We start from the raw sequence: 144,179 nt of genomic DNA, 5'->3' as shown, positions 1-144,179 counted from the left end.
GACGCATTTTCCCAGTCTTTCAAGCACTTTAAGGACAGGTACTTCAAAGTTGTGGTGAAGGAAGAAGACAAGCCTTATTTCTTGAACGCTGATGGGAGTACAAAATTCCCATTTAGCTGGACGGGTACCCCTTCTCGGTACAAGGATATGGGGACCGATGAGTTATCGACGAGGGATAAGGAGGTGGTGAAGATCTTAATGAAGTTTGTTGATAAGTTGCCCACTAAGGGCTTAGTTAGAGTTTATAATTCGGTGCATCCGATTATAGATATTGAAGGTATTTGTTTGTTACTTAAACTGTGTTAATGATTCTAAGTTGTTTTAATCTGGGGTTTACTGTGTTATTGTAAGGCACATGGTGCAATTAGGGAAGAAGAATTTGGCGCTCTTCCAGTCGTTGAGGAAGGAGATGGCCACTAAGGCTAAGGCAGCTGGGAAAGTTGACGTTCCCAATTTGCAAGAGTCCGTGGTGAAAGTTCATGTACATGGTGGAACGAAGAGGAAAGCCGAGTTGCCGCCTCGCGCCGGCAAGGGGAAGGATGTGAAGAAAGTAAGGGCGGTCTTGCTTGGGGCGTGGTCGGCCAGTGGGGCGGGGTCGGCTGGTGGGGAGAAAGGACCGGAATCTGGCTTAATTGAGTTGCCGGAAATATCCGTGAGAAAGGATATCGCGATCAACCTCCTGGATACCATTATAAACTCAATCGACGATATGGAGGCGGATCATATCGTAAGGACAATGGTGGAATTTGGGAGCAAGGCCGCCGTGTGGGGTCCTTATATCGGCGGGAGGTGAAGGAGGGAGGTCGGGAAAAGGTAGAAGAGTTGTAGGGGAAAGTGGACAAGTTTGAGGAAGAAAGGACTGCATGGAAGAAGGAGAGGGGGGGTTAGGAGGTAGAGAGAAAGAGGTTGGCCACGTGGAGGGTTCGCTGTTTGGATTCTGAGGAAAAATTAAACAAAAGAATAAGGGAGTTGGAGGAAGACTACGACGAACTGAAGGACAAGTATGACGGTGTTGTCGGTGAGCTTGACGACCTGAAGAATTGTATCATACAAGAACACATTAATGGCTTTGAGAAAGGACTACGTCAAGCAGCCTTTTTCCATGAGGAGGTTGATATTACGGATGCCAAGTTTGATGTTAACAAGGATGTGATTGATGGGAGGCTTGTGAAGGAAGATGAGAGCAATGTGGGTGAGGAGGCGGAGGAGAAGGCGGAGGAGAAGGCGGATGAAGAGCTGAAGGAAGCAGGTGATACCGAGGAGGTGGCCCCTAACGCAGCAGAATAGGATCTCGGTTTTTATTAAGTTCAGAATATTATTTGAGCCTATGTTTGCAATATTTGGTACATTACATTACATTGGTACATTCTTGCACTCTTGTTAAATGTGATTATGGTTATGTATGTTAATTGTGTATGATGGGTTTTGATGATTTGTGGTGTATGTATGGCGCGTTTGATTGTATGTTAAGGGTGTTCGACCCAGGCCGTTTATTTGTGGTAAGGATGGGGAACTTAAACGAATTAAGCACAAGTTAAGGGTGTTCAACCCAGGCCACTTACTTGTGGTAAGGGTGGGGAACTTAAACGAATTAAGCATAACTTAAGGGTGTTCGACCCAGGCCGCTTACTTATGGTAAGGGTGGGGAACTTAAACGAATTAAGCACAAGTTAAGGGTGTTCGACCCAGGCCGCTTACTTGTGGTAAGGGTGGGGAACTTAAACGAATTAAGTATAAGTTAAGGGTGTTCGACCCAGGCCCCTTACTTGTGGTAAGGGTGCGAAACTTAAACGAATTAAGCACAAGTTAAGGGTGTTCGACCCAGGCCGCTTACTTGTGGTAAGGGTGTGGAACTTAAACGAATTAAGCACAAGTTAAGGGTGTTCGACCCAGCCCGCTTACTTGTGGTAAGGGTGGGGAACTTAAACGAATTAAACACAAGTTAAGGGTGTTCGACCCAGGCCGCTTACTTATGGTAAGGGTGGGGAACTTAAACGAATTAAGCACAAGTTAAGGGTGTTTGACCCAGGCCGCTTACTTGTGGTAAGGGTGGGAAACTTAAACGAATTAAGCACAAGTTAAGGGTGTTTGACCCAGGCCGCTTACTTGTGGTAAGGGTGGGGAACTTAAACGAATTAAGCACAAGTTAAGGGTGTTCGACCTAGGCCGCTTACTTGTGGTAAGGGTGGGGAACTTAAACGAATTAAGCACAAGTTAAGGGTGTTCGACCCAGGCCGCTTACTTGTGGTAAGGGTGGGGAACTTAAATGAATATGAGAGTAAAAACGTAGGAAAGTTGTATAGTTGAGAACCCTTCGTTTTATATATTGAATATGGGGTGCCTCGTTAAAACCTCCCTGGCCAAAACCCTTCTTAGGGAAAAAAGACCAGGTGAGGAAAAAGAGTACACCCGGGGTTACAAGTGTTCGGCTTTTTGCAGCGTACATTTAACTGAAATAAAGTTTGAGGTGGGATATATTCCAAGTGTTAGGTATTTCTTTCCCGGATAAATGTTCAAGGTGATAAGCTCCTCCTCCTGCGTCTTCACGTATGCGGTATGGGCCGTCCCAATTGGCGGAGAATTTGCCATCCTTCTTTCTTGCACTGCTGGCCATTCTCCATACTAAGTCCCTGATTGCGAACGATCATGGACATAAGTTTGTGTTATACTTTCTGGCAGCTCTTTGTTTGGCAGCTAAATTGCGTATCTAAGCTTTTTCTCTGAGTTCGGGTAGGAGGTCGAGATGCATAGCCATGTTTTGGTGGTTGTGGGTTGGGTCGTATAGTTCTCGGCGCAGGGATGGTTCGCCAATCTCAACCGGTATCATAGCGTCTGCACCGTAAACTAGGCTGAATGGGGATTCATTTGTTGATGATTGAGGGGTGCACCTGTAAGCTCATAGCACTTCTACTAACTCTTTGGGCCATCGGCCTTTGGCGGTATCTAATAGCTTACGTAGCTCCACCAGGATAACTTTATTTGCCGCCTTTGTTTATCGATTGGTTTGTGGATGTTCTACAAAACTTGTGATGTGTTTGATGCCCAGGCCAGTGTAGAACTTGGCTAGCTCCTTATCTATAAATTGTCGGCCATTGTCTGTGATGATGGTGTGTGGGACGCCACATCTGCATATGATATCTTTCCAAACGAATTGCTGAACTTGCTGGGCCGTGATGGTGGTTAGCGGTTTGGCTTCTATCCATTTGGTGAAGTAGTCGACGACTACAAATAGGAATTTCACCTGCCCTTGGCCGGGTGAGAAGGGGCCAAGAATATCCATTCCCCACTTAGCGAATGGCCATGGGGATAGTATGTGGTGTAGTTGTTCCTATTTCTGGTGGATAAGGTTGCCATGTTTCTGACATGGTTTGTACTTTCTGACATAATCCTGGCAGTCTGCTTCTATAGTCGGTCAGAAGTATCCGGCTCTGAGAACTCTGGTAGCCATGGTACGTGCGCCGGAATAATAGCCACAAATGCCTTCGTGTAGCTCTTTAATAATATATTGTGCTTGTTCTTCTGTGACACATTTAAGGAGGGGTTGGCCGTACCCGCGTTTGTAAAGGTCATCGCCTATCATGGTATACCTGGCGGCCTTAGCTAGCCAAGTTTTGTCCGCATCTTGAGGGTGGTTGTCGGTTTTTAGGTACTGGATAAAGGGGGTGGTACAGTTATAGCTTTGGAAGGGGGTGATGTTGTCAGCTGGGGTATGGGCTAGGTTTTGATAGGTATGTGTGATGGAGGGTGTAGATAATGTTTGTTGTAATAGGGTTTGATGGTGGCTTTTTAACTTGGTGCTGGCCAATTTGGAGAGGATGTCGACTCTGATGTTATCGGTCCTTGGGATGTGTTCGATGCGGACTCGTTCGAAGGTGGATTGAATGACTGCACGGACTAGATGGTAATACTGTAGAAGGATGGGGTCTTTAATCTGGAACTCGTCATTTAGGTGCCCTATAGTGAGCTTGGAGTCGGTTTTGCATGTTAGCGTCTTAACACCTACCTTGCGGGCAAGGGAAAGGCCGACGAGGATAGCTTCGTATTCGGCTTGGTTATTTGATGTTTTGAAGGCAAAGTGAAGGGCTTTTTCGATGAGGATGTCGTTAGGGCCCTCTAACACGATGTCAGCGCCGGCACCTTTTGGATTTGAGGAATCATCTACATGAAGTGTCCATTGGTCCTCTGCGGGTGTGTTGGAGGTCGTTGACGAAGTCTAAGAGACACTGGGCTTTAATGGGGCCATGGGGTTCATAGCGAATGTTGAATTCCGACAGCTCGACGGCCCATGATGACATCCGTCCGGCTAGATCTGGTTTTTGCAATATTTTTTGGATTGGGTAGTCGGTTTTGACGGTGATGCTGTGGTTTTGGAAGTATGGGCGTAGACGACGGGCTGCGTGGACCAAGGATAGGGCTAGTTTCTCAACCATTTGATATCTAGTTTCGGGATCTTGCAGCGTTCCACTAACGAAGTAGACAGGATGCTGCGTGCCTTCTATTTCTTGGACGAGCGCGGCGCTGTCGGTGTGGTCGGTGGTCGTGATGTATACAAGGAGGGGTTGGCAAGTGTTCGGCTTGTGGAGGATAGGTGGTGAGGTAAGGGTTATTTTCAGTTTTTGGAAGATCTGTTCACAATCATCAGTCCACGTGAACCGGGTGGATTTCTTTAGTAGTTGAACGATGGGTTGGGTTTGTTCGGCCATTTTGGGTAGGAAACGGGAAATGGCTGTGAGGCGGCCTATGAGGCGTTGGACTTCTTTGATGGTAGTGGGACTGCGCATCTCAATAATGGCCTTGCATTTTTTGGGATTGGCTTCTATGCCGCGTTGGGTCAACATAAACCCAAGAAATTTACCACGGTCGACGCCGAATACACATTTGTCAGGGTTGAGGCGGAGGTTGTATTGGCGTAGCGCGGAGAAGACTACTGAGAGGTCCTCGGCATGCTGATGGTGGCTTGGAGACTTGACAACCATGTTGTCAACATATACTTCGACACATTGTCCCATTAGATGACTGAAAACCTTGTCCATTAGCCATTGCTAGGTCACTCCAGCGTTCTTGAGACCAAAAGGCATAACCTTATAGAAGTAGTTGGCATCGTCCGTGATGAAGGCGGTTTTGTTCATGTCAGATACGGCCATGGGGATTTGGTTGTACCCGGAATATGCATCTAAAAAACTAAGCACCTTATTCCCTACCGCGTCGTCAACAAGTCGATCGATATTGGGTAACGGGTAGGCATCGCGAGGGCAGGCTTTGCTCAGATCCGTGTAGTCTACACACATCCGCCCTTTGCCATTGGCTTTCTTCACCAAGACTACGTTAGAAAGCCAAGTGGTGTACTGAGCTTCTTCTATGAATCCTACGTTCAGTAACTTATCGGCTTCAACCTTAGCTATTAGTCGACACTCTTTGCCAAGTTTACGTTTTTTCTGTGATACGTAGCGGGCTTCTTTGTAGATGGATAGCTTGTGGGATGCCACTAGAGGGTCCACCCCAGGTAGATCAGCGGCTGACCAGGCGAAAAGGTCTGTGTTGCTGGTGAGGATGGGTGTGATGATGGCACGCTCGTCAGAGTTCAAATCGGTGCCTAGGTTGATAGAGTGACCGTTGGGAAGCTCTAGACGGGAGGTCTCCTCAACTGGTTCGAGACGAACATCCCGGCCTACTCTGGGGTCTAGATCTTCGCCTAACAGAGCGATGCCGGAGCCAAGAGGTCGCTCAATGTGGTTGGTTTGTTGAATTGGGAGTTGTGGGCATAGGCTGGCCATTAGCATTCGCGTGCCAAGCGCTGGTCGCAGTGGATGGTGAGGATGTCACCGGAAGGGGAAGGGAACTTCATGGCCAAGTGGGGGGTGGAGACGACAGCACCAAGGGTGTTGAGGGAAGGACGACCCAAGAGGACATTGTAGGATGTTGGAGCGTCGACGATAAAGAAGCGGATTGGGATGGTTTTGCTTTGGGTCCCCTCACGAAAGACGGTGTGGAGGTCGATGTAGCCATGGGTGGATACTTGTTCGCCAGAGAAGCCATAGATCGGCTCGTCATACGGGACCATGGCGGTGTCCAGAAGTTGGAGTTTTTGATAGGTGGCCCAATAGAGGATGTCAACGGAGCTGCCTTGATCGACAAGGACTTTCTTAACGACGTAGTTTTCGATTTCAACAGTGATGACCATGGGGTCATCTTGTTGATGGTCGAGGCCATGAAAGTCGTCATCTGTGAAGATGATGGGAGGCATGCGGCGTCTATGGTGGAAATGGGTGATATGGTTGATGGATTGGATATGGCGGAGGTGTCTCTTTCTAGCAGAAGAAGTGGATCCTCCACTAGCGAAGCCACCAGAGATGGTGTTGATGGTGCCGCGTAAGGGAGGGTCGACTGGGGTGATGTCGGTGCGGGCTGGTTCGGGTTCTTGGTTGGTGGGTTGGGCGGGGCGTCTGTCGTGACGGGATTCATGTGGAGGGCATTTGTCGTGACGGGAGTCATGTGGAGTGCGTATGTGGTCGGATCGAGAGGGATGGTCATCTCTACGGATGAAACGGAGGAAGTGACCAGCACGAACTAGTTCTTCTATTTTATCCTAGAGTGCTTTGCATTCTTCTATAGTGTGGCCATGGTTGTGGTGGTAGCGGCAATATTTGGTCATATCAGTGTGAGGAGGTTTGGTTGTCTTGTGTAGTGGAGGGATTAGATCAGCTTGTAGGGCCTCATCAAGGATGCGGGAGCGGGCTACGGTAAGAGGGGCATATCTGGTGAAGCGAGGTTAGCGGGGCTCGCGTGGGCTGGCATCAAGGCGGTAGTGGTTGCATAGTCATTGCAGGATTTGGTATGGAGGGTTTGCATCTCCTCCATGCGGACATAGTCGGCTGCACGCAATTTGAGTTCGTGCATAGAGGCAGGTGGGTGGAGGTAGACGTTGTTGGCGAAGGGGCCAGGTTGTAGGGTAAGTGCCATGCACTAGAGGATCATCTCCTGGTTGAAGTGTGGGGTGCGAAGAGCTGCCTTATTGAAGCGATCTACGAACGCTCTCAGTGGTTCACCTTGTTCCTGCCTAATGCCCAGGAGGGAGATTGTGGTAGTTTGGTGTGGACGGCTGCCAGCAAAATGGGTGGAGAACATGTGGGAAAGAACGTTGAAGCTGTCGATGGAGTAAGGCGGAAGGGTTGTGAACCATTTCAGGGCGACATGGGTGATGTAGACTTTGAGGTGCTCGTCAGGGTCGGTTTCGCCAGTATAGCGGTTTAGGGTGAAGGGTTCCCACTGGGCAAGAAGAGGGGTGTTGGCGATAAAGTCAGTGAACGGGTGACGACGTCTGGGCTGGTGGGGAGGGAGCAGATGGGGTGGGATGGGATGATTGATCATAGCGGGGAAGGTGGAGGTAAGGTTGTGAGGGGGGATGTGGGTTGTTGGAAGGTATTGCGGGTTGTATGGTGGAACATGTGTGGTGTGTAGGGTGGTGGGTATGTTGTAGGGGATCTGGGTGGTAGGGAGGGTAGCGGCAGGGGTTGGGGCTCCAGTATGCCCTGGTTGACTGGATGGGAAGTGAGTGGGATGGGTGGAAGGAATGGGTGTTTGTTGGGTGGTGGTGAAGGTGTGAGGGGTGGGGTTGTATTCGCTTTCCTCCTCTGTGGGCTGGAAGGCCGGGGACCTTGCAGCTTCAGAGGCTTCCTTGGCCTTTCCCTTTAGGGTGGGATCAGCTTCGATCTTTCGCCTAAGGCGAGAGTTCTCTTGTCGCAGCGCCTCCATCTCATCAGCGCTGCGTTTCTTCATATCTGCCAGTTCTTGTTGCATCTTCGCTTGGCCGTCCAGGATGGCGGCTAGGTCAGGGGTGATGCCAGCAGGTCCTGAGGGACCAGCATCCACCTGCTTGTTTACTCCAGCTTTGCTGCGGGTGGAAACAATCTTCGGAGAAAAACGGGTACTAAAGGTGTTCGTCTCGTGCCCCACGGTGGGCGCCAATTGTTCCTGCAGAGAACAAACAAGATAAGTTAGGCACAAGCGTCACCTTACCCATGTAGTACGCTATCTCCTTAGTTGGCCTCTTCCCGGTTGGTACATGTCGATTTGGACCCAGGAGGGGTTACCTGCAGAAGGGACTCCGAAACTCAAGTGAGTCAAAACTCTCAAAAAGGTCAAATCTGTGATTAATGAATGCATACCTTTAATTATTGGGGTCCACGTGTATTTATAGAGCATTAATTATATTTGGTTATCCCATGGGCTGGGCCTTGGCTTGGGCCCTAGCTTGGGCTTTAAGTGGGCTTGGGCCCTAACCCAAGCCCTTAGGACCTATTGAACACGGGGGCTTCGCTTTTACTAAGTATATTGAGGTAGTCGGCCTAAACCGACTACTTCCCTTGGTGGTTTGTGTTGCTCATATGCTGTCTTAGGCAGGTTGTTCCCCTAGACATGTAGGTTACTGGTTTTGGCCGGGTGGACCAGCCTAGACCGGTTACTTGAATGCTTTGTTATGGTGATCATTTTATCATTATTTTTGTTAAGTTGGCTTGGTGTGGTACACCAGTCCCCCAGCCTTGACCGACATAGGTGTCGGTCAAGGGTGATATGTGTTGATATGCTAGCGGAACCGGCTAGGTGTGATACAATAACATTCACCATATCAAGCAAAGTTCTATTTTTTCTTTCAGCTACACCATTAGATTGAGGACTATAGGGAGGTGTTGTTTCATGAATAATACCATTAGTTTCACAAAAAGCATTCATTTCTAAAGATGTATATTCACCCCCTCTATCAAAACGAAGAATTTTAATTGTTCTTTCTAATTGATTTTCTACCTCAGATTTATATATTTTGAATTTTTCAAAAAATTCATGTTTGTGGTTTATTAAATACACATAACAATATTTGGAGAAATCATCAATAAAAGTAATAAAATATCTTTTACCACCACGTGTTAAAACATCATTACTATCACATACATCACTATGTATCAATTCAAGTAGATTAGTTTTCTTTTTAATGCATGTATGGAAACCTTTTCTTGGTTGCTTTGATTGAACACATATTTCACATTTTTTCTTCAAATCAATAGAATAATTAGGAATAAGATTAAGAGACATCATTCTTCTAATAGAATTTAAATTTATATGGCCTAGTCTAGCGTGCCACATATCACAACTTTCAACATTGGTAATAGTCAATGAAGAACTATCATATATTTTATTAGAAGAAAAAGGCATAAGACTTAATTTAAACAAACCATCACAAATATATCCTTTACCAATAAAAACACCATGTTTAGTAATAACAACTCTATTGGACTCAAAAACAACTTTGTAACCTTGTTGTACTAACAAAGAAGTACTTATGAGATTTTTTCTAATTTCAAAAACATGAAAGACTCCATTTAAAATAATATAATTTGTAGAAGACAACTCTAATTTCACTTGACCCTCTCCTAGAACATGTGTGATGTTCCAATTTCCCATACTCATGGTGCGTGTGCTTGTTTCCTGATATAGAGAAAATAATTTTCTATCAGCACACACATGAACATTAGCCCTAGAGTCTATAAACCAATCGTTTGAGTTAAAAACATAATTTAACTCAGGGCTAGTGACATGGTACCTTTCAAATGGGAAATCAGAGGCAACACCCATAGTAATAGTATTAGCTTCAGGTTTGGAATTAGACACAGGTTGGCGACGACGCTGAAAGCAATTTTTGGCTAGATCATTAGTCCACCCACAAACAAAACAAAACATCTCGTTCCCCATATTTTTATCTTTATTTTTATTGTTGTTATAAGAAAAGTTGTTCTTTGGTTTAGAGAAAGAAGGTTTTTTCATAAACTTATTTTTATTAAAACCATGTCTTTTGAATTGTTTAAGATTAGGCTTGTAAGAGTTCTCAGATTTATTAGAGTTCTCAACAAAAAAAGGCTTTAGACTGACAATTTTGAACAGAATTTTGAGAAAAAACGATGTTTTTCCTCAATACGAAGACACACAAGCAAATCATCAAAAGAGAAATTTTCGGGCTTATGTTTTAAACTTCGAGCAGAATCAGACCAAGAAGGAGGCAACTTAGAGATCAAAAGAGCCACAAGCATAATGTCTGGTAAAATAATATTTTTTAATTTCATGTCATGGACAATATTTTCAAACTCATGAATTTGATCAGAAATGAGTTTATTATCAACCATTTGAAATTCAATAACTTTTTCACAAGAATATCTAGATAAACCTTTTTCTGCAGATCCATATTTAAGTTCAAGTGCTTCCCATAACTCAATAGCAGTTTTGGTGTGGCAAAATATTTTTTAAATATTATCAGACAAAGCATTTAAAATATGTCCGTGACATAAAATATCTTTATCAGAAGTATCAGAAGAAGAAGAAGAAGAAGAATCACTTAATATGATAGAAGAATCAGTAGCTTTAGAAATCACATAAAATAATCCTATTTTAGTGACCATTCCTGGATTCTCTCATCAACGATCTGACACAGAATGTCGACAAGCGGTGAATACGAGTTTCTCATCCTATGTGCATAGAGGAAAACAAATATACTAAATAAAGAATATTGGATTATCCCAACCCACACACAAAAAAATATATACAAAAAAGTTTAATATTTATATAGATAACAAATTTGGTCCTAATTTGGAGAGGGATAACATTGCTCCTGTAACATCCCTAAGGAATATTACATAAAATAAATAATAAAAGAAATAAATTATATCAAACGTCGCATTAAATAATACTCCCAATGCGGGAAAATTTAAATTCATGAAAAACGCGCGCCAAAACTTATAACATAAATAATAAAGTATTACAAGGTTCCAAAATTCGTGTTCATAAATAAAAACATAATAAAACACATGTGAGAAAAACCCTAGCTCTAATCCCAAAGCTAGCCCTCACTCCGTCGCCTGGACATCCTCAGCACCACCTGTATCAACATCTGCTCACGTGTAATGAATCACACGATCATCGCCATACACAAACAGAAAGGGTGAGCTGAGAAAATAAAATAATAGATATAAAATACGCAAGATAAATCATACATCCATCTTATTCATTCTACATAGTTCTTGGCCAAGATGTTAACCCCAAGGCTTTATAGCCTTCTAATCACACAACTGGTTAGCCTTGGACTCGGGAATATGATGCTCACACAAACCTGCCCGCTCGTGGTCCTGCCTCTACGAACCTCCCCACTCGTAGTTCTGCTCTACGAACCTCCCCGCTCGTAGTCCTACTCTACGGACCTGCCCGCCCGTAGTCCAACACATGTGATCCACCAGCCCCGTACCTCCCCGCACGTGGCATCTTTCAAGCATGAGCACGGAACATACGAACCTACCTCGCTCGTATCCCCACGTGAGAGTAACTGGATATGAACCTCCACGCTCATACCATCATATGTTAACCACCATCCATGAACCTACCTGCTCATGGCACAGCATCTCCCGATCCAAGTGTAGCATCATTGCTCAAACAACGCACCAAACAAACAAAGGACAACAGCATTTCCGCCTAGCTCGACCCACACACCACTAGGAGAATCGTTCTAGACCGCTTGGCGGTATCCACTCACCGTCAGGCGCCAGCGTCCTTCCAGAGCTACTGTTTTCTTGTCACTGCCTGGCGGAGCACACCGTGCCACCAGGTGCTAAGCAATACAGGGACCCCTGACGCTAGCCCCACCGCCTGGCGCACCTACCCGTGCCGCCAGGCTCTGTATGAGCAGCAGAACCCCTTTGGTTTTTTTTAGCACCTCAATTAGTCTAATATGATACATGACTCAATTCCAAGCCCCAAATAAAGACTCCTCTATGGAATGCACATTATGGTTAGTCTACAACTAACATAAGTATCAGCACCTAAACTTTACAATGGTAAATCCATTTATACAAGTTTCACAATACATGATCATTATCATAGTAAAGCAACTTCATCCATATCTATGAACACAATCAACAATTCAATACCTTCAATCACGTTCCCAATTATATTCCACTGTAATAAGCAAAACTTTACTCCCAATCGTCTTAGAATACTTTCCCATGATTCCTCATGCATAGCCATACCTAACCACATTTTTCCTCCAGTGCATATAACTTTAACCCTATGCAATATAACATAACCAATTATCATCCACTATTGAATATATCCACAATTGTTACCTAAAATCGGTAAGTCATAATCAGCCCTTATCCAGTCACACGTAAACAAATGCTATGCTTCCAAAAACATGATCTATTAACCACAATTTTCCCTTCTCCCCTTCTTCCCTTAATATTCCATCCAACACCATAACTAGTTATGCATCCACTCTTTACCATCCACACAATTAATCATCATAATATTTTGTCCTTTTTCTATGCTACCAAATTATCTTAACCCTCACCCCCTCCAAAGCTCCTCCCTCAGTTTCTGCTACCAGAATTTCGCAGAACAACCCCTGACCGTGTCATCACCTAGCGGCGCTATGCTTGTCGCCAGGCGGAGTAACAGTGCCTGCACAAACCAGACTTCTTCATACCTACGACAGATTCTACCCTTTTTCCAGTATTCATTCCCATCACTTACCTTCACCCAGATACGGCAATACCTATATAAAGGACTAGTTTCTTGTTCTTAATTCAATTCATATAGGCTTATCGATCTTTACTCTCTTGAATAACCCAATTCAATTCATGCACGAGTATACCTAGAACGTTGCCATACCCCGAATTTCAATTGATTTCTGACCAACAAAGTATCCAATAGAAGCTAAACAAATCAATTTTAGTAATCACATTGATTCCCACACAAACAACATTAAAACCATCAAAGAAAACACGAACAGTGTCGCGCCGCCTGGCAGAAATTCATCGCCGCCAGGCGGTTCATGGCAAAACAAGAATTGCTTCTGAAAAACCTCCGCCCAAACCCTACCCATCTATTGGCTGCTAAGTTTCTAACCCATTCATATTCATGCCAAAGGAAAAATTGGCAAATAGAAATTATTTAATTCTCAACAAGATTTGAACTCACAACCTTGCAATTACAAAGCAAGTGCACAACCAATTCAACCAAATCACAATTATGATAATTCCTTAAATTTTAAGGTTATGTGATCACATCACTCTTTAAAATATAAAACTTAAAAATTCATAATTAAATAACACACATAAGACTCGAACTCAAGTCCTCTCACATAATAAAGTACTCTCAACCACTTGAGCTAATACCTTTCCACGTCATAGCTATTTGCATTAAATACTTTAAACGCTCCTATTACCTGCATTTATTAAATAATTATTTAATTAACTATTTAATTTTTCTCGGGTCTTACAGCTTCAATCTAAACATAATTGAGATTGAATTGGACTAAAAAGACATATATATATATATATATATATATATATATATATATAGGGATTGAATTGAATATAAGACAATGACATGTGATACTGCGGTTAGAAATCACGTAGCGTAATGATTCACGTGTGGACAAAAACCAAAAAGGAGGGTGAATTGGGTTATTAATAAAAATTATGCTTTTAAAACTTTTCCCTTTTAATATCAAAATTCAATTAAAAATCTTTTCTTTATTTTAAAATTACAATAAAATAAAGAGAGTAGAGAAGATAAAATTGCACCAGGTATTTATACTTGTTCGGATCAAAAGATCCTATGTCTAGTTGTTAATCTCTCAAAAATGAGATTAACTTAATCACTAAAATAAACCACAAATACAATCATAGATAAAAAAGTTTAGGATTTCGAAAACATCTCTCTTGAAGCCACAAGAGATGAAGACACCTCCCTTGAATTCCAAAAGGGATGAAAACACCTTCTTTGAATCACACAAGGAATGAATACCTCATTTGAATCACACAAAGGATGATTGGCTTCTTTAAGCAACAACAACAACATTCAATCACTCAAGATCCTACTCGATGAAAGTTATCGTTCTACTCGCAGTAGGTTTTTCAAAGTCTTCCCACAAAGAGTTCTTAAGTACTCAGACTTCTCTAACTTTTGATTTTCCAAATGAAAGCCTACCACTTTATTTATATAAGTCTATTTAGAAAATAGGTTAAGAATATGAAAATTTAAGACATAACTACCATAGATAATCGATTATCATAAGTGATAATCGATTATTCCAAAGTAGTTTCTGAAAAATTAAGAAAATACTTATGATAATTGATTATCATAGTGCGTTTTATAAAAATAAAACCTTCTCTCAATGCTTTGTTGCTTGGGTTCTCCCTTTTGACTCTTGACCTACTAATTTAACTATTTTAAATAACATACACATATTACAAGACTTAAACAACTAAACTCTTAAGTCTTCAATTAATCTCTTGAATCCAAGCTTCATGCATTCTTTAAGTCTTCAACATTTCTCCATAAGTCATCATCATCATCATCATCAAAACTCTTTATTGAAGGAAGATGTCCATCTTCTTCTTTTTGTCAACAACTGCCACTGCCACGTGGCACAAACGCCATGAACTTGACACATGGATAATTTTTTTTTTTGAAAAAAAATACAATAAAAAAACAAAAAAAAAACTAGGAAGTGACACGTGACATGTCTTTAACATAGTTGGTATGATACTAACAGAAAGACCTAATTGAGTTAATTTTTTAAAAATTGGGACAAAATTGAACAAAAATCTCATTAAGGAGCGGCTTAAAATTTTCCAAACAAACTTGGGACCAAGCGAGTAATTAAGCCTTTTAAATACTTTAAATTATTGCCACCTATCAACATCTAATTTCATCTAGGTAAATAAAATTTATTTTGAAAAAAAAAGTCAAAATATAGTTGTAAATAAAAAAGAGGTGAGATAAAAGTTTTACAAAAATATTTTAAATTAATAAAAAAAATTCAACAAAATAAATGATGAAGAATAAATCGAAAAAAGGTGGGTAAATAATAAATAAAAGAAAAAAAGCAAAAAAAAAAAGAGTAAAGGAAGAAGGAGAGGATTTACGTAATTCACTCTAAGCATTTGGACCAACTTCCTTGTGGCTCATGATGCTACAACGACATCCAAAAACCCGAAACATTTTCTCTTATGAAAACCTAATTTGTATCAAGAGAGACACACCTTATTTTAAACTAGAAAATCCTAAGATAATGAGGGAAAGTTCTCATCGAACTTCTATATTCCTCCTCCAACCCTTATCACAAAATAAAAGTTGCACCCTTTGGAAGAGAGAAAATAAAGAGAAAATTTGTTGCCATATTCCCCAAGTCGTCCCAATAAAATTGCGATTCTTGCTTCGTTCACCATTAGATAGGACTAAAATTTTGACAATTGGTTTGCAACATATTGTTACTCTATTTGACTGTTGGAACTGTCAATTGGAGGTATTTCATTATAGAAATCAGTCTCACACTATTGCTCTATTTTGATTATAGAAATTGTCAATTCCTGTTTTATTCACTATTAATTGGAGTTCTGCAGTTAGGTAAACCAATCACATATTGTTGCTCTATTTTAGGTTTCTATTCTTCATATTTGAGAGTATTATTGCTTTAATGTATTGGCTGGTTGTGGACATTTGTTTGTATTTTGGTTTTACTCTTTTATACCCATATTTGATCTTAGTGCGACATGATTGATTGGCTTGATATTCTGGGTTTTTACTTCTCACATTGAAAGAGTTTTGCGACGTTAAAATATTGTTATTTATTTTGTTATTGTTGCTTCTCATAGTTTTTTGCAAGTTTGGGGAACATGCTTTCCTTGCATGCTTTGACTTTTATTTTTGGGTTGTTTTGTTGTCATTTTCCCAATCATAAATAATCATTTTATTATAAAAATTTCTAAAATACTTATTTCCCATTTTCTTTTAGATATCCTAAGATAAAGTACAAGGATTCATGTGACCACATGTGTCTTCTTAGTACTATGACCTTTCTATTTCAACAAATAAAAAAATATAAAATACAATTTTTTTTTTCAAAAACTAAAAAAATCAACACTCAAATACCCTTGTTCTTCTTAAGACCTATATGATCCATACGTATGAGTGAGGTTAGTCCTTGCCTGGTATAAAAATTTAAGAAAAAATATTTCTTAGGGAAAATTAAATGTTTTTGAAAAATCACATCCTTTTAAGGTACAATCTTAGGACGAAGGCTCTACATGTAACTGATTCCTAAACCAAAATCTAATTTTCACAGACCATGTCTTATTTTATGGTTTTTCCATAGTTTTCTAACATAAACTATGATGGTGACTATAAAGAACCCGTTCTTGAAGCTACCCTCAGTCCAAAGCAATGCTTCTGAACTCTAACATCATTTCTCAACCCACTAAACCAAAACTCAACTTTCCTCCTCTACCGATATACCACATTCTACATCTTCAAATCTTTGAGGCAAAAGATTGTCTCAAAGGCCTTACCAACCCTTGTGAAGGTAAGCAAGTTAAGTTTACCTTGAATCTGCATTCCTCCACCACTATAGACACTGAACACAAACCATATAGGCCTAACTTGACAAGAAAAGGTATAGAAGACAAGAGTCGAACTACAACTCTAACTCTCCATCTAACAAACCTAACTATTCTATACACTTTTTCTCAGCTACATGTTGTCTATCACTCTTCTTTCCCAAACCTTTAGAATTAAGAAAGGAAAATTATCTCTGATATAGCTATGAGTGTGCACCCTCATTACTCTATCAAGATGACTTCTATTCTTAATACTTCTAGTTTTGTAAACAAAATCTACTACACTTTAATTCTTATACAAGCCTAACATGACAAACCCACAACCCTCAAGTCATTTTAAGGACGAAATGCTCTGATACAAAAAATGTAACATCTCATTTAATAGTATAGACAACTAATGTAACATCCCGGCTAGATATTACTAATTTAAATAAAATAAAGTAAAATAATATTAAATATGTCATTATTATTCAAAGTTCTTCCCCAAAACGCGGGAAAATTAAAACCTTACTAAAATGTCTCAAAACTCAAAACCATAAAGTAAACTCCATGTTTACATAGTTCAAAAATGATCAACTAAATGTTTACAAAATAATCAAATACAGTCTATAAAACTTCCCAAGCTAACTCCTCTCTAGCTCTAAGTGTCATCAACTCCACCTGAAACAACATTTGCTCTCGTGTAACAAATTACACGATCATCTCCAAACACACACAAAAAGGGTGAGCTCATGTAACAATATAAATGTATAATTTAATACATAGAAGTTCCCCCTAAAATTACTTTATTTCAGTCAATGCTTAACCAAGAAACCTTATTGCCCTAAGGTTTCCAACCCATAATTTCATGACCATGGACCCAGGATATATATGCTTCCACGAACCTGCCTACTCGTGGTCCTGCCTCTACGAACCTCCTCGTTCGTAGTCCAACTCTACAAACCTCCCTGCCTGTAGTCCAACACACGTGATCCAACAACTACGAACCTCCCCTCTTGCAACAGCCCTCAAGTGTGAGCACAGAACATACGAACCTCCCCGCTCGTATCCTCACATGAGAGTATCATAATATGAACCTCCCCGCTCATATTATCACGTGTTCACCACCGACCATGAACCTACCCGCTCATGACACGGTTAAGCACCTCATGTCCAAGTCCACATCGCAACACATTAAAACGAAATTAAGAAAAACACATTACCCTATACAAGATACAACTCAAGCTGGTCGTGGTCCAACTCTACCTCTCCGTTCGTAGTCCAACTCTACGGACCTCCCCGCCCGTAGTCCAACACGCGTGATTCATCAAGCTACGAACCTCTCCGCTCGTAGCAACTCGCAAGTGTGAGCACAGAACATACGAACCTCTTCGCTCGTATCCTCACACAAGAGTATAAATAATATGAACCTCCTCGCTCATATTAACCACGCGTTCCATCACCAATCTCGAACCTACCCGCTCGTGATACGGTCAAGCATATCCCAAACCAAGACCAATACAATAAGCCATGCAAAACATATCACAAACGCACATTGCCACTACACCATCATCTGGCGTAGCCTAAGCACCGCCAAGTGAAATGTTAGTGTAGACCACTTGGTAGTTCCACAACACCGTCATCCGCCACGACACATAAGGCTTCCCTATTTCTTGCTATCGCCTGGCGGTTCACTCTGCACCGTCAGGAGCAACACTAGTAATGTGACTACTTGTTTTAGGTACTCTAACTCAATTCCTAGCATCTAACAATTATATTCTCAAACATCCAGAAATCAAAATATGCATTCATATACTTCATATACTCAAACTTACAACATCATAGCTCATATGCATCCTTCAATTATAAGCATACATCTATCCCTTTCTAAATTCATATAAAACTATCAAAACAAACGTGTTATACCCAACACACAATCATGGACAACCAAACAATATACAAACCAAGAAGAACACATAACCATTGTCCCAAAATATCGCACAGGCAACAAAATAGTAATAATGATAATAATAAAAATAACAAAAACAATAATAATAATGATAATAATAATAATAATAAAATGAAACAATAAAATAAAAATAAAATTAATGAAAATAATAATAAAATAAAATGAAAAAATAATAATAAAATAATAATACTAATAAAATAAAATAAGAATAATAATAATAATAATAGTAATAATAAAAAAATAATAATAATAGTAAAATAAAATAGTAATAATAAAAATAGTAATAATAATAAAAATAAAAATAATAATAATAATTATTATTATTATAATAATATAAATAACAATAATAATTATAATAATAATAGTAAAATTAATAATAATAATATTAAGGATAATAATAATAGAAATAATAATAATAATAATAATAATAATAGAAATAATAATAATGATAAGAATAATAATAATAACAATAACAATAATAGTAGTAAAATAAAATAATAATAATAATAAATAATAATAATAATAATAATAATAATAATAAAAAAATGTGTTGTGATTAGAAGAAGAACTCTAAACATGCACCGAAGTCGAATGCAACTAAAGCCAATTAATTAAATACCAACTTAAATTAATAAAATCGCCTCTGCAATCCCCAATTATAAATCACTTTCTATAACTATTCCCTTCCCCTCTTGTATAATATATTAAAAATTACTAATTATACCACATCATAATTTCTATAAGAAAACACTACCAAAGAAAATTACTAATTATTCTAAAACCTTAACTAGAGCATACTAAAAGTTTAGTCACTAACAAAGCTTAATACCGAAAAGCTACAAGTCATATATAGTATCAAATACAACAAAAAAAAAAGAAGGAAAGCGAACTCCACTTCTAACCTTCTTTAATATATATATATATATATATATATATATATATATATATATATATATATATATATATATATATATATATATATATATATATATATATATATTAAAAAAACTATTTAGTGTAATCGATGCTCTACACCAAAGCAGGTAATTTGTTTCCTTTTTTTCTTTAATATTATATAAATTACTAGATGATGAATGTCGTAAAATATCCTCTTAAAATATTATAACAAACCATAACACCACATTTATGTACTTTTTCATATAACTAAAAAAATGAAAGCTCTAGAATGCAACCCCAAGTCACGCTACTGTAAAGGAAAAAACATAAACCCCAACCTTTCCTTTGCATTGTTCACCCACAAATCAAGAAAACCTCAATGCATTCCTGCTATATTAGATTTCGTATTACTAAAATTCACCAATCACATACTTAACATTCAAACGAAAATTTGATGATACTATATTACCATTACAATCAAAATTTCTAAAATATAAAACAAATGCATCACATATTTTTTTTTTGTTGTAAACAATAATTCAATCAAACAAAACTTAAAATCTTCTTTCATAGGAAGAGATTAAACTACTCAGCTTCCCTTACCGAGTTCTCTTTGCTCAAATGAAAAATGTTAGAGTCATCTTGCACCACAATTGATCAAACTCGTATTCCTTCCCTCACCCTTGCAGAAACGACCCCACGTGTCCTTGGTTCGACCTCTTTTTGTACAGAATACTCCCCTCCATAACTATATAAAATATTAGTACAATTATCTAAAGCAAATAACTATATAATATAATATATACAATCAGACCAAAAGCATCTAAGTTTTTCAAAAAGGAAAATATTCCTAAACATCTTCAAAATATCTAATTGTATTCAGTAGTCTCACTATTGTCCATTAGAGGAGCATCCTCACCTGTCTCCTCATCTGCTCACACAAATAAGTGATCATTGCAAAGAAAAACAAAAGGAAACCAAACAACACAAAAACCACATGGTAAGCTAGCATCAATATAAAGTTATATAGAAGAAATTAAGACATATCACTTTAGCATCAATATAATTACAATACATGGTTATACACACATAACAAAAACTCAATTATCTGGATACATGCCATTTACATATGATACACTAAGGTGTGCATTTGTAATGGTTTCTAGACTTCGTAGAGTACAAAGCCACAAAGGGGTTATCACCCAACCAAAGGTTAGTCCATTTTGTGCTTAGGACCAAGGAACATATCCAAAGGCTAGGATCTCCTGCTACTCTCATCACATAACTCATTCTACTATATTTGAGTGTGAATGGTTATTAGAGTTCAATACACCAATGGCAGCGGTTATTTTTCATATTTTGCACCGGTTCCCAGACTGAAGCATATTGGGGCGAGGCCAAAGGATGATAGCCTTTGGCCTCGGTTGTCAATCGAAGCCATAAAACACCTCTTCTGCCTCGGTTCCAGCGTACCTGAGGCCATAGAGCACCTCTTCTGCCTCGGTTGTCAGGCCTAACCGAAGCCATATGTGCAACTTATTTTTACTTTTTTAAAAAATTAGCTCACATTTTGCCCTCGGTTTTAGTATGACCCGAGGCCATATGTCACCTTTTGGCTTCGGTTTTGGTCTTACCCGAGGCCATATGTCATCTTTTTGCCTCGGTTCTGGTATGAACCGAGGCCTAATATGGTGTTTTTTTTAATGTAGTTTCTGTTTTGGTGTTATTCCCACATTTAAACCTGCAAATTTTGTTCAGCACCCAACACAGACCAGAACAGAATATTTTATAACACATCCACAATTCAAATTCGTTTAAAAGACAAATACAAATCATTTACAAAGTATTCGTTTTGGCACATGCTATCCTACCAAACTTGATGGACTTTGCGGGAATTGCTGCAGGACTCTTGAATGTCTACAAAATAATAGATTAAGTTAAGTTAGTATATAAAATGGAAATATTGCAAAGTATTCGTTTTAATTCAAATATATATTACCGTTTCCCAATTTGTTGTAATACGAGCACGCATAGTAGTTGTCATCCATTGCATTATATAGTAACCGCACTCATATGAGCCGATTTGTCTATTACATTACATTATATCAACAACGTTACAATTAATTAAGGAAGAAAATCAAGCAAACAATTATAAAGATATGGATAGAAATATCAAACCTGGAGAGAACACCATACAAGACCTTTTGCCTTAGCCTTTGATCTCCCTAACAACATGTTATGTGCAGCAATTGAACTATGATATAGGGAATAAGTTAGGATATTTTTATATAACATGTCATATTCATAAGATTGATATTGAGGTTCTTACCAATCTATCACTTGTCTAAGATGGTTGGGGGGAAGGCGATGCAAAGAGCAAAACCACACAGCAAGGTTCTCCTTTAGGGAAACCACAAGTAACTGCCAATGACGCCTGATAAGAAAATAAATTCATTGTTATGCATTAAAATGACTGATTATATTCATAAGTTAACAAAAATGACTTACCCAGCAACATAAGGGACAAAATAAATTTCTTTTCCACGTTGAAAGCATTTGGTCACATATGCTTGGATGTCATCAAACTTGTTGCCTTTATGGGTGAGTTAGGGGTCTATAAACCTATATAGATCATTCAGCCCCATAGTTTCAGTGACACCAGACAGATACCTAAACCAAAAATTGATTTGATATAAGTAAATAGATAAATATATCAAATAATTATATATAATGACTAGAAGACTTACATCATCCATAACTGAATAATGGTAATATTGAGTTCCTCTTGTCCCCGTGCAAGCTCCAAAACATCTTGGGAATGCAAGTAAAGTGGGATGTCAAGATCTCTCCCAAAAATGTTAGCATCCCAAGGAACCTGCATCGGCTTATCAGCTATGATTTCTACAAGTTGGAGCAATGCACCAAGAGGATCGTCCAAAGAGAGAAGAATCTTCTTTGATTGAGGTTTTTCCTATATTGATGCAATTTCAGTTAAAATGGAATATAATTTAAGTTTGAATATAATAAACATGTAAACTTAAAAATGTAGTATATTTGTGGGTTTAAGAGTCTATACCGGGGGGTCAATAACAACCAAATCTCTAGGCCAGGCGAGGAAACACTGGAATGCCTGTGCCATAGTATACACCTCATCTGTTGGCACAAGAACTAAAGCAAACGGCATGAGAACCTCCTCTACCGTGACCTTAACCTCATCCTCTGATAACTCCATGCCATGAAGAACTGTGGCTGCCTCAAATACTTTTCCACGAGCCACTAGTGTCTTCTCTGTACCATCCCAAATATGTAGCTGACATGGATAAGTGTCATCCATGTCATCCCCGGGTGGAGCTGAACAACTCCCATTTCCGCTTCTACCTGTTAGAGTCAACGATTTATTAATTTTATTCAATTACTTTATTAAATCATTTATTCAATTCATAACTTATAGAAAACAAATTTACCCGTGGGTGGCACAAATGGGTCTAGTTCTGGCGGATGATCCACTGGCGAACGAATGCCATAATGCTTAAATTGGCGCATTAGTTCTTCTCTCACATGCGCCGTGATCATTCCTTTAGTCTTTGTTCATAATCAGCACCATGACTGCATGAAGACTGACGAGAGGAGGAACCAAAAAATTGACATATGCCGACTCCTGATCCAGCACCACGCACACGTCCAGGGTGCTCAGGTCGTCCAATTGCAGCAACAAGTATGTCATGACGACCTTTTGGAATGAATCCTCCTTGGGAGGTCTGCTCAACCAACGAATCCTACAATGTAACAAAAAAATTTATAAAAAAAGGTACAATATAAAACATGAACGAGCTATTTAGATAAGAATTGTATCTTACAATTTTCTCAGAGATTTCTCGTGTAGATTCAGAAGTGTAGTTGCCCGATGAGCGTAAACGGACTAACTTCCACTTCTGATGACGTGATGGTGGTGAAGGAGGCTCAGTATCTTCACCCTCAGAAGGTGGGGGCCTAGATTTTTTCTTTTCTGTCATTATCTTCTCTTCAAGTTTTCTATACCCACCACGAGATAAAATGTGCGGGTTTTTATTTTGAGCACTTATGCTTTGAGCCTTTTTCCTCTTTACATGTAACATATAAAACCCACTTTATGAATCTGTTAAAATTTTGCATAATTATCAATTGTGCTATTGATGATTTCAAATAAACATACCTGTCATCCCCCAGATGTCTTAAGCTCAAGAAACTGACGCCATGTGTCTTCATCAATCCAAGTGTATTTCAACAATAGATTTTCATTCTTTTTATGTCCAAAGACATACCTAGACGTCAACTTGGTCTTAAAACCACGAAATTTCTCAGCCACCGATGACAAACAGTTTTGTTTAAGCGTCGACACATTTGAAATATCAAATGTTAGCTGCAATATAGAAAATGTCATCAACAATATTTATCATATTATCAACAAAATCAAAGTATAACGTTAATAACATTAATATTAGTTACAATAAATTTTGCCATATCATTTCCTGATCAGCTTCAGTGACATGATCAAAAGATGGCGTAAGGATTGATATTCTCTCTCGTGCCAACATTCCTAAATAGCTTTTGAAGACGTCCCCATAACGACCACTAGGCTCACCAGTGTCGACGTTAATATCAATATGTGTTTTCTGACCTTTAGCTCTTCTAATTAAGAGCTCTCTCAACCTAGTGGCTCCTCTGGTGGGTCTCTTAGTAGGTGCTTCATCCTCTGATGAAGTATAATGTTCAGCCATCTATCTGTGAAATGAAAACATAAAAAACATTAATAAGCAACATATAAAATAATATATAAAACATTATTTAACAAAACACCTAAATTTTAACAAGAATATGAAATTCATACATAAAGTTATTGATTGGTCATATGTATATTCCTTCATCGTGATCTTCTCGAATTGCATGTACATAATCAACTAGATGGATTTCATCAACATTTATCGTTCTTCTAAATGGGTGGGTGACAACAATATTAAGATCACTCATATTCTCTTCATTAGGATCAATCTGTTGTTTTCCATGAAGAGCGACAAACCAATGTTCAGACGCAGGATCTTTAACATAGAAAACCTAAGATGCTTGTTGTGCCATGATAAATGGCTCGTCTCGATAACCCACCTTTCGAAAATCCACTAGAGTCATTCCTGATTCATCTATTTTGACACCATTTTTTTCTCAATCCACTTACATTTGAGTAGTGGAATAGTAAACATGGTATAATCAACCTCCCATATCTCTTGTATTACACCATAGTATGTCATTGATCCTACTACGGGATTTTGATCTTTAGATGTAGAAAATTGTAGCGACTCAGCTTCAAGACTGACTCCACTATTTTGTACTGTGCTTTTATCATCAAGAGACTTTGTATAGAATGTGCAATTATTGATTCCATAACCTGTACAACAGATGACATCAAATTTCAACCCATTTGCTAACCACATCAAAGTCTCAGAGCATTGCGAATCTTTCAAAACCTCAAATTTAAACCAAGGCATGAATGTTCTATTATGCTCGATCAAATGTCATTTCTCTGATTGTCTTGGATTGTTCTCTTTCACAATGACTTTGTGTGTAGATAAGTAAGGCGTTACCTCATTTGTGTTGTTCAATATGTATAGGTGTGCTTGCATCAACTCTTCGCGAGTTTTGGTAACCACACTCACACCTCAGATGCTATTACTTGTAGAACACTTGTTCAACCATGATCTGTGAGGAACTCCTATCGGTTTTGCTTTTGCCATGTAATCTGAACAAAACTCGACACTTTCTTCAGCAATATATCTTTCGATCATTGAAGCTTCTGGACGATATTGATTTTTCACATACCCTTTCAAAATCTTCATGTAACGTTCAATGGGATACATCCATCTTAAGTATATTGGTCCACAAAACTTGATTTCTCTCACCACATGAAAAAGTAAATGTACCATGATGTAAAAAAATGATGGAGGGAAAAACATCTCTAGCTGACACAAGATGATAACAATTTCGGCTTGAAGTTCATCTAACTTTAAAGGATCAATGACTTTGCTACATTCCATCGACTTGAATAATATAACAGGCCAACAACTGTGGTTTGTACTTAAATTATCAAATGGATTCATTCCATCGGTAGCTAAGCCAAAACGAATATTTCTACATTCTTCACCAAACTTGGGAAATTCCTGATCAATATTTTTCCATTGCATTGAATCAGTTGGATGACGAAGGAGTCCGTCACATCTTCTCTCAGTTGCATGCCATCTAAGGTTTTTAGCGTCTTTAGGATTTGCAAACAAACGCTTAAGTCTAGGCACGATTGGAAGGTATCAGACTACTTTCAAAGCAGATCCTTCCTTCTTTATTTCACCATTATCTTCACTGTTTCTTTTCTGCTTGTACCGTGATGACCCACACTTTGGACATTTTTTCAAATCTTCAAATTCTTTTCTGTATAATATGCAATCATTAGGACATGCGTGTATCCTTTAATACTCCATACCCATCGAACAAAGAATTTTCTTGGCGTCATAGTTTCGAGTGGGTAGAGTATTTCCTTCGGGAAGCATTTCATTCAAGAGCACGAGCAATTCTGTGAAGCTTTTATCTGTCCAACCATTGGTCGCTTTAGAATTCTTAAGTCTTAAAACCGCTGATAATCGCGTGAACTTAGTTGAACCAACATACAACGGAGTTTCCGCATCAGCAAACATCGTCTCATACACATGCGCTTGTGCAAAAGCTTATGCGCCAACATCCCGTATCATGTCCTCCATATTGTCTTCTTCTACTCGCTCTTCAAATCGCTCTTTCCGTCGCTCTTCCCGTCGCTCTTTCATGGAGGAATTGGCAAGATATTCAGTCCGAGAAACAATTGGAATGTGTATTAATTCGCCATGCCATGTCCATATTGTATAACTTCTAAGGAAACCATCACAAATAAGATGTTCCCTAACTTGAGTTGCATTCAATTTTCTTCCATTCAAACAATTGACACAAGGACATCTGAACTTCACCTCATCATCACTTCTCCCCTCATAACGTTGCGCAAATTTTATAAATTCCTCTACTCCATTCTCATACTCAACGCTAATACATGGTAAATTAATCCAATCTCGATCCATACTGAAATTGCGTGAACAATTTTAGTAATCTTTGAATCAATGTTCACGTCGTAATCAAGGTGTGACCCTATCCCATTTAAGAAGATTCACTTTCTTTATTTTATTGGTACATATTACTCTTAAAATACATATCTTAAAATTCACGAAATTTTGCCAGCATTTCACATTGGCCTTCAGGATACACGAAATGAAAGTGATTATAAACCACAATCAAATATGCACCCGAAGATCAATACAAAACCCAATTCACAAATATTCATGAATTTTAAGATATGTATTTTAAAAAAAAAAAAAAAATATATATATATATATATATATATATATATATATATGTACTAATAAAATACTAGAAAGTGATTAATCTTCTTAAACTGTCCAATCAGACAATTCAAGATTCAATACATTTAAATTATTAGTATTGTATCCCCTTATATCTACTTTTAAAAAAAAATGTAGTTTTTTCAAAATGAAAACTCGGGGACAATACATAATTTTCGTATTGAATCTCAAACGGGAAACTAAGGCTAACTCACAAATCAAACAAATATTTAAGTAAATAATACACCACATATATATAACATATTAGTAATACATAATAGACAACAAAATCTTACAAAATAATAGAATTAGGAACCTGGGAGCATGAAAATTGAATGACAATGGAAGATGATGCACACCCACGATATTGAGGTCTTCAAGAGCTATAAGAGATAATAAAATAAATAAGAGACCATAAAAATAGCAAAAGAACAACGCAAAAATCAACCAAAAACCTCATGAAAATTCAAAACAATTACCTAAGTCATAAAAAATATACAAAACGGAAAAAAAATAACGCGTTTTGAATTTACCCCGGGTAAATTGGCGGTGCAACGGTGGTTGGAAATGGCGAAGGAGGTGCAAGATACTCGCCGGAGTAGTGACACGGAGCAGCAGTGCAACGTTTGTCGCCAAGTGGTGGCTGTGGGGGACTGTGGCGAAGTGGGGTGACGGAGGCACGACGGATGGCACGACAGAAGGCGCAACGGAGGCGTGAAAGAGGGCACAACAGAGGCGGCATGACGGTGGTGCGCAAGAGGGCGCAACGGAGGCGCGACGGTGGCGCGACGGTGGTGCGATAGAGGTCGCAACGAGGGCACAACGGTGGCGCGACGGTGGCGAAATCTGCTTCCTTTTCGCCTGTTGTTCGGTGGCGGAGCAAGACCGGCGACACTAGCTTCGTGGACGGAGGCGTAATTGGCGATGGAGGGCAACAAAGGGCAAATCGTGACGGAGGGCACGGTGGCGGAGAGGGTTCACGAGAGAGAAGATGATGAACAGTGATGAGTTCGCACGATTTGGGAACCTAAATAAAGGATATGGCCTCGGTTCTGTAAACACCCGAGGCATAAAGCGTTTTAGGCCTCGGTCCTTCGCCACCTGAGGCCAAATCGTCTGTTATAGGCCTCGGTCCCTTGTTACCCGAGGCCAAATCATGCGCTGTCAATGGCAATTTTGTAATACTAGGGGCCATAGACGGGTTACATGCTTCGGTTGATGGAGAATCGAAGCATAAAACCGGTTATATGCTTCGGTTGAATTTGGACCCGAGGCAAAAGGGTTAGAAAATTTTCAAAAATGCCACCGCCTCCTTATAGGCTTCGGTCCCGTAGTAACCGAGGCCTATAAGGCGAGTTAAAAACCCCAATTTGCACTAGTGAGATACCTCCTTCCAAACATCTCTTATATCAAGGCATACACTAAAATATCATCACTAAGAATTTCCTTGAAATCCTTCAAACTTCATCACACATGCTCACCATAACAACTTTTAATCAATTCATCATAATGAAAACCCATAAACATGCTTCACATCAACCACATAACACTAAAAAAAGCCAGACATTGAAAAATAGGTGAAACAGGGCATATGACTCAATGTCATTTGCCTCATAAAAATGGATGCTTAGTGCCGACATATCAACGCTCAACGCTAAAGAGCTAAAATGTTCCTAGACCTACAAAGGTCTTCAACACTTAATGCTACCTGGCTAGTGCACTACCAATCAACTCGTAAAAGCTGGCACTCAATGATGTCATTGTGAGGCTCAGCGTTGTATCAGAAACCCAAAACTTTTGTGTTGTGATATAGAAAAATTGGACCTACCAAATGAATCAATTTGGTACTCCTTTTATATTACTTTGAGTCAAAACAATTTTTCATCAAATAAAACTTGTACCGAATGGATGAATTACACAAATTTTTATTTCCTCATTCACAAACCAAAGAAATTCACAAACATTCAATACAAAACCGATTCAAATCACAAAAGATTACATACATGTTATACCAGGTTCATCAATCACAACCAAAGTTCATCCCTAATTCAAAAGAGCAACAACATTCAACATCAATTTGATAAATTCACACCAACAAATCAAGACTAGCTTCCCTTACTTGACAAAGTGTGCAAATTGATTAGAGCATGAAGCAACTGCTATAAACCTTAGGAAAGGGCTTGCTGCTTCTATATGGTTTCATTTTCTTTCTTATCTCTTCAATTTGTAAACCCTAGGTTCTCCACCAGGGAGAGCTAACTTATTGTTGATATTAAATGTATTGAATTGATGAGCTATCATAGACTCAAAGTCACTAGGAATAGAATTTTAGTATATTTGTGAGTTGATTTTGACATGAATATAGAATTGAGTTGATTGTGAGTGCATGGAAATGAAGTGGATGAAATCTAATATTGACAATTATAAATGCTCTATGTTAATTTTTGTCGTACACCAACTATTTGATAAAAATACAAAAAAAAAAGTTTCTGTGTTTTTGTGAACTTTGTTGTCGAATTGAGTTATGAATTGCAAGAGTTGTCAAGTGTCACACAAGCCCCTTAAGAGAGAAAGGTATTTATCACTTGATACGTTGCAACCGATGCATTTGTTGTTTCATGTTAACAAATACAAACATTGTTCTTATAAAGCTTTTAAGACGGACATAGAGAAAATTTTACAATGTTTTAGCACTTGCAAACAATAAGTATTATTTTTATCTTCTTCTTCTTAAAGGAGTTTCCTTAAATAGACCTTTGAAAAAGTAGTTGTTGCATTTTTTTTATAGTCATTGAATAGTTTTGAACTCATTTTAAATGTTTTCTTTTTCTTCTATCAATTGTTTGTCGAGCTTGATCATTAAGAACATTGAATGTGCTCTATGTGGCATTATTTTCCTTTCTCTTCTACATGCGTCATCTTGGATAGTTGGCAACACTTATCTTTTTCGGTTGCATAACTTTTTACTTCAAGAAGTGATGAAAGTGTACACTTGTACTAGACACATATAGCTAAGGCAAAATTTAAATATTCTCATATCAAGATTGATGGACAATACAACTTGAAAGGTTAAAATGAATATGATAGGTATAATTAGTCGTATAGTACACAGTTTGAGGCTAGGGTGTCAAATAGGTACCGGTTTAAAAAAAGTGTCAATTGCATCCCAACTTTTGAAAAAGTGCTTCAATTAGGTCCCTTTCAGACAGAGTTGACTAACGCCGTTAGTCAACGTGCCACGTGTCAGTCTGTGGTTTTTTTAATTTAGTACCTAAGTATGTGTATCTGAGTCAATTTTGTCCCAATTTTTTTAATAATTAAAATCCATTTTTTTATAAAATTAAAAGTAATTAAGTATAAAAGTTTAACAAAAATTAAGTATTTGATATTTATATTAAAATTTAGTGGTAAAAGTCATTTTATTAAGTCATTTTTAATAATAAAAAAGATTAGTATAACATTCAAACCAATAGAAATTTTGGTTTAAAATTAGTAAGAGACAATATTGTTCTATTTTAAAAAAAAAATTAACAAAACATGAGTACTTAATAAAAAAGTAATTAATAAAGTAATATGTTAAAAAGTCGTTTTTAATAAAAAATATTAGTATAACATTTATATAAATAATAAATTTGGTACTAAATTGAAAATAACATTTATGGAGATACACATAATAAATAACATTTAATTATTAAAAAAAATTGGGACAAAATTGAATAGATACACATACTTAGGTACTAAATTGAAACAAAAATACATATATGGAGACTAAATCAAAATCAACACAATGACATCTGATAGTGACACTGACACGTGGCATTGCAATGTCACGTGGCACTGACAATGCCACGTGTCACGCACAGGGACTTGGCATGTGGCATTTTTATTTTTTTTTTCAAAAAATTTAAAAAAATTTAAAAATTTTAAAATAATTTAAAAAAATAAAAAAAACTAGAGACTGACAGGTGGCACGTTGACTAACGGCGTTAGTCAACTCTGAAAGGAACCTAATTGAAGCACTTTTTTAAAAGTTGTGATGTAATTGACACTTTTTTTAAACCAGGTACCTATTTGACACCTTAGCCCCAAACTAGGTACTATACGAATAATTATACCAATATGATATTTATTTTAGTTTAAAAAAATAGTTAAATTTAAATTAATCATAATTTGAAGAGTAAAAATAATAAAATAAATATTTTAATTTTAAAAATATTATTTGAAGAATAAAATTGAAAAATATTGTGTACATCAAAAAGGAAAAGTTCTTTTAATACAGTGATATAGATTATTATACCGCTTTTTAAACTTAGTTATTTTATCTATAAAAATCAATAAAAAATATTTACAATAAAATTATAAAAATTATTTATATTTAATTTTATAATTATAATAATAAAAACAGCAATAATTTAATAATTTTATGATTTTTTATTGTAAAAAAAAAAAGTGAAAACAATGTCTTTTCACTAGTTTTTATTTAATATTTTAAAAATGTATACATTTCATTTAGAATTTTCCTTACTATTATTACTTGAAAATATAAAGTGTTTCAATAAATTTTGTTTTTTAATGGTTTATTAATTAAAAATACAATTAATTATATTTCTTAATTTTAGTATAATTATATGTGATATATTACCTAAAAATTGAAATACATATATGGGTCATAAAAATAGAAATTTAAAATGTAAAAATGTATAATTTAAACAAAGCGTCCATTCCAAGAGTTTAAAATCTATTTATAATGAGTATATTTGTTCATATGAAAATAATGCGAACACTTAATAGTAATTATTGGATTAAATTCTTAAAATTAAAATCCTTTAAGAATTTAGATTAACTTCACCTAACAATCAAATCTGTAAGAATTTAGATTAACTCCACCTATCAATCAAATCTGTAAAAATTTATTAGAAAACACATTTTCAAAAACATGATTATTTTCATTTATCTTTTAAATATTTATTTTTGCGTTGAATCAATATTGTATGCCTGATTTGAATAGTGTGCAGAAAATAAAGCAAAAAACAAATAAAAGAAATGAAGTTGTTAAAGTGAGTCGAAAAAGAGTAAAAATGATTAAGAAAATATTTAATTTTTTATTAATAAATTTATTATTATGATTAAACAAATCCATAATCAATTGTAAATATAAAAATGACTTTAATACATTTATTATCTTAATAATACAATCGAATTCGATACAATACAAGTTACTGTTCCATTGAGGTGATTTTCTCCTCATTCTTAGTGACAATTTTCTTTTTTCTTTTTTAATCAAAAGTCATCCAAAATGACTCAGAAACCAACACCATACTCTCTTATTCACTATCTTTTTTTTTTTTTTCTGTCCCTTTTCCATTCATTATTTAATGAATGTAAATTTTAATTTAGTGTTTTTATGTATTTTAATTTTATCTCTTTATTATATTTTTAATTTTGATTAATGTCATAGTTATTATTATTCTCATGTCAATAAGTATAGTGGCACTAAAGACATTCCCTTTATATATTAAATATATTTTAATATTAATTAATATGACGGTTATTGTCTCAAATACACAAGTATATTCACATTATATGCTCCCATTATATATTAATATATTAATTGTATATTATATTTATACTTTTATATCACTTATAAGTAAATAAACAAAAAGTCAAACTCAAAATTCATATTTACAATAAAGAATTTTAGTATAATTTGCTCTTAATATTTGTATGCCAATACAGATCCCAATGATATCTATTTTTTTTTTTTTTGTTTGAGTCAACTAAGAGAAAACAAACTTTATTCTGGTTACACTGAAGAAAATGTCTCTATTTATGGTTATATTATACTTCATACAAAATAAATGTATAAAACAACTATATTCCTAAAATCTTAAATCAACACCTTAATAAAATAATAATTAAAAAACAACAAATTAGGCACATTGCATTTAATTTAATTGAATTTATACGGTGGATGCGTGGTGAATAAGCCATGAAAATTCATAATCTTTCCTTTAACATTGGCACATAAGCTTAACCCAACCCTAGATCTTCCTTCTTCAACAACACCAACCTTCTTCCTTCTTTTCAACTCAACAACATTACATCACATACACTTGTTTCTCAGATCTCTCCCAGATTCCCTCACACGCTTCCTCTATCAAAAACACCCCACAATTCTTCCTGTGTAAGTCTTCTTCATCAACAATATTCCACCTTTGAGCCTCAAAATCCCTCAATTTTGCATTCCATCTTGTGGGATCCACTTGAATTGCACTGGATTTGAAACCCCACTAAACAAAATCACATTTTTTCCACTGGGTATGCTTTGTATGTGACTGTACTGTGTAGTGCATTGTAGGCATCGAGTTCTCATGGCAATGCCATCGGGAAACGCGGTCATGCCGGAAAAACTGCAGTTTCCGGCTGGCGGTGGTGCTGCCAGTGGCGGCAGTGAGATCCAGTATCGCCATCAGCAGTGGTTTGTTGATGAGAGGGATGGTTTTATCGGTTGGCTTCGCAGTGAATTCGCCGCTGCGAATGCCATTATAGACTCCTTGTGCCACCATTTGCGTGTTGTTGGTGAGCCTGGGGAGTATGATATGGTTGTTGGGGCAATTCAGCAGAGGAGGTGTAATTGGACCCAGGTGCTGCTTATGCAGCAGTACTTTTCTGTGTCTGAGGTTGTATATGCACTGCAGCAGGTAGCCTGGAGGAGGCAGCAGAGGTTTGTGGATCCAGCAAAGACTGGCTCCAAGGAGTTTAGGAAGTTCGGTTCGGGGTTTAGGCAAGGGCAGAACAGGACTGAGGCTTCCAAGGAAGGTTATAATTCTAGGAATGAGGTTGCCAAAGAAGGTTATAATTCCAGGAATGAGGCTGCCAAGGAAGGTTATAGTTCTAACGGAGGGTCTTTTGGTCGCGAGATAAATGCTGTGGCTGTTGCTGGAGGTGTGGAAAAAGGGACTCGTGTGATTGATAAGAATGGAGAACTTAACTCTGGTGGCAAGGTTGGGACCATGGATAACAATAGTATAGCATCTCCTGAGGAGAGTAAAGGTAAATAATGGACCTTTTGGAAGACACACTCATATATTTATGTAGTATATATATATATATATGTTTGTGTGTGTGTATATATATCTATATATATGTTTGTGTGTGTATATATATATATATATGAATGGATGAATGTATCATGGTTTCAGATATGGTCTCATATTTTGGTTGCTTGGGCAGATGCTGTTACAAATGATCAACTTGATGGCATTTTGAATGGCTCTGGGAATTCTCAAGGATCTCTGTCTAGCTCAGAATGTGAAGCTGCGGGTGTAAATGAAGAATGTACATCAAATTCTGAAGGTTTTTGTTACTTCTAACAGTTATTAAATCTAGAGGACGTATAGGACTATGTTAGATTAATGCATTAATTTTTTAAATCAGTAAATGAGGCTCAGGATGTGTCCCAGATCTTCCTTGTGTTTGCCTTTGGCATACAATGTTATATGCCTGTTTACTGGCATACCAAATGAAAACACTCTCTTACTTGCAGTCTCACACGTAGAGTCACATTCAATTATAGGATCAGAGTCAGCATATAGTCTTAATTCGCCTTGCATATTGATTCAATTATTTCGATTCCTGTGCTGTGTTCCAGGAAATGATTCACATTCTATGCAAAATCAAAATCAGAATGCTTCTACCATGGGAAAAACTTTTACTGGCAACGAGATGTTTGATGGGAAGATGGTAGGGTCCTTTAAATGTTAGTTTGCTTTTATTCATTTCTTGTTATTTCTTTCTTGATGTCTAATACCTCATAAATTTTCTTCCATTCCTTATTTTAACATTCTATCTGTAAAGTGTTCCTGTTTTAATATGTTAGGTGAATGTGGTTGATGGACTGAAGTTATATGAAGATTTAATTGATGGTACGGAAGTTTCAAAACTTGTTTCATTAGTCAATGATCTGAGAGTTGCTGGAAAAAGAGGACAATTTCAAGGTAAGTGTACTGTGTCCCATGCTAGCATGCTGGGAGGAACTGTCACTGCTTTTTTTAAACTTTCATTGATTTGTATGCAATACTCAGTGACTTTGACCATATTCTGAAAATGGCGGTTCAGTGAGAAATAACAATATACTGGTATATACTTTTCTGTATTCCATTCTACTAGTTGAATAGTTGTCAACAAAGAATTATTTGGAATCACCATGATGCTAACTAACAATTGCAAAGTGGTAGAATAGCCTTTGCTTAAACTGAGTCAAATACTTGTTGCAATATGCATTTTCAGACCCTTAAGCTTGTTGCGAATACACACACATAGATTTCCATTTTAATAATATTATGAATTATCATCAATAAGCACCAACACCATCAGAATTCACCTTGCACGGTTCTAAGGCTTAGATCTTCCTCTTTTTCCCTGTCATTTTGTATGATGGACTCAGATACTTAAAACCAAGTAACGTGTGGTGTGGTATGCTGTGCTAAAGTTGTGTGAAAGTCTTATTTGACCTGACTTTATATTTACACTCTTGAGAATTCTATCCAAAACCAATTATCCTCTTAAAATTCTGCCTTTCAAGCAACTTTAAAGTTTACATGGGCAAAGAAACATTTAATGCTAATTATATTTCTTATAAAATGAGTAGGTTTCCACTTTCCATTTATGGAATGTGATCTGTTACTGAATTTCCTAAAGAATGAGAGAAGAGGTCATTCATTTCATCTATAGGATGTAAAGAAAGGATGCTTCTTTTTGTGTATTCGTTACTGTTCTACAAACCTAGAATTTTCGCCTATATTATGGAAATCCTTTTTAACAACCAATGAAGGTTGAGTCTCTCTCGTTGTAAATCCATTTTTCTAAACTTGTCTATTAGTACTCATTCAGAAGTGTTGTATTTTCCAATTTGTTGGGACATGGCTCCCAAAGATCTACCATATCATTACTCATACACACACATATATTATGTTTGAATAAATGAAGTTAATTTTGCTACTAAAACATTACAGGTGCTTCTCTAATGCAAATACCTTTTCTTTTAATATCTGCTAATTGCTAATGATTTATCTTAAATAGGAAGTCAGACATTTGTGGTATCAAAGAGGCCTATAAAAGGACGTGGAAGGGAAATGATTCAGTTAGGTGTTCCCATTGCTGACGCACCACCCGATGTGGACAATGTAACTGGAATCTCCAAAGGCATGTCATCTCATGCATATTTATTTTATACAGATCATCAGTATAGTTCATGCATTTTTGTCTTTGCAGCCATGCTATTTGTCTTTCACTACCCTCTCGTGGTACAAGTAACAATTGATGAAGTTCCACCATGTTACTCGATCACTGGGCCTAGTAAACACAAGGTCCAAGCACCAGCGTGGATGAAGGATTATATTTTAAATTAGGATCTTTATTTTATTTCCTTGTGAACCCTTGTTTTTGGGCCAAGGTCCCATTGATATGTGTGTGGGTGACTCTATCCTACAAAGATAGGACAATAGAATACCGTGTGATGTTTGTCTTTTCTATTTCGTTGTTGGACATTTCTTTTTAGGGTAGTAGCGGGTGCCTTACAAAGTGGTGCTTTTGTGACCAGCCTACATGCTTCCCAAATCTTCCCAATATACCAATTACCTCAAAAAACTATCCATGAGCTATACAAATCTATGCAAGCTTGTATGGAAGCTCAAGACAACCATCAATTGAAATCACTATTTCAATTGACATAGGCAGTTCTCACAACATATTACAACCCCGCCTTGCTCACCATTTACAACTTGCTGCTACTCCCATTTCTCACCCTTCCCATCCCTATATAATCCTTTTTCTACATGCCAGATTTTTTCCAAACCACATGGTCTTCTACTTCCTTGGGCCTATGATCATTATATCATCCTTTTTCCTAACTCACCACATACAAAGATTCGCCCTTATCCTTACCCTTACCTTCACTTTCAGATAAAAGAAATTACTTCCTTTATTCATGAAATGTTAAAGGTTATAATCACTTCCAACACCACCCCCTTTTCTTCCCTGATATTAATAGTGAAAAACTAAAGTTGGTACATGACGCATTTGTGTTGACTACATATCACTAAATATAGTTACAATTAAAGACAAATTTCAAATTCCTACTATTGATGAGCCATTTGATGAGTTAGGTACTACTACCAATTTCTCTAAGATTGATTTGTGTTCCAGATACCACTAAATCTGTGTGGTTCCCTAAGACAGACACAAAACTGCTTTCAAAACAACAGATGGTCTCTATGAGTTCTTAGTTATGCCTTTTAGCCTAACTAATGTCCCCTCCGCATTCCAATCAGCAATGAATGATTTACTAAGACCCATCTTGAGTTACTTGTATTGGTTTTCTTTGATGATATATACTAGTCTACAGTCTTCTAGTCTACCTGTCTTGGTTTCGAACCTACAATATTCTAAGCAATTTTAGGTCATATTTTTTAGTAGTTGCGGTCTCTCCTGATGATGGTAAAGTTTACGCTATTCTGCAATGTCCAGAGCCATTGGACTCTCATGGGGATCTATGGTTTTCTAGGCTTTGGTGCATTCTATAGATGATTCGTGCATCACTATACCACACTCAGCACTCCTTTCATTGATCTTCATTCAAACAAATTTTCCTGGTCTGAAAAGCCGCAATGAATGTTACGCAGTTACAACAACACATGGCTAAACTTTCCACTCTAGCATTGGAAGATTTTTCTAAACCACTTATTCTAGAATTTGATACCTCCTTTGTGGCAATTGGTGCAGTTCCGAGCTAAAATGGCCTCCGGCTCGCCTTTTTCAGCAGAAGATGTGTAGACTCCTCTAAAACTCTTCCATGTATGTTTGCAAAATGTTTGCCATATGTAAAATAATGGCTACAATCTTTTTAGGCGAACCATTCCAAATTTATACCGATCAAAAGAGCCTAAATTCATTGATGACAAACAATTCAAACACTAGAGCAATGAAAATGGAAATCCAAAACTGCAAGGATTTCAGTCTGAAATATTTTATAGACCTAGAAAACAAATGTTGTTACAGACGCTCTTTCCTGAAAACTTTCAAAACCCTTCACAATGACAGGAGTTCCCAAGGGCTCTCTTCGTCCCTCACCTCAGCTACTCCTCCCTCTCTTGAGTGACAACTCCACGCCTCTTTACCTCTAACTCACCCATCTAACCCAGTGAATTTCTACCCAATACCTCCTACTTTTCTCCCCACCCAAGTTAACCCATTGTCAAATGTACCATACCACCTAAATCATGCAATCAGAACTCTCACAAATGACCACATCGTCTCAGTTATTTCACATATCTCACTTATCCCACCTGTACCAAGCACACTTCCAATGCAACCGTTGGTGCTCTTTAAACTCCTGGGTCAATGCACAAGATCACCCCAACTCATCAATCCCACATCTTTCCCCACATTGGTCCATCACACAACCAACACCAGCCTCTCAACCCACGGCTATTCCTTTTCTTTCAGCAATCACTTCAACTTTGAGGGCAACTATTGAAGTGGAGGGTATTGTTACGCGACCTATGGTCAGTGGGCCTAGTAGATGCAGGGTCTCAGCACCATTATGCATGAAAGATTATATTTTATATTAAGATTTCTATTTTATGTTCTTGGACTCTTATTATGGGGCCAAGTTAGTCTAATCCTGCCCATCATTATATGAATGACTATATCCTACAAAATTAGGACAATGAAAAATCACTTGTCTTGTTTTTGTTTTTATGAGTTACGGTTGCCTTACACACCATTTGAATCTGACAGATAAGAAAGTAGAATCTATACCTTCTTTGTTCCAAGATATTATTGAGCGCTTGGCTGCATCACAAGTGATGACTGTGAAGCCTGATGCTTGCGTTGTGGATTTCTTTAATGAGGTTGCTTCTTCTTCCTTTGTTTTTTTGGGGGTGGGGGGCAAGGAATTTAATTTATAATGGTGTAATATATTTTTACGTTACTTGGTATTGCAATAATCTGTAGGGTGATCATTCACAGCCTAATAGTTGTCCACCTTGGTTTGGAAGGCCTGTTTATACGCTTTTCCTAACTGAATGTGACATTACTTTTGGGAGAATAATTGTCTCGGACCATCCTGGGGATTATAGGGGTGCAGTCAAGCTTTCTCTTGTACCAGGGTAATATTTGTTAACCTTATCTATTTTTATGCGAGTGCTTCTGATATTTTTATTTGTCCAAAGGATCATTTTAAAATTAAAGAAGCCAATGAAATTGTGTTAATTCAATACGTAATTGTCTGCTCAACAATTTATTTGTATTACAAGTTATGGTTAGGCGTAGATCTAGTTAGGTCCATAGTGTAGGTATTAGATTCTACATTCACCGGAAAACAAAGCCCTCATTGCCTTCATTTTGACTTCGATCTTTAGTTTTTTTTGGATGATAGGTGAGTTATTGATGTTAAAGTCTGTAGTTGATAAATATATGTCTTGATGTTGAGTTAATCCATGAATAACAACATAGTTTAGTTAATTAATGAATTAGATGTTTGTCTCCAATTGAAATAAAGCAATGTGAATCAATAATTTTTAGTTCCTTTGATACACTGTTGAAGATAAGTTTTCTAAGGATTTTTATTCTTTCTTAAAGATGAAGTCTGTTTCTATTATATTATTGTAATTGTAGTTTGACTCTGGTTATAGAAAGCGTTTTTTCTGCCATGAGATATATGCCTGACAATATTTGTCAGTGCAGTGAAGCTTTTTCAACTGCAGCCTTTTTGTTTTTTGAATAAGGCTTTTGTTGAACTTGAATTTTTCTTTGCTTTTACATTTGCTGATGCTTATATAAGCAGATCATGCAGCATAATGTTGCTTGCTGTGCCCTTTAATCTCATTCTATACTGGATACACACCCTGACAGATACTTTTTAATTATCTTTTTTGTGTGGATTAGAATGCATTTATTATGTTTATAAAGACTTCTTTTCATTTTTTATTCAAAAATTCTCTTGTGGTTAAAATTTTATGATTTTAACGTCAGATAAATTTTATATACTACATTATAGTCTGTCATGTCCTGTGATTTTTAAATTTGCTGTTGGGTGAGCTTTCTCCTTATATGACCTATTTTTTCTGGCAAACAAAGGTCTCTTCTGGTGATGCAAGGGAAATCAACCGATCTAGCTAAACATGCACTTCCTTCCATTCCCAAACAACGGGTACTTGTGACCTTCACAAAGTCTCAACCAAAAAGTTCTCTGCCAAGTGATTCACAACGACTTGGTCCGCCGGTGACGTCTCATTGGACACCACCACCAAGCCGAACTCCCAATCACATGCGCCATCAATTAGGTCCGAAGCATTATCCCACTGTTCCGGCAACCGGAGTACTGCCGGCGCCGCCATCCATTCGAGCACCTCCAAACGGCATGCAGACATTGTTTGTGCCAGCAGCAGTTGCACCTCCCATTTCATTTCCTACCGCTGTGCCAATTCCACCTGGTTCAACCGGGTGGGCCTCTGCTCCTCAAAGGCATCCACCACCACGAATGCCTGTTCCGGGCACCGGAGTATTCCTCCCTCCACCTGGATCAGGCACCACTTCATCTCAACACTTACCTGACGGGAACCTGAACGGGGAAACTACTTCGGCCACGCCGGGAAAGGAAAGTTGGAAATCTAACCATAACACTACAAATTCCTCACCAAAAGATAAGGTGGATGGAAATATGGTAGGGAAAGAATGCAATGGAAATGCAGATGGAACTGAGGGTGAGGAAGATGTAGTGGGGAAAGATGACGAAAGTAATGACACGAGCGATGCAAACCATTGAACTACATGAGATAAGAAGGAAAAGGATATGGTAGCAACATTATGAGTATGAAGCAAATGTAAAGAGCGGCAAGATTGAACACGTCAAACGATAAGATACTGCAAAAGAGAGAACAAGGGAAGGAGGTGGGGCTTTTTGGTTCACTTCTTAATCCTTTTGTTTTCTCCATTCCTTTTTGGTTGTCTTATTATATTAACTTTTTAAAGCAAGGGAAACTCATTCTTAATTCAGATTTTCATTTTTCCTACCTTTGAATTATTTTATACATTTTTGCGGTTCGTAGTAATGTTTTCTTGTACTAGTTTTTTAGCAATTAGTATTAGACTTAGACTCGTGCGTCTTTTTATCTTCTTATTAGGTTTGAATTAAGAAATTTAGTATATACAGGGAAGTAATTGAAAATAAATAATATTATTTTTTTTTTTCTTTATATTAAAGTAGTGGATTATAGAAAATATAATTAAAATAATAATAATAATAATAATAATAGATTATATACTAATGATAATATTAATAATAATAATAATATTAATAATAACAATAATACCAATATTAATAATATAAAAAATAATAAATTTGGATTTTTTTTGTTTTAAATTATAAAATTTACACTAATTGACTAATGATTAGTGATGTGTAGTAAAATAATATTGTTAAATGATCAAAATTTATAATTAAAATTTTGATTTATATATTATATTAAAATGAAATGTGTATGCATAAGTGATTGTTAAAGTAAGATGTAGGAATATTGTTGATTTGATTCCGTACAAATAAATATAACATGAAGTGGATGTTAAAGATTTTTAAATAAAAACACATGTATATATAGACATATAGACAACTTAGAAGAAAAATATTAAACAGGGGTTGACATATTGAATCAAAAAAGAAAAAGTTAAACTTAAAATATTCTAAACAAAAGTGACATGGATGTATCAATAATGAAGTTAAAGTAACATGCAAACTTATTGTGAGATGTAATTCCTATTAAAATAAGTTAGAGTAACATAAAATTGAAATTGAATTTTTTTTGAACATAAATACATACAGACATTGTTATCAATGAAGTCATTGTATAAAGGAAAAGGATTAAACATAAATCTTATAAATATTTTATTAAAATCAAACTAATTTATTACATATTTTGATTTCTCTATAAGAATGTAACAACTATTTACCCATAGTAACGTCACCCATTAGAAGAAAATCATTGAGTTTATTAGTAAGAAAGAATAGAAAGATATTATAATAAAATCAAAATACATTATGTAGTATGACATCATAACACTTGGCAGAAGTCTCAAGTGGCAACTTCAATTTCATCATAATTAACAACTACTCCATTTGAGGCCTCCTTTGAACGTAGTTGTGCAAAAACATCATCCATAGCAACATTCAGCCAAAACTTTTCTGGTTTTATGCAAATCAAGCCAACAAATTTTGCTAGTCATTCAAGTAATACCCTCTTTTAAAACCAACATATTGCACCAAGTATAGGTGCAATTCACCACATAATATTAGATGTTATATTTTCCAAAAGTAGAACAATAATTATATAAATCTGAAAAATAAGAGTATAAAGTTAAATTGATAAGAACTATGAAATTAATCACATAATATTTATGACCTTTAAGATAACATGATGGATGGTATTAAGATCAAGTAATTTCTCACCTCTAAAGTCTTTTTCTTATCATATATAAACTTTGACAATTTTCTCATCAACTCCTTCCTATCAGCGCCAACTATGGCCTTGTTGATCTATGGAATAATATAAAAATAATAATACTCGAGAAATAAAAAAATATTGATCCCCATCATATAAATTTTGAAGAAAAAAATTACAATGTACTTCTTGATATCTTAAAATTCGTAAACATATGCAAAGCCAACTACTTATATTTATGCTATATACATTGTTGAGTAGATAAATAAAAGCAGTTAACCAATTACATTTCACTATGTAGTCACGTTAATGAGTTTATGATGAAAAAAATAACATTTGAAAGTACGTTGAACACCAATCATCTAGCACTTGAAAAAGTATACTAGCATTGTTGGGCCTTCCACCATCATTGTAGTTCCATTGCTCCATCACATCATTGGTTTGCTTCTTTTTCTTCCATTGCTCCATCACATCTAGGTTGCTTCTTTTTCTTCCATTACTCCATCAAATCATTGGTCACATCTTCCATCACATCATGGTTGCTTTATTTTAAAAATTAGCGCTCAAAATAAAATTACATAAAAGTCCTTATACATGTGTCAAGAGGAGAAGAAATTGAATCATACGATAATTACGGAAATACCCTGATTTTTGACATGTGTCAAAAAAAGAAGATGGTTCATACAAGTAATTGCAACAATGATATGTTTTCTTAGTGATATAGTAGATAGTATATGGTATATTTTCTTAGTGATATAGTAGACTTTTTCGATTTCAATCCCAACTGCAAAACAAAAAAACCTAAGAACCATGAAGTAAAATCAAATAAGAAAACAAAACCTAGAAAACCTAAAAATAAAGCTTAACGGAAGAAGAAAAATTTTGCTTCTTTTTCTTCCATTGCTCCATCACATCATTATTGGTCACATCTTCCATCACATCATGGTTGCTTTATTTTAAAAATTGGCGTTCAAAATAAAATTACATAAAAGCCCTTATACATGTGTCAAGAGGAGAAGAAATTGGATCATAATTTAATTACAAAAATACCCTAATTTTTTACATGTGTTAAAAAAAGAAGATGGCTCACATTAGTAATTATATTAACGATATATTCTTTTAGTGATATAGTAGATAATAGATGGTGTATTTTCTTAAAGTTATAATAGACTTCTTCGATTTCAATCCCAACTGCAAAACCAAAAAACCTAAGAACCAAGAAATAAAATCAAATAAGAAAACAAAACCTAGAAACCTAGAAATAAAGCTTAACGGGAAGAAGAAAATGTTTGCTTGTTTTCCTTCCATTGCTCCATCACATCATGCTTTGCTTCTTTTTCTTCCATTGCTCCATCATATCATTGGTCACATCTTCCATCACATCATGGTTGCTTTATTTTAAAAATTGGCATGGTTGCTTTATTTTAAAAATTGGCGCTCAAAATAAAATTACATAAAAGTCCTTAGACATGTGTCAAGAGGAGAAGAAATTGGATCCAACAATAATTACGGAAATATCCTGATTTTTGACAGATGTCATAAAAAGAAGATTGGCCACATTAGTAATTGCATTAATGGTATATTTTCTTAGTGATATAGTAGATGGTATATTTTCTTAGTGATATAGTAGACTTCTTTGATTTCAATTCCAACTACAAAACCAAAAAACCTAAGAACCATGAAATAAAATCAAATAAGAAAACAAAACCTAGAAAACGTAGAAATAAAGCTTAACGGGAAGAAGAAAATGTTTGATTCTTTTTCTTCCATTGCTTAATCACATTGTAATAATAACTTGTCTTTTCAAGTTTTTTCATTTTTCAAACGTTTTATTATTGTAATAATTTAATTAAATTATTTTTTTAAGTATTGACTATTGGTTTTCATTATAAGATATTGTGTTAAAAGTGTTGTATGAAATGAGTAGGTTAGTATTCATTTAAAAATACAAAATGATATAGAATTAAATGCTTACTACTATCATTGAATATAGATGATAACTTGTCTTTTCAAGTCTTTATAATTTTCAATTATAACGTTTTCTTTTGCTATTGTAATAATAACTTGTCTTTTCAATTCTTTTCATTTTTTAATTTTGACGTTTACTTTTATGATTGTAATGATAACTTGTCTTTTCATTTTTCAATTTGTCATTTGCTTTTGTTATTGTAATAATAACTTGTCTTTTCAAGTCTTTTAATTTTACAATTTTGACATTGACTTTTTGGTAGACAACTTTTGTCGCCTAAACTGTCCCAAACAAACTGAATTAATCACCCTTTACTAATGCAGTATAAGGATCAACTTAGGTCAGTCCAAGAACGGAGCCAATGCAATGAGTGGATTGAATGCTAAATACATGTTTTTGGGAGATTTTTTAAAGCATAAAAGATAGATAATAAAACTGAAATAAAAGCAATTAAAAAGTACTAAACTAAGAAAACTAAATTCATTTAAAATACTAGACTGTTACACATATAATTCAAACAAAAAGAAATAATTCAAGACTAAAGATTAACTCCACAAATTAAACTAAACTACATGCAAGAATTTAAACTGAATTACGAGTATGCCATGACAAGAATAAATGCAATGCAGAATGCATGATGTGATATGGAATCTGAATGGGAATGGTGGATGGTGCATTAGATCTAAAAAGAGAGTGAAAGTGAACCTAGATGAAATAAAGCATGCATGAATGCGTAGCTGCAATTCAGTCAAATGCAGCCACGCTCAAATTATTGCGAATGCAGCCCCTACACATAATACACTAATGTTGTTGTTGTTTGAAAAAAAACTGAAAGAATATGGTATCAGAGAAATTAGAGCTTGCAACAACCTAAATGCATGACTGCAGAATCAGAATTGAGCAATAACAGTGGACCATAAATGCTGCTAAAAATGAATGCAAGATAAGCTTCACACAAGTACAAGTTGATATGCATGAATGAGTGGATCCTAGGCTGTTACAAGTGCAAACTGGTCACTGAAAGTGGTAAATGATAGCAGATTTGGGACAACAAAAACATGTTAGTTTGAACAAGTTGAGTGAGTTGAGCATTGTTGAATGATGAAACACAAGCCACTAGCGAAGAAATATTCCTAATGCATGATACCCTCAAAGCAATAAAACAGTGCCATGATCTTCATATTTCAGTCTAGTAAAACCAATCCCAAAATATCAGTCATATAGAATTGTGCAAAAATTAACATTGTATTGAAAATCCCATAGAACCCCAAAGAAAAACTCGAGAGCTCCCCTGCTCTCTCTATTCCCCCTTTTTCCAGATTCCAGCCCCCTCCACTCTGTCCCAATTGCCTCTCCAAATTTCCAACAAAATCCTGCCAAAAGCTGCAAAAGCTGATTCTCCTTTTTTGAGTGTGTGTGCTGCTCGTCCAAACATAATTTTCTTCTGTTTTGTCTCCTGATTTGGCAATGGTAGCTAACCCTAGATCAGCTCCCTTTTTTGGGCCATTCCATGTGCAGAGAAGAAGCCCATTAGGTGAAGAAAGGGTCTACTTCAAGGCTTTGCTAAATGCACCAAATTTTCAACGAAAACATGAGGTGGTTTTTTTGCCTTTGTAACTGCTGCCATCTTCCAGAGTAAACTGCATCTCGCACAAAATTCCAAAAATTGCTTTCTACCACTTCAATTAAAGCTCTTTGAGTGTAGAATCCAACACAACAAGAACCAACTCATTTGGACACCTGTAGAGAAAGTTATGATCAAAACAAGCAGCAAAGGTCAGTGCTGAAAAATCAGCGTTTTTCCGCCGCGCCTGGCGGCAGTAGGGTAGCGCCAGGCGAGAATGTGACAGTGGAAAATGATCCTTTAAGATGTGCCGGATGGTAATAAATACCGCCAGGCGATACTGCAGATTCTGAAAACAACTTTAAAATATCACATTTTTAAGCTAAAATTGAAAGATAAAGGAAACTAAAATGGCAAGTGAGGGCAATAAGCTTCAATATGAAGGTATAGAAATTGAGTTATCACTTTTGTTATTTGTGTTTTCATTTTTCAACTTGGCGTTTGCATTTATTATTGGAATAATAACTTGTATTTTCAAGTCTTTTTATTTTTCAAACAATTTTTTATTGTAATAATTTAATTAAATTATTTTTTTAAGTATTGAATATTGGTTTTCATTATCATATATTATGTTAAAAGTGTTGTATGAAATCAGTGGGTTAGTATTCATATAAAGATACAAAATGATATAGAATTAAATGTTTACCACTATCAATGAATATAGATGATAACTAGTCTTTTCAAGTCTTTTCAATTTCCAATTTTGACGTTTGTTTTTGTTATTGTAATAATAACTTGTCTTTTCAAGTCTTTTCATTTTTCAATTATTACGTTTACTTTTGTTGTTGTAATGGTAACTTGTCTTTTCATTTTTCAACTCGACATTTGCTTTTTGTTATTGTAATAATAGTTTGTTTTTTCAAGTCTTTTCAATTCCCAAATGTTTTCTTTTGTTATAGGATTCATTCCTTTGACTTCTAGACATGCCTCTTGCGTCTGGATAAAAAATACTTCCATTGAAGCTATAAACCTCAATAAAAGTCTGCTAAAATCAGAAAAAGAAGAACATTACTTCAACATTAATATACAAAAAGGGAATGAAAACATATTTAAAACTAGTAAAAAAATAACAAAAGCATAAATAAATTTTAGAAGCAATATAATAAACAAAAATGCCCCCTTTCCTCCAACCCACAACTATTTTGCACTGTGTGCATCACATTCCAACACCAATTGAGAAGAAAATGAGAAAGAGAGCATACTTACGTACCAGAAAATCCAATTCAAGAACGAAGATAAAAAAGACATTGGATTACATAATACCTAACCTTCAAGAAGAAGGAAAACTTAACCTTTAAACAAAATAATGAAATGATAAAAATTGTACCTTTTGAAAATCAAACCTTTTAAAACTTATATTTATCCTTTTGCTTGAAAACATCATGTTGATCTTCAAGAGCTATTTGGTCTTCTCTTTAATATCTTCTAAAAATTTTAGAAGAATAAATCAAAGAAGAAGAAGACAATGAACAAAAGTTTAAACTTTAACATAAGAAGGAGAACATAAGCGCATACAAAAGAATAGTTTCTAAGAAAAAAAAACTTTACTAAACTATCAATTACGAAATAAAAGTAAGACAACATCAGAAACTTCTTTACGAACAAACACAATGATGAACGTTTGGCAAGTGAACAAATCATTAATGTAGTAATAAAATATCGTCCTTTGGGATTGACTTGTTGAATACTAGATTCCTAATTTACATAATTTTGAGCAAATGCGAATCAATAGAATTGCAAGCATAAAATTTATAACAAAAACTTTAATCAATAGAAGAAGCGTTATAGGATTGATTTCGTACTTTTTCCTATAGAATTCTACTCCTTTCCAATCGATGGAAGTAATGTAATCATCCACTTGAGTTTACTGAGAGTTGTTTTACCCCTAATCCCTTAGTAGGTAAAATCTATTCATAGAATTCGAACCCCCAATTCCTTAGGCACTTTACAAAAATTCAATAAAATCATGAAAAATCAATAATCATCTCTATTGCAAACTAATTAAATATGCCCAATTTTCCAATTGTGACATAATCTAACCTGTCTTGTTTATAATCGCAAGCAGTCCTCAATTTCCCAATTGCAAAATTGCTCATAAATAAACGATAAAACCATAAATAGAGCACTGAGATGAAGAACATTAACAAAACGTCAAATGTAAAGAGTAGAACTTATAATCCAAAGTCTTACATCAATCCTCCAACAAAAGGAAATTAGTTATGCATAATGAAAAGAAAAACTCCAAACGGTAGGCCAAGCAACTAACGAAAAACAGAGAGGAGAAAGAAGAAGTTTTTTTCGTGAACGCCTTCCTTTTATCTTTTCCCACGTTCTCTCCTTTGTTGATGTGATTTTCTCTCTCCTCTAACCGTTTCCCCCTATCTCACCTCTTTATATTTTCTTTTCCTTTTAAATCTTTGTCAGTCCACGTAATTTTTAAATTTCTCGTTGAAAAATCCACAGGTTGTGGAAGAATCCATAGGCCACTTGTGGAACACACTGTTTTGCGCATGATCTTCTAAAGTAAACTTCACAGGTCATGGAAAAACCCATCAGGCACCTGTGGAACACACTGTTTTATATCCTCCAATTTGAAGCAAAAACCACAAGTCGTGGAAAAATCCACCAGGCACATGTGGAACAAGCTGTTTTGAAACTCGCATTTTTGAAGCCAAATTCACAAGTCGTGGAAGACTCCGCCAGACACTTGTGGAACATGTTATTTTGTGTCTAACTTACTCACTTTAGACTTGTTTACTCAAACAATGCACCAATCCAAATGTATTATCTGAAACTAGATAATGCATGATGAAATTAGTCCAATAATGCACAAATGAATAAAAATGCCCTAATCTAATGCATGAATATACATATATATATTATTTGCTCATCAAATTCTCCCAAGCTTAGACTTTTGCTTATCCTCAAGCAAAGAAAATGTAGTGAAACAACATAACAAATGCAAATAGAATGATGAGTTAGTATCTAATCTCAAAGCTAAATTCATCCAAAAATATTATAGATACACACATTCCACATATGTTAGGTCCCTAAGTGCAATTTAATCAATGAGTAAAGACACAAGACACTAAGGAGGAGAATCTTTGATGTGTTCTTAAAGTTCTCTACAAAAAGCATATCTTCTTAGGTTTCTAGCCTAGAAAATACTTACCTGCTAACTAAGCATGGATCCTCCACTCAAATGCTTTGCACTTACCACACCAGTCTCAAAGGAGTGTCTCTTTTTCCAGTAACTAACAGTCTTAAAGGGATGCCCATTTCATTTATTAATATTAATAATTATACTCTCCTCTTTTTTTTTTTCTTTTTCTTTTTTTTTCATTTTTTATATTGTGAAATTGATAGACATTTCTCCCGTAACCAAATGCAGTAGGTGTCACCTTAGAAACCTAAAAAGAACCTCTTTAAGTCTATCACTAAAAAAATATCTTCCTTACATGTCAAGTGTCAAGACCTCCTCTTGTGTAGTGTGTGAGTTCCCCAATAATTATCTAATGTGCTTCCCAAAATATAATTGAATAAACTTAGACTTGAGTTAGATTGATGTGTATACTATACAAATGAAATGCAACAACTAACATGCAAGTGACTCTCCCATGTTTAGATGTCTAAGTTGTCCCAAACATAAACAAAATAATTAAGAATAGAAGGGATATAACTCACAAAATTACTGATGGTGGAACCAGTGCATTGTTGTCGACGTTGAAAGTAGCTTTGCTTGTGAAATGACGAGGTTGTTGCTGCTTTAAAATTAGCAAAGTCTGCAACCCATGGCAAAGTATTAATAACTAGAAACTTCTCATCTAGAAACACCACTAAAATAGGTTGAACATCCTGGTCATCCTTATTAAACTTTAGTCTTGAAAGGTAATCAGTTATCAAATGTTGTTTCCCTTGCTTATCTCGGATTTCCATGTCAAACTCTTGCATTAAGAGAATCCAATGGATTGATCATGGCTTGACGTCCTTGGATGTCTCTTCACCTCCACCTTCACTCTTGTTTAGGTCTATTCTTCCTGTAGTACTGAACAATGGCTTGAGAACTTCTAGTTGATATGCGCAATGTACCACTTCTTTATCACTCACTTCTTCACTCAACTCCTTTGTTTGCATTCTAGATAACAAAGTTCTCTCTAATGGATTTTTCCTCACATGATTATCCATTTTCTCTAACACAAGAGACTCAATTATTCCAACCCGAAAACAATCCTTCTTGTCCACCTTGTGTTTTACTGCTTCATTTATAGAGAATGTGACTTTGTCATCAGCTACTTTTAACATCAATTCACCTTGTACATCTATCAATGCTCTTCCCGTGGCTAAAAATGGTCTTCCCAATATAATTGGGACATTAGCATCTTCTTCTGTGTCAAGGACCACAAAATCCACTGGAAAGATAAATTTATCAACCTTTACTAAGACGTCCTCCACTACTCCATAAGGATAAGTGTAACATCCCTAAGGAATATTACAAATTTTTTTTAATAAATAATTCCAAATTTAAAATAAAGTCCACATTTAATAAATCTATTTCCCAAAAACATAGGAAAATTAAAACTTTAATATAACAGTCATAAACCAAGAGTCCATAATAATAAAACTGAATTAAAATTCATTGGCTCCCGAAATGATTACATAATTATCTCAAACTAAAATAATAAATACATGTACAAAAATCCCAAGCTAGCCCACGCTCCGAGTCTAACCGTCTCCTGGCTCACCTGTCAAATCATCTATTCTCGGATAACAAGATATCCGATCATCGCTACATACACACAGATAGGGTGAGCTATGCACAATAAAGTATAAACAAATATATGAAATAAACATGTTTCCCAACCCAAAACAACATAAGTACAAAACTCATAATTTCCAAATCGCCCAACCATGACCTCATAGTCCTTCATGAGTCATATGCATGAACTAGGTCTTGGGACTTTCTTGTGCTCCCACAAAACTAACTCATTCGTGGTCCAACCCTATGAGCTTATCCCGCTCATAGTCCTGCCCTACAGACTCCTCGCCTGTAGTATAAACATCCAAGTCTCACACTTGGACCCTGGCACGCACGCAATCACCATACTATGGACTCCTCACCCAATAGTAGCCAACGGGAACATCACAGTTCCTTGCCCATCGTGCGCCCGACACATGCAATCACCATACTAAGGACTCCTCGCCCATTAGTAGCCGACGGGAACTCCACCAGTTCCATGCCCATCATGTGTCCAACCTCCGAGCACATCCCAAACCCCTATTGGACTTAGTCCTTCAAGTCCAAACATCACACCACATGCATATACAATCGATCCTTATGATAAACAACCAAAACACACTCACAAGCACATAAAAACAAAATAGTTCACATAAACTCACTTAAACTAGGGACCCCTCGCCCAAGCTAAGCCCTCTGCTTCGCTTAGGCTAGTTCGTGTCGCTTGGGCGAGTTTAAAAAACCACAATTACACGTTATCTCGCTTAGGCGAGATTCCCTCGCCTGGGCGAGTTGCACCATCGCTCAAAGCAACACCCTCCCCTCGCCTAGACGAGGAACCACTTAACCACGTCATTTCACATCGCGACCTCGCTCAGGCGAATGTCCCTTGCCTGAGCGAGACTGAGTCGTTCAAAACACCAATACTTCTCGCTTGGGTGAGATATCACGCTCAAAAGCGCTCAAGTTTCCTCGCGACCTCGCTTAGGCGAGTTGTCCCTCGCCTGAGCGAGACTAAGTCGCTCAACACCAAACCAAGGTCGACTGGGCGAGCAGCGCGACCCCAACTCAGACGTGAGGTTCTGCAACTCTTGCCTAGACGAGATAGACTCGCTTGGGCGAGGCTTGCAGAGTTCCCTCACTGTCACACACAGATTTTACCCAAAACAGTGTCAAACCATACCCAAACATATACCCCAAAACATGCAATCGATACCAATGTAATTATATTAGCAATTAGCACACAGAACCATGCTTTTCACACATCTTGACAACCACATTCGAGCATACAATCATCAATAACCTGAAGGACCAAAACCCTCCTCCCACAACACATTACCCATACATAATCATGCACCCGAACTCAATTACCCCAATTTCCAATCCCAGCACATCAGGTACGAATGTTTCCCAATCAAACAGGAACCAATTGGAACTCAAAATCATAACACTGAACAGATTATTGACATACGCAGAGTACAACTCCCCTAACCTGGATTATTGGATTAAAGTTTGAGATGAGGAATCCTAGATTCGCGCTCTCCTTCTTGGTCCAGCCCTTGCACACTCTCAACTCTCCTCACACTCTCCAATTCGTGCTTCTCACTACAGTAGTCCACCACAATTGCCAAAACCTTTCCCTTTACCTAAATTTTTGCTTTTATAGGTGCCTTTAAAATTGGTTTTAAAAATAAAACGGGATTGGCTTTTGTGTGGGCTTAATGGCTGGCTATTCAAGTCCCTAAGTGAGTGATTTTTCAACACCTACACTAGTTACCCTTCTGCTAGGTTTTCTTTACCCCTTCACCTTCATGCCACAACTAATAATTAGAAAAAATAAAGCTTATGCTTTACCCACCAAGGTTTGAACTCATGACCTTCCACTCATAAGGCCAAAGCACAACCACTATACCAAATCACATTTGATGATACCCTCCCATCAAAATAGTTTACCTCATTAATCCCATACTCATACATATTATAAAAAGGCAATAATAAAATAACAACACATAATTGGCATACATAGGACTCAAACCCAAGTCCTCTCACACAAACTAAAGTACTCTCAACCACATGAGCTAGTACTTTTCCATGTCACCTTAAACAACAATAAATATCATAAAGACGCCTTCTACCCGCATTAATTAATTAATTAATTAATTTTTCCCGGGTCTTATAATAAGCCACTGAACGATATGCTAATTGGAGAGTTATCATAGTGGGCTTCACTTCTCCAATACCCAATCTTCTAAAAATGGATAAAGGCATCAAATTGATGCTTGCTCCAAGATCACACAATGCCTTGCTCACCACTATATTTCCAACCTCACATGGAATCACAAAGCTTCCTGGATCCTTCAACTTGGGAGGTAACTTTTGTTTAATTATTGCACTACACTCCGTTGTGAGCATTGTGGTTTCATCTTCTTGAAGCTTCCTTTTCTTAGACAATAAGTCCTTCATAAATCTAGCGTAGCTTGGTATTTTCTCTAATGCCTCCGCAAATGCGATATTAATGTGGAGCTTCTTAAAGACATCAAGAAATCTTGCAAATTGTTTCTCTGGGTCTTTCTTCTTCAACCTTTGAGGGAATGGAATAGTAGGAACATGTTCTCTCATTTTTCCTTTTTCACTCTCTTCATTTTTTTCTCTTTCACTATTCTTCTCACAATTTTTACGGACATTTTTTTCACTCTCTTTTACAATCTCATCTCCTCGTGCATTTTTCTCACAACTCATATCACTATTTTTCTCATTTTCTACCAACCTCCCACTCATCAATTGAATTGCCTTACATTGCTCCTTTGTGTTTGGAATGGTGTCACTAGGAATGTTCCAAGAGGCCTCTCTGAATTTGATTCTTCAACTTCCAAATTGAAGCTTCCTGGTTGTTGAGATTAGTCATTGTCTTATTCATGAAATTAGAAGTATGCTCCATTAATTTCTCCACAACACTCTCCAAAGCAGACATTGTTTCCTTGGTTACTAGATTGTGCTTGATATTGATAAGAAGGCCTTGGTTGATTGGATTTGTTCGAAGCACTCCAAGGTTTGTTTGGTAGGCTTTTCCAATTTGAAAAATTATTAGCAAACTGATTTTGTTGTTGGCCTATTGCATTCACTTACGCCTCTTGTTGAGTTACTTGACACTTACCATTTTGATGCATTCCTCCACAAAAATCATATAAGGCGTTGTATTAACTGCTTTTGCTTGCATATTACCCAACTTCTGCATCAACTCAATAATTTTTTGTGTTAACAACTTGTTTTGGGCAAGGATAGCATCCAAGGTATTAACCTCTAACACTTTAACTTTTCTATTTTGCCAGTCAAACTGCATATTCACTGTATTACTTGCCATTAACTCAAGAGTTTCCAAAGCTTCCTCAAGTGTTTTCAAATTAAACAATCCTCCATTTGCCGCATCCGGAATTGCTTTAAAAGATGGTGCACGACCATTATAGAATATTTGGACTTGCAACCAATCTGGTAAAGCATGATGTGCACATTTCCTCAAGAGCTCATTGTACCTCTCCCAAGCCTCGTACAAAGATTCAGTTTCTTGTTGGACAAAAGTAGTGATTTCATTTCTCATTCTCGCTAACTTGGATGGAGGAAAGTATTTTGTTACAAATTTTGTAGCCATATCTTCCCATGTAGAAATACTGGCTTAAGGTTGTGTTTGAAACAAGTTTTAGCTTTATCCCGTATGAGAAAGGAAAAAAGCCTTAAGCGGATTGCATCATTTGAAACTCCATTAATCTTCAAAGGATCACAAATGGCCAAAAAATTCTCCAGATGAGAATTAGGATCCTCTGAAACTGCACCTCTAAATTGATTCTGCTGGATGACTGCTAATAGTGTAGGCTTGATTTCAAAATTTTTAGCTTGAACAGGATGTCTGACAATGCTCCCTTGGTAATTATTTGTATTTGGCATGGAATAATCAGGCAAAGTCCTCCTCACAGGTTGTTCTTCAGCCATTGTTGATATGTGCTCCTTCTTATCAATTGATGGCCCTACTTTCTTTCTTGCTTCTTCTTTCTTGCAATGCTCCTATTGCGTTTAACAGTACGTTCAATTTCTAGGTCAAAAAGCAAGATTTTTTCTACAATTGTACCTCGCATAAACAACTTAGAGACATAATATTCTAACAACAAAAATCACGTGAAAACAAATTAACAACAAAAAAGATAATTCAAACAAAAAAAAATAATAAACTAAAAACACAAACAATTTTGACTACCTAAAAATTAAAACTCAAATCTTAAGCAAATTAGATCACTAATATCAACAGAAAAATCAATCCCCGATAACGGTGTCAAAAACTTGATGAATGTTTGACAAGTGAACCAATCGTTAACGTAGTAACAAAATATCGTCCTCTGGGATTGACTTGTTGAATACTAGATTCCTAATTTACGTAATTTTGAGCAAATGCGAATCAATAGAATTGCAAGCATAAAATTTATAACAAAAACTTTAATCAATAAAAGAAGTGTTAAAGGATTGATATCGTACTTTTTTCTATAGAATTCTACTCCTTTCCAATCGATGCAAACAATGTAATCATCCACTTGAGTTTACTAAGAGTTGTTTTACCCTTAATCCCTTAGTAGGTAAAATCTATTCATTGAATTCGAACCCCCAATTCCTTAGGCCAGTTTACAAAAGTTCAATAAAATCATGAAAAATCAATAATCATCTCTATTGCAAACTAATTAAATATGCCCAATTTTCCAATTGTGACATAATCTAACATGTCTTGTTTATAATTGCAAACAATCCCCAATTTCCCAATTGCGAAATTGCTCATAAATAAACGATAAAACCATAAATAGAGCACTGAGATGAAGAACATTAACAAAACGTCAAATGTAAATAGTAGAACCTATAATCCAAAGTTTTACATCAATCCTCCAACAAAAGGAAATTAGTTCTACATAATGAAAAGAAAAATTCCCAACAGTAGGCCAAGCAACTAACGAAAAATAGAGAGGTGGAAGAAGAAGTTTTTTCCGTGAACGCCTTCCTTTTATCTTTTCCCACGTTCTCTCCTTTGTTGATGTGATTTTCTCTCTCCTCTAACCGTTTCCTCCAATCTCACCTTTTTATATTTTCTTTTCCTTTTAAATCTTTGTCAGTCCACGTAATCTTTAAATTTCTCGCTGGAAAATCCACAGGTTATGGAAAAATCCACATGCCACCTGTGGAACACGCTATTTTGCACATGATCTTTTGAAGTGAAGTCCATAGGTCGTGGAAAAATCCACTAGGCACATGTGTAACAAGCTGTTTTGAAACTCACATTTTTGAAGCCAAATCCACAAGTCCTGGAAGACTCCACCAGGCACTTGTGGAACATGCTATTTTGTGTTTAACTTAATCCCTTTGGATCTGTTTAGCAAACAATGCACCAATCCAAATGTATTATCTGAAACTAGATAATGCATAATGAAATTAGTCTAATAATGCACAAATAAATAAAAATGCCCTAAACTAATGCATGAATATACCTATATATTGTCTACTCATCACTCACTAATCTGAAGTTGGGTTAAAGAACACCTAACCTTGAAGATGATTTTTACCGAATAAGAAGCATAGGAAAATACTTTGATGAATGAAAACTACAGATACGAAAACAAAGTTAGGATAAAAAATGAGTACATACAACCTTTGAAGAATAACAACTGAACAAATGAAAACAAAAAGTAGAAAAGTTTGATTTTTTAAAATAACTTTATACAAAAATCAGAATCATAGTATATTCTCGTATAAAAAAAATGAACCTTTGACCAAGTAAGTTACTTTTTGATCCATAAGAATCATGTTCATGTGTCCTTTTGATCCAGAAAAATCTTTGTTTCCCACAATCTAGAGATCGATAATTTTGACTGCTAGTTTTAATGTTTCTATATTTCCACCAATATCTTTGATCATATCAAGTTTCCTAACCATTTGCAAAAGCAATATATAGAAGTTGTTCCAAATCCATCACTAATTTGGAAGAAGCTGTTCTCAAACTCACTGCTAGCCAAAATGAAATTACTACCCGTTTGGACGCCATTGCTTCTCAACTCTCCAGTCGCGACGTACACTCTCCACATTCTGGTACCCACAGTTCATTTCACTCTGATTCCCCTCCATTCACATCGCATCTCCGTTTGGATGTTTCGCGGTTTGATGGAACCGACCCCATGGGTTGGATCTTTAAGATTTACCAATTTTTTTAGTACCATAGCACACTTGAAGTGGATCAACTTCAGATTGCATCTTTTTACATGGAGGGCCTAGCTCTTAGTTGGTTCCAATGGCTGCATCGGAACAACATGATCCCTTGGTAGCAAGAGTTTCTTCAAGCTCTCGAGGTTCATTTTGCTCTTTCTTATTATGAGGATCGTCAAGGTTCTCTCTTTAAGTTGACACAAAAGGGTTCCGTACAAGATTACTTGAATGAGTTTGAATGTCTTGCTAACCGCATTATTGGGCTCCTTGCAACTTTTTTGTTGAGTAACTTTATTTTTGGGTTAACACCGGATATTCACCGCGAGGCTCAAGCGTTGCAACCTCAAACTTTAACGCATGCAGCGCCGTTAGCTAAATTGCAAGAGGACAAATTCAATGACCAACGTCGTTCAATACGACATCATCTTCCCTTATCATCTTCATCTGGATTGTCGTTGCTTCCCACACCTTCTCAGCCACCGACACCTCGTCTAGACCGTAGTATAAAAAGTTGACTCACAAAATGATGTTTGTAAGACCCGTGAAAATTAATTAATTAATAAATGCGGGTAGAAAGCGTCTTTATGGCAGTAATTATTGTTTAATGTGACGTGGAAAAGTACTAGCTCATGTGGTTGAGAGTACTTTGATTGTGTGAGAGGACTTGGGTTCAAGTCCTATGCATGCCAATTATGTGTTGTTGTTTTATTATTGATTTTTAATAATATGGATGAGTATGGAATTGGTATTGTAAGCTTATCATGATTGGAGTGTATCACTAACATGACTTGGTTGAATTGGTTATGCACTTGAATGGTGACTAAGTGGTCATGGGTTCAAACTTGGTTGGGAATGAAATTGGAACTTTATTTTTTTTAGTGTAGTTTTAGAGGGAATATGAGAGGGCAACAGTAAACCTAGAAGGGGCCAAGGAGGGGGCTGGAAACCATTATATAATGATACTTTAATAAAAATTAAACCCACCATAAAGCCTAAAAGGTCATTTTGAAGAAAAAAGGGGGTTTTGGCACTGCTGCCAATTTGCTTGTGAGAAGAATACAAATTCTGAGTGGGTGAGGAGAGAATTGGGTGCTATTGGGGGAAGACTTGAGAGGAAGAATTAGGCAGGGGAATTGGAGAAGAACCCTCAAAGGCTACTAATTTGGTACCAAGATTTCAGGTTAGGGGAGCTGTATTTTGAGTATGTGAATTTCATGATGTGAATTATGGTTTTGTGTCATTGCATTCTCAATTGGAATATGATTGTGGTGAATTCATGTATGTATAATCAAAATAATGAATGGGCTGGATGGTTATAGGTTGCAAAACCTTTTATGCACTATATGTTTTGGGAATGAGGGTTTTTGGGTATGGAATGGTTGTGAATGCTTAAATAGTGTGCCTTGGTAGTTTAATTTAGATATAAAGTGTGATTTTGATATATTTTTGCCATTACATTGTGCTGGTGATGATTGGTTGGTGTTTTGGTATTGTTTTTGGCGAATTGTGTGCGTGAACAGACTTGAAACCCTGCAAGTCTCGCCTAAGCGGGTCCACCTCGCCTAAGCGAGAGTTGCAGAGTCTCACTTTGAGTTCTGGTTCGTGGTTCTCGCCTAGGCGACTAGGAAGGGGTTGAGCGACATGGTCTCTCACTCAGGCGAGAGGCACTCGCCTAAGCGAGGTCGCGAGGAGACTTGGGAGTTTTGAGTGCGACATCTTGCCCAGGCGAGAGGTTTTGGAGTTCTGAGCGAAGGGCATGCTCGCTTAAGCGAGAATGGCTCGCCTAAGCGAGGTCTCGATGTGAATTGAAGTGGATTGCTTGAATCCTCGTTCAGGCGAGGTGTGGGTTAGTTTGAGCGAAGGTATGGCTCGCCTAGGCAAGAGGATCTCGCCTAAGTAAGACAACGTGATGATGTTGCTATTTTAAGTCGCTCAGGCGAGGTGAATTAGCCTAAGCGAGGCTGAGGGCTTAGCTTGAGCGAGAATCCCTGGCTTAAGCACGTTTATGTGAATTACTATGTTTGTGGTGCTTGTGTGTGTTAGTTTGGCTACTTTTTTCTAAGTATAGGAAGTATATGCATGTGGTGTGGTATTTGGGCTTGAAGGACTGAGTCTAATAGGGGTCTGGGATGTGCTTGATGGTTGGACACATGATGGGCATGGAACTGGTTGAGTTCCCATGGGCTACTAATGGGCGAGGAGTCCTTAGTATGGTGATTACATGTGTTAGGTGCACGATGGGCAAGGAACTGATATGTTCCCGTCGGCTACTATTGGGCGAGGAGTCCATAGTATGGTGATTGCGTGTGTGCCAAGTTCCAAGTTGGGGAGGCTTGGATGATTTACTACAGACGAGGAGTTTGTAGGGCAAGACTATGAGCAGGATAGGCTCATAGGGTTGGACCACGAATGAGTTAGTTTCGTGGGAGCACAGGAAAATCCCAAGACCTAGTTCATGTATATGACTCATGAAGGACTATGAGATCATGGATGGGTAATTTGAAAACAATGAGATATTTAATTATGTTATTTTGGGATGGGTGGCATATTTATTTCATGTATTTTGTTTATATATTGTGCATAGCTCACCCTTTTGTGTGTGTGTGGCGATGATCGGATGATTCGTTATCCGGGAGCAGATGATTTGACATGTGGGCCAGGAGATGCATAGACTCGGAGCGAGGGATAACTCGGGATTTTTGTTTATATGTTATTATTTTGATTTTGAGATAAATATGTAACCCTTTGGGAGCCATGTGAATATTGTTTTAGTTTTATGAATTATGGACTCCTAGTTTTATGACATGTATATTAAAGTTTTAAATTTTCCCGTGTTTTTGGGAAATGTATCTCTATTAAATGAGGTATTTACTTTCTTTTCGTATTTATTTATTAAATATTAGTAATATTCCTTAGGGATGTTACAATGTTGGATCGTCATGAGAAAGGATTATGTTACAAATGTGAAGAAAAATCCAGCCCGGGTCACAAATGCAAGGGTCGTTTCTTTCTGTTAGTTGTCGTTGATGAGGATGATGACGTCTGAATCGAGTCCCCATGTTTAAAGGCAGATCCGAGTATGCTTCATCAGGAAGGTGCAGACCTGGGCCAAAATGAAGCCCAAATAAGTTTCAACACTTTGGCTGGGTTGCTAGCCCTTAAAGCTCTTCGCATAGTGGGTTACATCTCTGACGAGCCCACTACTATTTTGGTAGATGGGGGACTACTCAATTTTATCCAAGAGAGAAGGGCACGTTTTTTGAATTTGGGGACTTAGCCCACTAACACACTACGAGTAATGGTTGGAAATAGTAGTGAACTTGAATGTGATAGCATTTTTCCAGGGGTGGAATTGAAAATTCAGGGTCATAAGTTTCTGGTGGATCTCCATGTGCTCCCCATCAGTGGTGTTGATGTAGTCCTTGGCATCCAGTGGCTCCAAATATGGGTCCTATTGTTATTGATTAATCCCAACTCATTATGAAGTTCGTTAAGGATGGGAAATTTGTGGAGTTTAAGGCTGATGCCCCCCAAAGCCTAGCGACATTTCAGCTCAACAGGTTAAATGTATCCTACAAACACATGGTGCAACAAGATTCTTTCACATTCGTATACTACTTACTACACCCTCACAAAATTCATCAACTCACAAGCCATCCCTACCTATCCTATTCATCAAATATTGACCCTTTTAAACAAATACTCTCAAATTTTCTAGAAACTAGCATCCCTACCAACTTCTCGTCGTATGGATCACCAAATACACCTCCTTCCCAATTCCTCACCAGTCTCCATACGTTCCTCGCCCCAATTCCAGAAAGCAGAAATTGAGAAACAAATTGAGGAGATTTTGTATGATGGCATGATACAACCAAGCCATAGCCCTTTTTCCTCCACGGTCTTGCTTGTCAAGAAAATGGACGGTAGTTGGAGATTCTATGTTAACTTTCGTGCCCTTAATGCTATCACCATCAAAGACAAGTTTCCCATTCTCATGATCGACGCGCTCTTGGACGAGTTAGGGGAGCTTCGTGGTTTTCGAAACTAGATTTACGGCAAGGATATCATCAAATTCGCATATTTGAAGCTAATATCCCTAAAACCGCCTTTGCACACATCATGGGCATTACGAGTATACGGTTATGCCGTTTAGGCTTTGTAACGCCCTTTCAACATTTCAAGGAACTATGAATGAACTGCTAAAACCATTTATGCGTAAATTCCTGATTGTTTTTTTTACGACATATTGATTTATTGCAGGTCATTGGAAGCTCATATTCACCACTTGAAGTTGACTTTCCAACAATTGATACAGGGCGAGTTTTTTTTTTCGTGGGTTTAAGTGTTTGTTTGCCTAACAGCAAGTTGAGTATTTAAGGCATGTGGTTTCCGTAGCTGGTGTCACACCAGACCATTAAAAAATGCAGGCAATGTTAGATTGGCCACCTCCTACCACGATCAAAGCATTACGTTGCTTTCTAGGATTGACAGGCTTTTATAGGCGATTCATAAAAGGGTATGCAACGATAACTTTTTCCTTGACTACACTTTTGAAAAAGGATGTATTCTAGTGGACCAGTGAAGCTCAAATCGCTTTTGACACCTTGAAAAAACCATGACTGAGGCACCTGTCTTAGCCTTACCCAATTTTGACTTGCCTTTTGTCTTGGAGACAAACGCATTCAGCTTCGCCATGGAAGTAGTTTTGATGTAGGAGGGTCATCCAATAGCGTTCCACAATAAACCATTTTGCCCAAAGCTCATGCGTTCATCTACATGTCAGGGAACTTCATGCCATTACCACCGCCATTAAGAAGTGGCGCCAATATCTATTGGGCCATTTCTTTACAATCCTCACGGATCATCGTAGCCTCAAGGAGTTGATGTCGCAAGTTATCCAAAATCCAGAACAACAAGTTTATTTATCGAAGTTGTTGGGCTTCGATTATTCCATATAGTATAAAACAGGGAGCACAAATGTAGTGGCAGATGCTTTTTCCCGCCCTTTTGATTTCTGTGATAACCATCTCTTTGTTCTATCTATGCCTCGCTTTTTATTTCTTGAGGAACTCCGCAAGGCTCTACTTACGTGTGCTGAATTTGTTCAATTGTTTAAGGATGTACAAAACGACTCGAATGTTCCGACGTACTACAACATCCACCAAGACCTCTTGTTGTACAAAGGCAAAATCTGGCTAAATCATGACAATTCCTTCATTCCAATATTGTTGGAGGAATTTCACAACACTCCACTCAACGGGCATACAGGGGTTGCCAAAACTTTGTTGAGGCTTTAACACATTTTTTATTGGAAAGGCATGCGCGAGGATGTTCAAAAATTGGTTGCTCACTATGCAATTTGTTTGCAAACCAAGTATGAAACTAAGTGGTTAGCCGGACTATTGCAACCCCTCTCTATTCCAGTGGAACCATGGGTTTACTTGTCTTTGGATTTTATTACTGTCTTGCACTCTTCCAAGGATATACGATCATTCAGGTGGTTGTCAACCGCTTCTCGAAAGGGATCAAATTTTGGAATGCCACCCGCACATTTGACATCTTTTAAGGTCGCATAACTCTTTTTGGATATGGTCTGTAAACACCATGGATTCCTTCATAGCTTGGTCTCGGACTGAGATCCAATTTTCATTAGCAAATTTTGGAGAGAATTATTCCGATTGTATGGCACCAAGCTGCGGATGAGCACCGCCTTTCATCGTGAAACGGATGGCCAGATAGAGGTTTTAAACAGGGTCTTAGAACAGTACCTATGTTCCATGGTTCACAACAAACCGATTGATTGGGAAAAATATGTAGGCTTAGTAGAGTGGTGTTACAATACGACCATTCATTCAACCACTGGAATGTCTCCTTCGATTCCTTAATATTTGGTGGCTTCCTCGTCAGTGGAGGCAATTGATTCTCTACTTTCAACTCGCCAAGAAATGCTAATTGCTCTTCAAAAAAAACTCCAAAAGGTAAAAGATCAGATGAAGGCAGTTGCAGATGGCAAGCAACGGGAGGTGGAGTATGTAAGACCCGTAGAATTTAATTAATTAAATAATTAATCAATTAATAAATGCGGGTGGGAAAATCATTTATGACATTAAATTATGATTAGTATGATGTGGAAAAGTACTAGCTCAAATGGCTAAGAGTACTTTGATTGTGTGATAGGACTTGGGTTCAAGTCCTATGTATGCTAAATTTGTGTTATTGATTATTATTATTTTAAATATAGGTTAATCATGCGGTGGATAGATATGATACTTGAATTATGTTAGTTTGCATGAAATATGAATTGGCATGATGGTTTGGTATAGACTTGGCATTGCATGGTTAAGGGTTCAAATCTTGGTAAATCCAAAGTAAACTTTCTTTTTTGCCAAGAATTCTTTTAACATGAAGGTGGAAGGACATAGAAACCATAGATGGTTAAGGGGCAGCCGTGGGTAGCTGAAAAACATATCATAAAGGCCAAATAAATGGTAATTAACATTATCATTATGTAACTTTCGTTTTTGAGCAATTAAACTCTACTAAAATCAAGTTTAAAAGGGTAAAAAGTGGTCATAGTGAGGGTTTTGGCAAGATGAAATAGCAACCTGAATTAGAGCACGAAAATCACAGAGATTAGTGAGGTTTGAGTGAGGTTCTGGAGTCAAAGTGAGAGCACACCAAAAGGGGGAACGTTGGTGATCATTGGAGTCTTTCAAGCAAACCAATTATAAGCAAAAGGATCCAGGTTAGGGGAGTTTTACTCGCTAATATATATGTGCATAAATATATGTATGATTGAATGTTTATTTGGATGTCTCTGTTGGGTTAAAAACTGTACAATTTCACATTTCTGGAAATTTTCCAGAGACCGCCTGGCGGGTCTTGAAAGCCGCCAAGTGGCTCATACCCTTTTGTGCAATTCAAGGTTCTTGGAGAAGGAAATGCATGGCGGCACATACCTGGCTGCCAGGTGACACATAGAAAATCTTCAGTTTTCTGGGTTTGGATGAAGCGCCTGGCGGTAGCAAGTAAACCACCAGGCGGCGCGAGCAGGTTTTGGCTCAAATCAATGTTTTTGGTGATATGGGTTGTTTCTAATCGGTGGGAAAACTACTCGTAATTATTAACGAATGATTTTGATATCGTATGATGTACATTTTTAAGCATTAGTAGGTATAAGTGAACATAACAGTGGCTAAATGTCAAGGGTCGGAAAGTGGGGTACAATTGGGGTGTAATTGGTGTGATCCTTGCTGGGTACAGTAGTATTGAATTGGAGGGCTGTATTATTGGATTTATTGTGCCAAGATGGGAGAGATTGGATCGAGAGAGGCGATAGAGAGTGAAAAAGAATGTTGGCAGGGGTGACAGAAACCATGTTTTTCCCAGGTCTGATACACCGCCTGGCCGAAGACAGGTTATCGCTAGGCGGTAGCATTGCACCAGTGGTATTCTGGGGTTTTGGTTGGATTGGTTCGGGCTGGGTGTGTGATAGTTCATGCTGATTGTGTAATAGTCCGTGGGCGTGAAGAAATTGGGGAACGAGATGAATTGGACACTTAGGAGAGTGGAAACTTAAGTATGGTTAATGAGATAAGGTTTGAACTATAGTGTAGATAGGGAAAAGAAATCTGTCTGATAAGGTTTATGCTGAAATACTCATGCAATGGTGTTGGGTACACTTTGTTCAAGTTAAGTATCAAAATAGGGTCACATGCTTGTGAGAGCTTAATGGATGAATTACTCATAATATGGTCAAGTTATGATATATAATGTATGAGTTGTATTTGGCTGTTTGGTGAATTGCTAATTAATCTTAATTAAAGTAACTCACTGGTAAGATAGAATAAGAGGGCTCATACTGGTATAAACCAATATTGGTGTCATAATAATTATTGAACACGTGTACTCTGGGAAGTACAAATGCATGTATTGAGACTTAACAGTGGAGTAGAGTGTAGAGGAATCAATATCTGACGAGGTTCTGGTATGGCGCCTGCGTCGGGGTTCAACCCGCCAGGCGATAGCAACAGAACAGGGAATCTGCATAGCGAAAGGTGCCTGTTTGGTTTATAGGTTGTGGCCGATAGGTATGGCAGCAAGTCACCTTGAAGTAATCACTATGAGCGGTAAAACGCGAAAGTATGGTGTGATTATAATATATGGTATTTTAAGGATGTTTGGACATGATTAAATATAAATGTTTTGATTATGATGTATTGTTTTTATATGTTATATTTGTTAAGCTCACCCTATCTGCTTGTGATTGGCGATGATCATGTACGCGATACACGGGAGTAGACGTTGTTGATGCAGGTGGCTCAGGTAAAGCTTAGTCGCGGATAGGGGATAGATCGGGGGAAACGCTATTGTTTACTATCCTTGGCTTTTGAAAGCAGATGTAAACCCTTACGGGATTTTTATAAACATGTGTTTAATGATTATGGACTTGAACTTTTGTTGGTTAATTAATAAATTTTGAATTTTCTCGCGTTTTGGGAAAATGAGGTATTATTAAATGCTGCGTATTTTAAATTATTGCTTTTATTTAATTATAAATCCGTAATATCCTGACGGGATGTTACAGAGTATCAGGTTGATGATTGGGTTTATGTGAGGTTGCTCGTGGTTCATCTTATGCGAAGTTGGGCAAGCAGTTTTACAGTCCCTTTCGCATACTAGAACGAGTTGGACCTGTTGCTTACAAGCTAGAGCTGCCTTCAAATTCCAAAATTCATCTAGTTTTTCATTGTTAAGTGCTTAAGGCTCATCTCGGTCCTCTTCCTATTCACCAAGTTGATATGACAACTGAAACCCATGGTAATAGACCGACAATTACTCTTATGGCTATACTGGATTCTAAGATAGAAAATTCCACGACCCCTCTTGTGAAATTCGTTTTGGTACAATGGAAAGGATTGGCCCCAGAAGACACCACTTGAGAAGATTGGAATGATTTGCATCTGAATTATCACCTTGAGGACAAGGTGACTTTCCGAGGGAGCAATAATGATAGCAGTCCAGGCCCAAATGAAGAAACCAACACTATCAACCAGGCCAGTGAGGTAGCTGACCCAATAATGTTAACAAGGGTTCGCAGGATGCCAAGATATTTAGTTAATTACAAGCTTTGATAAGTGGAGTGTGAACGAGGGAATATTTATATATTACGTGTCAGTATTTTAGTGGGTTTGTTATGAGTTTGTTATTCCTTGATTTTGTCGTATAATTGTTGTGAAGGAATGAATGAAAGGACAATAAGAAAGTTTTCATCAATTCTCTGCCCCTTTTTTGTAGGAGGTTCCTTGACCTCAAATCAAGGCTTTTTATAACTATCATTATCCCTTTTGTTTCCTCCTAGAATGAAGTTTTCTTCCAATGTGTCCTGTAAGGCCCACTTTTATATGCCCTTATTTAAAGGGGCAACCCCAAATCAGTTGGGCCTAGGGCTAGCCCATAGAGAGCCAAACGCCCTAATCTGCCCCAATCCCTTTCATTTCACTTCGCTTTTCAGAATCAGCCTTTCTTCCTCTTTTAGAGTTTCAGCAAACCTATGCTAGGGTTTGGTCTTTGGCCTCCGTCAAGCTTGTTCGAACTCATGCCTTTCCACGTAAGTTGTCTCTCATCCAATACGTTCCTTTTTATAGCACCGTTGTCTTGAGTCCATCTAAAGTCACTCTTGGTAACTTCGTTTCCCTTTTGTTCATTATTTCTCTAGCTCACTAAACTGCCCTAGGAGCTGTGGTACTCCTTTGTTCGTACCCAGGAACCCATCTGTTAGCACTTTTCAGGTAAGGGAAGCTAGAGTTTATCTATTTGATGCGATTGTTGCTGGTCTTGTTGTTATTTCACGATTTTTAAGATTGTGTGCTACCGTAAATGGATGAAATGCCTGGTTATACTGTTTGGATGTGTATGTATGGCTGTTGCAGGGAGAATAGTGACGAGATCCGATGTTCTCGCCCAAGCGAACCTGACTTGCCTTGGCGAGACTTGCAGAAACAAGCCCAGCTTCACACTTGAGTTCTCACTCAAGCAGAGAGCTCTCGTTTTGAGCGAGGTACCATCTCGCTCAGGTGAGAGGGGCTCGCCTAAGCGAGAACGCATGAGGATTTGAGGCATGTTGCTGCAAGGGTAGCCCAAGCGAGGAAACTCACCTTTGGGCGAGGGGTGGCCTCGCTCAGGCAAGGAGGACTCGCCTCAGCAAGAACTCATGAGTCTTGCAGGGCTCCCTGTTGGCAGTCTCGCCTAAGCGAGAACTTGTAGCTTAAGTGAAAGGCCTTTTTCGCTTGAGCGAGGGCCCTTGGCTTGAGCGAGACTGGTGCGGGACTTTGCTCCATGGTTGTTCCTTCCATGCTTTGATTGTTAATTGTAAACTTGTGTTGGTATTACCCAATTTTAAAGTATGAAGTATGTGAATAAGTATGAGATCTTTGATTGTTTGGGCTAGATTGATGAGTTAACATGATTTTGGCATGAACTGAGTATGGAATGGTTGGTTATAAAAGTGGCATAGGATTGGTATGAGAATGAATGTTAGTTTTGGTAAATGGAACATGTTGTTGGTATGTTTAAGACGTAATTCCACGATAATTTCGTGGTGGTGTCTCATTGGTTAGGGCATAATTCCTTGAATTTCTAGGTGAGATCTCATGGTGGTGCCTCAGTTGGTCGGGACATAATTCCATAACCCCTGTTAGTGGGAGTTCATGGTGGTGCCCCATCTATATAATTTAGTAAGGATTCAAGGTAAGGTTGCATCCTAACACTCCAAAAGAGTCAGTTAGTCTCACATAAAGCGTACTGACTCTAGTGGTGAGAGTAGAAGGAGGTCTGGAACCCATTAAGGGCTAACCTTGTGTGTGGGAGATGAGACATTGTAATAATTTAGCTCAGTAGAGCAGCTCGGTAGAGCAAGGAAGTCCACCACAAGTGCAAGCATCCGCTGAATCTGACTAATTATATGTATCTGAATCAGTCGTGTCTGAGTCTTAGTGTATTGTGTGCAAGTCATAACATGATTGGTTGACATATGCCTCTTGAATTATGAAATTGTATGTAATTGTATGATAAACCATTTTTCTGCTCTAGCTTACCCTTTTGCTTTCTTTATTGTTATGTGTGTGGCCTTCTCTCTTTGCGATGATCATCAATTTATTGATGTGAGCAAATGCGAGAAATACCCGTAGTCAACAGGGAAATGGTGACTCCGCTGCATAGCTTGCTTGGGTTGGATTCCTCCAATTGGACTTTCTCTTAGCGCTAGGACCCATGTATTGACTTGTCTTTTAATCTTATTTGGATCACTGTTGGATTTTGTACCCTATCTTGTATTGGCACCGTGGTGTGCCTCAGGATTTCTTTTTTTAAAATTTTTGGATATCATTAAGGAGTGATTCTATACTCCGAACCTTTTCCCGTAATATTATATTATGTGACGTGTCATTTAAGTAAGTTTATTTATTAAATGGGACGTTACATGTCTAATTGGTTGTTGTTACATAGCCTTCCAATAAATCTTCCCTTCAGCCACTCTAGTGCTTCCTCATTCACGTTAAGTTTAATGCCTTTCCAACTATTATTTTGTGTAGCTGTAGTTACTGATTAAGCACATAATTTGTGTGGAATTTTTCTTCTCCAGACTATTGCTTTCCTTTTTGGTTTGCTTAACTCAAGTTCACTTGTCCTTCTTCCATTCCCGTTTTCCCATGCCTCACATATTGCGGTCTATTAAAATGTAGCTTAGTATTTCCAATCTGAACCTGGTGTAACTCCTTTACGAGTGTCTCTGAATTTTCCACGTTATGTATACTTCTTGCACCCTCCCCCGTCTTTTAAAAATCTTCCAAATATCAAACTTCCTAAAGTTGTTTCGAAAATTTGAAAAAAGGTATATTGATTCTTGCCTTCCATGGTGTCCTATGATTTCTGTGATGGTAGTAGTCCTCGGTCTTGTTTTGTCCCCTGCCAATAGTTTCCTCCATGTATATCAATGTCAAGCCTTTAGTAACTTACAATTTTCATAGCCATGCGCAAAATCTGGAGTTATGCATTGAAGATATGGTGTATGGCCGGGTACGTCCCGGCCCGAGTATGGGAACTCTCATGCTCTGGCCTAATTGTTGGGGCTTTGATCCAGCACGACGCAGACAACCCAATACGTGTGATGGCAGGGTACATCCCGGCCCTTTTGGCCGTGTACATCCCGACCCAAGGGAGTGACAAACGAAAAATGGGATTATGGCACAGGGGTGCAGAGGAGCAACGCGCAATCTCGGCCAAAAAAGAAAGGAGTTGATATTGGGAGAAGTGCAGACGGGCAAACCCCAAAAAGGAAGGAGTTGATATTTGGAGAAGTATAAACGGGCAAACCCCAAAAAGAAAGGAGTTGATCTTTGGCAAAGCAGCAACATGCAATCTCAGTCAGAAAGGAAAGAACCGACACATATAAACTTAGTCAGAAAGGAAAGAGTGGATTCTCGAATACAAACGACCCGCAAATAACAATAGCAGGTTCGTCAAGAGACTAGTATAAATTAAGACCTAGTGAACTCGTAAAGGTATGCTTTTCTCACTTTACCAATTACACCTCATATCGAATCACTATTTGACTTGAGCGTCGGTGTGCCTGCAAGTACCCCCGCCCTCGGAGTGCAAACGACAGGGAGATCCAGGAGGAGGCCAGAGAGGAAAGAAGGAGGTTCGACACAGAAGGTTCTTGAGATCGTCTGATTCCATACTAAAATAGTATTGGTCAGGTACAGAAGATATTGAATTTGAAGTTGGAATTGAACGCATCTCAAGACAATGTTTGAAGGAAGATAGGACGTTAGACAACGAAGAGGTAATTCAACTGTTATCACCTCATTAGAATTGTAATATCATTATTACTTTCCTAGATTTAGAGAGAATTCACAGAAACTAAATTTTAATGAGATTAAAAGTTTAATAAAATAAAGAGTGCTCTATAACTTTTTTATTAGCTTTATCCATTTAAAATTTTATCTCTAATAAAGCTTATTGCATACAATGTGTGAGGTGTGTCTTTATAGAAATTCTAATAATTTTTGCTCACTTCAAGAAAAGTGGGCGTGCAACCAACCATAAGGAGAAATTCTAACATAAAATTTGTTCTAATCTTCTTCTTTTTTATAGGCAAAATTATTCTAATTTTCCTTACTTACCACAAAAAGAAACTCCAATTAAAATTTGTTAATCTTCTTCACTTGTTCATTATAAGACGAGAGAGTGCACACTAATATTTATCGTCATTTCTTCTTTAATTGATCCAACATGAAGAAAAAATTTAAATTTAAAAAAAAAGTTCAGATACATAAACATATCTTCTTTACTAAGATATTGTAAGGCCCAATTTTCTGCCGTAATATTTTAAGGGCTGCCTTAAAATTATTGGAACTAAAGGTCGGCCCAAAGGATAAAACCCACTTCTAGTCTGCCCTAACTCACACTTTCCACTCACTTGAGAGAACCTTGAGCTGCAGTTGTCAACCTCTCTACTAGGGTTCGCTTCCACTGTTACGTTGAGCTAAGAGGACTTGTTGCTCCATGTAAGTATCCCTTCCTAGTTCATGCTGGTCCCCTTTAATCATCTTTCGTATTCCCAGTTAGGATCATCTATTAATCCCATCTATTGGTACGGGGAAGTTAGGGTTTTAGGTCTTGAATGATTTTCTTTGCTGATATAGAGTTTGTTGGGTGTTGTATGAAACTATATGGTTATGATGAATGTGTGAAATGCCTTGTATTGCTTTTTGGGTGCAAACATGCGACTGTTGCAGGAAGATCAGTGGCGGGATTTGTTGCTCTCACCCAAGCGAGACTAACTCGCCCAGGCGAGACTTGCAGGAGCAGACTGGGGGTTTCACGAACTCTCGCTAAGGCGGAGAGCTCTGGTTTTTAGCAAGGCACTGTCTCGCTCAGGCGAGAGCCGCTCGCCTAAGCGAGGAGGCGTGGAAGCTTTGGGAGGCTGCTGTGGTTTAGCCCAGGATAGGGACCTCACCTTTGGGCCAGAGGTTGTCTCGCTCAGGCGAGGCATGGCTTGCCTAAGCGAGCCTGCGAAAAACTCCCAACACCTGGTCGCGATCTCGCCTAAGCGAGGGTCTATCGCCTAAGCGAGAGCACCCCTCTCGCTTGAGCGAGGGCTCTTGGCTTGAGCGAGATCCGCTACAGGTTGTGTGGTTTCCTTCAATTGGTAATTGGATTGTTGATCTATGATATGTTTTGTATGATGCATGAGGCCTGTGAAATGAAATATATGGTATGATCTATGGTTATAAATTGGATAGATGTGATTGAGGGAATCTTGGCATGTGAAACTAATGAGTGGGTTAGAAATTAAAGAGGCATGGTATTGGTATGAGATAAGGCCCTATACTCATGGATTGAGAATAACCAATGGTATGGATTCAACATGTGACACGAATGAGGATTGAATTTCAGAGGTTGGTATGAAATTACAAGCATGATAAGTGTTCTCTTATTGTTGGTTTATGATTGGTCTGTGGTCAGTGCATAATCCCTTGAAATCTCTAAGTGAGATTTTAGGGTCGTGCTTCAGTGGTCGGGACGTAATTTCATGGCCCCTATTAGTGGGTGTCCATGGTGGTGCCCTATCTATATGGTCTGGTAAGGATTCAAGGTAAGGTTGTATCTTGACACTCTAAGGAATCAGTTAGTCTCACTTAGAGCAGACTGACTCTTGTGGTGAGAGTAACAGGAGGCCTGAAACTCATTAAGGGCTAACCTTGTGTGTGTGGGATTGATTCATTGTAACACTTGTAGCACATAGCTCGGGGGTGAGTAGAGGTATTCACCACAAGTGCAAGCATCCGCTGAATCCGACCAGACTATATGTATCCGGATGAGTTGAGTCAGAGTCTAGTGTATGGTTTGAGAAGTCAGAACATGTTTGGATGACATATAAAATCTTTGGATTGTGTATTGGCATGTAACTACTTGATGAACTGTTTTTACTCTAGCTTACCCTGTTTGTTTGTTTGGTTGTCTTGTATGTGGCTCTTCTCTTTGCGATGATCATCAATTTATTGATGAGAGTAGATGCGAGAGGTCCTCACGGTCAACAGGGAAATGATGACTCCGCTGCTTAGCCATCTAGACTGGATTTTCTGCTTTGGGCTTTCTTTTAGGGCCACGACCTATGTATTGACTGTCCTTTAAATTTCCATTTCATTTTTGTTACATTTCTGTATCTGGTTTAGTTTGGCATGGTTGTGTGCCTTGGTTTATTGTAAGGCGTTATGTGGGAACTCTGAGACTGCGCTACTATACTATTTTGTTGTGACACTTTCTTTAATTACGGTTATTAACTAAATGGGGTGTTACATATATCTTGTTTTATAAATCTTAGTAACACTTAAACATATTTACTTTAAAATAAATATAATTATAATAGTTAATTTATAATTAATTTTACATGTAATTATAGTTAATTTAAATATATATATATATATATATATATATATATATATATATATATATATATATATATATATATATATCTTTGAATGATTATTACTTTAAATTTAATTATTAAAGAGTAAATTAAAAAAAAAATGTGTACATATGAATAGTTAGATGAAATAGGATAGACAATAAATAATAAATATATTATTTAGTGAAGGCCTATTAAAGATTTTAATATTTCATTTTTACTTTAATAATTTAAAAAATATAATGTGGTGATCTCACGCTCGTTCTTTACCCACTCCTTCTTCCCCCTCTGGACAACCCTCTTTTCTCCTCCGTCCAACAACTCGGCGATCTCACCTAGCTCTTCCACTCCTCATCGCTGTCACTCGGTTGGTTCCAATAGCTCTTGGTACAGCCAAATTTCTTTCTTTCTTTCTTTACTTCCTCTTTTTAGTATGAAGCAAATGAAATTAGATGTTTGGGTGCTCTAACCAGTTTACATATTACTGAGTAAATTGCTACTATTTCATTGCGACATTATTGATGCTACCATTTGAAATTAGGCTTTATTTTTGTTTGTCTCATGCATCATCTGTTCGGGGCAATATGGATTACCGTGCTAACAACCTAGTTTGAGTGATAATGTAATATGGGTATTTAGTTTTAGGGTATAGTTCAATCTGGTAGAACTTTTAAGTGGTGTCTAAAACAGTGTCTGCCACTGTATCTAGCTTTATCACTTGTGTGGTACTTCAGATTTTAGAATTGTATTTCAAGTTTATTCAACAATATTGTGGGTTTTGGTAAAGGATGATAGCATATTTTCATCTCTTGTATTTTTGATGCCATTTTAAATTTTGATTCGATTGTATTTTCCTTTTTACCCACTGTCATCAGTGGAATACTATTCATTATGTTATTTCCTCTCTGCTCTCTATCTCCATCTTCTCTTGTTCAGTTGTTGTTCATGGAGGCCGGAACTGAGGTACCAACCTCAGCCAGAGAAATCCGAGGCTCGGACAAATCTTCAAAGACAGCAAAGGATTTGGAGATTGAAGGATACCCTGTTGGGGGTTTGTCCATTGGAGGCCATGAAACATGTGTACTATTCCCCACACTTAAAATAGCCTTTGACATTGGTCGCTGCCCACCTCGTGCTGTTTCCCAAAACTTCCTTTTGATCTCCCATGCTCACATGGATCACATTGTTAGTTTCTTTCCTTGATCATCATATCACATGCATGCCGAAGACTCACTTTTTGAATTTTGATTCACTCATATATAATACTGTAATGTTAATTTAGTCAACAATTAATTTTTCTTCGTTTTTTCCCCTTTAGATAAATATTTTTAGAAATGGAGCTTTATCTAGTGAGTAATTTACCGTTTTGACAGGGAGGGCTACCCATGTATGTTGCCACACGTGGCTTGTATCGAATGAAGCCCCCAACAATTATTGTACCAATTTCAGTAAAAGAGGATGTAGAGAAGCTTTTTGAGATTCACAGGAAAATGGATCAATCAGAACTTAAGCACAACCTGATTGGCTTGGATGTAGGTAATTATTTGGTTGTCTCAATTAAAGTGCTGCATTACACAGTTGAACTTGATGTCTCTCAGCTCATGTATTCTTTTGTTGCTAATTCAAGACTTGTTGCAGGAGAAGAGTTTTATTTGAGAAAGGATCTTAAAGTAAAAGCTTTCCGGACTTACCATGTAATACCTAGCCAGGTAGCCAGCCAGGACAATTTGTTTCTTTTGAGTCTTAAGATAATCACTAATTGTCATTGTTTTGAAAAAATATGTTCTGGCTATTGATTTTAGATTTCTGATGCTTTTTGATTGTGAAAGTCACAAACTTGAGTTCTTTTAAATTTTTCCACTTGAACCTATTAGAAAGACCACAGTGCATTGTTTTTGAAGCTTTGAATATAAAGAACGTTCATTTTTATGTTAAATTCATTCTTTATCTTTTTGCAGTTTAAACTTGCATGTTTAGTAATGCAAACATATGTTTTATAATTTTAGATACGTAAAGCAGTTTTAAAATGATGCTAATTACAATACTGTTAATAGATGTGCAATTCGTTGCACTGTTTATCACATTTTCAGCAAGCAAAATTTGAGATGACTTTCACAACATCCTTATATCACGAAGCATTCCCTGGCTAGGCCTAACTACTTATGCATGTTTTTGGCAGGGTTATATAATATATTCTGTGAAACAGAAACTTAAGCCAGAGTATATTGGCCTTTCTGGAAATGAAATTAAGAATTTGAAGTCGTCCGGTGAGGAGGTCAGTCTTGACTACTGTAGTAATCAATGATTTGGCAAATTGACATTTGACAAATTTAACAATCACCGGTTTATGTCAACCAATTTAATGATTTTAATTTGTTGTTTTATAACAGAAACCTAGTAACTTTATTCGGAAGAAATAGGGATAAACCCCACTTGCAAAGATGGAATTTCAAGCATCTCCCTATGCCTAAAGACTTAATAGATCTCCTTGTCAACGTCTTATAATTCTTCTCTATCTCAACCCATCTGTATCTCAACCTAACAAACTAGCAGATATTAAAAATAAACTAACTTTCTCACAAGCAGATATTAACAGACCTGCAACATGTTCACTTATTTTGTTGTTTACTTCTGATGACAATTCATGAACTTGCAGCATAATAACAAATGTTTCCATGATTTATGTTCATTGCATATTGTTAAAAATATGATGTGATTATGTTAGGGAATAAATGTGGAGATATGATATGATTTGATTATCATTATTAAATATTGATTTTGTTTCTTATTATTGTATCTCTTTTTCCATTATAAATAAGAATAATCATGTGTACACAATACACGAAATTCATTATGTTCCTTATTGGTTTCTCTCTATAGGGAAATACCTTACCCATTTTGTCACTAATTCTTTCAATATGGTATCAAAGTAGTACCATCCTTTGTGACCTGTTTTGTCGTTTAGGCCTTTCAACAGATATGTTTCTATGATGTACAGTTTGTGTTAGTGTTCCTCTCAGTTCATATGTTGTGCACTATATAATTCTGAAAAATTAGCACCTTATAACATTGGTCTCATTCTTGCTATAAAGGTTTTTCAATATGTAGAGTATTTCTACTTTAGATATACTAAATCATATAAATTAAATTGATAAATTTTTCGACACTAACTATTTAATTAATTTTTCTTAAGACAACCTATGAACCATTTACATCAAACTTTCGGATAGAAGTTTAGGTCTATCTTTTAGTTTTAAATGCTCAACCATGCTGGGTTCTTGGCAGATAACATACACTTTGACAGAACCAGAAATTGCCTTCACGGGAGATACCATGTCAGATTTCATCATTGATGAAAATAACACAGACGTCTTAAGGGCTAAAATTCTTGTATTGGAGGTGAATTACTTTATACTATACTTTTGTGGCTATAAATTATTCATTAGTAATATAGAAGCTTTGCTAGTCATCTCCTTTCTTAAATGCTAGGAAACATGACCTTGACGTTTTATGTAAAGGAGTAAAAGGAATTTAATTTGAACTTGTTTCTGTTGTGTTATATATATATATATATATATATATATATATATATATATATATATATATATAATTCTTTAAGAATACCGTATTGCATTCTCAATGAACTGATTCTCGTTTTTCCCTGTCTATAACTTTTGTTGGTGGTTGATATTGTGGTTTTACAGCCATTTTTTTCCCTTTTTCTTTTATTCATGTAGTGCACCTTTGTTAACGATTCAATCACCGTGGAACATGCCAGAGATTATGGACACACGCATCTGTCTGAGGTATGCTACCTGCTTCAATCATTAAAACAAACATTCATGTATACTTCAGTGGTTTTATCATTGTGTTTCTAATTGATTTTCTTCAGATAATAAGTCATGCAGAGAGGTTACAGAACAGAGCAATCCTTTTAATTCACTTCTCAGCACGTTACACCGTAGAGGTATAATACTATTGCTGTTGATTATAGTAAATGATACATCACTTTTTAGCCTTGGTCTTTATATTGTGATCCTGGATGAAGGTTGGTATAGCTTCCCGTGTTTCAGTATAGGAAGTTCCGTCCTGTTTGATGTGAAATAGGTGCCACCTTCCATGTTTCAAGTTAATAAAAAAAAACGTGAGTTTGTGATCCTTCTTATTAGCTTGTGGAATATTAGTTTACTTGGGGTCTTTTTGGATAAATTAAGGAGGAAAAATTAAATAAGTGTCTCCATAAAGCTAAGATTAACTTATGCATGTTAATAAAGGTTTTGGAGAAGCTAATTCTATAGATTTTATACATTAATTTATACATTAACTAAAAACTTCATTTTTTGTTTCTTTTTATCTCTTAAATGTGTCCATGGAAAAGTTTATTCTCATAGACCCTTTATCTAGTAATACTCTTTCCTTGGTACACTAATGCTTTCTGGCGGTGCTTGTGATATTTTCAGGAAATTCAACAAGCTGTAAGTACATTGCCTCATAGTTTAGCCGGTCGAACTTATGCGCTTACGGAAGGTTTTTGACAAGTTGGGAGAGTTTAATTGATACATACCTGACCCTGGAGGTTTTGCCTACAAACCACCTGAGACTATTGGACGGGGCTAGAATTTACAATCATCATAGATGATGAAGACAAGGAGAAGTGGACTGCAGAGCAAAATCCAATGATGCATGGTATGTTTGGATTGCCGTTTGAATCACCAAAAACATGCAGTTGCACATTCTTATAGTGAAATTTGCAGAAGCAATAGCAGTTTTTGGTTGAATAATATAATACCATGTTTACGTTGGAATGAACTGTTTTCCAAACATAGGTTAAACATCAGTTACCTATATTTTTATCAGGCTGTTTGTAGTAATTTTTATTTGCTACCTTTTGATTCGTTTTATTCAGTTAAAGGTAAAAGAAAAAAAAAATTGGATTTGGTTTGAACACTTTTTTTTATAGAACCTCTTCTCAACCCAAACAAGTTATCTACATGTTAAATTCATTAGTTATACGATATTTTAGTATCTGTCTTCCAGTAATGACGAATAGAATATAGCAAAAACGTTTATACTATATTAGTGAGTAGGGAAAGTGGTAGACATGAAGAATGTTATATATACAATAGGACTACATACAAAATTGTGTTGGACATTTAAGTTTAGCGTTCATGAAACAGGATGCATGGTGGACTTGGTTACTCTGGAATGGTGTATTCTGTCACCAAAGGCATTGTAGAAGGCAAACTTTGTTTCAGTTTCAGTGATTTGAACTGACATGAAACCTTGACCATCATAGAAGAATTTCACATCAGAATCACTCTCTTTAACATCACCTCTCCATGCCTTTGAACCACCTCCACTCGTTAAATACAAAAGTGGACTGCATTCATTTTTATATTGGTATATCAGAAACACACTTATTCAACAAAATTCATCTCTAAAATAAATTTGTTTACATGAATCAATCTATAAATTTAATTTTTACTACTTTCAAAATCCAAGTACAACAAACTAAAAAAGAAAAGTGTTCACCCTTTACTTACCTATTTATGCTACTTATATGTTGGAGGCAATGATCATGACCATTTATGTACATGTCGACATTGTTGGCCTGTATATTCACAAGAAAATGTTATAAATTTTATAAAACAAAAGCATGGCATATTATTATAAGTGGATTTTAAGTCTAACTAATTTTTTGACCCGTGCAATGCACGAGATTATTTATAATAATTATCATGAATTATATATTGTAAACAAAATTTCAAAAACCATTTATTATAAAGAATTATATTATAATATAACAAAGTTCAATATTCATAATTGATGAAGTACAAAACTATATTGTCATATAACAAAGTTGAATGACCATAATTCATTAACATTAAAAAATTATCGTTAATCTAATCACAACAACAACCATTCATGAATACTTCAACATTTGATTTGATGAAATCATTGTCTACTTGAAAGACAACAATATCTCCTTCTTTTAATTCATTTTCAGAACAAAATAGCCTCCAACCTTGACCAATCTTTGTTGAACTTCGTTGTTTGTTGGATATTAGTATTTTGCAATTCACTATAGTTTTAGGCCCTATAAGAAAGACGTCTTCTACCTTGACCTCTCGAATAAAGTTGGCAAACTTTGATGGCAAATCCTACATCATTAAAACGTTTACTGTTAGCATAATTATTTGAATTTAATTATAGTAATAAGAATAATAATAAATAAGAAGGAATATACCAAGTGACTGCTTTGCTTTGATACTTTGACAATTTCACTGAAAATATAGATCTTGTATTTTGATGAGTAATACGGTTCATAAATGTTGTCCAACTTGTTCGTGTACATCCACCTTTAAACACTGTTAGGTGAAATAAACAATTTCCCAAATACTGAAACTGGATGTGAGAATCACTTTGAATTTGATACAAATTTCTCATATTAAACCAACCTTCAGTGATCCTTGGGTTATCTGAATCCATGTTATAGGTAACTGTTGTGGTCATACCATTTACATCTACCAAGTGCCACTGTGGGCCTAATTCGTGTGCATAACCAACAGCAAAGTGTCGATCAACAAACAAAAATGGCTACAAAATAATGAGGATACTAAATTATTTTCAAACAATAAAGACATTATGAATATTTTTTCTGCAATAACAGAATGAAAAACAAAACATATATAAGTTGTCAACAGACTTATATATCAACAAAAAATATATTTATTTATAACAGACGTTGATAAAAATTGAATTCAGAATTAATAATTATTTTAAAAAATAAACAGAAAGAAAAAAAAATTGAAAAAATTCTGAACATTGAAATAATAAAGAAACTCAAGTGAGAGGTGCAGTACATACGTTATGAATACAGAATACTGCGAACCACATAGAACAGAAAATCTCAATGCAGGGTAATAGATCTAAATTTGTAATTGTGTTAAAATTGAAGACATACCTTAGAGAATATGTAGATGGTGTTGAACTTCCAAAGTATTGTTCTCTGATGTTGGGTTTAGTCCATTTCCAATTTTGTAATTGTAGAGAAATGGAGGTTGAAATGTAGTGTTGAGTGAAGGATGTGTATGAAATGGTAAAGTGAAAGTTGTGAAGGAATGACAAACTTTAAGTCAGAATACAGAACATTGTCACGTGCAAACAGTGACAACAAATTTAAAATTGTTATTGTTCACTGTCAGTAAAGTAATAGATAAAATAAAGTATAGAAGTTACAGGTAAAGTAACAGCAAAAATATATAATTCAGATTCTTTAACATTTACAAAATTAAACAAATGAAATGCAATTATGTCAATTCGGATTCAGTAACACCCAAGCACATGTATGTAGATATTTATTGTTGAAAATAGAGTAAAGCAACAAATAACAATTGAAAACCAACATATATATATATATAACTAATAGAAGAAACAATAGTGTATTAATATGTAAGAAGCATTACTGGAATGCAAAGAAGTAGCTCCTGGAAAAAAAAATTATAAACAATGAAAGTATGAAAACATTTATCAATCACTATATATTATACAGTTCTAATCTGCATGAACTGTAATGTGCACCAAAATTTGTATATGGACCCAAAAAATAAAGTAATCTGCACCAATTGTAATCTGCAAGGTAAAAATTAAATACAGTTAAATGTAAAATAATTGAAAAATTGTAAGAATTATATAAAAGTAATTTGTATACCTTTATCAAAGATTTTCAAAGATTTCTTTGTAAACCACATTGGTAGTTGTAGTGGTTACTTTTCCATCTTCATCCAGAATTAAGATTTTTAGTCCTTTCTTTGATGTGACTCTAGAAACTGCTACGTACAATTGTCCATGAGTAAAAACTGGGCGAGGAAGATAAAGTCCAACTTTAGAAAGAGTTTGACCATGGCTTTTGTTTATTGTCATCGCAAAGCATAAGGATATTGGAAATTGCCTCCTTTGAAATTTGAACGGGATGTTGAAATCAGAAGGTGTCAAGTTCATTCTTGGTATGAATATTTTGTCACCAACATTTTTGCCAGTTATTACTGTAGCAGAGATAACATTCTTTCCCAAATCATTAACTTGCAACCTTGTACCATTGCACAGACCATTTGCTTGATCAATGTTTCTTAAAAGCATAATTGGTACGTCAACTTTCAATTTAATCCTATGATTTGGAATTCCTGAACATTTAATATCATTTAGAAACTCTTGAGTAAACCACTCACCTTGAATTTCTTGATCATCATCAGATTGGCAAGGAGTGTCTGAACTTAAATAAACTTTTTCTTCACCAAGAATCAAAGATAAAATGAAGTCATTTACTTGTTCAACACTATCAATTGTAGGGAAAAGTATTGCACCATCATCAAAGAATCCAGGAGTCATGATATTTTCAATTAGACCACCATAAACAAATTTGACTAAAGAAAGTAAAGGTGTTTCACTTTCCTGAATTAGAAGATTTGTTGGTATTGAAAGGTTGGCTTCACCACTTTCATTCAAATTCATATTTCCATCTCCAATTTTAAGAATCCAATCAGCAAATTCTTTTATATCTTTTGCACTTTCATTTGAAGTAGCAGTCTTTAACCTCATGTTTTGTGATAGCTTAAGAACTGTGCAATATTGCCACAAATCAGAATAGTTAATTGATGAGTTCACAATATCATACCTTGATCCCTTTCTTACTACTGGCAAGATTTGTCTAAAATCACCGCCCAAGACCACCACCTTTCCACCAAATGGTTTGTCAGCATTATGTTGATTCGTAGCTCTCATAATGTCTCTTAATGTTCTATCAAAAGCTTGAAAGCATAGCTTATTCATCATAGGAGCTTCATCCCATATTATAAGTTTTGCTTCCATCAATAGTTTAGCACGAAGACTTCCTTGATTGATGTTACATGTTGATTCATCATTGATTGGTAATGGTATGCAAAAAGTAGAATGAGCAGTTTTACCTCCAGGAAGCAATAAAGATGCAATGCCACTTGAAGCTACATTAAGGGCAATCATTCCCTTTGCTCTAATAGCAGCTGACAAAAGTTTCCAGAGATATGTTTTTCTAGTACCACCATAACCATATAAGAAAAAGAAATTCCCTACCTCTGAGTTCACTGCTGTCATAATTCTGTTATAAACATGTAGTTGCTCATTAGTGACAGACTGCAATAGAGATTGATGTAGCTTCTCCATTTGTTCTTTATCATAATTCATTTCATCAACAATGAACCTGTTCTGAAATTTGAATGAATTTGAAAGATCAGGTTGAGGAAGGCAACTATAATCTGATAAAGCTCGCCCATTTGAATTTAGAAGTTCTTGTACTTCTAGTAAGCAAAGATTGTGTAAATCATGCTCTTCAATTTGAAAATCTACAAAATAGAATATGTAATTAATACCTAATTATGGAAAAAATAGTGTAGAATAATTCAATTTAGTACCTGGTATGTTCAAGTCTTTTCTTTTTTGATATAGGATACCATCTGCAAGTAAAGTCCAAGTTGCATCCCAAACAACATTTGGCTTAGACATTGTATTCATGATTAACAAAGCAACAAATAACCTTCTAAGTTGATTTCCAGATGCAAGATGGCTAGCCTCTTTAATGGCATCAATGAATTCTTTGTCATCTGCCAATAATCCTAATTCTTGGCAAGCCTCTTGGTATGTGGAGAATGTTTTACCATTAATTGTCTTTATACTATCATGATCAATACAACCTTTTTGTTTTGTTAGTAAGATTCTCATGTAGTAGCATTCACCTGATCCTGGAGGAACATATGTTAGTCGACCAATACTATAACCTTGCTTTCTTGGTTTCCATTGTTTTTGTTGAGACATCCAAACAAACTTTGTTGGAAATTCAGCATAGGTCAAGTTTCTACCTTCCTCAAATTTTTTGTTAGCTTCAAACCAAGCTAAGAACATGGTGTTCATATTCTCATTCCTATGCAATACATCATCAATTCGATCATCATCTTTAAACAAAACTGGTTGTTGATCTTGTAAGTGAAAAGTTAATCGTTGAACAGCTGGCCACCGATGATGGATATCAAAACCAAAAATTCGCCAAACTGCTTCACATGCAGATAAATATCTACAATCATAGTATCTTTTTATCTCATCAACAATACGCATCTCTGTAGATTCATTCTCCTTGTCTGTAATTTTAATTGTTGCTCTATCAGGACCTTTGTTTACATATTTGAACAAATACTTGATTGAGTTGGATTTGTTGCAATATTCTGTATTAACATGAGCTTGATAACGCATTAATAAAAGAGGACTATACGGCACCACATTTGCATTACCTAATTTATGTCCATTTTTCAACACAAATAAACCATCATCTCTACGTCTATATACAGGATATCCATCTTCATCAATTGTAGTTGAATGTCTAAATTTTTTAGGAAAAAATTTAGAACACCGACCTTCTTTCATACATGGCGAGTTGAATCTAGCAGCTCCGCAAGGACCATGTATCATATATGTTTGAACAGCCTTTGAAAGTTTAGGATAGAGATCTGGATGAGGAAGTTCAGCAGAGATAACTTGATCTATATGCTTTGCATTTTCTAACTTGTTAGAGTCACTCAACCATAGTAATATATGAGCATGTGGCAGACCTCTCTTCTGAAATTCAACAGTATACATACCTAAATTTGTAAAATAATTATTAGAGAACACATTAGGCAGAAAAGAAAAATAAATTAAGAAAATTAAAATTGTATACCTGCATTGACTTTGCCAAAGAAATGATTCTTCTTGAAATCTGACATCATTTGGTCTAATTTCATTTTAAAAACTCTGCAAACTATGTCTGGCCTATCTAAAGCAGTTAATCCTCTTGATTTGACAAAATCAACAATTTTAGGCCAATTTACATTACATGTGATTGTTATAAACAAATCTGGATAGCCATACCTCTTACAAATTGCCATAGCATCTTGGCAATTATTGAACATGTATCTCATACCACCTGTAAATGAAGCTGGAAGAACAATACGCTTACCAATGGAAGAAGGATCAGTTTCACATTTGTTAACAGCTTCTTGTAACCCATTCAGAATATCTGAATGAATGAGTTTTTGATTATTTCGTATAAAAGACAACCTTTGGGCTTCAATCATGGTGTATGTATCCACTAAAAACTGTTGAAACAATCTACGTGAATTTACAACATTACCAAATTCAACCTTTCTCTCTTGTATTCTGAAAGCAATGAATTCTCGTAAAGAAATGCGAATTCTCTTTCTACTTTGTCCATATTTTTGACAATCTCTAATTGGAATATCCTCTTGATAACCATCCTCTCCGTATGGGAAAATCAAAGGATATTGAAGAGGAATGAAACATGTGTGTGTTTCATGTAGTCTTGTTAATTGACTAGAAACTTTCTTGACAATGATGTCCCTTCCTACATCTAAGGTGCTCAAATCACCAACAATCAATGCTGCCACTTCATCTGCTACTGGTGTATTATATACTCTAGGATCCTTAAAGCGATGTCTAAATAACCTCAATCCAAAATCTGATTGTTCATGATCATGTATAAAATCTCTTACTCTTCTGAATGTTTGAGCAAGTACATTGTGTTTGTCAATCATTTTCTTCAATTCTTCGATCAATGATTTATCAAATATGGATTGCTGACTATCAGACCTGAAAAAGTAAATATTAGTCAATTATATGCCAATGATGGCTAAAACATAAAGAAACTATTTAAACATACCCAAAGTGACTAACTCTGTTGCTTGTTTCATTTTCTGTGTCATAAATATATAGTTGTGCAAATTTGGGATTTGATCCTTTTTCGGGCAATAAACTTCCAATGCGATGGTAATTTTGACCACTAAGAATAAATTGAGGAGGACCTGATCCATCGTTGATTGAGGAATGGATCTTAGCACCAATGGATGTAAATGAGAACATGTTGTTGTAACTTCTTATGTAATGTAAGAAATTCTGGCTTGTACTGTCTTCTCCTTTTAACAACTTTTGAAGCAATTGTGGAGGTTTCTTCAACAATGGAAGTTGTACTTTTCCCTTTTGACAACAAAGAGAGAAATCAACTTGTTTTAATCTTTTGCATTTATCAGATCTTTCTTCGTACCACAGTTGAGCTTGACAATAGGGACACTCAAGTGAACACTCCCCAACATCAACATTTCCTAAGTACATAAAAAACATATATGTCAGTAATTAAATAACATTTATACTTAAATATAAAAACACTAAAAAGTATTGTTTCACCTTGAATTTCAGCTTTTGAATACAAATCAGATTTGAAATGTCCAATTATGTTATCTGAAAGAAGAAGAAAGTATTTATTATTTAAAAAACAATTTAAATAAACAAACACAAAGTATTTATTATTTAAAATGAACCATTATTGATTACCATCATTTTCATCTTCTTCAGAATTATTGTCAAAATCCAATATCTTCGAAATAGATCTAATAGCCTGCTTCCGAGAAGGCTGACAGAATTGTAAACCTTTAACAAAGATTGAAATTAATATTAGGAAGCTGAATTTTTAACAATTAAAGAAATTAAAGTAATGAAACGAATTTTGTTTATATTATAAATTACCATGACTTTGGTGTTGTTGAACATAAAAAGGATTAACAACTTCAGAAAAAGCAAAAGAATTTAGTGAAGCATGACTGGAGCTGCTACCCACAATTTCTTTAGGTAACAATTCTATATTAAACACATTGATTTTGCTTCTTCCAATAGGACAATCAAATTGAACAATACCTGCAAGTACATCCATAAATTAATGAACTAAATATTATTTATATATATGATTTTGTAATTCTGTTATTAATTTAATTTATCATTCAAATATAATTTTAAATAGTAAAATATATTAGTGGTATACATTTGAATAACTAAAATAACTTCAATTTCAGTATGCACAACTCAATTTTAAAAGAAAAAATAGTAAAATATATTAAAGCACTAATATATTAAGAGAAAAGCATTAAAAAAATTAATATATTTTTCATTTGTACCTTTGTTGTTACTATTGCTGTTTTGCAAAATTGGAGCATTGGTAGATCCAATTGATGTAGAACCATGAAATTCTGATAAGAGAGGTAGTAATAGAAAAATTTAGTATGAAAGAAATTCAATTGAAGATTTCATAATAATAGATATATAAAGAATTAGATATGAAAGAAATTACTTTTATCTGCCAACTTGTGATTTATAATAAGTTTCCTTCTTCTTCGTGCAACTTTCCCATTATTTTGTTCAAGTTCTGCAAAATGCAGTTAAAAAAAGGATTATGAAATGAATTTAAAGATGAAACCAATTAATTATGAAATCATGTCATCTAATATCAATGTGTGTTAATTGTATAATATGCATTAAAGATGAATAATGAGACTAATAAGTATGCAATGCTAGCATTTGTACTGAAATTTGGATTAAAACTAAATTAAAAAACAAACTTACCACAATATGTCAACTCGGAAAGTGGCTTTCTAATAGTAGATTGAATTCTTTTATTCTGCACGTCTGTATCTTCATTGAGAGATAAGTAGGTTTTGCTAGTTGAATCTGGCGTAACATTTTCTTTGGATACTGGTAGAATAGTTAAAAAGTCCAATGAGAAAAGAATAGATGTCAAACGAATGCATTAATAAAGATTTGTGTTAGTGCAATCAATGGATTCAGATTTGTGAATGAAATGAAAAATAGTTTGATAACAATGAATGCAGTAATAAATTTGTTGGATGAAATGTATAAAGAATGAAAAAATTATTACCACAATATCTTATATGAGAAAGAGGTGTAGTATTTGGATAAGGAAATGCTTCAGTTGGACTGGATTTGTCATCATTTGTTAATGAAATCAAAATAAGAAAAAAAAAATAACATACATGTAGATTTAATTGGATAAGAAACGAATGAAATGAGCTCCAAAAAATGAAGAAACTTAAAAATGCATTGTGAGAAACATAAAAATATTGAACCTGTGGACTTCATCAAGGTATTGGATAAATTTTGTGGGATAATGTTCTTCCTTTTTCTTCTTCCATTTGTTGAATCCATTTTGTTGTGATAATGTTCAAAGTGTGCAAAAGTTATGCATTGTATTGTGGTATTATGGTGTTTTACAAATTCATTACATGTTGGAGGAAGATTTAAAATTACAAATACAAAACTAATAACAAAAGCAATTAACAATGCACTGTGAAGAAAGTAAAGCAGAGAGGAAGAAAAAACCTATTAGTATATGTAGGCACATTTATAGTATTCAACCAACATTCTTCCTGATGATTCAGGTACTGTCAGTACAAAGTTTTGACAAAAAAGAACAAACATTTCATTGATATGGAAATATCAGAACTGAACAAATAAATCAAAATTTGGAAAAGCGTACCTTTTGAAAAAGATTTGATCTGCAAAGTCCAAATTGATGATTTGCAGACAATGCAAAGCCTCATTTCAGAATGTGGATCTATGATATATGTCCTTTTTTGCCAAGCACAAAAGTACTCTGCTTTGTAATAGTCAACCATTCAAGTAAACATTTGTTTCTACATTGAGTGTAAAATGCAACTACTAAAGAAAGGCCAAAAAAAAATAATTTTATTGTTTTCAAGTTTAGAAATGAAAAAAAATTTCGAAGAAATAAAATTTTAATTAAAAAACTTGTAAGAGAGTTCAAAATGAAATGGGTTTTAAAGTTTTCATGGTTACTATATTAATAAAAAACAATTTCAATAAATTTTGTAATAAATATTAAAATAATTTTTGTAAAGAAATTAATAAAATCTTTTGAAAATTATATTCAGTTAGATTGCCCAATTATTAGTACTGTAGAATATCAAGTTGACTTCTTTATTATTACTTCTAAACTTTTTTTAAAGGAAAACAATCAAATATTTTAACATATTTGAATTCTTATCATAATCATTTCAAATTATTTATATTATCTGAAATGTAAATTTATTTTAGAAAATCATTACTTAAATAAAATTTGTATTACGAAAATAATTAAAATATAAAACGTGACGATAATTAAATTCGGTTAAATACTTTTAGATATGGCTTCTAATTATTAGAAGCAACAAAAAAAGATGCTAAAACTATTACAAACAAAATAAAACCAAACTACTTTCAAAGTTCTTCAAAAAAACATACATAATATAAATAGTAAACTAAAAGAAAAGTGCAATATTAGAAATTGCATTCTTTGTGGACATATACTTTGATCTTCTTCTTTTTCATTTTTTTGTCCGCTAGAAACACCAGAATATCTCCTTCTTCCAAACGATTGAATGTACAGAAGTCCTTCCATCCCTTCCCAATCTTACTTGACTTCTTTGGTGTATTACGGAGCAGAAGTTTACATTGAACAATGAAGGTGTTGTTACGTCCCTGCAATTCCAACCTCCTCAATCTACGTTTACGAACGTAATCTGCAAAGTCGGATTGGAGGTCCTGAAAAAAGAACAAAATAAGACCACAAATACAAATATATAAAGAAAACAAAATATAAAACCAAAATAATAAAATTATAAGTTCACCAGATGGCTTCCTTTGCATTGAGATTTTGACAATTTGACTCTAAACAGATGTTTTTTTCGCAACCGAATTAGGTTTGAAAGAAATTTGGCACCAGTTGATATTGTAGACATGTTGGGGAATACAGTGATGTGGAAGGTAGAATTGCCAACATATCTAAATACAATTTGATGGATATGTTGCAGTTTATAAAAAACTCGTAGGCTATACCAACCATCCGTGAGAACGGGATGATTCACATCCATATTAAAGCTTAACTGATGTTGATTCCCTTCAATATCTTCCAAGTGCCAAACGGGTCGTAATTCCTCACCAAAAATAGCGAAAAATATTGGATCAACATGTCCAAACTCCTAATGAGACAAAAAACACATAGAAACATCAAAAAGATGAATAAGACAAATATGAAACTGATGATGAAAGCATAAATATTAAAATACAGGAATAAAAACATGCATGGGTGATGTAAAACTGATAAAAACAAAGAACAGAAAAGTAGTGAATTTGAATGGTTACTGGAAAAAAATGACATCTTTAGAAGAAACCAATAGTAAGTCAGAGTTCAAACAAAGTAAAAATATAAGTTGTCTTATGAAAGACAAAAAAGGTGGACATACATGACAAATGCATAAAAAACAGTAGTTTTAACTGATTTCAACGATTATTGAAGAAAGATGACATTTTCATAACAAAAAATGAAATGAAGTATGGGAAACAAATAGAAAAAAACGACCTTTGAAGGATTATTGCAGAAAGTTTGAATTTTTATAAAGAAAATCGAGAATAAGTAATATTGTGTAAAAAGTGATCACATAAAAACATGTTTTTGAACGATTACGATGGATGACGAAGCAATGTGGTACGGTCTAAACTTAAAAAAAAACATCAAAGCAAATATTTTTTTTAAGTTTTTGTGAAGTAGACGTACCTGATTATGAACAAAATGATACGTGGTGAACCTTCCTAAAGTTTTTCTGGCAGTGACACTCAAAGAGGAAGCCATGGAAGCAAGTGTAGGGAAGTGACCTTTCTTTTTCAGTGATTTTGTAAAAACATAAAACTTGATAGTAAATAGGAAAATAGACGGTTATATAGATATGAAAAGACTTGTAATTAAAGAGAAAGCTTTTTGAAAATTGAATCATATTTAATAATATTTTTAATTTAATTTTGAGAAAGTAAAAATAACTTTAAAAATAATATACATTTTTAAATAAATAAAAAAAATAAGAATTTGAAAGAGTAATAACAGATAAAATTAATATAATAAAGAATTCAGAAAAAAAAATAATTTTAGAAGAATAAAAGATAATATTAAAAGTTAATAAATAGATATGAAAAGACTTGTAATTAAAACTAATTAATAAAAGAATAAAAGAAGTGTTTTTCAAAATCCAATGCGACTTAAAAAAATTTTAAAATTAATTTTGAGAAAGTATAAATAAATTTAAACAAATTACGAAGAAATGAACATTTTTTTGTTGGTATCGCGCAGCGGAATGACTAAACAATGGTCAAAAATCAAGAGGAGGGTGAATTGGGTTCTTAATAAAAATTGTGCTTTTAATATTTTCCCTTTTAATATCAAAGATCAATTAAAATTCTTTCCTTTATTTTCTAATAAACACAATAAAATAAAGAGAGTAGAGAAGAGAAAATTGCACAAAGTATTTATACTGGTTCGGATCAAAAGACCCTACGTCCAGTTGTTAATCTTTTAAAAAAGAGATTAACTAAATCACTAAAATAAACCAAACTTACAATCAATGATAAGAAAGATTAGGGTTTAGAAAACACCTCTCTTGAATCACACAAGAGATGAAGACACCTCCCTTGAAATCCACAAGGGATGAAAACACCTTCCTTAAATCACACAAGGAATGAACACCTCCTTTGAATCACACAAAGGATGATCGGCTTCTCCTAGCAACAGCAGTAGCACTCAATCCCTCAAGATCCCACTTGATGAAAGTTATCGCTTTACCCACACTAGGTTTTTCAAAGCCTTCCCACAGAGAGTTCTCAAGTACTCAGACTTCTTTAACTTCTGAATTTTACAATGGAAGCCTACCACTCTATTTATAGAAGCCTATTTAGAAATTAGGTTAAGAATATGAAAGGTTAAGTCACAACTGCCATAGATAATCGATTATCATAAGTGATAATCGATTATTCCAGAGCAGTTTCTGAAAAACATTGTTTTGTACTGATAATCGATTATCCTCTGAAATAATCGATTATTTCAGAGCAGTTTCTGAAAAATTTAAAAGAAAACTTATGATAATCGATTATCATAAGTGATAATCGATTATCACAGTGCGTTTTGTAAAAATAAGAATTTCTCTCAGTGCTCTGTTGTTTGGGTTCTGCCTTTTGACTCTTGACCTACTATTTTAACTATCTTAAATAATGTACACATATTACAACACTTTAAACAACTAAACTTTTAAGTCTTCAATTAATCTCTTGAATCGAAGCATTCTTTTAAGTCTTCAACATTTTCCATGCATCATCATCAAGTCTTCCATACTTCTTCATAAGTCATCATCATCAAAACTCCTTATTGGAGGAAGATGTTCATCTTCTCCTTTTTGTCAACAATCTCCCCCTTTTTGATGATGATCAAAAATTACTGAAGACTTGTGATATGTCCTGTTCTTAATAAACAACTTAAGAGAAAAGAGTAGTTAATCAAAATAAAAGATAATTAATTTTTCTCTCCTTTTAAAACATAAGGTATTACAAGATATCAATAAACACATATCTTCCCTTTAAATAGGTACAACTTATCACAAGATAATAACACAAATATATCTCCCCCTTTTTGATCATAATAAAAAATGAATTCTTTAGACAACTCTCCCTAAATCAGATAACTTAAGTTCCCTTAAAAAAAATTGTTTGAGATATAAAAAATCCCTTTTGATACAAACATTTCAAGAACAAATACTCCCCCTTAATCAAAGACTCCCCCTTAATCAAAGACTCCCCCTAAATGAAAGAGAGACTGTAAAGATTAAAAAATATGGGTTTAAAGAAAGAAATGTTATATTAACAAAATGAACTTCAACGTTTAATTTGCATTTACGAAGTACCTAGTTGTTGCTCATGGTCTAAATTTTTGAAAAGCTCACTCAAACGGTAAAAAAATTTGAAAATATGCGTCCTACTATGCAAGATAATCTATTATCAGCTTAAGATAATCGATTATTGGTTCATACCCATGAACAAAAATTTCTAGATTTGCTGATAATTGATTATTACCTGAGATAATCGATTACTGATAATCGATTATCACCTGAGATAATCGATTATCACAGCGGAGTTTTTCGGAAAACACTGAAATTAATGATTTTTACCACTTTTTCACATATCTAATATTCTCAAACCCATTATACAATCATATAACTCACCAGGATACCAAAAGTTTGATAAATATACTAGATCTTTGAACATCCAAAGGGACTTTCTTGATTTTTTTTTTAAATAACCTGTGAGATAGACAACAATAAAATTTTGGTCCCCAATAAACTTCTTTGGGTCCTTTGAGGTTAGATGCATGTTACTTTATAATAGGAATCCAAGCATATCTTCCATTAGGGACATCAAAATGTTTGATTCTACATTTATTTGAAGTGTGCCCCTTTAGCATACAATAAAAACATGTTACACAATTTATATTCCTAGAATAAGGTTTACCTTTTTCTACCCATACCCTATGGGCTCTTTTATTCTTATTCTTAGGAGCTTGCTTATTGTTACTTAAATCATTTTTCTTAAAATTAGGCTTTTTAACACTTTTAATTTCTAATGCATCTTCAAGTTGTTTTTCTAGAATATTTAAATCAAACATATAGCTTTTACAAGATGCACATTCAATAATTTCAGTCTCTTTATTTTCTAAAATTGAAATTTTATTTTTCAAAATTTCTTCTTCTTCAAGAGATTTTTCAAACTTACTTTGTAACTCCTTAAAATTATATTTTAATTTCTTGTGAGCAGCATCTAACTTACTAGATTTATGAAGTAGTTGTTGAAATGCATCATACAAAGAATCATAATCATTGTCATTACTACAAGAACTTACCTCACTGTCAGAAGAGTTATGTTCAGCAATCAAACATAGATTTGCTTCCTCATCAGATTCACTAGAGCTGGATGAGCTTGAAGAAGAACTTGAAGAAGAACTTGAATCGTTATCCTCCCATTTCTTTTTCTTGAAAACCTTTTTGCCCTTCTTTTCTTTACCCTTTTTAGCATTTGGGCAGTCCGCTTTTATGTGACCTGTTTCACCACATCCATAGCAATTAAAATTTGAAACAAAGTTTTGGTTTTCGTTTTTATACCTTTTGTGATGACCTTTGCCATTGCTCTTCATAAACTTTGTGAACTTCTTTATCATTAGACTCATATTCTTATCATCAGAGTCATCATCTTCTTTGAGGCTTTTGCTTTTTACAATCTCAGATTTGAAAGCTATGTTCTTTTTCCTTCTTTGGTCCTCTTCTTCATTTAAACGCCCAAGTTCAAGTTCATGCTCTCTCAATTTACCAAAAAGAGCCGCCATGGACATTGTTGTAAGATTTTGAGATTCAGTGATCGCCGTAACCTTTGGCTGCCATGTCCTGTTCAAAGATTTCAAAATTTTAATATTTAATTCATCTATATCAAAATTTTTACCTAACCCAGAGAGATGATTAACGATGTGGGTGAATCTCTTCTGCACATCATAAATGGTTTCGCCTTATTGCATTCGAAACATCTCATATTCTTGAATTAATGAGTTCTTCCTTGCACGCTTAACATCATCTGTTCCTTCATGGGTTACTCGTAAAATCTCCCACATTTCCTGGGCACTTGTACAAACTGAAATTCTATAAAATTCATCAAGAGTTAGTGCAGATGATATTATGTTTCTGGCCCTAACATCATATTGAGCCCTTCTATTTTCTTCCGCAGTCCATTGGGAAAAAGGCTTAGGTTCCTGCAAATTATTAACAGTAATAGTAGGAACAAAAGGACCATTTAAAATAGCATCCCAAATACCTCTATCAATAGACTCCAAAAAGATTTGCATCCTGATTTTCCAGAAAGGATAATTTTCACCAGTAAAAAGTGGAGGTCTGTCAATAGACGCACCCTCAGCAAAAGTTTGATTTTGTCCAACCATTTTCAAAAAATTTGAATAACTATCAAAGCAAGCTCTGATACCAATTGTTGGTATCGCGCAGCGGAATGACTAAACAATGGTCAAAAATCAAGAGGAGGGTGAATTGGGTTCTTAATAAAAATTGTGCTTTTAATATTTTCCCTTTTAATATCAAAGATCAATTAAAATTCTTTCCTTTATTTTCTAATAAACACAATAAAATAAAGAGAGTAGAGAAGAGAAAATTGCACAAAGTATTTATACTGGTTCGGATCAAAAGACCCTACGTCCAGTTGTTAATCTTTTAAAAAAGAGATTAACTAAATCACTAAAATAAACCAAACTTACAATCAATGATAAGAAAGATTAGGGTTTAGAAAACACCTCTCTTGAATCACACAAGAGATGAAGACACCTCCCTTGAAATCCACAAGGGATGAAAACACCTTCCTTAAATCACACAAGGAATGAACACCTCCTTTGAATCACACAAAGGATGATCGGCTTCTCCTAGCAACAGCAGTAGCACTCAATCCCTCAAGATCCCACTTGATGAAAGTTATCGCTTTACCCACACTAGGTTTTTCAAAGCCTTCCCACAGAGAGTTCTCAAGTACTCAGACTTCTTTAACTTCTGAATTTTACAATGGAAGCCTACCACTCTATTTATAGAAGCCTATTTAGAAATTAGGTTAAGAATATGAAAGGTTAAGTCACAACTGCCATAGATAATCGATTATCATAAGTGATAATCGATTATTCCAGAGCAGTTTCTGAAAAACATTGTTTTGTACTGATAATCGATTATCCTCTGAAATAATCGATTATTTCAGAGCAGTTTCTGAAAAATTTAAAAGAAAACTTATGATAATCGATTATCATAAGTGATAATCGATTATCACAGTGCGTTTTGTAAAAATAAGAATTTCTCTCAGTGCTCTGTTGTTTGGGTTCTGCCTTTTGACTCTTGACCTACTATTTTAACTATCTTAAATAATGTACACATATTACAACACTTTAAACAACTAAACTTTTAAGTCTTCAATTAATCTCTTGAATCGAAGCATTCTTTTAAGTCTTCAACATTTTCCATGCATCATCATCAAGTCTTCCATACTTCTTCATAAGTCATCATCATCATCAAAACTCCTTATTGGAGGAAGATGTTCATCTTCTCCTTTTTGTCAACAATCTCCCCCTTTTTGATGATGATCAAAAATTACTGAAGACTTGTGATATGTCCTGTTTTTAATAAACAACTTAAGAGAAAAGAGTAGTTAATCAAAATAAAAGATAATTAATTTTTCTCTCCTTTTAAAACATAAGGTATTACAAGATATCAATAAACACATATCTTCCCTTTAAATAGGTACAACTTATCACAAGATAATAACACAAATATATCTCCCCCTTTTTGATCATAATAAAAAATGAATTCTTTAGACAACTCCCCCTAAATCAGATAACTTAAGTTCCCTTAAAAAAAATTGTTTGAGATATAAAAAATCCCTTTTGATACAAACATTTCAAGAACAAATACTCCCCCTTAATCAAAGACTCCCCCTTAATCAAAGACTCCCCCTAAATGAAAGAGAGACTGTAAAGATTAAAAAATATGGGTTTAAAGAAAGAAATGTTATATTAACAAAATGAACTTCAACGTTTAATTTGCATTTACGAAGTACCTAGTTGTTGCTCATGGTCTAAATTTTTGAAAAGCTCACTCAAACGGTAAAAAAATTTGAAAATATGCGTCCTACTATGCAAGATAATCTATTATCAGCTTAAGATAATCGATTATTGGTTCATACCCATGAACAAAAATTTCTAGATTTGCTGATAATTGATTATTACCTGAGATAATCGATTACTGATAATCGATTATCACCTGAGATAATCGATTATCACAGCGGAGTTTTTCGGAAAACACTGAAATTAATGATTTTTACCACTTTTTCACATATCTAATATTCTCAAACCCATTATACAATCATATAACTCACCAGGATACCAAAAGTTTGATAAATATACTAGATCTTTGAACATCCAAAGGGACTTTCTTGATTTTTTTTTTAAATAACCTGTGAGATAGACAACAATAAAATTTTGGTCCCCAATAAACTTCTTTGGGTCCTTTGAGGTTAGATGCATGTTACTTTATAATAGGAATCCAAGCATATCTTCCATTAGGGACATCAAAATGTTTGATTCTACATTTATTTGAAGTGTGCCCCTTTAGCATACAATAAAAACATGTTACACAATTTATATTCCTAGAATAAGGTTTACCTTTTTCTACCCATACCCTATGGGCTCTTTTATTCTTATTCTTAGGAGCTTGCTTATTGTTACTTAAATCATTTTTCTTAAAATTAGGCTTTTTAACACTTTTAATTTCTAATGCATCTTCAAGTTGTTTTTCTAGAATATTTAAATCAAACATATAGCTTTTACAAGATGCACATTCAATAATTTCAGTCTCTTTATTTTCTAAAATTGAAATTTTATTTTTCAAAATTTCTTCTTCTTCAAGAGATTTTTCAAACTTACTTTGTAACTCCTTAAAATTATATTTTAATTTCTTGTGAGCAGCATCTAACTTACTAGATTTATGAAGTAGTTGTTGAAATGCATCATACAAAGAATCATAATCATTGTCATTACTACAAGAACTTACCTCACTGTCAGAAGAGTTATGTTCAGCAATCAAACATAGATTTGCTTCCTCATCAGATTCACTAGAGCTGGATGAGCTTGAAGAAGAACTTGAAGAAGAACTTGAATCGTTATCCTCCCATTTCTTTTTCTTGAAAACCTTTTTGCCCTTCTTTTCTTTACCCTTTTTAGCATTTGGGCAGTCCGCTTTTATGTGACCTGTTTCACCACATCCATAGCAATTAAAATTTGAAACAAAGTTTTGGTTTTCGTTTTTATACCTTTTGTGATGACCTTTGCCATTGCTCTTCATAAACTTTGTGAACTTCTTTATCATTAGACTCATATTCTTATCATCAGAGTCATCATCTTCTTTGAGGCTTTTGCTTTTTACAATCTCAGATTTGAAAGCTATGTTCTTTTTCCTTCTTTGGTCCTCTTCTTCATTTAAACGCCCAAGTTCAAGTTCATGCTCTCTCAATTTACCAAAAAGAGCCGCCATGGACATTGTTGTAAGATTTTGAGATTCAGTGATCGCCGTAACCTTTGGCTGCCATGTCCTGTTCAAAGATTTCAAAATTTTAATATTTAATTCATCTATATCAAAATTTTTACCTAACCCAGAGAGATGATTAACGATGTGGGTGAATCTCTTCTGCACATCATAAATGGTTTCGCCTTGTTGCATTCGAAACATCTCATATTCTTGAATTAATGAGTTCTTCCTTGCACGCTTAACATCATCTGTTCCTTCATGGGTTACTCGTAAAATCTCCCACATTTCCTGGGCACTTGTACAAACTGAAATTCTATAAAATTCATCAAGAGTTAGTGCAGATGATATTATGTTTCTGGCCCTAACATCATATTGAGCCCTTCTATTTTCTTCCGCAGTCCATTGGGAAAAAGGCTTAGGTTCCTGCAAATTATTAACAGTAATAGTAGGAACAAAAGGACCATTTAAAATAGCATCCCAAATACCTCTATCAATAGACTCCAAAAAGATTTGCATCCTGATTTTCCAGAAAGGATAATTTTCACCAGTAAAAAGTGGAGGTCTGTCAATAGACGCACCCTCAGCAAAAGTTTGATTTTGTCCAACCATTTTCAAAAAATTTGAATAACTATCAAAGCAAGCTCTGATACCAATTGTTGGTATCGCGCAGCGGAATGACTAAACAATGGTCAAAAATCAAGAGGAGGGTGAATTGGGTTCTTAATAAAAATTGTGCTTTTAATATTTTCCCTTTTAATATCAAAGATCAATTAAAATTCTTTCCTTTATTTTCTAATAAACACAATAAAATAAAGAGAGTAGAGAAGAGAAAATTGCACAAAGTATTTATACTGGTTCGGATCAAAAGACCCTACGTCCAGTTGTTAATCTTTTAAAAAAGAGATTAACTAAATCACTAAAATAAACCAAACTTACAATCAATGATAAGAAAGATTAGGGTTTAGAAAACACCTCTCTTGAATCACACAAGAGATGAAGACACCTCCCTTGAAATCCACAAGGGATGAAAACACCTTCCTTAAATCACACAAGGAATGAACACCTCCTTTGAATCACACAAAGGATGATCGGCTTCTCCTAGCAACAGCAGTAGCACTCAATCCCTCAAGATCCCACTTGATGAAAGTTATCGCTTTACCCACACTAGGTTTTTCAAAGCCTTCCCACAGAGAGTTCTCAAGTACTCAGACTTCTTTAACTTCTGAATTTTACAATGGAAGCCTACCACTCTATTTATAGAAGCCTATTTAGAAATTAGGTTAAGAATATGAAAGGTTAAGTCACAACTGCCATAGATAATCGATTATCATAAGTGATAATCGATTATTCCAGAGCAGTTTCTGAAAAACATTGTTTTGTACTGATAATCGATTATCCTCTGAAATAATCGATTATTTCAGAGCAGTTTCTGAAAAATTTAAAAGAAAACTTATGATAATCGATTATCATAAGTGATAATCGATTATCACAGTGCGTTTTGTAAAAATAAGAATTTCTCTCAGTGCTCTGTTGTTTGGGTTCTGCCTTTTGACTCTTGACCTACTATTTTAACTATCTTAAATAATGTACACATATTACAACACTTTAAACAACTAAACTTTTAAGTCTTCAATTAATCTCTTGAATCGAAGCATTCTTTTAAGTCTTCAACATTTTCCATGCATCATCATCAAGTCTTCCATACTTCTTCATAAGTCATCATCATCATCAAAACTCCTTATTGGAGGAAGATGTTCATCTTCTCCTTTTTGTCAACAATCTCCCCCTTTTTGATGATGATCAAAAATTACTGAAGACTTGTGATATGTCCTGTTCTTAATAAACAACTTAAGAGAAAAGAGTAGTTAATCAAAATAAAAGATAATTAATTTTTCTCTCCTTTTAAAACATAAGGTATTACAAGATATCAATAAACACATATCTTCCCTTTAAATAGGTACAACTTATCACAAGATAATAACACAAATATATCTCCCCCTTTTTGATCATAATAAAAAATGAATTCTTTAGACAACTCCCCCTAAATCAGATAACTTAAGTTCCCTTAAAAAAAATTGTTTGAGATATAAAAAATCCCTTTTGATACAAACATTTCAAGAACAAATACTCCCCCTTAATCAAAGACTCCCCCTTAATCAAAGACTCCCCCTAAATGAAAGAGAGACTGTAAAGATTAAAAAATATGGGTTTAAAGAAAGAAATGTTATATTAACAAAATGAACTTCAACGTTTAATTTGCATTTACGAAGTACCTAGTTGTTGCTCATGGTCTAAATTTTTGAAAAGCTCACTCAAACGGTAAAAAAATTTGAAAATATGCGTCCTACTATGCAAGATAATCTATTATCAGCTTAAGATAATCGATTATTGGTTCATACCCATGAACAAAAATTTCTAGATTTGCTGATAATTGATTATTACCTGAGATAATCGATTACTGATAATCGATTATCACCTGAGATAATCGATTATCACAGCGGAGTTTTTCGGAAAACACTGAAATTAATGATTTTTACCACTTTTTCACATATCTAATATTCTCAAACCCATTATACAATCATATAACTCACCAGGATACCAAAAGTTTGATAAATATACTAGATCTTTGAACATCCAAAGGGACTTTCTTGATTTTTTTTTTAAATAACCTGTGAGATAGACAACAATAAAATTTTGGTCCCCAATAAACTTCTTTGGGTCCTTTGAGGTTAGATGCATGTTACTTTATAATAGGAATCCAAGCATATCTTCCATTAGGGACATCAAAATGTTTGATTCTACATTTATTTGAAGTGTGCCCCTTTAGCATACAATAAAAACATGTTACACAATTTATATTCCTAGAATAAGGTTTACCTTTTTCTACCCATACCCTATGGGCTCTTTTATTCTTATTCTTAGGAGCTTGCTTATTGTTACTTAAATCATTTTTCTTAAAATTAGGCTTTTTAACACTTTTAATTTCTAATGCATCTTCAAGTTGTTTTTCTAGAATATTTAAATCAAACATATAGCTTTTACAAGATGCACATTCAATAATTTCAGTCTCTTTATTTTCTAAAATTGAAATTTTATTTTTCAAAATTTCTTCTTCTTCAAGAGATTTTTCAAACTTACTTTGTAACTCCTTAAAATTATATTTTAATTTCTTGTGAGCAGCATCTAACTTACTAGATTTATGAAGTAGTTGTTGAAATGCATCATACAAAGAATCATAATCATTGTCATTACTACAAGAACTTACCTCACTGTCAGAAGAGTTATGTTCAGCAATCAAACATAGATTTGCTTCCTCATCAGATTCACTAGAGCTGGATGAGCTTGAAGAAGAACTTGAAGAAGAACTTGAATCGTTATCCTCCCATTTCTTTTTCTTGAAAACCTTTTTGCCCTTCTTTTCTTTACCCTTTTTAGCATTTGGGCAGTCCGCTTTTATGTGACCTGTTTCACCACATCCATAGCAATTAAAATTTGAAACAAAGTTTTGGTTTTCGTTTTTATACCTTTTGTGATGACCTTTGCCATTGCTCTTCATAAACTTTGTGAACTTCTTTATCATTAGACTCATATTCTTATCATCAGAGTCATCATCTTCTTTGAGGCTTTTGCTTTTTACAATCTCAGATTTGAAAGCTATGTTCTTTTTCCTTCTTTGGTCCTCTTCTTCATTTAAACGCCCAAGTTCAAGTTCATGCTCTCTCAATTTACCAAAAAGAGCCGCCATGGACATTGTTGTAAGATTTTGAGATTCAGTGATCGCCGTAACCTTTGGCTGCCATGTCCTGTTCAAAGATTTCAAAATTTTAATATTTAATTCATCTATATCAAAATTTTTACCTAACCCAGAGAGATGATTAACGATGTGGGTGAATCTCTTCTGCACATCATAAATGGTTTCGCCTTGTTGCATTCGAAACATCTCATATTCTTGAATTAATGAGTTCTTCCTTGCACGCTTAACATCATCTGTTCCTTCATGGGTTACTCGTAAAATCTCCCACATTTCCTGGGCACTTGTACAAACTGAAATTCTATAAAATTCATCAAGAGTTAGTGCAGATGATATTATGTTTCTGGCCCTAACATCATATTGAGCCCTTCTATTTTCTTCCGCAGTCCATTGGGAAAAAGGCTTAGGTTCCTGCAAATTATTAACAGTAATAGTAGGAACAAAAGGACCATTTAAAATAGCATCCCAAATACCTCTATCAATAGACTCCAAAAAGATTTGCATCCTGATTTTCCAGAAAGGATAATTTTCACCAGTAAAAAGTGGAGGTCTGTCAATAGACGCACCCTCAGCAAAAGTTTGATTTTGTCCAACCATTTTCAAAAAATTTGAATAACTATCAAAGCAAGCTCTGATACCAATTGTTGGTATCGCGCAGCGGAATGACTAAACAATGGTCAAAAATCAAGAGGAGGGTGAATTGGGTTCTTAATAAAAATTGTGCTTTTAATATTTTCCCTTTTAATATCAAAGATCAATTAAAATTCTTTCCTTTATTTTCTAATAAACACAATAAAATAAAGAGAGTAGAGAAGAGAAAATTGCACAAAGTATTTATACTGGTTCGGATCAAAAGACCCTACGTCCAGTTGTTAATCTTTTAAAAAAGAGATTAACTAAATCACTAAAATAAACCAAACTTACAATCAATGATAAGAAAGATTAGGGTTTAGAAAACACCTCTCTTGAATCACACAAGAGATGAAGACACCTCCCTTGAAATCCACAAGGGATGAAAACACCTTCCTTAAATCACACAAGGAATGAACACCTCCTTTGAATCACACAAAGGATGATCGGCTTCTCCTAGCAACAGCAGTAGCACTCAATCCCTCAAGATCCCACTTGATGAAAGTTATCGCTTTACCCACACTAGGTTTTTCAAAGCCTTCCCACAGAGAGTTCTCAAGTACTCAGACTTCTTTAACTTCTGAATTTTACAATGGAAGCCTACCACTCTATTTATAGAAGCCTATTTAGAAATTAGGTTAAGAATATGAAAGGTTAAGTCACAACTGCCATAGATAATCGATTATCATAAGTGATAATCGATTATTCCAGAGCAGTTTCTGAAAAACATTGTTTTGTACTGATAATCGATTATCCTCTGAAATAATCGATTATTTCAGAGCAGTTTCTGAAAAATTTAAAAGAAAACTTATGATAATCGATTATCATAAGTGATAATCGATTATCACAGTGCGTTTTGTAAAAATAAGAATTTCTCTCAGTGCTCTGTTGTTTGGGTTCTGCCTTTTGACTCTTGACCTACTATTTTAACTATCTTAAATAATGTACACATATTACAACACTTTAAACAACTAAACTTTTAAGTCTTCAATTAATCTCTTGAATCGAAGCATTCTTTTAAGTCTTCAACATTTTCCATGCATCATCATCAAGTCTTCCATACTTCTTCATAAGTCATCATCATCATCAAAACTCCTTATTGGAGGAAGATGTTCATCTTCTCCTTTTTGTCAACAATCTCCCCCTTTTTGATGATGATCAAAAATTACTGAAGACTTGTGATATGTCCTGTTCTTAATAAACAACTTAAGAGAAAAGAGTAGTTAATCAAAATAAAAGATAATTAATTTTTCTCTCCTTTTAAAACATAAGGTATTACAAGATATCAATAAACACATATCTTCCCTTTAAATAGGTACAACTTATCACAAGATAATAACACAAATATATCTCCCCCTTTTTGATCATAATAAAAAATGAATTCTTTAGACAACTCCCCCTAAATCAGATAACTTAAGTTCCCTTAAAAAAAATTGTTTGAGATATAAAAAATCCCTTTTGATACAAACATTTCAAGAACAAATACTCCCCCTTAATCAAAGACTCCCCCTTAATCAAAGACTCCCCCTAAATGAAAGAGAGACTGTAAAGATTAAAAAATATGGGTTTAAAGAAAGAAATGTTATATTAACAAAATGAACTTCAACGTTTAATTTGCATTTACGAAGTACCTAGTTGTTGCTCATGGTCTAAATTTTTGAAAAGCTCACTCAAACGGTAAAAAAATTTGAAAATATGCGTCCTACTATGCAAGATAATCTATTATCAGCTTAAGATAATCGATTATTGGTTCATACCCATGAACAAAAATTTCTAGATTTGCTGATAATTGATTATTACCTGAGATAATCGATTACTGATAATCGATTATCACCTGAGATAATCGATTATCACAGCGGAGTTTTTCGGAAAACACTGAAATTAATGATTTTTACCACTTTTTCACATATCTAATATTCTCAAACCCATTATACAATCATATAACTCACCAGGATACCAAAAGTTTGATAAATATACTAGATCTTTGAACATCCAAAGGGACTTTCTTGATTTTTTTTTTAAATAACCTGTGAGATAGACAACAATAAAATTTTGGTCCCCAATAAACTTCTTTGGGTCCTTTGAGGTTAGATGCATGTTACTTTATAATAGGAATCCAAGCATATCTTCCATTAGGGACATCAAAATGTTTGATTCTACATTTATTTGAAGTGTGCCCCTTTAGCATACAATAAAAACATGTTACACAATTTATATTCCTAGAATAAGGTTTACCTTTTTCTACCCATACCCTATGGGCTCTTTTATTCTTATTCTTAGGAGCTTGCTTATTGTTACTTAAATCATTTTTCTTAAAATTAGGCTTTTTAACACTTTTAATTTCTAATGCATCTTCAAGTTGTTTTTCTAGAATATTTAAATCAAACATATAGCTTTTACAAGATGCACATTCAATAATTTCAGTCTCTTTATTTTCTAAAATTGAAATTTTATTTTTCAAAATTTCTTCTTCTTCAAGAGATTTTTCAAACTTACTTTGTAACTCCTTAAAATTATATTTTAATTTCTTGTGAGCAGCATCTAACTTACTAGATTTATGAAGTAGTTGTTGAAATGCATCATACAAAGAATCATAATCATTGTCATTACTACAAGAACTTACCTCACTGTCAGAAGAGTTATGTTCAGCAATCAAACATAGATTTGCTTCCTCATCAGATTCACTAGAGCTGGATGAGCTTGAAGAAGAACTTGAAGAAGAACTTGAATCGTTATCCTCCCATTTCTTTTTCTTGAAAACCTTTTTGCCCTTCTTTTCTTTACCCTTTTTAGCATTTGGGCAGTCCGCTTTTATGTGACCTGTTTCACCACATCCATAGCAATTAAAATTTGAAACAAAGTTTTGGTTTTCGTTTTTATACCTTTTGTGATGACCTTTGCCATTGCTCTTCATAAACTTTGTGAACTTCTTTATCATTAGACTCATATTCTTATCATCAGAGTCATCATCTTCTTTGAGGCTTTTGCTTTTTACAATCTCAGATTTGAAAGCTATGTTCTTTTTCCTTCTTTGGTCCTCTTCTTCATTTAAACGCCCAAGTTCAAGTTCATGCTCTCTCAATTTACCAAAAAGAGCCGCCATGGACATTGTTGTAAGATTTTGAGATTCAGTGATCGCCGTAACCTTTGGCTGCCATGTCCTGTTCAAAGATTTCAAAATTTTAATATTTAATTCATCTATATCAAAATTTTTACCTAACCCAGAGAGATGATTAACGATGTGGGTGAATCTCTTCTGCACATCATAAATGGTTTCGCCTTGTTGCATTCGAAACATCTCATATTCTTGAATTAATGAGTTCTTCCTTGCACGCTTAACATCATCTGTTCCTTCATGGGTTACTCGTAAAATCTCCCACATTTCCTGGGCACTTGTACAAACTGAAATTCTATAAAATTCATCAAGAGTTAGTGCAGATGATATTATGTTTCTGGCCCTAACATCATATTGAGCCCTTCTATTTTCTTCCGCAGTCCATTGGGAAAAAGGCTTAGGTTCCTGCAAATTATTAACAGTAATAGTAGGAACAAAAGGACCATTTAAAATAGCATCCCAAATACCTCTATCAATAGACTCCAAAAAGATTTGCATCCTGATTTTCCAGAAAGGATAATTTTCACCAGTAAAAAGTGGAGGTCTGTCAATAGACGCACCCTCAGCAAAAGTTTGATTTTGTCCAACCATTTTCAAAAAATTTGAATAACTATCAAAGCAAGCTCTGATACCAATTGTTGGTATCGCGCAGCGGAATGACTAAACAATGGTCAAAAATCAAGAGGAGGGTGAATTGGGTTCTTAATAAAAATTGTGCTTTTAATATTTTCCCTTTTAATATCAAAGATCAATTAAAATTCTTTCCTTTATTTTCTAATAAACACAATAAAATAAAGAGAGTAGAGAAGAGAAAATTGCACAAAGTATTTATACTGGTTCGGATCAAAAGACCCTACGTCCAGTTGTTAATCTTTTAAAAAAGAGATTAACTAAATCACTAAAATAAACCAAACTTACAATCAATGATAAGAAAGATTAGGGTTTAGAAAACACCTCTCTTGAATCACACAAGAGATGAAGACACCTCCCTTGAAATCCACAAGGGATGAAAACACCTTCCTTAAATCACACAAGGAATGAACACCTCCTTTGAATCACACAAAGGATGATCGGCTTCTCCTAGCAACAGCAGTAGCACTCAATCCCTCAAGATCCCACTTGATGAAAGTTATCGCTTTACCCACACTAGGTTTTTCAAAGCCTTCCCACAGAGAGTTCTCAAGTACTCAGACTTCTTTAACTTCTGAATTTTACAATGGAAGCCTACCACTCTATTTATAGAAGCCTATTTAGAAATTAGGTTAAGAATATGAAAGGTTAAGTCACAACTGCCATAGATAATCGATTATCATAAGTGATAATCGATTATTCCAGAGCAGTTTCTGAAAAACATTGTTTTGTACTGATAATCGATTATCCTCTGAAATAATCGATTATTTCAGAGCAGTTTCTGAAAAATTTAAAAGAAAACTTATGATAATCGATTATCATAAGTGATAATCGATTATCACAGTGCGTTTTGTAAAAATAAGAATTTCTCTCAGTGCTCTGTTGTTTGGGTTCTGCCTTTTGACTCTTGACCTACTATTTTAACTATCTTAAATAATGTACACATATTACAACACTTTAAACAACTAAACTTTTAAGTCTTCAATTAATCTCTTGAATCGAAGCATTCTTTTAAGTCTTCAACATTTTCCATGCATCATCATCAAGTCTTCCATACTTCTTCATAAGTCATCATCATCATCAAAACTCCTTATTTATTTAAAAATGTATATTAAAAATAATATACATTTTTAATATAATAAAGAATTCAGAAAAAAAAAATAATTTTAAAAGAATAAAAGATAATATTAAAAGTTAATAAATAGATATGAAAAGACTTGTAATTAAAACTAATTAATAAAAGAATAAAAGAAGTGTTTTTCAAAATCCAATGCGACTTAAAAAAATTTTAAAATTAATTTTGAGAAAGTATAAATAAATTTAAACAAATTACGAAGAAATGAACATTTTTTTAATAAATTAATAAATAAAAACAAATAAGAAGTTGACAGAGTAATAACACATAAAAATAATATAATAAAAGATTAAAATAAAAGATAACTAATTAATAAAAGAAGAAAACTTAATGATTAAGAAAAATAAAAATCAACTTTTATCCTTTAAATGAAAAGTTACAAATGTTTTTTGATTTGTTAATCAATCTGTTTGATAAAGGAATCATGGTTTTGAAAACATTAAATAATTTTTTTATGTTACGAAAACAATAATGTAGTTGAAAAATATACATAGATAAAAACTTAATGAATTTGATGTAGCTAGCATCATAATGTAGTTGACATTAAAAATAATATCAAAACTTCAACATTAGGCTAGCAATATATACTAAATTTTAAAAATAAGCATATACAACAAAATGTATATAAATTTAAAGAAATCTATTTAAAAAAGGAAAACAAATATTCAAAATAAAGGATTTTTTATAAACCAAAACAAAAGGAAAAACCTATGCTGAAATTAATTAATTTAATGTAGCTAGCATGATTATGGTGTTGACAATGTCAAATTATATCAACACACTTTGATTCAGCTAGCAAATTTTGAAACAAAAAATAGAGTACATAATTAAAAATAAGCATGAAATCTATTCATAATTAAATTAAAACATAGTTGAAGTAATATTGTTTGCAAAATAACAACCAAAGACAAACAGAAAATAATGGTCATGAGTACAAATACATAACAACAGCAAATGTTTTTCAAAAAATAACATAACAAACATAAAAATCCAAATAAAGTCTATCACTTTTCAATCTTTATATTCTTCTTCAACATCTTCACTGGAATCTTCTTGTTTTCTTGAACCATAGATCGACTTTGTCTTTTAAGTACTGGAACAGGTGGTTGAGTACCCAAATCAAGATTGTCCAGATGAGATGATTCTTTGCGGGTTAACTCATGAATTTGAACATCAATTACATTTTTATTTTTCAAGGATTCTTCGGGAGGAACATGGCTTGATACTATATTGTTCAAATCATCACTTAGAGTCTCAAGATCATTTGATTCTTCTGTGAATTTGATCAACAAATCCTAAAAAAAAAAGATTAGAATATACAACGCTTTACAAAATAAGTTAAATTGTAATCTTCAACTACCTCTGCAATGGAATCAGATGAGATTTGATTTGTTCGCTCATTTAATTTGGTTTCTTCTTCATTTGCAGAGTATAGATCCTAAAAATTGTATAAAATATTAATAATGATAAAATTTAAGAAAAAATTAGGCTAACACCTGAAAAAAATTAGAAAAATAAACTTACCAAAGACTTAATTTCAACATCAGAAAAGCTTTCAATTACTTTTTCATCCATGCAAACTTTTTTAACGCTGAATGATTGTTCAAATTTGGTATTATAATCATTCTTGCACTCAACTTTGAAGAGATAGGTCTTATCAATTAGGACTTCAAACTCTTTAGGCAAGTCTCCAGCAGCAGTGTTCTATTAAAAAAGCAATTAATAAAAATGATGTAAATTAATGTAAAACGATTACTGTACAACAATAATGAGTAAAATAAGTGGAAACGAAGTACCCAATATAGAATAGTAAATAATTGATTGTGAATTCATTTGAAAATTATACAAAACATTTAAGTTAAATGTCAACAATATAAGCAGAAATGATTAGATTATAAACTTAACCTTGTCTTGCAAGTCAAGAATGTCAGAGCATGATTTCTTCAACATTGCACTTGCATCACGATCAAATACAACAAAAGTTGTAGAATCCGTAGCATCAATTACACGAAGTTTCAGTTTAAACCTAAAAAAAACAATAAAGACATGATGTGACCCCAACAAGCCCAAACTCAAGTGCATCAACAAGCCCAAGCCCACATCAAGGCCCAATCACTAGAAGCATGATGAGAAAGATTCACATGGGCCTCTCACAAGATGATCAAGTCAATCATGGGCTTTTTACATTATTCACATGGGCTAAAGAAATCTCTAAAATATGAGATGATGCATGAAGGAAGTAGTATAGATTTAAAATTGGGCCATTGTTTAGGTCTTGTTTTTCTAGAATAATAAGTCAAACAATGTGTAGTTGAATTGATAAAATTGGGCTTGACTAAGCCCAATAGGAGATTTGGCCATGAGCTACCAAAGGTCAAAGGTAGACTAAGTGGAAGTCAACATTCCTTCCTACACCTCATGGATCATGCATCCCATGGAGCCAAGTCCACACTCCACCCATGTGCCTCCTTCATCCAAGGGCTAAGAGAGTGTCTTCTTTTCCAAGCCTTCATCCAAAGGCTAGGAAGATGCCTCCTTCTCCAAGCCACCATGCAAGGGTGATGATTAAAGCTTCTCCTCCAAGCTTAATCTAAGGGCCAAGAATTACTCTAGCTTTTAGGCTCACATATAAAAGCCAAAAGTAGACCATTTGTACATTTGAACTCTTGAAATTTCTAATAGAATGTTTGTGTTGAGATCACTCCACTCTTCTATTATTTTGAGAGCACACATGGCTAACCTTCTCCTTCATCTCCTCTAGCCACCTTCCATACCATAGCTCCACTTCTACTCTTCATCTTCACCAAAAACCTCCATTGCCTAGAGCTCTTCTTGCTCTTATCTTCATTTCCGCTGCATTTCATCTTCTTTTTGGTGTCTTCCATGGATCTCCTTCCTCTCCTACACCAAGGACGTCCATCAATTGGTATCTAGAGCCATCCAAGCCTTTGGTGCATCCATCCTCTTGGTTTGGGTAAGGTTCTTGGTCCATACTTGTCTCCTCTTTCATTTTCCGTTTTGTCTCTCTTCTCCACTGTTTTCTTCACTTTTGCTGCTGTTTTTTTCATGTTTTTAATGTTCTCCACCGTTTGACATTGAGGCTACATGAATCTCCATTGATTCACCTTGTAGTACTCCTTGCTTCATTGGTGCAAATCTGTTTTTAGGTTCCATTTTCGTTTTCCAGCACTTGTTCTTTTCTCCTTGCTGTTTTTCTTCATTTTAATTGGTGCATCTTTCAATTTTTAGTTCCTTATATTGTGTTTTGTCTTAAGTCATGTTTTAGCACTTTAATTCATCTTAATTTTCGTTCATATGGCTGAATTCTGCACTTGCTTGATGAAAACCAAGTCCTACATCACACAAAATGAGCTATGAACTTCAAGTGATGCTTGTGGATGTGTAAGGCAATGATCTCACTGTTTTTCGTCCATTTCACCGATTGGATTGTGCTTTTGAGTGTTTAAGATGTTCTTCTATGATTCATACTTGATTTTAGATCATAATCAAGTTCATTCATCTTGAATTTTCATAGAACATCTTACAATTTCCGTGAGCAATTCTGCTCCAGTCTGTTTTTCCAGATTTCACTGCACGCACACCTACTGTTTGAGATTTTTCATGACTCACTGCCTGGTCCAAATTTTAATCTGAATTTTTCCTCATTTAGCTAACATCCAGACGAAACATACAAAAAAAGAATCATTCAAAAATGTTGAGTACAAAAAAAATAAAAAATCAGCGAAGTTGAGGAAAATTTTCACGTTTTCTGGCGCAGTGGTCTCGGGAATTTTATGTTTTACTGCTGTTTTGTGCGATTTGTGGTGCTTTTAAGTGCTCTTTGTTATTCTAATTGATTCCTTGATTGTGTACTCTATATTGGCTTGAGTTTGCCTTCAATAGAAGTGGAATTTATTCCCTCAATTTGGCACAAAATTGCAATGAGTACAGTGGCTGTTTTTGAGCACTTTTTCTTCACTATTTTCAGTTTTTTTCATCTATTCTAGTGCATTTCTAGGTTCCTTTTTGTGGTGCTTGCCTTTCTTTCCAACCTTTAATTTCTTGCTTGTCACTTCTTGAATCTCCTTCTAGTCATGTTTCATTCCAATTCTCTTTTGGTTTAACATTTCTAATTAGCTTTTCTTGCTTTCTCCTTTGTTTGGGTTCATATACTTGACTCTTGGTTATTGGTTGTGATTGATGATGCTATGAAGTTTAGAATGGTTTCTATGATTTGGTAGCATCTTAGGTGGTGGATATTGAAGTAGAATTTTAGCTTGTGTGCTTATCCTTTTCCTCACCTATTGAGAGTTTTGGACCTATTCATTTGAGAGAGTGTGTGCTAACTCCATTGCTTGGTATAGTTTTCTTGCTGTTTTGTTTTTTTGGTGCAGGTTTGATGGCTGTTTTGGCCTTAAAACCAAGGCTATAGTTGCTGTTTTGCACTTCATTTTGGTGGCTTAAGGTGCTTACAAGTGCCTTACTTGGTGGTGGTCTTTGTTCAAATCAAAAGGAGGCTACAAGCCAAGCTCTTGGCTCTTGATTTTGTGCAAATTGGCAGCACTTTGGCAGCACATTTGGAGTTGCATTGTTTCTTATTTTTGGCTTTATTTCTTTGTACTTTGTACTTCTTTTTGGCACATCTTATTTGGTACCATTTTGAAGCCTCCTTGATTGTGAAATTGCATCTTTTGAGCATCAAAATTTGAGATATTAAGTGGCTTGAGGTTGCTTCATTTTGAGTACCAAATTAGTGAACCAAAAATGATTTCAAATTCCATTGTATCCATGGCCTACTTAGGTGTCTTGGGGAACCAAAGGTGTTCAATCCCATCTCCTAAGTAGAACCTTTTTCATATTCTAGTGCAACGTTTTAGTAAGTGAGTGTGTTGAAAGTTCTAAGTGCTTTCTCACCTTGCTTTTAGGCCGCATAGTTAGACGCTTAGTGGTTTAAATTTGTGAGACCAAAGTCTCTAAAATTTTTGCCATTTAGGGGTCCGTTTTTAGTGTTAGTCTTCTCTTTTCTTTGAGTCTTGTTTGTGTTTGTTAGTGCTTAGTGTCTCAAGTGATTCTATTTACTTAGCCTTAAACAATTATGTGATCTTTGAAACCTTTTGCAAGTACATCTTGGCAAGGATTGGCCTTGGTACTTAAGAAGTCTTTTAGACTCACCTCGCCTAACCTGGAGATCTACTTGTGCTTGGTTTCTTCTTTCACTATTTTGTTAAAGTTCTAAGTTCTTTCAATCACCATGAGCACTAGAAGGGCTACTCGTGCTAGTACCCAACATCAACAACATGATGAAAACAACCTCCACACAAGTGGTGATGAGGAGGTTGAGGTTGATCCTAGAGTCCTAAATAATCTCTCTCAAGAGGTTAGGGACCTTAAAATTCAAATGGCTTCCATACAAGCCAATCTTCAATTAATTGCCAATCAACTTACCCCTCCCAACCACAATACCCGTGCCTCTCCTAGGCCTTCTCGTGCCCCTTCAAGGCATGAGTATGATTTTGAAGAGGAGGAAGATGAGCGCATTAACCTTAGACAATCGCCTCGTGTAAGAAGGAAAAGGCGCATACCTCCTCACCCAAAGGAAGTCAAAATTGATTTGCCTCATTTCTATGGAAAGGATAATGTTGAGATTTTTCTTGATTGGGTTGCCAAAGTAGAACAATTGTTTGAGAGTCATGTTGTGGAGGAAGAGAGGCGTGTGTCTCTAGCTACTCTTAGCTTTCAAGGGCATGCTCTTAATTGGTGGACTTCCTTAGTCCTCCAAAGAAGGAGAAAAGGGCTACATGATATTGAGTATTGGAATGATCTTAAGGAAGCCCTTCATGCCCGCCATGTTCCCTCCTACTACAAAAGAGAGCTCTTGGACAAGCTCCAAAGGCTCCAACAAAGATCTATGTCTATAGAAGAGTATAGACAAAAGATGGAGCTCTACATCATGAGAGCCGGAATTGAAGAAGAAGAGGAACTTACCATTGCTAGGTTCTTAAGTGGACTCAATTACAACATAAGAGATAAAGTTGAGTTGCTCCCCTACCGCAATTTTAATGATATTGTTCAAATGAGCATCAAGGTGGAGCAACAACTTTTGAGACGTCCTTCTCGCAAGGATTCTCCCTCTTTTTCTAAAAGTGATTTTCAAAAGAAAGATTTTTCAAAAGAAAAAGAGTCCACTCATAAGAGCCTTACAAAGGTAAGTGACAAGGGTGAATCCTCCACCAACAAAAGAGGTAGTGACATTAAATGTTTCAAGTGTCTAGGTAGAGGTCATGTGGCCGCTCAATGCCCTACCAAACGCACCATTGTGCTTAAGGGCAAAAACCTTTACACTAGCCAAGAGGAGTCATCTTCAAGTGACTCCGACACTTCTCATTCTAGTGATTCTCAAGAACATTCATATCCAAATGAAGGGAAACTTTTGATGATTAGGAGGCTTCTCAATAACCAACCTAGCATTCCTCTCAATGATCAAAGAGAAAATATTTTCCACACAAGATGTGAGGTTTTGAAAAACACTTGTTCTTTGATCATTGATAGTGGGTCTTGTTGCAATTGTTGTAGCACAAGATTGGTTGAGAAGTTGAATTTGACTTTGTTACCCCATCCCAAACCTTACAAACTTCATTGGCTTAATGAAGATGGGGATCTCAAAGTTGAACATCAAGTAAAAGTCAAGTTCTCCATTGGGAAATTTAAAGATAAAGTTTTATGTGATGTAATCCCAATGGAAGCTTGCCATATTCTCTTGGGGAGGCCTTGGCAATTTGATCATAAAACCTTACACAATGGCCACACCAATGAGATCACCTTCCAACATCATTCAAAAACTTTTGTGTTGCATCCCCTCACTCCTAGGCAAGTTGTTAGTGATCAAGTTCAAATGCGAGCTAGGAGAGAGGAAGAGAGTTCCAAGAACTCTAATGCTTCTAATGATTCTAAGGACAAGACAAAGGTAGAGGAAGTTTCTTCTTCTAAGGATGTTGCTCATGAAGTTCTTTTAACTCATAAAACTCTTTTGCATACTCTTCATAATGAGCAACCTCCCTTCCTCTTACTTTGTCAAGCAATCCTTACTTGTCTTGAACATCCTTCTCTTAAGGATCTACCTCCTTCCATTCGTGCTCTCCTTCATGAATTTGAAGATATTTTTCCAAAGGATGGCCCTCATGGTCTTCCACCTTTTAGAGGGATTGAGCACCAAATTGATTTTGTCCTAGGGGCAAGTCTTCCTAATAGACCTGCCTATAGGACAAACCCAATTGAGACCAAGGAGATAGAAACTCAAGTGAATGAGTTGCTAGACAAGGGATGGGTTCAAAAAAGTTTAAGTCCTTGTGCTGTGCCTGTGTTGTTGGTGCCCAAGAAAGATGGAAAGTGGCGTATGTGCTGTGATTGTAGGGCTATCAACAACATCACCATAAAATATAGGCATCCAATCCCAAGACTAGATGATATGTTGGATGAATTACATGGAGCACAAATATTTTCAAAAATAGACCTCAAAAGTGGTTATCACCAAATTCGTATTCAAAAAGGTGATGAGTGGAAAACTGCTTTCAAAACAAAATTTGGTCTATATGAATGGTTAGTCATGCCCTTTGGTCTAACCAATGCTCCTAGTACATTCATGCGCCTAATGAATCATGTCTTGCGAGATTGTATAGGCAAGTTTGTTGTTGTGTATTTTGATGACATCTTGGTGTATAGTACAAGCTCTAAACTTCATGTGGGTCATCTTAGAGTTGTGTTATCTCTTCTCCGAGACCACCAACTCTATGCTAACATTGACAAGTGCACTTTCTGTGTAGAGAGTGTCATCTTTTTGGGATTTGTGGTCAATAAGAGTGGGGTGCATGTTGACCCCGCAAAAATCAAGGCCATCCAAGAATGGCCTGTGCCAAAGAATGTTGGGGACATTAGAAGTTTTCATGGATTAGCAAGTTTTTATAGAAGATTTGTCCCCAACTTCTCTACCATTGCTTCACCCCTCAATGAACTTGTTAAGAAAGACATTTCTTTTGAGTGGGGTGAAAGACAACAAAAGGCTTTTGATGATATCAAGACTAGGCTCACCCAAGCTCCCATTCTTGCTCTTCCAAATTTTGAGAAAACTTTTGAGCTAGAATGTGATGCTTCTGGGGTGGGAATAGGTGCGGTTTTGTTACAAGAAGGCCATCCAATTGCTTATTTTAGTGAAAAACTAAATGGTCCTTCTCGTAACTATCCCACCTATGACAAAGAGCTATATGCTCTTGTGCGAGCTCTTCATACTTGGGAACATTATCTTGTGACAAAAGAGTTTATTATCCATAGTGATCATGAAACTCTCAAGTATTTGAAGAGCCAACACAAATTGAATAAAAGGCATGCAAAGTGGGTTGAGTACTTGGAACAATTCCCTTATGTTATCAAGTACAAGAAAGGGAAAGCTAATGTGGTGGCTGATGCACTATCAAGGAGATATACTCTCTTAGCCAAGCTTGGGTCCCAAATTCTTGGATTTGACAACATATGTGAATTGTATATTCATGATCCCTTCTTTGCTACCATTTATCATGATTGTCTCACTAAGTCCCAAGGCGGCTTTTATCTCTCAAATGGATATCTTTTCAAAGAAGGCCGCCTATGTATTCCTCTAGGTTCTCATAGAAAACTTTTGATCAAAGAAATGCATGAGGGGGGACTTATGGGTCATTTTGGGGTCGCCAAAACTTTGGCCATGCTTAAAGAGAAATTCTTTTGGCCCCATATGAAAAGGGAAATACAAAACTATTGCGCTAGTTGTTTGAATTGTTTGCATGCTAAGTCTAGCGCAATGCCTGCAGGGATGTATACTCCTTTGCCTGTTGCTCCCACCCCTTGGGAGGATATAAGTATGGATTTTGTCCTAGGGCTTCCAAGGACTTCTAGGGGTGTTGACTCTATATTTGTGGTAGTGGACCGTTTTTCTAAAATGGCACATTTTATACCATGCCACAAAGTAGATGATGCTAGCAACATAGCAAGGTTGTTCTTTAGAGAAGTGGTTCGCCTCCATGGTTTACCCAAAACAATTGTGTCTGATAGGGATGCTAAATTCCTAAGCCATTTTTGGAGGACCTTGTGGTCTAGGCTAGGAACAAAACTTTCTTTCTCTACCTCTTGTCACCCACAAACTGATGGGCAAACCGAGGTAGTCAATAGATCCCTTTCCACATTGCTTAGGGTTTTGCTTAAGGGGAATCATAAATCTTGGGATGAGTATCTTCCCCACATTGAATTTGCTTACAATAGAGTGGTCCATAGCACCACCAAACTCTCACCCTTTGAGGTAGTTTATGGTTTTAACCCTCTCACACCATTGGACTTATTACCTCTTCCAACTTCTTTTGATTTTGTTCATAAAGAAGGGGTTTCTAAGTCCAAGTTCATAAAAGATTTTCATGAGAAGGTTAAACACCAAATTCAAGCCCAAGTTGAAAAGATTACTCATTCTAAAAACAAGGGCAAGAGAGTTCGGTCTTTTAATGAAGGAGATTTAGTTTGGTTGCACTTAAGGAAGGAAAGATTTCCTAATATAAGAAAATCCAAACTTAGTCCCCGAGGTGATGGTCCATTCCAAATCATTAAGAAGATCAATAATAATGCTTATCAATTGGATCTTCCTCCGGAATATGGTGTGCATCCTACTTTCAACATTACTGATTTGGTTCCTTTTGTAGGTATTTTTGATGAAGAGGGTGACCACCAAGATTTGAGGGCAAATCCTCTTCAAGGGGGAGGGGATGATGTGACCCCAACAAGCCCAAACTCAAGTGCATCAACAAGCCCAAGCCCACATCAAGGCCCAATCACTAGAAGCATGATGAGAAAGATTCACATGGGCCTCTCACAAGATGATCAAGTCAATCATGGGCTTTTTACATTATTCACATGGGCTAAAGAAATCTCTAAAATATGAGATGATGCATGAAGGAAGTAGTATAGATTTAAAATTGGGCCATTGTTTAGGTCTTGTTTTTCTAGAATAATAAGTCAAACAATGTGTAGTTGAATTGATAAAATTGGGCTTGACTAAGCCCAATAGGAGATTTGGCCATGAGCTACCAAAGGTCAAAGGTAGACTAAGTGGAAGTCAACATTCCTTCCTACACCTCATGGATCATGCATCCCATGGAGCCAAGTCCACACTCCACCCATGTGCCTCCTTCATCCAAGGGCTAAGAGAGTGTCTTCTTTTCCAAGCCTTCATCCAAAGGCTAGGAAGATGCCTCCTTCTCCAAGCCACCATGCAAGGGTGATGATTAAAGCTTCTCCTCCAAGCTTAATCTAAGGGCCAAGAATTACTCTAGCTTTTAGGCTCACATATAAAAGCCAAAAGTAGACCATTTGTACATTTGAACTCTTGAAATTTCTAATAGAATGTTTGTGTTGAGATCACTCCACTCTTCTATTATTTTGAGAGCACACATGGCTAACCTTCTCCTTCATCTCCTCTAGCCACCTTCCATACCATAGCTCCACTTCTACTCTTCATCTTCACCAAAAACCTCCATTGCCTAGAGCTCTTCTTGCTCTTATCTTCATTTCCGCTGCATTTCATCTTCTTTTTGGTGTCTTCCATGGATCTCCTTCCTCTCCTACACCAAGGACGTCCATCAAGACATTATGAACATTATTAAGTTTTCTTAATATTATATTAATAAAATCATGTTGTGAATATTGAAAATATTACCTAGGTGTAACCTTAATGACATGCTTGTTACACTTTTCACAAAAAAACATTTTGGAATCAGGATAAACTGTTTTGTTGTAGATACATGCTGTATACCACCAATCATCATGATCTAGCACATCTTTGATAGTAGCTTTTACTACAAAAGTACTTTCCTGTAAAATTTAGAATATAAAATTATGAAAAAAAATAGTCATTAAATAAAAAAATTTATGTGGAACATAGAGACAAATATTTGAACCTGCTTAAAATCTTTTAGACCTTTAATTGAACTCCTAGGATGCAGCTTAATGAAATCATCTTCTAAGCTAACTTTAGAAGAAGCACAAAGTTGGGTAAGAGCTTGAGAAGGAGATTCAGTATTATCCCACATCCTACATTAAAAAAATAATTTATATTACAAAGATATACATATATCTATGTATAAACAAAGATATATGTTATGTATATAGACTTACATTTTTTTCAACTTGGTTGCATCTTCACCATCACAGTTAAAGATAATCTTGGTACAGTTCATACAGTTTTGAATAGAAACTTTATCTACAAAAGAGAAAATGTCAAAAAGATTTTTATTCATTAATAAACTGTAATAATGTGGTTTATGTTAGTTACCTTGGAAGGTCTTCACTTTGCAATAATGCAAAGCAATGACAACATGTTGATCCTCTCCAGAGGCCAGAAAGGCATTTAACATATCAACATATTGACCAAATAAAGTACACTCCAGTTGCAAACTATTGAATGTTAAAAATAACATAAAAAGAGAAGCATATGAAATACATGAAGAAAAATAAAAAACAATAAAGAACAAAAACAAATGAAATCTGCTTACCCATCAGCTTCAATAAGGATGACATTCATTTTGGTTTTCTTACCAGCTTTCTCTAGCTCCCTCTCTGTTCCAACACCAGTAAACATCCCAATCACATCTACAGAAAGAGGAAAAAGAAAGAAAAGAAATTAACAAAAAGTTATACAAAAAAATGAAGAAAAATAAGCAAAACATACTTACTAACTAAGTAATCTGTGTCAAAACCATCAGTTATGATGGTTGAAAAAGGGGTGTATGAAGTTGTAGTTTTCGGAACTAAGGTACTTTGCACCATATTGACCTTGGTTCCAAATTGGAAGTTGATCTTATAGGCATGTTTTGTGGTTCTATAAGAACCACCATTACATGAAACACTGAAAGATTGGATGGTGTAAACCTTGTCCTCTTTGATTTCAGACTGGAATTTGTATATCAATGTGCGTCTAACAGATGCATGGATTAGTACACCCTGAAAAAAAAGATTCATAAATGAAAAAATAGAAGCACATTTAAACTTACAAAAACATATCTAAACTTTTGGGTAAAAAAAAATTTAGGAAAAGTCAAAAAATAAAAGTCGTTTATAGTTCAAGGAAGATACCTCTTGGTCTTGAAGAACAATTTCCATGGAAAATGGAGTTTTTCCTTTTGTGTAATCTTCAACAAACCATAACCTTACAACTCTTGCAAGGATATTCCAACTCTCCTTCTCAGGGTTTAGTTCTTGTAAAGAGTGAGTGTGTTTTTGGATAACAGACATGGTTGAAGGAATGAGGAAAATGAGGGAAATCAGAGTAGAGTAAGGAATGAAGAAAGGTCTGCAGAAATGTATTTGTACAAAACATAAAAACATAAAAAGAATAGATTGGAAGATCATAAATACAAAACAACACCATACGCATGCTCTAGTTTTCATTTCACAAATTTAGAAACAATCTGCAAAAGCAAAATCAGATTTTGATACGAAAAAAGATATTTACTGAAACAACACGCAAAGTGTGGTTTAGGTTAAACAAATGGAGTAAAAATTGGGAGAAGTGACTGACAAAAATACGAAGATCACAAAAAAGAACAAAAGCTGTTTTTCACATGTCTCAATGTTGTGCAATAAAAGGAAATATGGCAGAAAGCAGTATAAAAAGAAAACAAAAAGTAACTTTAAATGTTGGAAAAGGTTGACAAATCAACGAAAATAGGAAATAAAGATCTGATTTCAATATACCACTAATGAAAAAAGTAATGGAATGCAATATTCATAACTAATCAACAATATGCAATAGGCCACAAAAATATATTTTTAAAAGTATAGTATGGAAGATCTTTGAATCAAAGATACAACAATTAAGAATCAAACAAAGAACATCAGACATCACAAAATCAATAATAAAGAAAGACATGTTTCTCAGTTAATAGAAACCAATAAAACATGAAATAGGCGACAAAAATAGATTTTTAAAACTATAAAGGAATTAAACAATACATGAATTAAACAATTAAACAATACAACATATTAAAGGAATTCCTTTGATTAAAACATATTCTCCTCAGCAGTGGAGAAAAAGAAATTTGATCAGCAACTGGAATACGTAGTGGACGTCAGGATGAAGTTATCTTATTAGAGTAAATGAAGGAATGAACCCAAAAACAACATACATAAACCAAAAAAAAATAAAAAAAATGAGTTACAACAACATAACAGATTGATGAAGTAACATAAAATATAAAATTAACATAAAAATGAAATATACCTCAAATTTTGGGGTTCGAATTAAGAAAACCTGAAATGGTGGGATTTCTTTAAAGTTGATGTATAATCGAATCAAATTTGAGCAAACATTAACAATAAAAAAGATTAAGAATCAACCTCATATTCATAACTAATCAACAACATGCAATAGGCCACAAAAATATATTTTTAAAAGTATAGTATGGAAGATCTTTGAATCAAAGATACAACAATTAAGAATCAAACAAAGAACATCAGACATCACAAAATCAATAACAAAGAAAGACATGTTTCTCAGTTAATAGAAACCAATAAAACATGAAATAGGCGACAAAAATAGATTTTTAAAACTGTAAAGGAATTAAACAATACATGAATTAAACAATTAAACAATACAACATATTAAAGGAATTCCTTTGATTAAAACATATTCTCCTCAACAGTGGAGAAAAAGAAATTTGATCAGCAACTAGAATACGTAGTGGACATCAGGATGAAGTTATCTTATTAGAGTAAATGAAGGAATGAACCCAAAAACAACCTACATAAACAAAAAAAAAACAAAAAAATGAGTTACAACAACATAACAGATTGATGAAGTAACATAAAATATAAAATTAACATAAAAATGAAATATACCTCAAATTTTGGGGTTCGAATTAAGCAAACCTGAAATGGTGGGATTTCTTTAAAGTTGATGTATAATCGAATCAAATTTGAGCAAACATTAACAATAAAAAAGATTAAGAAGTGAAGCAACTTTCTCAGTTAATAGAAACCAATAAAACATGCAATAGGCAACATATCAGATTGAAATGGTAGGGTTTGAGTCTGATTCAACAGAGAAATCGAGAGGTTTTCAAAAGGTACAGAACCCCAAAAAAAATCTACACAAAGAAAAATATGAGTAAGAAATGAAAAATTACGGTTTCAAATTAAAAGTGAAGAGATAAAAGTTATTACCAAAGAGCGATGGAGAGCGTTTGACGCGGCGTGAGAGAGATGGACGCACAGAAGAACAAAAACAATCTACAGAAACAAAACAAACCAAAAAAAGAGTTAGAATCCAAAAAAATTGATGTTAACCAAGTTGGATTCACTGAGTCTAAGAACAAAAAATTAGGGTTTGAGGATCGCGTTTCAGGCGGCGTCAGAGAGCTGGCTAGGGTTTGATGACGTAGAAAGGGGGAGAGTGCGATTCCAATGGAGAGCGTTTCATGCGGCACAAAAGAGGACATGGTTTCAGTAAAGAGAATCGTGGACACAACAAAAATGTCGAATGAAGTTCAGAAAGAACAGAGGTGGAATTTTGGGTTTGTGCAGGAAAAGCGTCTGAAGCAAAAAAACCATCTACACAAACAAAACAAAACAAAAAATTAGTTAGAAGCAAAAAAAATTAACCCTAAAACAGTACGAATCGAGAGAATCGTGGACACAACAAAAATGTCGAATGAAGTTCAGAAAGAACAGAGGTGGATCGCAGAGGTGGATCGCGTTTGTGCAGGAAGAGCGTCTGAAGCAAAAAAACCATCTACACAAACAAAACAAACCAAAAAATTAGTTAGAAGCAAAAAAAATTGATGTTAACCCTAAAACAGTACGAATCGAGAGAATCGTGGAGATGGTTGGACGCGGCAAAAAGGTCGAATGAAGGTGATAAGGAAGGGAGGTCGATGGCGTAGAAGTGGAGAATGAGTAAAACAGGTTAGGGTTCGACAGAGGGAAAGTGAAGAGAGGTGGAGAACGTTATTTGGTGTCGCGTTTGTGGAGGAAGAACGAATAAGAGCGACTGAGGTGGAGGAGGAGGCAGAGAGCTGGAGGCGGAGGCAGAGAGCTGGAGGCAGAGGCGAAGGCAGAGGTGTGGCTAGGGTTTGAGGAAGGAGAGAAATGGAGAGTGCGTAAAGGTTTGAGAGAGAAAGTGAAGAGAGAGAGGAAGTGAAGGGTTTGAGGAAGGAGAGAAGTGAAGTGTGCGTAAACAGAGAGAGAAAATGAAGAGAGAGAGGAAGTCGAGAGAGATGATTAACGTGAGTGTGGTGAAACGCGAGAAAGATGGCTGAGACGGGATAAGAAGATGACACGTGTCCAAATTACCTTAAGAGGTAAAAAAATAAAAAATTTTGAAATTGAACAAATTCAGAGAAAATGACACGTGTAATTTTTTGCCTTTTGTGATTCTTTGAATTGTATTATAAATAGATTCAATCCTACAAAATTGACTTATAAGGTGAGGTTTGCACCTTACTTATATAGTATGAAATTATCTTATCTCTAGTCGATGTGGAACTTTCAACACATAATTTAAAAAAATATTATAAACATAAATATTGTAATTCAAAAGAAAACATAATAAAAATTAAAGAACAAACATTGTTTACCCTTTATTATATTGTTAACAATAATTAGTTTATGTCTGAAATTAGAAAATATTAATATCAATTAAGGTAAGTATTCGGGTAATAAATAATTGTGAATAATATGTTTATTATTTTTATAAATAAGATAAGTACATGTAATTTATTTTTTAATACGTTGTGAATGATAAGTTTATATTATTTCCTTAAATAATCATTAAGTCTTTTTACCATAAATATTATTCAAATCAAGTAATTACTTATAATTTTTGTCTTAGAATTATACACATTAAATACTTTAACTGAATGAAGCTGACATTGTATTATTTACATACTAAACTTTAGTTTAATGTTAATCCTTATAAAAAATAAATTGATAATTCTTAACTTTAAATTATCAAGCTCATGCATTTATATAAATTAATGTTCTTGCATATCTCAATGGGATATATAAATCTGAAAGAGAAAGAAAAGAAAACCTTAATCTTTTTTTGGTGATGTTTCATTAGCCTTCTTCAATATTTGACTCAAATAAAATGAATAATATCCATACATACCTTAAGTAATGGAACAAGGTGATTTATTAACTCTACACTATCACCATGATGCCCGATACTTCTTATTGCATGGTGACCAACAACGATTTTCCATCTTGCACTTGATTTCACCAATGCTTCTTCAAGATCCTTAATTGTCACAAAAACTTTTGTAAAATCTTAAACAAAAATCATTATTCATTTAGGAGTCGTGTTTCTACAATCTTAGACTTCTAAGAAACAGTTATAAAAAGAGTAAAATGAATTTTTCACAAGTCAAAATTAATTTATGCACATAAGTTAATTTTAAAGTTTTTTCTTTCATATATTTTTTTTTTCAATTTTAGTATACGCCTAAAATAATTTAACTTATAAAAAATTATCCAAACACACAGTATTATTAATTATTTGGTACCTTGAGAAGGTTTTTAATGTATTTTTCCCTAGGAAGCACACCTCTCCAATCATAATGACGACTTGAAGTGTTGAAATATTTATTAATAAACGGGGTTGTGTCTATGAAGAAAAAATCAGCAACTCCTAAGAAAAGACAAAAGAAAATAATGTGTTAAATATCATTAGCATGTTAACAAATAGTGCTTTATTATTCTAATCTTGAATTAATTATTGTTTTCATCATTAAACATTTTCATCTCTATCGAATATTGGATAGAATTATAAGGAAATACGAAGACATGTAAAAAAAAAAAGATGTTTTAAAAAATTCAATAATAAAACTATTAAACCGCGTTGTTTTGTTTCTTTATCTTTTTTTTCTGATGCATAATTATTTTTTTGCTACAAATTTATCAAATTGATAAAATACATAAAAGTTGAAAATATATACACAAATTTAAATAATTAAATTTGAGAAATGGTGATGATTAGGTTAAAATAAAAATCCACAAATTTCTACATGAACATAAATATTATTGTTAAATGAAAACCATATGGGAGATTAATGTTGTGATAGGATTTGGATTATTCTAACAAACAATGTTTAAAAAGTTGAAAATGGAAAAAATGGTTACTATAATATTATACCTGCATTAAGAATGAATGATCTCTGGCAAAACCATCTCCTATCAATTCTTCTTAAGATAGGACTTAGTTGTGCCAATGCATTACCCCTGTAGTCATGGTTTCCCAAAACTGTCCAAAATATAGTTTTAAATTTAAGTTCTAGCATATAAACAAAATATAATACCAAAGAACTGCAACACGAATACCTATTTTTTCTTTTTTAAATTGAAATTTAATTAACATAATTAAATATATTTTTAGTATTAAGTTCGAATATATTTGAAATTCATCTTTATCTTTAATATATTTTAATTTCTAAATTTTAAAAATAAATATATAGAATTCTTTTAAACTAATGACGTCAACAGTTTTTAAAGTTTATTAAACATGTTTTAATATTGAATTGAAATTTATCAACATAATTTAAATAACTCAAATATTATTATAAACCGGATTTAATATGTTAAAAAAATTTAACGCAGTTAAATTAGAATATTATATTTATTTATTTTTAAAATTTTGAGATTAAATTATATTAAATTTGATAGAATAACAAATTTCAAATTCAAATTACAACGATGAATTATTATTTTAAAAGTAATAAAATTTAAACCTAAAGTAAGATTGGAATGATTTTGCATATACCAGAGTACCATTGCTTCCTCAGGCTCTTAGCAGTGTAAATGTTGGAAAATGATTGTACAAAATTTGGATCATTTAAACCTTTTATCCCACTTTTGTAGAAATTGTCTCCAGTTGATACCACAAAATCTAAATCAAGTATGTCTCCCATCTTTCCCATCTGTCAATACATATAAACTTCTTATTATCAACAATATTGAAACATTTCAATTTATGTGTGCTTTACATGTTAAAAGCTTATAAATTTATATTCTACATTAGATTTTAACTTCATAAAATAACGATATTATTATACCTTTTAAAATATTGTTTTATGTATTTTTTAATTTTTTAAAATGATTTTATTAACTCAGGTGTAACTCTAATTAAACTATTAAATGTTCAACTAGTTTCTTTATCTATATAATAACTATAGTGCAATTTTAAAAAGAGAATGTTATAGATTCCACGCAATACACAAGCAATTAAACGAGTGCTACATGGTAATAGAGGAAAAAAAGAACAAAATGTCAATATTTACAAGATAATCGAATCAATTTTTTCTTGTAAATACTATAATTTAGACTTGTTAATTTCAAGATAAAAAGAAGTTTATTTTTGTCACCAAATTATTTAAAAAAATTATATTTTGTTCCTAAGTTAAACTATATATTATCTCAATTTTGCACTTTATTACATGTATGTAAAATATATTTATGGCCATGGATGAAATACAACTTTTTAAAAATAGTATAAAGATAATTAACATATTCTTAATTTTCTAATATAATAAATACATTATGAAATAAAATTGTTCCATTAATCTTAGAATAAGATTATGTTAAAGTTAGAAAGAAGATGAAGCTGTGTAATATAAGTTTCGTCTTTGCAGCTTACGACAATTATATAATATGTCATTATCTGGGAAGGGTTTTAATCCTTAAGTTATAGCTATGTAAGTTTTGATAGTTTTTTATATGGATTGAACACTCTTAGGGTCTCTCGTATATGTAATTAATATACTCATAAAAACAGTTGTATAAAAATATTTTTTCGCAAATGACATGCAGAGTGTTTTTTTTATGATAAAGGATATTTGTCGGATACAATATTTTACATAACTTTTATAAAGTGGAAGAAAAAGACCCAATCTTTTAAAATAATTTAAAACCAAAAATATATTTAATCTTTAATTTTCTTGATACAAAAAATGAAATCATGAAATAAAAGATTAGATTAAAATGAGAAAGAAGATGAACCTGTGTAGCAACAAGGGATTGATTATATTTCCCTTTTCTACCCCAATCTCCTACTACTAGAAAGTTGAGGGTTCCATCATGTTTTGGTTGATGTTGAACTCTCTGAAGCTCTGCAAAAACTGGTAACACAAAATACATCCATAAAATTGTTGCTGAATGAAGGGGAGGTGATGCCCAACCCATGGCAAACACACCATGGTTTTGCAAAAAAAAATATTATTATTCTTATTAGTGGTAAATGGTCGTAAAAGGTTTCTTTAATAGGTTAATTCAGTGATAAAGAATGGTTGAATCTCATGGATATCTATCTTGTTTGTGGAAGTGGTTCATGACAATACTATTTATGGAATGGAACAAATGGGTAATAGTTGCATAGGGTTTTGTTCCCGAACAACCCTCTCAAACACAAAATTCCACCAATGGAAAAATGCCTTGGTTTCTATCTTTAGTTGTTTAACCAAATCTATCCCACATAAAATAAACGTACCATAAATTCATGTCTTGTGAATTATATAGCATCTCTCAGAACATTGTAGCCTGTCTTGTTCTTGTTTTCTTGTCTTTATATACTTCTTACGTGTTGGTTGTATAGACCATGTGGTGAAGTATGATGAGTGATAAGCGCATATATTTTCTTTTGTTCCAATAAAACCCTATTAGGTGAAAACATCGATCGCTTCATAAAAACTAAATAGATGAACATATGTTTTAAAACTAAATTATATTGAAAGTAAAACTCTGTAGGTCTAACACAGATCCTAATTGTGATATCTCTTCATACACTTCACTGAATTGTGTATCTATTTCTCTTTGGAGACATATTTAATTTATACACTTATTTCAATTAGTTTAATTAATATCTTTTGTTTTATAACTTACCTCACCAATTTGAGTCCATCCTTCACCTTTACTTTTTTTTTTCATTATATTTATACAATCCAAGTAAAAATAATATTGTCTCATTTATAGTACATTTATTTGGATTCAGACCTTAAATTATGCTTTCTGTTTTGTTTATAAATTAGAGATAAACGACAATCTTAACCAGAAACAAATTTTTTGTATGACACAAGTAACTAGTGCATGGACATGAATAAAATACAAATTACTTAAAGCCACATTGTCATATATAATGATTACTACAAATGTCCAATTGAAAGCTTGAAATCATTGTGTCAATAAACTATGGAACCATTAATCCATGATTTATAAATATAAGGTTAGATCGCAAGGGTTGGGGAAGAGATGGTATTTTATGTAGAGACGATGAATATTGTGAGTACAACTCATCTTTGTACAGGGAGATAGTTAGTATGGGAGTATTTTGAAAGGGGAGCATATCATCCTACCTATGTGTTGTTTTTGATGATGTCCAAGTCAAGAGTAATGTCCCAATTTAATCACTAACTGTTGCAGTTTGATCACTAAGAGTAATGTGTTGGTTTATAATCATTATAAGTCAAGCTTAAAACTCTTTAAATCAATTAATCTAACTATTTTGAGCATTAATATAATTGATTAGGACAACTTTGAAGTAAGAGAAACTCTTCTATAACTCAATAATTGATTACCTTACATATCTAATCAATTAAGTTGTTTCGATAATTGATTAGATATTACTTTTCTAATCAGTTAATCTTAGCAATAATGTTTCTTTTTTAAACCAACCTTGATTCACATTTCGAAACATGACTGATTTTGAAATCTGAGGCAATTGAGATATTGGAAAAGAGGAATTCTTGAGTTCTTGGAGATCACATTGTTGGGTTTTCAAACATTTTTCAGGAAGTCTTCAAGATGGATGTGATTTTGAGAGTTTTGGCTTGGCACTAGGGATTCATTATAATTTTTGCACAACAAATATGTATTCGTTCATTTTATTCTTCTGTAAACTTCATTTATCTATAGTGTATTATTCACTATGTAGGTGAATATTTGATTGCAATTATGTGAATCATTGCAATTAGGGATAGTTCTTGTTAGTGTATCAAGTTCTTAGTTCATTAGAGTATAGAATTATTTAGGAGCACATGTAATTCTTGAAACTATATTGAAATAGTGGAAATCTTCTAACCTCAAGTTGCTTAGAAGAAAACTGGACATATATTCAAGTTTGAATTGAATTAGTATAAAATTGTTGTCCCCTTTTCTTCTTCTATTGCTTTCTTTATCAGTTTAAAGATAATCCATGAAAACATGCATATGTTAATCAATTAGAGTACTTATAAAAGGCTGGAAAACTATTTAAGAATTGCTTAAGAGATTAAATTTTTGAAATACAAATTCACCCCCTTTTTGGTTTGTGTATATTAGACATATCATTTTTAACAATTGGCACCAAAATTGGTTAATCTAACCCTTAATCGATTAGAAAGATCTTGTATATGACCAATATATCTCAAACATTTGTAGAAGAGGCTTCTATTATCATACCCCCTTCATTTACAGGTAAAAATTATCCTTTTTGGAAAATTAGGATAAAAATATTTCTTGAACCAGTAGACAAAGGTGTGTGGGATGCTGTTGTAAATGGAACCTTCTAACCTACTGTTCCTGCAGAAACAAATAAGAGATGTCAGGGACACAAATATTTCCTTACCTCAATCCTCAACCTCTCAAGTTGGCTCCTCCTCGGCTTCAACATGCCATCTGTCAATGTATGTGGTTTGGACCCTTGAGGGGTTACCTGCGGAGAGGGCTCCAACGATCAAGTTAGAAAAAGGGCTCTCAAAAAGTCAAATCTCTGATTAAGGGATTAATGAAAACATACCTTAAATTGTTGGGTCCATGTGTATTTATAGAGTTATTAATTATGTTTGCCCTTCTTGTGGGCTGGGCCAGTGTTTGGGTTCTAGATGGGCCTGGGCTAAGCCCAAGCCCTTAGTTAATGTTTGTTGGTACCGATGGCCTTGCTTGTGATATTCTAAGTTTGGAGTGGTCAACAAATGATGTCTTGTCCTCTGAAGTAGGCGGCTTGGGTCGCTATGTGCTTTCGCTTGACGGGTTGCTTGCTTGATAACTTCATCTGCAGGGTTATGTGTTGGCGGGCTTGGCCGTGTGGTTTTATTAGTCCGCTTAGGTGCAGTACACCTACAAAGATAGTAGAAGGAAAATATGTTCCTGAATAATTCTCTCTTTGGACACCTGATGAAAACAAAAGAGCACACTATGATGTTATGGCCAAGAATATTACATCTTCTAAACTAACTTTGTTTGAATTTTACAGAGTCTCTAATTGTGAATCAACAAAAGATATGTGGGATGTCTTGGTAGTGACGCATTAGGGTACAAATAAAGTTAAGAGATCAAGGAAGAACACCCATATCCAAGAGTATGAAATGTTCATAATGATGTTCAGAAAAGGTTTACTCATATAGTAAATCACGTATTGGCATTTAGTCAAACATTTGAGAAGGAAGAACTCAATATCAAGATCTTAAAGAGTCTAAACAAAACATGGTATCCTAAAGTCACAGCAATATCTAAATCAAGAGATCTCACAAGCTTGAATATGACTACTCTCTTTGGAAAATTAAGAGAATATGAACTGGATCTAGGAAGGCTCGAAGAAGAGGAGGAAAGAGAAAGAAGACACACTGTAGCTTTAAAAACTATTGCAAAAGCTGCTACAAAGTCTATTGCTAGAAAAACTAAATCTACAGATGACCTAGATGATGAAAATTTGACTGTGAAGCATTGAATCTCATGGTAAAAAGGTTCTCAAAATTTTTAAAATATAAGAATAAACTTAATAATAAATTTTCAAGAAACAGGAAACCATTCAAGAAGCAAGAGCAACCCATCACACCAACATGCTTTGAATGTGGAAAAATTGGCCACATTAAGCCAGAATGCCCATTTCTCAATTTGAAATAGAAACTGGAAGAGATGAGTGAAGTAAGAAAGAATAAGAAAAAGAAAAAGACTTACATCGCATGTAAGGACGATGATTCCAACACATCCAACAACTCTAGTGAGAGTCCTGCAAAGGAAACAAACTTCAGTTTGATTGCTGATGTAGAATATTCTAAAAGCAGTGTAAGTTGTTTTGAATCCAATGATGAAAATAACTACTATCAACTGTTTGATGCATTCAATGAACTACATGAGGAAGCTAAAAATCTACAATATTCAAATAAGAGGTACAAAAGGGAAAATGGGTGGCTGGAGAATGGATTAAAAAACTAGAGGATGAGAATGAAAATATGAAGACTAGCTTAGAAGATCTAGAAAAAGCAAAGAATAATTCTATTTGTAATTGTAAGAAGAGTGTACCAAACTATAAAAGCTATCTAAAACAAATAGAAAAAAATAAAATAGTTGATGAAAACAATTTCAAAGTTCACTCTAGGTAGTTCAAATCTTGATGCCATCCTTAGTTCTTAAAGAAGCGTACTTAACAAAGAAGGTATAGACTATACTAGTAAGATTAATTGATTAGAGCCCAATAGCTTTCTTAACATGAGTAAACCATCAAGCATTACATGTTTCTATTGTTATGAAATTGGTCATGCATGGTGTTCGTAAGGGAAAGACAAATGGGTACCTAAAGAAACATCTAAAGCCACTAACATGAAAAGACCCAAATGCAATTGGGTACCAACATCTTCTCTTTAATCTATGTTACAGTTTTGTCTTGATGCAAGGGAAATTTAGTATTTAAATAGTGGATGCTCAAGATACGTGAGAGGAGATGTGAAAAAATTCTACAAGATATCTTACAAAGCCAATGGTCATGTTACATAAGGAGATAATAACAAAGGTAAAATTTTGGGCATTGGTAAGGTGAAAAATTCCTCTTTTATTGTGATTGAGAATATATTACTGGTTGAAGTACTCCCAACTTTTGAATTTATTGCATGATTCTTCACTAAAAAGGAAGAACCATGACTTTGACATATTAGACATAGTATGGTTTTAGTAAAATGTGCATTTTACATGTTTCTACAGAAATTCATGAATTAAGTATCATAATTGATTAATATTATGCTATTTTTATGTATTTGTTGTGTATTTGTTTACTTTGCAGTAATCATCAAGCTAAGTTCATAATTGATTAATATTATGCTATGTTGGTAACTTGTGTCTTAAACGAAACATTTCCCTATGTGTGAACACATTTATATCATTATATCTGTCACCAACACTCTTTACATTACAAACTTTGAAAATCTATAATGAGAAAACAACTACAGGTTTTATTATTGCTTGGGTGCTTGTTCCTAGAGGAAATAACTATGCCTCTAGCTTTTAAGATCAGAATTGTTCTTCTATGATTGGTTATATTTGAGATAATATAATATAATTTGTTGTATTTGGTTTGCACATTTTGTCTATGATGTTCTTTTTGGGGTACTTGATTGAACAATGTTGCTTGTACTTTGATATTCCATTTTCTCCTATCCATATTTGTTGCATTTTACTCTAGTATCAAATTATATGATGACATGCATTCCATGACTATCACACTCTCTTCATCTTTACTCTTCATCTATAACAATACCACTCTTCTCCAATGGCCTTTTCATTACTATAGGGGGTTTCTAGTTAGGGGGAACAAATATAAATTAGGATTTATAATGTTTTTAAAAGGTTTTAGTTTGATTATATTTTGCATTATGATTGGCTATTTTTTTCATTATTTTCTCTCCATTTTTTATGCCTAATTTTCCTAATATCCAAAGGGGGAGAAAGGTATTGTTTATTTTCCAGGATGCATCATAAAAATAAGGGGACATTGTTGAAAGATGGAGTTTATCATCCTACCTATTTGTTGTTTTTTATGATGCCCAAGTCAAGAGTAATGTCCTAGTTTGGTCACAAGCAATTGTAGTTCGGTCACTAAGAGTAATGTGTCTATTTAGAATCATTGTAAGTCAAGCTTAAAACTCTTTAAATCCACTAATCTAACTATTTTGAGCATTAACATAATTGATTAGGACAAATCTGAAGTGAGAGAAACTCTTCTATAACTCAATAATTGATTAGCTTACTTACCTAATCAATTAAGTTGTCTCGATAACTGATTAGATTACTTTTCTAATCAATTAATCTTAGTAGGAATGTTTCCTTTTTAAACCAACCTTGATTCACATTTTAGAACATGACTGATTTTGAAATCTAAGGCAATTGAGAGATTGGAAAAGAGGAATTCTTGAGTTCTTGAAGATCACACTACTGGATTCTGGCTTCCCACTAGGGATTCATTGCAATTTCTACACAACAAAAGTGTATTCATTCCTTTTATTCTTTTGTAAACTTCATTTCTTTATAGTGTATTTCACTATGTAGGTGAACAATTGATTGCAATTGTGTCAAGCATTGCAATTGGGGATAGTTCTTGATTAGTGTATTAAGTTTTTGGTTCATTAGAGTATAAAATTATTAATAGCACTTGTAATTCTTGAAACTCTATTGAAATAGTTGAAATTTTGTAAGCTCAGGTTGCTTAGATGAAAGTTGTACGTAGATTCAAGTTTGAATCAAAACAATATAAAATCGTTGTCCTTTTTTCTTCTTCTATTGATTTCTTTGTCGATTTAAAGATAATCCATGAAGACGTGCATATGTTAATCTATTAGAGTATATGTTAATGGCTAGCAAACTGTTTAAGAATTGCTTAAGAGATTCAATTTTTAAAATACTAATTCAACCCCCTCCTGGTTTGTGTATATTAGATATATCGTTTTTACTAAAGTATTGTCTTTGGTTTGTAGGAACGAGGTTTGGACTAAATGCATACATAGGGGCGGGTAGTCACCAACAAGAACTGAAAGATTGTAGGAAAAAGCCTTCATGAGTTGGAGCATCTTGTTGTAGCAAGGAAACAATATTTTGATCTTTGTAATTTTATCATGTAGGGAAACTATTTACGATGTTTAACAAATTATATCTATTTTCCATGATAGTATATGTAAAAGGGTTGTAAAAGGATTAGAGCGTCCCAAATACTCTCTTTTATTAAATTCAGTTTTTGATGATAAGAAAAATATAAGATTACATAGATAATAGTTATACCAAAATTATTAGATAACTGAATATATCAAATAATTATATATATATATATATATATATATATATATATATATATATATATATATAAGTTAGATGTATATTGATATTGTTTATTATTCTCGATCTTATTTAATTATTTTGTCTATGATTGTGTTCTAATACAAAAAAGCCATAAAAAAAAATAAGGTAGAGTTACACGATAAAAATCTAAACATTATAGATGAAAATTATGTATTTTTAAATTTTTTTTATATACATATTTAATAGTGTAATATGAACATATACTAAATAAGGTTGAAAATAACATATTGTGTTGCATTTTATTATACTTCAAACTTCTTAACCTATAAATATTGACAAAATGTGGATGAGATTCATTTATATAGTCTTTGTTAAGTTTTGTTGTGAATATTTATGTATGCACGTAATTTTAAATAATGTCTATGATATTTTGTAGTCGTTTACTTAAATAGGAGATAAAGACATCCAAATTATGGTTGAATTAGTTAGCAAATATTAAGGAAAATTCATTTATAGAAAGTTTTGATTGTCTAAATAAGGTGAACTGACACAATGACCACACAAAGGTAAAACAAAATCTCATTCATGGTCTTATAAAAGAATTCCTTAACACCTTAATTCTCTCATCCCAAGGGCAACAACATCAATAACCCATAAAAAAAATCCATTGATCACCATGGCAAGGTCATTTGTTGTTGTTGTCCTCTTTGTCTCAGTTTTGTGCTTCTCCTCTGCATTGGCTCGCAAAATATCTAAAAAATTCTATGTTGAAGGCAAGATTTATTGTGATCCTTGCCACTTTACATTTGAGTCTAGACTCAGCTTCCCTTTGCCAGGTAACTTTCCTTAATCATGAGACACTCACATGCATTCATATTTATACATGTTACAATTGATCATTATCAAGTTTAAGTCCCTAACATAACCCATTGAACAAGAATAAGGAGTGTTTGAATATGTGTTTATAGGTGTGAATGTGACTCTGGAATGCATCAACGAATATAATAACACAATGACTTATATGAAGAATAGCACAACTGATGCAATTGGCTTGTATCGCATCTCTGTTCATGGTGATCATGAGGATAACATATGTGTGGTGGTTGCAAACTCACCAAATGAGGGACGATGCAAAGAGGCAATGCCAAACAAGTCCGATAGGATCATCCTCACTAATAACATGGGTGCTGCCTCTAGGGCACGCTATGTCAACCCCCTTGGGTTCATGACACAGACAATTGATTCCGAATGCAACGTTATTGTTCACGAATTAGGACTTGACAACCTTTTTGACTAAGTGGAAGACAAAAATTTATTAAACTCTATCCACAAGACAAAAAATGTATCATTTGGATCAATTGTGTTGTATCATTTTGATTGACCATTATCCATGATGTTTGTTGTTTGCAAACACAATATTATTGAAATAAATCATATTGGGAGTTTGGTACATCACTTTCCACAAGTGACTCAATCTATAATTTACAACATATATCATACAAGGATTAAAATAAATGTTCATAACATATTTCTTGATTCATAAACAAATCACTTACAAGATTAGCTCAACTGTTACATTATCAAACTGGCCATTTAAGCACCTATACTTTGTCTCCATAACAAAAACATCATCTAATTCAATATTTTGTCCTCACCAAATGTAATAGAGATTTTTGTTGTTGTTTTTTTTTTTTTACTTGAAATCTTATAGTTATGTTTCAGGATGTTCAACTCACTTAAAATTTTCACCTAAACAAAATACTTTTTTTTTTACCCTATGGCATAGTGTAGATTATATATTAAAAAAAGACAGTGTTTACTCTTCCAGAATTCGGTTCCTAAGATTGTGAATGGGTGTAGAGGCTGGCAAAAAAATAACTAGAACTCAATTTTAGGAAATCGAATTTCAAACTTGTATTTTTTTCCTTTTTCATTTTAAAAATAACGGGGAAGGAAAACTTTTGTTAAAGAAAATACTTTTTTTTTCGTAAAACGCAATTGGTTTGGAAGATATTTTATAATAATAGATTTAATTTGAAAAATAGGCGTGCAGGATATAATTATTTAGACAAGTCAAAAATTTGATAAAGACTTTGTTTTATAAATTCATATATTTTAAGAAATTTTAAATTGGGAAAATATGTAAATAAGAAAAGTTACATTAACAAAAGGAAGAAAAGAAAGAATTGTAAGAAAATAATAGAAAGTTTCTGATATAATTATAATTATTTTGAATTGTAAAAAAATTGTTAATATTAAAAAATAAGTGTATGCAAGATTAATCTAGAGAAATAAATATTTGAAAATATAATTATTTGAGTAGAAAAAAATTAAGAAAATTTAAATAAAAAAGTCTGTAATTAAGAACTGTTTACAAAAAAGAAAAAAATTGTAAAAACAAAATAGTGGAAAGTGTTCTATATAATATAATTATTAAGTTGTAAATAATGAATATCATGAATAAAATATTGGTCAAATGAAAATTTATTTTTAAAATAATTATGAAAAGGAAAGATTTATTTTTAGAATTTATGCTTATAAAAGTGATGTTTATGAATGTAAATAAATTTGAAATTTGTATAACAAGTAAATTGAAAATTAGTTTGGAATATTTTTTTACTCATAATTTTGTTTATATATATATATATATATATATATATATATATATATATATATATATATATTAATAATCTTTATAATAAGATCTAGAAAGTAAATTAAAAGAACTAAACAGCAGAATGTTTAATAAAAGAGAAGTTACAGTTAGGGCTGACAAATAAATTTTTTTTTTTACACTGGTCGAATCCATTTTGATGGAAATGTTTTGCATTAATTGGGTTTGAGGACCTAATGTTTTTTAATTATGTATGAGGATGTAGATGAGTATGTAGATATATGTTCCGTTCCTATCCTCATACACACCCTATTTAATATTCCCACCTTCATCCTTATCCCCGTTTAAATTACCATAGTTTATTAGGGGGGATTGATTTAATATTTGCAAAGAAAATATACGTAATTGAATGAATATAAATATAGATGAAATTAAACAAATAAACATGTAGTCAAATGTAGGTTTCTTAATGTCGTGATGGTCGATATAAGTCATGAGTTAGTTTGTCAGGGGGTTTATGCATAAATATTTGATTTCGATAAAGAGTTGAATGTTGTCCCATGATTGTTCACATCACATGCTTAGATGTAGGTGTCGAGTCTTTTTACAATTATTGATCATTTATGCAACATGAATGTCATATTTGATTTCTACTTAATCATGAACAAGTTTTTCATTAACCACTAAGTGGATGATGATATTTCACTTAAATTGGTGACTTTTTTGTAGTTTTCATATTATAATACTTAGGTTATGTTATGCAAGTTGATAAAAATATTAGTTATGTTTGATTGTTTTTGGGTTGCAACCTTCATAGGTAATGTAAGACCTCATTTTTTTTTCTTTCCTAAGGTATATAGCTACAAAAATAATCCTATTTCAAATACTTTCTTTAAAAATAAAATTGAATCACTTTATTTAAAACTCAAATAAAAAGGAAATTCATGTCTTACATCATGATATTTTTATTAACTTGACAAAATTGTAAAATAGCAATGAAATAAAAGCTCTAAGACCCCAATTCTCATCATTCGCTATTGTGCATCTTCCTCAACACCTATACCATCGTCTGCTCATGTATAAAGATACGATCGCAGGTGGAAGTCACAACACAAACACAAGGGTAAGCTAACTTAGCAAGGTCTTCATGTTTGAAAATAACATCATAAAGTATTTAAAATCCTAAAGCATTTAAAAATAAACTTCGTCCAAGGATCCTTTTCCTCGTTAAAAGTACAACATATGGAAGTTTTAGAAAAAAGAGCTAAGTCACAATGAACGAACTTAAAAACCTTGTCTTTCCTAGCCAAGGTTTTCCCTATATCACTTTCACACATTTTATTTCTAACTTAACTCAATAATTTTTAACAAAAACTCCAAAATTTTAGATGATGAAAATAAAATAACAGAATCACACATTCACAAAGAAACCAACAAAATATACATGTCTTCACCGTGAGATCCAAGAACAAATTGGAATATTATAGGTAAAATTAAAAAGTGATTTATATTTTGATATGGATCTATAAATAAATTTAGTCATGACAAAAGACTAAATTTAATTAAATGAGTAATTAGAGTTGCTATTTATCTACTTTAAGAAATTATGGTTTGTGGAGTATAAGTACTTTAATTTTATAATGCATATTAAAAATGTGATGACATGTAGTTTAGTGGTGAAAGTTGGGTGCAAAGGTAAGCAAGTGTACGGGTTCGAACCTACTTGGCGGAAATTTTCTCTGTGTTGGTTTTAAAATTCAATATTTTTCTTCTTTAAAGGAGCGAGGCCCATGGAACGTGAATAGGTTTGTGTTTCCGGCCAATAGGGCATGCGGAAATATTGGGTTCCAAAAATGATAGAATCAGTGTTGTTTTTTTTTTTCCTTTCTGTTTCTTTCTTTTATATCTTTTGGAGTTAAATGCTAAGAAAAATAAAATGGGCTAGAGAAATAATTCAAACTTCAAGAATCTTAACTGAATTATTTGGTGGGATTAGATAAAGCTAAACCCTAGAAGTTTTCTTTAGAAAAAAGGGGTTAGGACGGGAGAAGGAAAAGAGAGGAAGAGTGCAAGTTGGAGTTTTTAGTGGCTGTGGTAGAGAAGAGGAATCATATAGAGAGGTAGGGGAAGCCAACTTTGTTTTTCTTCTCTTGTTTTGTGTTGATTGATGAATGAAACTTGACAAATATACATGTGTAGTGTAGGTGAAGCTGACTTTATTTGCCGGTTTGTTGTAGGTTAATCTTGTTGTTTATCATGTGGGTATACATGTTTTCTGTTCATTCTTCCGTTTTCGTTGGTGATGAATGCCATGCGTGTTTGAGGGTTGGGGATTCTCGTGTGGGTTGCTCTTGTTTTCGGGTTCAGGGATGCAGTTGTGTCGTGTTTCTATTCAGGGTTGGCAGCGTGTGAATTCATGTTGAAATGGTAGCTTTGGAGGGTTTAGTTCTTAGGTGATGCAACGGTGAAACAAATGAAAGGTGGTGTTGCTCTCGCGGGACTGCAGCTGCTGGAGTGGAACCTTGCAGAGTTGGTTCAGACGCGGAGGGTGGCCGCCTGTGTTGAGGGCTGCGTTTTCCGGAGTAGTGGCTGCCGACATCTTGGTGATGTGCAATGTTCATGGATGTACACGGTGCAGCCGCGGGCTCATGGTGCAGTAGTAGGTTTATGGTGCAGCAGTTTGGTTTGCATGGGTTCATGCATTTGTTCTTTTTTTTTTTTTCTTTTGGCTTACCTCTTAATAGTAATTGCATAGATAAGGTTGTGTCTCATCTGTTTCTTTCAGTAAGCGTAGTTACTCTTGGTTGGATAAGGGATAAAGGAAGTAACGTTTGCACGTTCACGGGAATTCATCCTTCTCTTCGCCTATGGAATTCTGTTTCATTTTCGGTCTCTTTGTTTTCTTTTCATCCTTTATGCGTCGTTGGTACTTAATCTGCAGAGTGCATGTTCATGGAGTTGGTATTTTAAAAAGTTTATATAATCTGTTAGTTAGAGGTATGGGTTCTTAGAACATTGAAGGGTGGTTTACGCATTGATTGGTGTGGTTTTGGGTCTTCTTCACTTTGCAGGGATGAGAATGGGTTCTTAAAAATTTTCTCTTTCTTCCCTTTCCATTAAATTCACATAAAGACATGGTTTTTTTTTCTCTTTCACATGTTTCAGCCATCTCTCTCCTTCTCTTAAAATCTTTCTCTTTCTATTAAGACCACACGTGAATGCATGAGATGGTGGAGCCCACGGGTTTGTTTTAGTCTCTTTTTCTCCAAACCATTCATACCACTTTGTTAATATATCAGAGCTCATTCTTTAAAGTTGGTGCAGACCGTGCCATGCGTTTTCTTTCTCCTTTTGGCATAGCTTTTCACGTGAATAAAGGGTACAAAATCATTTGTCTTTCTCTTGTTTTTTTTTAGTTTTATTCATGCGTAAAAGAAATTGGGGCAGCGGGTTTTAATTTGCATGTATGATAAGTTATATTTTGTTGTTCTCTTTAAAAGGTTTAGATGCAGTTGGAGTATTAATTTTTTTTTTCTTTTCCTTGTATTTTATTAAATATTTGGCATGTATTAAATACAAGTGTGATATATTTCAAGCATGAAGTGACGGTGTGTATTTGGTTGGCAATAAGAAATCTTCAGGTCTTGCATATTAAGAGTATTTTGATTTGCTTGAAAACTCTTGGTGGAATTAAATGTTGTGTGAGGTTTTCCATAACTAGGAATCAAGTGAAGACTCTTTCGCCTGTGTGAAGCGGTGGGAAGGGGTCCTCTTCGCCTGTGTGAAGCAGTGGTAGAGGATTGGTTCGAGTGTTGTACCCTCTCGCCTGTGTGAAGCAATGGGGAAGGGATAGATGTTTCACCTTATTTCGGCTCGTTGCGAGTCTAGTGCCCGATGTGCAATGCATCGATGTTTTTACTCATAATTCCTTGAGGAATAAGGGAGAAAGTCTGGCTGCGTTAAGTGGGACACATCGAACCATCTGTTCTAGGAAACTAGATGTTGTTCTGGGGTGAGAGGCCACGGCTTGATTATAATTAGGGATGGCAACAGGGCGGGGCGGGGACGGGTTTCACTATCCCATACACATCCCCGTAAAAAAAATTCATCCCCATCCCCATACCCAAACCCAACGGGTATCAAACTTTTGTCCCATCCCCATCCCCACCGGGTAATGGGTATAATCTCGTACCCATACCCGTACCCGTTTACTTACTACTTTAATATTAATTTTAACTAATTTTTATAAAATAATAAAAACACTAGTACAAAAAAAGTCTATTACATCGGTTATTTTGGGCCTATTACATCGATTTTCTCACCGATGTAGTAGTTCCCGATGTAGTAAGTGTTTGATATATTACATCGGTCCCTGGAACCGCTGTAATATATTACATCAAAAGCGGCAGCAGCAGCGAAAAACCAACGGCAACAGCAGTAAACCCTAAACCCTCAACGACGCGGTGGTGCGATGGAACGACGGCAGCGCGAAAGGGCATGATTCAGAGCGCGGTTCGGAGCTCGACTAACGGCGGAGGAACTCCCAAGCAGTGGCGTCGTTGTTCGAATAGCAAAGAGCGGCTCCGTGAATGGTGGCGCGATTCGCGAAGGTCGAGGAGCAGCTGCGTTGAACGAAGAGCGGCAGCGCGAAGAGGGTCTGCGCGGAGGAGAGGAGTGGTTGTGCGAAGGAGCGCATGCGCGGAGGAGTGGCTGCGTGGAGGAGCGGTCGCGCGAGGAGAACCTGCGGTGTTGTGCGGTGGCCGTGCGGGGCTGGTGTGGAGCGCCTGCGCGACGCCTGCGCGGAGGAGTGGTTGCGTGGAGGAGCGGCCGCGCGAGGAGAACCTGCGGTGGTCGTGCGGTGGTCGTGCGGTGCTGGTGTGGTGCGGTGGCCGTGCGGTGCTGGTGTGGTGTGGTGTGGTGTGGTGGTTGGGAACGAAGATCGAAGAGAATGCAAAGAGAATGAAGAAAGCACGAAGACGAAAAGGAGAAATGAGGGGGAAAACCCTGCTGAGAAAAATAAGGCATACTACATCGGTTAAACAGGAGAACCGATGTAATATAATTGCTATGTGCAAAAAAGCTATTTTTTTTTAATTTTTTTTTTAAAAAATGGGTATTACTTCGGTTGTGTTGGGGAACCGATGTAATATAGTTCGCAGAAATTTCAAAAATGCCACCGCGCACTATACTACATCGTTTTTCGTGTAACTGATGTAATATCTTGTTGTAATATACCATTTCTGCACTAGTGAAATTACGGTAAAGGAAACATAATATTATCAAATATTCAATATTAGGAGTATGGTTGTTTCTTTGATATCAAATACTTTAAAATAAATTATAATTGTTTACATTTTAGATTAGAATACCAAATAAAATTTAATGAGAACACAAACATTTATTAAATTTGCAAACATTAATGAAACCTAGTTGATAAACTTTAAAAATATTTTTTAAAAAAACTATAAAAGAAAAAATATTTTTAAAAAAATATAAAAGGAAAAAATATTTAAATTAAAATATATTTTAAATGTTTGTTTACTTCAATTTTTTAAATTATAATGAATCTATATTTTATACACTAATAAAAGTTATAATACATCACTTGATCAAAATGATGCAAAGAACAAATAATAAACATAATAATAAAATTTTAACATAGATCTTGTATCTTTTGAACCACAATATATGTTGGATGGTGGTAAAAAAATATTCATGGCAATTACATTAAATTTTTATATTATAGTAAATAAAAATTATTTATACAATTATATTGAAAAAATTAAAGTATGATTGTAATGAGTTAAAAAAAATTAAATAAAATTTATCAAAACAGTATTCTACATGATGAAAATAAACAAAAAATAAAAATATTAAGAAATTATCAAATGTGTGTCTTATAAACAATTTGGAGACTATTGGAAGGAATCACACAAAAAGAAACAAATATATAATTAAGGGTATGATAAGATCAAAAATATCTTAGAGATCTAAGAAAACTTTTCAAATATCAACATATATACTCAATGGTTGATAAAGAAATGATGCAAAGAACAAATAATAAACATAATAAAATTTTATCATAGATCTTGTATCTTTTAAACTCCAATATATGTTGGATGGTGATAAAAAATATTCATGATAATTACATTAAATTTTTATATTGTAGTAAATAAAAATTATTTATACAATTATAGTGAAAAACTTAAAGTATGATTGTAATGAGTTAGAAAATAAAAAATAATTAGATAAAATTTATCAAAATAGTATTCTACATGATGAAAATAAACAAAAAAAATATATTAAAAAATTAACAAATGTGTGTCTTATAAACAATTTGGAGACTATTGGAAGGAATCACACAAAAGAAAACAAATATATAATTAAGGGTATGATAAGATGAAAAATATCTTAAAGATCTAAGAAAACTTTTCAAATATCAACATATATACTCAATGGTTGATAAAAAAAATGACGCAAAGAACAAATAATAAACATAATAAAATTTTATCATAGATATTGTATCTTTTAAACTCCAATATATGTTGGATGGTGATAAAAAATATTCATGACAATTACATTAAATTTTTATATTGTAGTAAATAAAAATTATTTATACAATTATAGTAAAAAAATTAAAGTATGATTGTAATGAGTTAGAAAATAAAAAATAATTAGATAAAAATTATCGAAATAGTATTCTACATGATGAAAATAAACAAAAATAAAAATATTAAAAAATTAACAAATGTGTGTCTTATAAACAATTTGGAGACTATTGGAAAGAATTGCACAAAGAAAAACAAATGTATAATTAAGGGTATGATAAGACAAAAATTATCTTAGAGATCTAAGAAAACTTTTCAAATATCAACATATATACTCAATGGTTGAGAAATAACAAAAATTGTTTTAGCGAAATAAAAGAGTTATTGAAATGAAATAAAAATTAATAATAATAAGTAAAGATTTTTTTTATATTACCAAGTAAATGAAATGTTTATGCTATTAAACACTTAAATTAAGAGTATTAAATATTTTCATGTGAAAGAAAATATACAATAAATAAAAATATTAAAAAATAATAGAAATATTCAAATGTTAGACATAATTTTTTTTTAATTGACATACATCATTTTAACATAATTACATAAAGATTATGATAAGATAAAAAATATATTGGAGATGCGAATGAGTTTCATGACAAACCAAATATTTAGAAGAAATAAAAAATAAAAAGAATATATAGGGTTACTTAATTAATTGTGAATATTTTAATAATTTAAACGAGGATGGAAATATGACGGGGACGGGTATTATGGCGGGGATATATTCATCCCCATCCCCATCCCCATACCCAATTGAAAAAATCGGGGATTCCCCATACCCATACCCATACCCATACCTAGTCAATGCGGGGATTCCCCATTAAAACGGAGACGGGTTCGGGCAATACTCACGGGGACGGATTTATTTGCCATCTCTAATTATAATCACTATATTATAAGAATTGAGGTGAATGTGATGATATGCTTGGTTTGGCATGATTGATTGAATTTTGATTAAGTGTTACTTTAATGCAATGTTGAGTATTACTGGACATGTTTTATTTAGGAATTTCTTTTATGAATATCATTGCTTATGGTTAGCTTACCCCTATTTGTTTGTTTGTGTGTTTGTTGCATGTGCGATGATCGTATAACGTGTGTTATACGGAAGCAGACAGTGATGCAGATATTTCTGACTCAAAGTAGATTGCGGAAAGGATGAAGTGAAGTTGAGGAATTATGATTTATTTTGTTGATTTCAATTAAACAGGGAAGACTATGCAATTTTCTTTTGATTCCTAGTATTTAGTTGGAACTTTGTTTTTTAATTATTACTATTTCAAATTAACATTTGGATTACCTATTTACATTTAAATTGTAAGTTTCTTTTAAGTGCCTTTTCGTGATATAATCGTTTTATTTTTAAATAAAAATGAACAATAACACCTTCTCATGACATCCTAAATTTGGGGTGTTACATTCACAAAATCCACTTTTTCACCCATGTACCCAAAATACTCTTGCAACTCATAGAATATCAATAGTTTTCTTTTATGATCAATAATTTTAAAACAACAAGTTGAAGCCACCCCATAAACCCATCCCACACCTAAAATCATCATCTTTCTCAATTTTCAAATAGTACACCGTTAAAGTCCTATATCCAAAATTAATCATCAAAATATCAAAAATCTCAACGTAATTCATATAAAACTTTTTTAAACATCAGGGAACAATAAAATAAATGCAAATAAATCATAAATCAAAACTAATTATTCTTTTTCAAAAAAATCATGTTCATAGAACCATACTCTACCACCTACAACTTCATCAACCTAAAAGCAACTAGATTGTTATAAGCAAAATAGCCCAAAAAAATATTTTCAATACCAATCACGTAAGACAAATGATTAGTTAGCTTGCCCCACTTGGTTGTAGTACGCAACACTCCAAAAACTTCTCACTACATTCTTACTTGTTTCTTCAGATCTACTTAGCATGGTCTTTCTCATATAGCATAACTCTTCACATACTCATTTTTTATTTATTTATAGGTTTCACTTTCACCCTTAAAACCCTATAAACTCTTAAGAGATTTTATGTAATTATTCTAATAAGCACAAAATATCATATATATCTTTTCATATATTTCTATTTTTGTTTCTTAGGAAAAAATCTTATTAGATATCTCAAATAAAATCTTAGACCTTAAAGATAATCCTTATAATCCTTGGAGATAAAAGAAGAAAAATTCCCTTAAAGATATATCCCATGCATTCTATAATATTTTAAAAATGATTCCCGTACCATCAAATCTTTTATCTCTTAAGAAATATAACAATATGTAGATTATATATTAATATTCACCTTATCTTCTTCTTAATCTTTCTTTAACCGTCAAATCTTTCCTATAATAATAATTCCCATAATAAAAATATTTCAAATATCCACCTTAAAATTCTTTAAAATAAAGTAAGTAATAATAAACCATTATATGTCATGTAATAACTTTTAAATAAATATATTTAAAATAATTAACTATCAACTATTAATATCTAATATCTTTTTAATTAAATAATTACTAAGTACTTTTATTGTTTACTTAAAATATCTATTTAACCTTATGTATTTATTTTTCTAATTATTAAAATTTTCAAAGGTCTTATATTCCCCCAAACCAATGAACATTTTAGTCCTCAAAAATGGTATAAGATTACATGCTTGAATTGCCTTTATTCCTACCATAGTAAACACCCTGTCCGTACCTTGGAGCTTGCCTCCATCTAGTAATCTCTGTGGCACTCCTTCCACAATGTCTGACCTTTTCCTATATGGACAATCTTTGGCAATGTGCCCTTCTTTCTAGAATATATAGCATTTCCATTCGTGAATATGAGGATAGTCTCTTCCCCAATGAGACCCACTATTACAACAACTTGTAGCAGTCTGTTGAGGACACTCCCCTTTTAGGTGTGCTCCTCCACACTCATAACACTTCAAATCTATTGATTGTGACTATTGAGGCTTATCATATGGCTTCTTCTGATGTCGACTGGCCTTCCCATTTAATGGCCCTACCTTCTGGTGTTGTTCCACCCTATTTGGTGCAACTTCCAATTTCGATGGCTCTTGATACCATTATGGTGGAGCTCCAAAGGTGCGTGAAGAACTCCATGGGTAGCGAAAAGTGGATGAAGGAATGGAGGCAAGTAGAAAGGCACTTGCAAGCAATGGAAAGTGAGAGAGGTGATAGGATTTCCTAATCTATGCTAGCCTAAGGAAGGTGGCTAGAGGTAGAGAGAGAAAATCTCTAGAAAGGGGTGACTCTCAAAGGTAATAGAGGGAGGAGTGCTCTCAACTCAAGTTGCATCTATTGCTTAAAATTTCAAGAGTGTCTACAAATGAGTGAAATTTTGGCTTTTATACGAAGCCATTTACACATGAGAAAGGAGAGCCATTGGATGGAGTGGGCCTTGATCTTGGCCCTTAGATCAAGCATGGAGAAGGAGACAAGATCACGCCTCTTGGATCTTGGCTTGAAGAACAAGAAGGATTCTTAGCCTTT

General features: G+C 34.5%; 4 protein-coding genes, 1 long non-coding RNA gene and 1 other non-coding gene across 9 annotated transcripts; 4 read left to right on the top strand and 2 right to left on the bottom strand.

The window, feature by feature from the left end:
• Window positions 1–32,722: 32,722 nt before the first annotated feature.
• LOC114173307 (RNA demethylase ALKBH10B-like) lies at window positions 32,723–40,802 on the top strand. Its single transcript, XM_028057601.1, has 8 exons — window positions 32,723–33,779; window positions 33,960–34,082; window positions 34,378–34,469; window positions 34,606–34,723; window positions 35,808–35,930; window positions 38,526–38,638; window positions 38,742–38,896; window positions 39,867–40,802. The coding sequence occupies exons 1-8, from the start codon at window positions 33,098–33,100 to the stop codon at window positions 40,552–40,554; spliced, it is 2,094 nt and encodes a 697-aa protein (XP_027913402.1). The 5' UTR covers window positions 32,723–33,097; the 3' UTR covers window positions 40,555–40,802.
• A 13,240-nt stretch (window positions 40,803–54,042) lies between these two features.
• Window positions 54,043–54,149, top strand: LOC114174761. Its single transcript, XR_003602724.1, has one exon. It is a non-coding gene; the product is annotated as a small nucleolar RNA R71 (small nucleolar RNA).
• An 18,345-nt stretch (window positions 54,150–72,494) lies between these two features.
• On the top strand, window positions 72,495–77,198 carry LOC114167074 (tRNase Z TRZ1). 4 transcript variants are annotated; one of them, XR_003600109.1, is made up of 10 exons: window positions 72,495–72,638; window positions 73,188–73,436; window positions 73,625–73,787; window positions 73,890–73,960; window positions 74,431–74,526; window positions 75,537–75,650; window positions 75,989–76,057; window positions 76,144–76,218; window positions 76,300–76,395; window positions 76,712–77,196. XR_003600109.1 is itself a non-coding variant. In XM_028052007.1 (9 exons), exons 2-9 carry the CDS (start codon window positions 73,197–73,199, stop codon window positions 76,784–76,786), a joined length of 903 nt encoding a protein of 300 aa, XP_027907808.1. In that variant the 5' UTR covers window positions 72,495–72,638; window positions 73,188–73,196; the 3' UTR covers window positions 76,787–77,198. The 4 variants fall into 4 exon arrangements, 3 of the variants coding, with proteins under 3 accessions (XP_027907808.1, XP_027907822.1, XP_027907815.1); XM_028052007.1 differs by lacking the exon at window positions 76,300–76,395 and having other exon boundaries at window positions 76,712–77,198; XM_028052014.1 differs by lacking the exon at window positions 76,300–76,395 and having other exon boundaries at window positions 72,502–72,618; window positions 76,712–77,198.
• A 219-nt stretch (window positions 77,199–77,417) lies between these two features.
• Window positions 77,418–124,626, bottom strand: LOC114174404 (purple acid phosphatase 3-like). The gene is made up of 7 exons (XM_028059243.1): window positions 124,418–124,626; window positions 123,183–123,339; window positions 122,559–122,666; window positions 121,930–122,054; window positions 121,536–121,664; window positions 77,795–77,862; window positions 77,418–77,631 (listed from the first exon to the last, which is right to left on the bottom strand). Exons 1-7 carry the CDS (start codon window positions 124,598–124,600, stop codon window positions 77,418–77,420), a joined length of 984 nt encoding a protein of 327 aa, XP_027915044.1. The 5' UTR covers window positions 124,601–124,626.
• Window positions 116,374–116,772, bottom strand: LOC114173229. Its single transcript, XR_003602472.1, has 3 exons — window positions 116,703–116,772; window positions 116,546–116,630; window positions 116,374–116,461 (listed from the first exon to the last, which is right to left on the bottom strand). It is a non-coding gene; the product is annotated as an uncharacterized LOC114173229 (long non-coding RNA).
• A 7,454-nt stretch (window positions 124,627–132,080) lies between the features above and the next one.
• LOC114173228 (olee1-like protein) lies at window positions 132,081–132,904 on the top strand. Its single transcript, XM_028057496.1, has 2 exons — window positions 132,081–132,288; window positions 132,421–132,904. The coding sequence occupies exons 1-2, from the start codon at window positions 132,129–132,131 to the stop codon at window positions 132,747–132,749; spliced, it is 489 nt and encodes a 162-aa protein (XP_027913297.1). The 5' UTR covers window positions 132,081–132,128; the 3' UTR covers window positions 132,750–132,904.
• The last annotated feature ends 11,275 nt before the right edge of the window (window positions 132,905–144,179 follow it).

Source organism: Vigna unguiculata, chromosome 2 (assembly GCF_004118075.2).
Source record: "Vigna unguiculata cultivar IT97K-499-35 chromosome 2, ASM411807v1, whole genome shotgun sequence".
Lineage (NCBI taxonomy): Eukaryota > Viridiplantae > Streptophyta > Magnoliopsida > Fabales > Fabaceae > Vigna > Vigna unguiculata.
Note: the sequence above shows the minus strand (reverse complement) of the source record. Positions and strands in the feature narration are given on the sequence as shown.

Coding starts and splice junctions, on each gene's coding strand:
- LOC114167074 (XM_028052007.1), top strand. CDS start 73,197: ATGGAGGCCGGAACTGAGGTACCAACCTCAGCCAGAGAAATCCGAGGC. Junction 73,437..73,624: donor ATGCTCACATGGATCACATT/GTTAGTTTCTTT, acceptor CCGTTTTGACAG/GGAGGGCTACCCATGTATGT. Junction 73,961..74,430: donor ACCATGTAATACCTAGCCAG/GTAGCCAGCCAG, acceptor TGTTTTTGGCAG/GGTTATATAATATATTCTGT.
- LOC114173228 (XM_028057496.1), top strand. CDS start 132,129: ATGGCAAGGTCATTTGTTGTTGTTGTCCTCTTTGTCTCAGTTTTGTGC. Junction 132,289..132,420: donor ACTCAGCTTCCCTTTGCCAG/GTAACTTTCCTT, acceptor ATGTGTTTATAG/GTGTGAATGTGACTCTGGAA.
- LOC114174404 (XM_028059243.1), bottom strand. CDS start 124,600: ATGGGTTGGGCATCACCTCCCCTTCATTCAGCAACAATTTTATGGATG. Junction 121,665..121,929: donor ACATTAAAAACCTTCTCAAG/GTACCAAATAAT, acceptor GTGACAATTAAG/GATCTTGAAGAAGCATTGGT. Junction 77,632..77,794: donor CATATAAGTAGCATAAATAG/GTAAGTAAAGGG, acceptor AAATGAATGCAG/TCCACTTTTGTATTTAACGA.
- LOC114173307 (XM_028057601.1), top strand. CDS start 33,098: ATGGCAATGCCATCGGGAAACGCGGTCATGCCGGAAAAACTGCAGTTT. Junction 34,083..34,377: donor ATGTACATCAAATTCTGAAG/GTTTTTGTTACT, acceptor GCTGTGTTCCAG/GAAATGATTCACATTCTATG. Junction 34,470..34,605: donor AGATGTTTGATGGGAAGATG/GTAGGGTCCTTT, acceptor TTAATATGTTAG/GTGAATGTGGTTGATGGACT.